The 121,009-nt window shown below is 40.7% G+C and overlaps 2 protein-coding genes across 4 annotated transcripts; both read right to left on the minus strand.

The window, feature by feature from the left end:
- Positions 1 to 3,889: 3,889 nt before the first annotated feature.
- TFG (trafficking from ER to golgi regulator) lies at positions 3,890 to 47,359 on the minus strand. Of its 3 annotated transcripts, none has more exons than XM_040980564.1 (8): positions 47,126 to 47,359; positions 41,231 to 41,457; positions 38,801 to 38,884; positions 21,611 to 21,757; positions 20,063 to 20,230; positions 12,749 to 12,889; positions 7,362 to 7,460; positions 3,890 to 4,684 (listed from the first exon to the last, which is right to left on the minus strand). In XM_040980564.1, the coding sequence occupies exons 2-8, from the start codon at positions 41,412 to 41,414 to the stop codon at positions 4,302 to 4,304; spliced, it is 1,206 nt and encodes a 401-aa protein (XP_040836498.1). In that variant the 5' UTR covers positions 41,415 to 41,457; positions 47,126 to 47,359; the 3' UTR covers positions 3,890 to 4,301. The 3 variants fall into 3 exon arrangements, with proteins under 3 accessions (XP_040836498.1, XP_040836499.1, XP_040836497.1); XM_040980565.1 differs by having other exon boundaries at positions 12,761 to 12,889; positions 47,004 to 47,359; XM_040980563.1 differs by having other exon boundaries at positions 47,004 to 47,359.
- On the minus strand, positions 46,855 to 111,387 carry ADGRG7 (adhesion G protein-coupled receptor G7). Its single transcript, XM_040980923.1, has 17 exons — positions 111,273 to 111,387; positions 102,248 to 102,361; positions 100,725 to 100,829; positions 97,228 to 97,340; positions 95,470 to 95,619; positions 92,612 to 92,709; positions 90,831 to 90,970; positions 90,610 to 90,714; positions 86,453 to 86,616; positions 85,959 to 86,114; positions 83,306 to 83,418; positions 77,036 to 77,379; positions 76,297 to 76,393; positions 70,519 to 70,674; positions 67,644 to 67,800; positions 60,098 to 60,325; positions 46,855 to 47,181 (listed from the first exon to the last, which is right to left on the minus strand). Exons 1-17 carry the CDS (start codon positions 111,385 to 111,387, stop codon positions 46,855 to 46,857), a joined length of 2,682 nt encoding a protein of 893 aa, XP_040836857.1.
- Between the last annotated feature and the right edge of the window lie 9,622 nt (positions 111,388 to 121,009).

Here is a 121,009-nt window from a genome sequence, read left to right on the forward strand (position 1 = left end):
GGCAAATAGTAAAAGTGCAATTCGCAACAGTGACATCAGTGGCAAGCTGAAATGCACGTGCACTAGCACGTTTCAACTCAGTTTTGTCAGCCAGGAACAAAAAGCTTATTGACAATACATGAATATAACTATAATGGAAGGAATATGTCATCTTTAAGATACGAAAAGGGTTATAACTCCTAGCTCCATACCCAATAGATAATAATTTCCTACGTTTGTGCAGTAAAAACTCTGACATATATCCCTGGGCCCAATAAAGGTAGACAGATATCTGTATCATTCGACAAGAGTGAACGGATTATCCACTTTGTGGTTTAGATGACAGAGTCAGGTCCAGAGCAGCATGAGACACCTTCCTGATTCCATGGAGCTTCCCTCTACTTTCTTGGTGGAGAAACAGACCAAAGTATTGATGAACCTGGAAATGAGCAAGAACTTACCAGTGCTCTGAAACCAATTTAAAAGGAATAAGAATTGTAAGTTAGAATTGTTAAGGGAGACCTCCTGAGAAGTTGAGTCAAGAGAAAATGAGAAGGAATTAACTGTGTAATAAGAATGAAAACACTTGGGGTAAAGAAAAAAAAAAAAAAACAAGGTGAGTTCTGAGGGAGAAGATGTCAGATCAGTTTTTCAGTTTTGCTTGTATGGCTGAGATTTAGTATGGGGGAGAGGTGGGGATTGGGCAGACATGCGACATGTCAACCTTTGAAACTGGGTAAGAATATTTAGGTTTTATAGAAAACTGCTACAAAAATGTATTGCTTGACTGCAATTTATTAATTTTAAATATTTATTTATTTACTTGACAAAGGGAGAGACAGATCAATCTCCCTCTATTGGTTCACTTCCCAACTGGCTGTGAACCAGGACCGGGCCAGGACTGGGCCAGGACTGGGCCAGGCTGAAGCCATGAATTTCTTTCAGGTCTCCAGATGGCTAGTAAGGGCTCAAGGATTTGGGCCCATCTTCCATTCCCTTTCCCAGACCATCAGTAAGGAGCTGGATTGGAAGTGGAGCAGAGAAGCTGGGACATAAACTGGTACCAATATCAGATGCTGGTGTACCACGTGGTAGCTTTACCCACTATGTCACAATGCGTGCCCTGTCTTGCACTGTTCAAAGATTTGACTGATTCTGGGCCTGGCAGGGTAACCTAGTGGCTAAAGTCCTCACCTCGAAAACACCAGGATCCCATATTAGTGCCGGTTCTAATCCTGGCAGCCCTGTTTCCCATCTAGCTCTCTGCCTGTGGCCTGGGAAAGCAGTCGAGGACGGCCCAAAGCCTTGGGACCCTGCACCCATGTGGGAGACCAGGAAGAAGCTCCTGGCTTTGGATCAGCACAGCTCCAGCTGTTGCGGCTGCTTGGGGAGTCAACGAATAGAAGCTCTTACTCTCTGAATATCTGACTTTCCAATAAAAATAATTTAAAAATAAAACAGGTGACTAATTCTGAGAAGGGAAGGGGAGAAAGACCACAGGCTAACTGTATTGCAATCAGGATAATTAGTTGGAAGAGACTAATCACTAATCCATGATTCAGTCAAAACACACACTGGTAGTTTCAAATAGGGTAATTAGGAGGGAAAATAAACCCAAGAACAGAAAAAGAGGATTCTTTTAAATAATTTGATTCAATACTATTCATAAAAAGTAAAATTTTATCATCATTTCCATTTGTGGTTCTTCAGGAAAGTTTTATAACATAGGCGATCAGAGGGGCCATGGAGAGGATCACTGCCAGTTTGTGGATTCATTTTTAGATGGCCGCACAGGACAGCAACTCACTTCTGACCAGTTACCCACCAAAGAAGGTATGTTTACTCATCTCCTTGTAAGCAAAATGGACTGACAAATTAACGCAGAAGGAAAAAGAAATCATGCTGAGGAAGGTAATCACCTTAAAAAGAACTGGTCAGGGCGCTGCTCTGATTGGCCACAGAGACTCAACTCAGAAGCCGAACTAAGGGAAATTACACAGATGTGAGAGCATTCTACTTGAACATTTGGATTTGGGGGAAAAAAAATTAGTTTCTTAAACATTTAAAATTCATGCATTATCTTTATGGTCTTTGTTGCACTATTTGTTTCATTCCTTTACATTTTTTTTAAACTGTTACTATTAAAAATGGGAAAAGGATATAAGTAACTACAAATTTAATTACAAGTCTTCAGGGAAAGGAATCATCCCTAACTTGCTTTTAGGAGCACAGTGCTGCAGAATGAGAACTGAAAGGAACGTGGTACTTGCCTAAGGAGTGCAGACGCATCACTCAGGAGTCACTAGAAGTTCAGCCCTTCCACTGACAAAGATGACTTAAGATCTGTGAATATATTGTGGGTGCTACAAACTGCTCCCAGATGCTACCAACCATTCCACTCTGACAGACTACAGCAAGGGCCCCCCGAGATGACAGACAGCCCGTTAGTGCCTATTGAGGGAACCCTGGCCTCCCTCAGTTACCTGCAGTTAAAATCCTTCAGTTTATGAGCTGTGAGGGTAAAATTACAACTCAGCTGTTTATTTCTCTCCAGGTTATTTTAGAGCAGTTCGCCAAGAACCCGTCCAATTTGGAGAAATTGGTGGTCACACTCAAATCAATTATGTGCAGTGGTATGAATGTGGAACTACAATTCCTGGAAAATGGTAGATGCTGCAATGATGCTCAAGTACCTTCTTCATGGCAAAAAAAAAAAAAAAAATCATTGGAACACTATGGTATTTTTAATGTTCATTCAAAGTTATTTTGTTTACTATGTATAAAAGTCTACAATCTAAGTAGCAGTATTAGATGTTTATTAGAAAAGATTGCTGAGAATATTTATCAGGTTTTACAAAGTCATTTTAAGAACAAGATATTGATGTTAACAGAATAACATTTTTGGGGAAGCTGGCTCCCTATTCATGGTATTTTAAGAGATCATTTGTATATTATTTATCACACTGTTGTAATAATGTTTTGAAGTACTTTTAAGACAGAAATAACATCAAAAAACTTATTACTGATGTGTACACTTCATGTTGGTGAGTTAATGCCATAAATCTCTACTTCGTTTAACTTATTGGATTAAATTTTCTTCAGCATATACATGGGGGAAAAGGGTTTAATGTTCATGTTTATTTAAATTTCAACTTTTTAGTAACAGCTAAAGAGCTTCTCAAAGCTATCCATGCATGCTAACATATACATCTCTAAAAATCTGCAAATTATTTTTAAAATTTCCACTAAAAATGGAGCTGAATTTTATATGGTTTCAGGAGATATTTTTTCTTTACTCATAAGTATGTAGTTATATCTGAATATAGTTAAGCTATCCCCTTAGGCAACTATTTTTATAATTCTAATCAAGCCACATGCACAGGGAGTGAATGTGAAGTCTGAACATACAAAAAAGGGGGGAGGAGTCACAAGATCCTTACCATTTTAGATATTTTTGTAAGTCCTCTATGAATGAATGTATCAGGGAGTGTTCTTGTAACTGCTTAATTCAAGCTGTAATAAAAATCAGTCATGTTCATTAAACAAGGTATCGATTCCCTTCAGCTGCAGAGGGAAGATGGCAACGGTGCCTTGCTGCCCTCATCTGAAAGGACATGGCTCTGCACCACTTACACCTCTCAATGTGATACACTTTGTATTCTTCAAAATAGTACAAACTTTTCAGTAAGAGTTGTGGTTTTTTTAAATTTCGGAATGAGTCATCTTCCTAATAAGGAAAGCAGCAAAATTATATATGTAGGTGAGTAGATCTTGAAAATTTAAGAATGCAGCTACTGTTTTCAGGACATCAAATAACGGTTTATACTTCATTTAAAAACTTCACACCAATAATGATTTCCAAAAATAGATTTTTTTAACCATATAAATGACTAAATTACAAGACTACTAATGGATTCAATCATCTTTATTAACCTATCAAGGTTACATTTATACATATCTAATTGTCATTTCAAAGGGCTCTAAGTACATCAAGTTATTAGTAAAAAGCCAAATAAGATGGCTACATCTGAACCCAGCATTTTAATATCTTCCGGACAAGAGAAGCTAGAAGGTCAATCACTTTACACACATGTAAGAGTAGTGTTCCAAAATAACTAGGAAGCTGCTACATATTTTAAGCAGGGGAAGAAAAACTTTCATTTAGGTCTTGTTTTATATTCCTGCCATTTATACTTTCAATTAACAGCAACAATTATAAAAAATGCTCTGCTTTTTTAAATTTCTGAACTTCAATACAAATTAAAATAAAATAGTATTGGAGTCTTTTGAGAGGCAAATAGCATCAGTGCAGCAGGCCCTCTTTATCGATAACCAGGTCCAGGCTGGGTATAGCCCTGACCAAAGGGAGGACGGGTACGTGCATAAGGGTTAGGCCCACTTGGAGGAGGGGCCACAGTACTTCCAGGAGGTGAAGTAAAACCTGGTCTCGGCTGATAGGCCCCAGGTTGGCTCGGAGCCATTCCAGGTTGACAGGCAGGGGCCACAGTGTAATTAGCAGGCTGAGACGTTTGGGTAGTGTACGTTTGTGGAGGATAATTGCTCGCCTGGTACTGCTGTGGCGGCTGGGCAGGCAGTTGTTGAGGCTGACCAGAAAAGGCAGGAGCTGGTGCCTGTGAAGTTGGTTGTTGGCCATAGCCCTGGAACTGCTGAGGTTGCTGGGGTCCGGTCTGCTGACTGTAACTGGCTGAAAAGGCAAAATAATGCATACATATCTCATTTGTTTTAATGACAGTTTTCCAGAGAATTAGCCTACTACTATGGACCAAAAATGAAATTCAAACTTCATAAAAATGTATAGAAACAGTTGCAAATCCATCATACATTATTTGAAGACTAAGAGGAATTCTCTACATACTATAAACCCAATAACCCAATTTAAAGTAAGTCATTCTGATTGCTTCAAAGACTATAATCCCAGAAAGCAAATTCTTGTGCTAGCATATAAAGTGGATGCTTAAACGATAAGTGAAAGAATTATACTTTCTGTGGAGACCAAAAATGAAAAGATAAACAATGTTTAAAGTTAACGTTAATAGAGCATGAGTAGTTTGAAAGAAAACAATACTACAACTGCATTAATGTGAGATGCCTAAAGTTTACTCACTCAGCAAAATCTAGATCATTCAGGAATTGTAAAAAATATTTCTTTCAGATTTCGACTCTGATGCTTTTACAAATTCGCATTTTGGACTTAACAGTACAACATTACACATAAAAGCATTACCATCATTGCCCCATAGGCTCATTAGCTATATTCATCACTTAGCAGGATGAGATTTTTAAAAACAAGTCAGCTTCACTGAAAACTTGATCTCTACCATGAAACACACCTGCAGCTACTTGCAATGAAACCTCTCCATTGACTGGAATCCTGTCAGCATTAAATACCAGATACATAAGAGAATTATTAAAATATATACAACCCTGCATTTAAAAAAAAAGAATGAATTTGAGTATATTCTGAACTCACCTTGAACCTGGGTTCAAAATTTACTCATGAAACAAAGCTTTCTGACATAGTCCATGAAAAAACTGGAAAGGGTGACAGAGGGAAACTGGCAGTGTCAAAGACAGTCCAATGCTACCACCACTTAGCCTCCAAGCAGATATATAGTTGACTAATAGGATCAGAAATACAAAGATAGTAATCTGGAAAGAACTAAATTCCACTCAGAGACCCTATAATATATTAAAGTTATTCAAAGCAAGCTAAGTTGCTAATCAAGTAGCTGAGGCATTCCTGCTATGATAATGTCTAAATACTGAACTAAAATCAACTCCTGCCTTTTCTGTGGCCACCCAAAATCAAACTTGCTTGCTCTCTGTATGATTAAACAATTTGAAATCTAGAAAATCCTTTCTTTTCGCTCAGGAGAGGACTGAGACGGCGTTTCATTACCAGCCTACTGGCCTTTTGATTGCACTGTGACAATGCTTCTATCAGTCTACAGTCTCTGTCCCATAGCAAAGTAAAATTTTCATGAATATAAAAAACTGAAATAGAAATTTATGGGATTTTGCTTTTGCTTTTTCAAGAAGTGCGTAATCTAGGGAAGGAGTCTTTGGTCCAGCTCCATATCCTTCATGTCTTAGAACCCTAGCTGCCTCATTGACCAAATGACTCTATGGGATAAGATCAGTGATCCCCAACCCTGGCTGTGCTTAGAACAAGCTGTGATCCTTTCAAATTACAAAAGGCTGCATCCTAATGCCAAACTAAATGAAATGATACTTCTGGGAGTGGGACCCAAGTACCTTAAAGTTCCCCAGGTGATTTTGAAGTACAGTTAGCCAAAATCTCCTGAATTAAATGGCTAGATCTCTTCAACTCTGATACTACAGATTTCTACAAATCACCATTTGTAACACTTTCATATTTAATTTTAAAAAATGCTAAATCAACCATCCCCAAGGAGTATAATCAAAGCTTAAATTCATTCCATATATTTACACAAGTAAAAACTGGAATCTACAGATTAAGTCACGCTGCAGCAAGTATCTCGTTATTCTAATGTGTTAAAATATAGCAAACTCCATTAATGCAGAATGTTATGGTTTAAGTCAAAAGTCAGCAAACTTTTTTCTTAAAAGTGTCCCATGATAAGCATTTTAGGCTCCCTAAGCCACAAGGTCTCTGTTGTAACCACTCAGTTCTGTTATAGAACCAAAGAAGCAAGAGACAATACAGAAATGAATGGGTGTAAGCAAGTGTTTTTTTATATATATAAACATCATTCACAAAATAGATGTAGAAGGCAGATTTGGCATATGGGCATTATTGGTTGACCTCTGCTCTGGTGAACAGAAAACTCCATGAAACAGAATTTAGGCAAGAGTCAAGCTGTTTTCAGTTGGGCACAAATGCATATAAATGCAAAAAGACTTTAAAAACTATATTTAAATATGAAAAATCTTTTTATAGATCATCAATGGATAAATGGACAAATGAAACAGAACCACCCAAGAATCCTACCTAAAACAAAACTTATTGTTAGTAGCCAGAGTGTTACACTTTACACGAATTTCTTTATGGTCTGGTACTCCTATATACATTTAAGAGTATCATTCATCACACTGTGCAAGTTAATTTTGTATCAAAAAGCATTTAATACTACCATATACTGCAGAATCATCTGTTGGGATTTTCAGGTGATCTGCCCACTGGAAAACTAAAATGTTGATTTACAAGGAAATATTAATGTAAAAGTTAAAAAATCAAATGCCATATACCCTATTAAAATAGTTACTTAATACCATCATCTATTACAATGTATTACAACTCAATGAAGAAGAGCTTAAAATTTAATGAATGCAGGAACAGATCACAAACCAGGAGCCAACTGTCTTTGACACCTGCTCACCTGAATACTGAACACCATACTGCTGAGGTGGCTGAGGAGGAGCCTGCGGCTGCTGTGCACCATAACCAGCCTGTTGCTGGTACTGTTGGTACAGCTGACCTGTAACAGACAAAACAGGCAGGTTTAACCTGACATCCAGAAATAAAGTGCTAATCCTATCGGGTCAGTGGACCACAGTAAAAATGCTTCATCAATTTGTTTATATCATCACTCCTGCTTTACAGTTGTTTTAATGGTGTAGTACCTAAATCTAATTCTCATTTTAACAGGAAATTCTTCAGAATAATCATGGTTTTACTTCTGGAAGTATGGAAAATGTGTGTTGTTAAAAAGCTACTGGTAAATCAAATACCTGTAGCAGAAAATACTGAAAACAAAAAATGTCAATTCATTATCAGTCACTCGATGTGCAGATGGCAGCTAGCACTCCCAGGCTGCTCAGCCCTAGAAGTATCTCTTTGTGTTGGCCTGGGCTGCACTAAACAAATAGTAAAAGCCAAATCTATTCAGCTACTATTAAGTTATAATTAACCTTCTTCCCAAGTGCCACAAAATACAAGTCTCCACATTTTCTTAATGATTTATGCAAACAGTATAAAACAAACATATCAGCTTAATGTAGATTATTTCATAACTAAACATTACAAGTCACCAGAATCTAAAATAAAAAGCAGGTACAGAATATAATCAAGGAGAGGAAATATGTGTAGTTTAACCTCATGAATAATTCCTATTTTAGACTCAGAAAAATCAAGAAACTTACCTGAGGTCAATTAACTAAGAACAGAATCACAGCTAAAAACCATCACTTAAGGATCATTTAGAAAACTGAGGTTTTAAGCTCCATAAAGTAGACTACTCTCATCAAGACTCTAAGGAACTCCTACTTAAAACATATCTGTTCCCAAAGAAAACATATGTGGGTGGGTAGTGCTCACCTAGCAGTTAAAAATCTGATTAGCACTGTGTTACTCATTAATATGCAATAACTACCTCATGATTCTAGGCTTCAGATAATGCAAACCCTGGGAGACAACAATGATGGCCCAAGTAATTGGTTCCTGCCAACTATATGGGAGACCTGGATTATGTTTTTCGTTCCAAGTTATGGCCCTGCCAAGTCCTAACCTCTGCAGGCATCCAGGGAAGGAACCAGCAGATGGTGTCTCTACACTCCTTTCTCTGCCAGTCAGCTTTTTTAAGTTGTACAGAGCTTAATTCTTCTTTAAGTTAACCAGCTTGCTTGCTTGTGGCAGGCTTTCTTATACTGCTATAAGCAGAGATGTATTGCTCTATCAGCAAAATATTCCTTCTACCTACATTAAACCAATGTGGAAGACCAGGTTGAAGTTCTTACCTCCTGGCTTTGCTGTGACCTAGTCCAGTCACTGCAACCACTGGGGAGTGAACCAGCAGAAGTACAATCTCTCTCTGTCACTCAGTCTTTCAAACAAAGATGTTAAAAAAAAATATGGTCCAGAATTATGAAACACTGGCTTAAGCTGTCACTTGGACAGCCATAGACTGAAGTGCCAGCTGAGTCTCTGCTGCTCAGATTTCACTCCCCAGTAACAGGCCTGGAAAAGCAGTGAATGATGGCCCAAGTACTGGGAACCCTGCCACCACATGAAAGAATGAGATGAAATTCAGGGCTCTTAGTTTTGCTCACTCTCCTTTCAAATAAATAAATCCCTCCTAAAAAAAAAGAGCCAGCACAAACCAACACCTGTGGTACCAGCCTCAGTTCAAACTCCAGCTGCTCCACTTCCAATCCAGCTCCTTGCCAACGTGCCTGGGAAATCAACTGAGGATGGCCCATGTCCTTGGGCCCTTGCCACCCACATGATGTGAAAGAAATTCCTGGTTCCTGTCTTTAGACTGGCCCACCTACAGCTGGTGCAGGCAGGTAAGGAGTGAACCAGCAGATGAAGATCTGTCTTTCCCTCTCCCCATAGCCCTGTCTTTCAAATAAATAAGTAGGGGCCTGACGCGGTGGCCTAGCAGCTTAAGTCCTCGCCTTGAATGTGCCGAGATCCCATATGGGCGCCGGTTCTAATCCTGGCAGCTTCACTGCCCATCTAACTTCCTACTTGTGGCCTGGGAAAGCAGTCAAGGACAGTCCAAAGCCTTGGGACCCTGTACCAGCGTGGGAGACCAGGAAGAGGTTCCTGGCTCCTAGCTTCGGATCAGTGCAGCACCAGCCATTGCAGTAATTTGGGGAGCGAATCATCGGATGGAAGATCTTCCTTTCTGTCTCTCCTCCTCTCTGTATATCTACTTTTCCAGTAAAAATAAATCTTTAAAAAAATAATAAACCTTTTATTTTAAAAAAGTGTACTGTAATGATAGCATGTCTCCATGGCAATGGAAAACTAAGCAAGTTTCTTAGAGATTACAAAGGTTTAACTCCATTACACAAAAACAAACAACACACTTGGGCATCCACTTGCTAGCGCCTCCCACAATGAATAGGGTTAACCTGTACACCAAGAAATACTGAGCGATGACATTAATGTTTCTTAGGACAGAACATACCTTAAACTCTCCCTTGATCATTTATTCACTGTTGTGGAAGCTGCCATTTGGTCAAACAGCAGCCCTATCGATAGGTCCTTACAAATGAGGAACAAGTTTCCAGCCCTAATTCAGCCTTGAAGCACACTCCAGCATTCTGAAAGACCCAGGGTCTCAAGTCTATATAGCCTGAGAAGGTAAACACTTATTGTCCTAAGCATCCACAGTTGTGGATACTAGTTTATTCAACAAGAGGTAACTACTATATGTAATTTTGATTGTGGACATACAGAAGCATGATGGGGATGAGGAGACAAAAGCCATTAAAATCAAAAAGTGAATTTCGTTAGGTTCCTAATTTGAATAAATCAACTTTTATAATAAGCTGATTTTAAAAGAGGACATGTTGACATTAAAATTAAATGTTATGTGTAATAATGGCATGATGGCTATATTAAAACAGTCTGGTCATGCATACAGGAGAGCTGAGTGTTCACAAACTGACTTAAGACACTTGAGCAGTTTTTAAAAAGCAGGGAATGGGTGAAAAAATCAAATGTCAAAATATCAGTAAGTATGGATAACATGATGTTGACAGGAAGAGCTGATTATTATTAGTGTAGGTTTTAAAATTGCATAAATGAAAGGATTTTAATCTCAGCTGTCATATTCATATTTCACAACTATTAGATTGTAATTATATGATCTTCCACTTTTTTTAGTGTCAACAATACTTTCTGGTCTCTTGATGACATTCAGTGCTCTTCTTAGTACTACCTCTCATTTTGGCCAACACCCAACTACACATAAGTTATCCAGCAAGAAAGGCCCTGGCTGTATCTGAATAAAGGGAACCCTGCCTTTTTTTTTAACCAACATTGTTTCCTAAGGTTATACTTATCGTATATCAACCAAGTGTGTATAAGAACCCAATACAATGAATTTTTCTGATGACACATTTCTCTAAATATCTCTCTATTACAAAGAAAGCAGAGCACATGTTACATTGATCTTTGCATTAGCACAGCACATGAAGACCACAATCCTGGAGGAGAAAACCTTACAATTCCATGATCCCTTTTTAGAATTTAAGAACAACTCAAAATTCTTTATTTTGAATTATTACATATTATAAGCTACTGCTATATGAATTACTAATTTTTCTATTGATAATTCTATTCAAATTACACTCAGCAATTAATCTAAACAGTGATATCAGTTAGTCATTATACATCAAAAATATTCACTAAGATAGCCTACGATCCATTTAAGGAAATCTACAAATTACTACTGCTAACCTATAGTTGTGCTGTTCAATGCATCAGCTATTCAACACCTTGCGGCTACTAAGCACCTGGAACCTGTATTATGTTTGAACTGTTTTGAATCACTGTCACATCTGCACCAACACACAGAGCCAACTGCAATTTAGTAATACTTCCATATTTTAAACTTTTTACCTATTTGAAAATATTCAATTAAAACCAGCCCCTCACAGAATAATTTCAGGTATTACCAGTGGAACCCTAAATCCTTTTTCTCTATCTGTAACAGCCAACCTTATTTGGTACAATTATCCTTCCAAATGCCACTCTACAAAAGATCAGACTGAATTAAAAACTATCTTTTTTTAAACAGATGGTTTTAATATACTTGAATTAACCAGTAAACTCTTCATTCAAATTCTGCTTTTGTTGCCCTCTTTCAAGCCCAAAGCTACTTCAGTTCTATTTTGTTCCAGTTTTGGCAATTGTATTTTGTTAAAGAACAAGACAGTAAATTAAAGTTCTCAATAAAAAATATAAGCAGAAATTTTTTTCCAGATCACTAACTTACACACAAATGCCTTTTGCTAGACTCTAATGACTAGTATTCATTCAACAAACAACTCTGAAAGTATCACCAGAGGATAAGACAAGTCCATTTCCAAAGTGATCAATTCATTGTAGGTTTTGTAAATCTCGGTATTAGGCTAACCTCCATTCTAGGGATAACCTCAATCACTTACTTCTGGTGCTGAAAATACATGATACAAATAGTTAGAGCACCACCTGGTGTTTGATCAAAAGTGGAAACTAGTTTTCAGGATCCAAGGGCAATTCACCAAAATACTGTTCCAGTATATGGAAGGCAACTAAAGCCAAGTATTAAGTACTGGCATTGCCACATTGTGCAGTGCCTCAGAGCTCTCAGATGCACAGCATTCTAAGCTTGTGGCCTGGCCTCTCAATCCTTTTAAACTGCAACAATGCCCTCTTTATCTGTTTCAAAGTTTGAGCTTTGAAATTACCTTTCATTCAGAACCAAAACATCCATTTGAAACCATTAGTTTAGTCCAGTATTCCTACTTTACTGTGATAAATTATTAAACACAGAGACAGTGAGCTGCTCATGTGGCATACACTGTTTAGAACAGTTCATATCGCTAACTGCATAAAAACATTAAAAAGCTTTCCCAAAAAAGCACACTGAAATAGCTACACTTTAACATCTTTTTAAATTACAAGAATAATTCTCAGATGCTGAGGGGGAGGAAAAGGGAAATACAGTAACACCAAAGCATTATGCAAACTAAAGTGTGAAGTCATGTTTCTGAATTTCACTCTTCACCAAGTTTATTACTTGCTAGTGACTGGCATGAATACTTGCCTAACTTACACTCTGTATTCCATGTTCCAGTTTTATTTTAGTTTTATATAGTTTTATTTTCTCTTCAACTCTCTGAAAACAAAGAGTATCTTCAACACAAAATCCTGCAAAGTCAGTAAATCCAAGCTTTTTTCAGCTGGTTTCACAGTACAATTGCATGTGTAAACTTTGCCACTACCACCAAAGCTGCAATAAACACTTTTGCATATGCAACTCTATTTTACCTTCACTCTGACCTGCTTGTGTCTGAGTTCCTGTGTAGGGTGGCTGCTGTGGCTGAACTCCTGGTGGGTGAGCTGCTGAAGAGGAGGATGCAATGCTGTCAGGAGTGCCTGATCGGTCTTCGGCAGGAGCACTGGGTGGCCCTGGATGGTCATGAAGTCAGTTTAGTATCCAATCTAAGGTCTTTGCCCAGCAAACCCAATTACTAAGTTTGATTAAGAGAGGCAACAACAAAAAATCAATAAATAAAGCACTACAGGGTAAACATCTCCCCATAAAGGTAACCTTTCACATTAACTACATGCTCCTTATATTTTAGTTCACTCCACTCTCTTTTTAAGAAGCAAGATCTACAACTGGAAATCATCCCTGTATTCCCTGAGTTCTCATTCCTGTAAAAACCAAACCTGTGTCTGCAATACCAACATCTGTATCCTCATGCAGGCTACTTTGTAGATCAACCAAAGGCATTACTTCATTCTTAAGTCTCTACAACACATAAATTGAGAATTGGAGGAATCAAACATTTCTCACAATGTTCACAGTTCCCCCTTCAGCCAAAAAGACCTATTCCCTGTTTCTACAATATATCTAGTATTCTGGGGCTGGTTTTATTTACCATCTCTACTGTGACCTCTATATGAAATTACTTAAAAAATTAATAGAAAATGGAATTAAGAGTTTATTTAATAAGCAAATAAAGTGGTTCAAAATTACAATTTTTCAAGTTTTCCATAAAATCTTTGAAGATACAACACACACATACTTAAGGGTCATTTTTAAAGCTCACTTGTAACTCAATACTTCTAGTCAATACTTTTGTTAAGTATTTACTCAGATTTTTTTTCTGTTACTCATGTTTTCTTCCACTATCGAGTCTCAATGGCTTACTTTTATTATACCCAAATTACACTTTACATTTCTTAGTATCTTCCATCTTCAATATTTAACAGTGAGATCTTTCAGCAAGATACCTTTTTCTTGCTTCTTTCTTGTCTGCCTCACAAGGTCTAGCACTGTAATTTACAAAATAGTTCTTTCAAAAATAATGAACACAGAGAGGCCACCACTGTGGCATAACACATCAAGCAACCAGTCGCAACACTAGTATCCACATGTGCCAGTTCAAGTTCAAGATGGTCCACTTCCTTTAGCTCCTACGAATGACCTGGGAAAGGGAAGGCAAACGATGGTCCAAATGCTTGGTCCCTGCTGCCTAGGTAGGAGACCTGAATGAAGCTTCTGGCTTCAAATTGGCCCAGGCCTGGCCCTTGCACCTATTTTGGGAGTAAAGTCCTGGATGAAAGATCCTTCTCTGTGTGTCTAACTCTGCCTTCCAAATTAATAAATCTCAAAAAATATAAGCAGAGAAGTGAAAGGAGAAAACATGCTATACTGATAATACTACAACAATAGAAGATAACCTACAGAAAACTGTAAACGATGTCCTACTGCTGAAATGCGTTTTGTTTTGGTAATGCAGAAGAGTGGTCCAAAGCACATGTGTTAGAGACATACTACCTATATCTGAATTCCAGAGCTGCCAAGTAGTAGCTCTGTTAACTCTGAGCATGTGACCTAATCATCTGTGTATAAAGTATATGCTACTTTCTACTTCACAAGGTAAGAGCTTAAAGAAATGCTTATGAAAATGGCCATATAGCAAAATCTTGTAAAAGTGATTACCACTTTGAAAATCTCTTTCAAGTGTTTGCTATTATTAGCAGACTAATTTCCCAGAGGACCAGCTTCTATTTTCTGCACTGGTACAGCTCCAGAATGCACCACTGTGTTAGATGCTAGTTTGAAGCAGCAGTACTGTAATAGTAGTAACGCAGGAGACTGATGATAAAGGGAATAAAATGGACCACTGCTCTTACATTTATAGAACTGTTAACAGATATACATATTCCTCCTACAAGACACTGTGCCATTATGTTAAAATACATGTATTACTTTACCTCCTCTTTCCTCCCTTGTATGTACCTAGTTATGCTACTCAGTCTGTGGAACAGATCCTTAATCCTCCTGCCCTGATTTTTTACATCACACCTGAAAAACTATAAAGTACTGTGGTTATTATCTAAGGTACAGTTTTTCCTACTACAGTTTAACTTATAAAACCACTAGAAAAATTGTCTTCCAATTACATGAATCGTAATCAAATTATTCTGATCTGATATATACAAGATAATACAACTTTTCAAGCCTGACCTCATGTACAGCTGGATCATATCACAATTTGCATTTTCTACAGCCTTAAACAATAAGTAGCTAAAATAACTCATTTCAGTTGCTCTAAAAATGCTATTCCAATGTGTCACATAGTCTGTGTTCTTTTGCTAAGAACACTGTACATAAATACTTGTCTTTTCAAAATTTCACATATTTTAGTAAAAAAAAAACCCACAAAAAAGTCAAAAGAAAAAATAGCTTAAATAATATATTTCCAAACACTGATAATAATGCAAATTGATCTTGCAAATCCTCCCACAGGTAACAAAAACCTGAACAAAATAATTACTTAATGAAATTAATCAACTGTCACAGAAACCAGAAGAGAATTCATTCCAGTGGAATTAGGATGAATAAAAGTCACAAGAATCCCTCTAGCTTCAATGGCAGAAAGCCACTGTAACAACTTTGTAGCTGGACAAGCAGCTGGAAACCCCAGGGAACATACCTAGACTGAGAGTACCACTGAAGGAGTAAGCCCCACAAATCTGAACTGGCAAAAGTCCCCAGTTGACTACCATGTTGGGAAAGGGTTAGAGACACCCCCAAGAAATTGCAGAAGAAAGCAGCTAGAGCTAAAACGACTGAACAGATACACCATGGGGAGAAAAGAGACCCACACAAATTAACTCCCTGCTACAGCTACAGTAAGAAAGAAACCTTTAATGAGAGAATATAAAGAATCACAAGTTATCTCAACATATTAAAAACAAGGTCCAGTTTTCAACCAAAAGTATGAGACATGCAAACATAGAAAACAGCGACCATAGCAGCATGGGCACAGGAGTCTTAAACAGTCAACAGAAACTGATTGCTAATGGGTCTAGATGTTGAATATTTAGACAAACATTCCAGAGTTCCATAGAAATCACTCAATTTAAAGAATCTGAGAAGAGAGGGATGCAGATATTGTGGTTGGGGGCAACTGCAGCTCCTGCAATGTGGCAGCTGTGGGGGGTGCCCCTGCTGGGTCAGACCCAATGCTGGAGACTCAAGCCAAAGACACTGCTGGAAGGCAGTGAACAAGTCCTCTAGTCCCCGGCTACCCCCAGGACCCAAGAGAGCTCTTCCCTCAGGGTAAGTACGCCATGAGGGAACCTGGGAACTGGATTAAAATCCTACCTCTGCCCTGTCGCTAAAACCTTGCCGCTGGAAGAGTTTGGGAGGGGTTTGGGCCTTGGGGTTGAGGGCAACTGCAGCTCCCTGCAGTGTGGCAGCTGTGGGGCGTGCCCCTGCTGGGTTGGACCCAATGCTGGAGACTCAAGCCAAAGACACTACTGGAAGGCAGTGAATGAGTCCTCAGCCTTGGATGGCCAGTGCACCAAGTGGTGCCAGTTTTTGCCTGCTGGCCGCCCGGTGGCAAACTCTGGGGTTTTTAAGATCTGTAGTTGCTGCCTGGGGACACCAATGAATAAGGCCAGTTTTAGTGTAGGTGACAGCTGAATTCTGGATCATTGCCAGTGAGGGTCATGAAAGTTTCAGGCATGCCTGGGGACTGAGACCAGATGGTTTGGAGCGCAATATCCATAAGAATTTGGGTTAGATGATTCACCAGCCCAACTATGAATCCAGAGATGGGCTGGTAGCTAGAACATCACTGACCGTCACACACCAATCCACACCAAAGCTATGGGTGGGGGTCTGTTTGGCAGGGTTATGTGCCATTGTTTGACTGGGTGGTGGAGTTGTCACATTTGGCAGGGTTAAGACACTATCCAGCACGCAAGAGAACTTGTTCTGGGGGTAGACTCTGTGGGGATGTGTAGGCCGAATCCTGTGGTAATACAAGTCCCCATGGTTAGCTCGCAAGCTGAGGTTGCAATGAACTAAGCTAGGTGTGACCATGGCACCTGACATCACTCACAACCATCTAGGCAGGACAAGGCAGCAGCACCTGAATGTGCATCCAAAACACGGCGTGGGGTGGGCTGGGCTGCAACTGGAAGGGGGCAGAATGGGCAGGGCCGAGCAAAACTTAACTCACAACAAACATCAGAAATCAGGATGGAGCACAGGTCATGCCGAGCTAGGCTCTTGCACCTACTGGTCTGGTGAGTCAGGGACGCTAAGCCACAGCAACTAAGGCAGGAGCCGGGACAGGTGAGGGCTGTGCCAAGCTGAGTCAGAGCAACCACTGGCATGCATGGGACCTATGGCCGGGAACAGGCCTGGTTGGAGAGCTAAGGGGACACCCTAGCTGGGTTGAGGTTCCCACCAAGGACAGCATGGGCTGGAATGGGGGCTGTGTTCTGATCAGGATACTGTTGTAGTCTCCCTTGGCATAAATGTGGACTAAGACTGGACACACCAAGCCAAGCTAGATTCCAACACCGTCTGGTGCTTTGGAGGACCAGGGTAGATGTGCAATGGACTAGGCAAGGTCTCAAACCCCTACTGAGCCATATGTCAGCTGTATGTGGGTATGGACGAGCCACGGCTAGGCTGAAACATCCAACAGCAAGGACCAGATTGGGTTGAAGGCCAGTCAGGAAAAGCCACGGTTCCTGCTAGGACAGGACATGAACTGCGAGTAGGGCTGGCTCATGGACCCACAGGTATGCATGAAATCTGGCACTGGGAGAGGTTCTGATGGATGAGCCTGGGCAACTCCTCTGGCAGGACACAGTCCCTGCAGGTAAGCGCAAGAAGCACAATAGGAAACAGCCCAAAACAGGTATGGAAATTATCCCAATGGCATACATTTGGCATAGGATGGGGGCAGACCAGGCTGAACCCGTTCACATCACCCACTGGTGAATCTGAGCACCAGAACAGAGTGTGGGTCAAGCCAGGTTTGGTCGCGACAAAAAAACCAGGGTACATTACAGAATGCCAAGGTGAAGTGACCTGTACTGGATGTGACTGCAGTGCCCAAACAGTACACATGAGAACCAGGGTGGGAGGAGGCAAAGCCAACAGGAGAATGTGGGCTCCCCTGCTGGACAACTACTTCCATTGGAAAGCGTGAGTCAGGGTGGGGGCAGACTAGACTAGGCAGGCTATAACACCTGTGGGCCTCATGTGAGCTAAATAAGGGAAGGGCCAGGCTGGAATGACTGTTCCTACTGGTGCAAGCAAAAATTAGAGTGGGTGAGGGTTGGTTGGGCATAGCCTTAGCATCAGTTGGCAGAAGCTGGCACTGGGAGCTAAGTCTGTCAAGTCAAATGTCAGAACCACCTGGATAGTACATAATCTGGGTGTGGGAGTGGCCTAATTGGGAGATAGTGGGCACCTCCCTCAGGGTCACCACTCTCACTGGATAGCACGAAAACCAGGGCAGGGGCATGGCTAGACAGAAAGGCACCTGCCAGTGAGTGTGTAGGCTGAATAGTAGGCTGGTTAGGTGGAACTAGGCTTCAATGCCCATTGACATGTACAAGATCTAACTGGGATATGGGACAGACTGGACAAGCCTGCAGTACATACTGGCAAGCACAGGAACTAGGGTAGGGGGCAGGCCTGGTGGGTTATTGTGGGTCGCTCCAACTAGGCTGCAGCTCCAACTGGTTTGCATGAAGACCGAGTATGTGCTGGGTTGGATCGAGCTGAACTACAACACCCGTTGGTACACGGGAAAGACAGGGCTGGAAACAGAACTGACCCAGCAATTGCAACCCAGCATGTGCATAAGTTGATTGGGGCGATGGACTGTGCCGGACCCTGTACTGGCAAATTCACACAAGAATCAGGTCTGGGATCATCTCAGATGACGTTTCTTTGGAGATCCCTTCAACTGAACTGCTGATCTCAGAACCCCAATCATGAAGAGACTAAGTCAGCAAGTGAACTCTGAATAGGTTTCATTGTGATTAGAATGGCGAGATTGGCAGCAATCTAGAACTGTTGAACTATCAAAACTGCTTGAGCAGGACCCTCGGAGCACGTCTCACATTGGGGACCAGGAATGGGTGAGAGGCTTGGTGGGGCTTTTCCCTTTGTTTTTCCCCTGACCCCAGATACAGGGGAAAAAATGATAATATTAGTGTGGAAACAATGGTATTACCCACTTTCACCCTGTAGCCCCTGACCCTTTGTACCCTAATCAACTAAGTAAGATTATTAAAAAATAATTAAAAAAAAAACTGAGAAGAGAAAGCTGAAACTGACAGACAATAATATCAATCTCCCTCTGTGTGTAATTAGAATCCCCAAAGACGCAAAGCAGAAAAAAAAAAAAATCAAACAACAAGAAAAACTCGCACACAGTGGCAGTGACAGTACAGGTGCTATTTTAAAGTTCATAGTCAATTCATATAAGAACACTTTCTACACTAGAACAGTTTGCACGTCCTCCAGATGTGCATAATTAAGAGCATGCTCACCAGGCATGCTCACCAGGCTGACAACTGTCAAGTGGCTGACTCTGGAAGGTGGGGCCTGGTAGGTGGTCCACAGACCATTAGGGACAAGCCCTTTTTCAGGGACCACAGGATCTAATCTGCATCTCTCGGAATTCCTGTCTTCTACGCACAATTTCCATCACAGGACCTCTATTAGAACTGAACCAGCACAGACAACACACTATCGAACCTCCTAAACCATGAGCTAGACTTTTTATCTTTACTGAAATAAGCTGACTCTCGGGTTTCTCATTATGACAACATAAAGCTTGGGTATTCAGTAAAGCAAGTTAACCAGAAATCTACATTCAATTTCTGGAATGTTGGATCAAAAGAGATAATAGAATACTTCAAATGTAACTTTAAGCCATGTAACAAATCTGAAAAAAATCATAATAAGAATTTTTTTTCTAGAAAACAATTCTTGAAATTTCAGTTTCAGTAAAATTTACTTTGCTCAATAGCGCGCGTGCGTGTGTGTGTGTGTGTGTGTGTGTATGTTTCCTTAAAGGGGAATGATACTGACCTGGGAAAGGCACCAGGCAAGCTTCCTGAGGTGCTACAAATTATTTATATCTTGAGCTGTGTATTACTGTACATGATGTATAAATATCAGAATGTATTAGGCTGGACTCTTAACCATGTGTGCACTTCATTATATCCAAGTTAATCATCAATTAAAGAAAGGGAGAAAAAAAGAGAAGAAACTGAAGGACGGGAGAGATATAGGAATTAACTTACCTGAAACCTGATCATCAGTTAAGCCAAAAGCTGACATGACATTTTTATTGATTTCATCTTGGTTTTTCAAAGGGTCAAAAGCTGACATACTTGCTGCCATAACCTGAGTCGAATGCTTTCCAGAAGCATCAGAAGCAGCAGCTTTTTCTTCTCTCCCATCCACAGCATCTACAAGAACACAGGAATAAATTAAAAAATTATGTTCACTTGATCTATATCCAATAAGTTAAAAAAATACAAATAAGTATATAATACATGAATATTGTTCCAATTTCCAAATATGGGTACAAATAATTACCTATTATACTGAAAAGGATTCAATGAGTTAGATTTGAAAATATACATATATTACAAACCCAACAGTCCAAGACTGGCTACAGAAGACTCATTCAAACAGCACATTAGAAAACGGGATTCCAGGTCCATCCCCCATAAAGTCTGTGCTGAGAGCCAGGAATTATCATAACAAAACCCCCCTGTAAGCTTGACAAACAGCTAGCACAGTTTAGGAACACAAAGAAAAGGAACACCAATGCAAAGGCAGAAACCAGAGTGACACCAAGGGTGCCTGCTGTCTTATTCCTATAGCAGAGTTTTAAAAAGCTGGGGCAGTGTAGAGGCATAGCAAGCTAATCCTCCACCTGTAGTGCCAGCATCCCATAGGGGTGCTGCCAGTTCTAGTACCAGCTGCTCTACTTCCAAACCAGATCCCTGCTGGTAACCTGGGACAGCAGCAGAGGAAGACCCAAGTGCTTGGGCCCCTGCATCCAAGTGGGAACCGCAAAGTCTCCTAGATTCCAGCTTTAAATGTGCCTAGTTCTGGCCATGCCGACCATCTGCGGAGTGAGCCAGCAAGCGGAAGATCTCTATCTCTCCCTCTTGCTGTACTTCTGACTTTCATGTGGAATAAATAAAATTAAATTTTAAAAATATTAGAAAAAATCTCCAAGAAAAGACATTATTTTTATTTATTTATTTATTTTCTTAATTACATTGCATTATGTGACACAGTTTTATGGCTACTGGGATTCCCCAAACCCTCTCCCTATGGTGGATTCCTCCACCTTGCTGCATTGCCACAGTTCAAGTTCACTTGAGATTCTTTCATTGCAAGCATATACCAAGCATAGAATCCAGCATCTTATTGTTCAGATAAGTTCAATGTCTTCTTGGGGAGACCATCTCTGGTCTGAAGGTAGAGCCGACAGAGTATCATCCTGATCAATTAAAAGCCCCGACATAACATCAGCAACAATTTATAATGTTATGGGATTAGTTGACATAGTATTAAGTAACCAATATGTTAAAAAAAAAAAAAAAAGATGCAAGTTCTTAACCACATCCTGTGACTCCTTCATTGACATTTCAATTTTAGTTTATATACAACCGGGTTCTATACACCTTAAAATGGCTATTCAGCTGTCTCGTGTCTATTTTCATTGTAGTATTAGCTTTTTATAGCGCTGATGTATAATTTTGCTGAACCTGGCTTTTTAAAGAAAAGACACTATAAAAAAAAAAACCAAAATAAAATGGTTCATGGTTTACCATTTTCAGGAACACTAGTGGAAGGTCCAGGCTCTCCAGGTGGCTCCAAGCTATCCAACAAGCGGTTCACTTTATTTCGAAGCTCTATCAGTTCTCGACGAAGGTATTTCACCTGACTTGATTCAAGGGGTCTGGGTTGCCCATTAACTGAAATAAAAACATGAAAATTAGGAAAGAAATGTAGGATAATATGCAAAAAGGGAAATATCAGCATAATTCCTTAAAAAAATTGAAACAAAATTACATAAGATACCTACTGATGCCAATAGAATAACTCTTTTGAAGAGTGTCTTCATCACTAATTAATTTTCTAAGAAAATAAACTTTCATCAGTCTTTCTTGATATCAGACTTACCTAAGACATTACTAGTTTAAAAAAAGCGTAAAAGAATTAAATTTAAATTAATAAAGTAAATTCTACAGAAACTTCAACTTCCAGCCAAATTTCAAATAACTTCAAAAGCTCTACTGATTTCATACTTCAACATTCGTAAGAAAACACAAAAACATCTAGACACAGCATCATTGACAGTGCTGTTAACTCTCCTACTTCTGATCAAAAAAAAAAAAGTTGCTAACAAAACAGTAGACCTGAAAAGACATTAGACCCAGGAAACTCTATTCACCAATGTCCTTAAAGCAATACCTCCAGAAGCAGCAGTACTGCTTGTTTTTCTAATGAAGGCAATATTACCCCCATTTAATTATCCATTTTATCCAAGATAAAATCCTTCATCCAGCAGCAAGCTGTCATCACTAACATCAGAAAGAATACACAATCAAGGCAATATATACAAAACCCATAGCAAACATCATACTGAATGGGGGGATGTTGGAGGCATTTCCACTAAGGCCCAGAACCAGAAAAGGATGTGCACTGTCAGCACAGCTGCTCATTATAGCCCTGGAAGTTTAGCCAGACACATTAGGAAATAAAGAGAAAGGGATACAAGTTATAAAGTAAGTTTTATCCCTGCTTGCAGATGACATTTTTCTCTACTAAGACTATAGGAACTCATAAAAGATTTTAGCAAAATTACAGGATATAAAATCAGCACACAAAACTGGGATGGCATGGTGGTTATAGCAAGCTATCCTCTACCTGCAGCACCAGCATTCTACAGGGAAGCCAGTTCATGTCCCAGCTGCTCCATTTTCAATCCAGCTCTCTGCTAATGGCCTGGGAAAGCAGCAAAACATGACCCAAGGCCTTGTGCTCCTGCACACACATAGGTATCCCCGAGAAGCTCCCAACTCCCAACTTCAGACTGGTCCAGTTCTGACCATTGTTATCACTGGAGAGTAAACCACCAGATAAGAAAATCACTCTTTGCCTTTCCATCTCTCCTTTATTATTATTACTATTTTTTTTTCGCCTTTCCTTAACTCTTTCAAGAAAAATAAATATTCCATAAAAAACAATCACCTTTATATTGATTCCACAACAATGGAAGAACTTAAAAGATCAAATTCACAAAAGCTAAAAATTAATCCAAATACCTTGAAATATATTTAACCAAGGATGTGAGGGATCTCTATGATGAAAATTACAAAACATTAAAGAAATAGAAGACATCAAAGCATGGAAAAATCTGCCATATTCATGGATTGGTAGAATTAATATCATCAAAGCATCCATATTAAAAAATCAATTTACAAATTTATTGTGATCTCAAACAAAATTTGAGGATCTAGAAAATATGGTACTAAAATTTGTATGGAAACACAAGAGACCCTCAAATAACTACAAGGAAAAAAAAAAACCAAAGCTGGAGACATCACAACATCACAATACCAGACTTCAAGGCATATTCCAGAGCAGTCATAATAAAAACAGCCTGGCACTGTACAAAAACAGACATGAAAGGCAATTCAACAGAACAGAAATCACAGAAATAAACCCATACATCTACAACCAAATAATTTTTGACAAGTGAACTAATATCAATCCAGGGAGAAACTATGCTGGGAAAACTGGATCTACGGGTATAAAAATATGAAACACCCCTGCCTTATATCATACACAAAAGTCAAACTCTAAATGAATTAAGGGACTAAATCTATGACCAGATACCATCAAATTACTAGAGGAACAATTGAGAACACTTCACAAGATATAAGGACAAGACCCCAGAAGCTCAGACAATTAAAGCAAAAATACACAAATGTGCTAACACAGAAGTAAGAAATCTCGTGCATATCAAAACCATTTAAACAGAACCCTCGGAGCATGCTCCACATCAGGAACCCAGGATGACATCAGGTGGCTGTTTCCGATCCCTAGGTACTGAGGCAGATGGGAGGCTGGGTGCAGCATCTTCCCTTATCTCCCTGCCTTCCCCAAGATACAGGAGGAATAAAAAAAATCTTTAGAAATAATAGTCTCACCCACTTTTCCCTAATCCTCAACCCTTCCCACCCTGATCAACTATGTAAATATCCTCAAAAATAAAAATAAATCAAGAAAGAAAGAAAATCAGTACAAAATTCACCATCAACAAAATAAGGAGGAAGCCAACAAAGCCTGAGAAAATATCTGCAAACTATACAACTGATAGAGGATTCATATCCCAGATCTATAAAGAGTTCAAAAACCCAACAACAACAATTCAGCTAAAAAATAGGCAAAGGACATGAACAAGCATTTTTCAAAGGATGAAACTGAAAAAGCCAACAGGTATAAAAATTGCTTAGGCTCACCAGCCATCAGGAAATGCAACTAAAAACCATTTCACCCAGGTCCCAAGGCCTTGGGCCATCCTCTATTGGTTTTTGAAAAAATAAAATTGCTACACCACTGGCAAAACTAATCAAAAACAAGGGGCTTAATAAAATTGGAAATGAAAAAGGAAACAAACATCACAGAAATAAAGAGAATCATTAAGAGATTTCTACAAACAGCTATAGATCAACAAATTGGAAAAGATAAAACAACAATTCCTACACACATACAATCTACCAAAATTGAGCTTTGAAGACATTAAAAAATACCTAGACAGAGTAATAAACAAGACAGAGTAAAGTTAGTAATAAAGGCCCTCCCAGTAGAGAAACATCCAAGATGAGATGGCTTCACTGCTGATTTCTATCGAACTTCTAAAGAACTAAACCCAACTCTTCTCAAGCTATTCAAAACAACTAAAAGGAAGCAAATCTTTACAAAAGCCTTATAGGAAGCCAGCATCACTTTAAAATCCAAAACCCAAAAAAGACAACAAATAAAGAGAACTATAGACCAACATCCATGATGAAGAGACATGCCAAAATCCTTAAAATATATATATATATATACCTAGCTTATCAAATCGAACAACAGATCAGAAAAAAAATCAGTCACCTGTTCCAAGTGGGAAAGGTTCAGGGTATGCAAATCAATAAGTCTGTCACACCACATTAATGAAACAAAGAATAAAAATGATTATCTCAATAGATGCAGAGAAAGTATTTGATAAAATACAAAATCGCTTCATGACAAAAATCTTAGGTAATTTGAGTATAGGATGTTCCACACTGTAGCTTAGAAAGTTAAGCTTCCACTTGCAGTGCCAACAAATCATATATAGGGACCAGTTTGAACCCTTGCTGCTCCATTTCCAACCCAGCTACCTGGTGACAGCCTAGAAGAGGTGAAGAATGGCCCAAGTACTTGGGCCCCTGCACCTACAAGGGAGACCCAAAATGAGCTCCTGACTGCTGGCTTTGGGTCAGCCCAGTTCCAGCCATTGTAACAACTTTGGGAGTGAACCAGAGGATGGGAAATCTCTCTACCTCTCCTGTCTCAGCAACTAAGCATTTCAAATAAAATAAATAAAGGAAAGAGCATTCTCTCAAATTCATAGGCAAATTGTAAAAAATTAAGTCATTTGATAAAGAATAGCAGGACAGCCTGTATCTAGAATCTTGAGCTCACAGACTGCTGATTCTGAAGACCAAGGTCAAATATTGCAGGCAATGGTCTGCGTATGGACAAAAGTCAAAGACCAAAGTCAAGGTCTGTGGATGAGGGTCTACAGTTGGGCAATGGTCCAAGGACATAGATTGTTTGCTTTAAGATAGCCTTGAGGGCCCGGTGGTGTGGCCTAGCAGCTTAAGTCCTCGCCTTAAACATGCCAGGATCCCATATGGGCACTGGTTCTAATCCCAGCAGCTCCACTTCCCATCCAGCTCCCTGCTTGTGGCCTGGGAAAGCAGTCGAGGACGGCCCAAAGCCTTGGGACCCTGCACCCATGTCGGAGACCTGGAAGAAGTTCCTGGCTTTGGATCAGCATAGCATCAGCCGTTGCGGTCACTTGGGGAGTGAATCATCCAACGGAAGATCCTTCTCACTGTCTCTCCTCCTCTCTGTATATCTGACTTTCCAATAAAAATAAATAAATCTTAAAAAAAAAAAAAAGATATCCTTGAAATAGACTGATTCCTGTATTGGGTAAACACTGTTGCCTTCTGATCATTAAGCATTGGCCATCAATATGGAATGTAGCTATCAAAGTTTGTGCCACATCAACTCTAGTAATATAACTCCCAAGCATTTCAGTTAAGATTGAAGTAGCAAGCCTTCTAGGTCAACCTCCTTCCACAGAGAAGGGCTTCCTTCTGGCCACTTTTGTAGTCTTGGTCATATTGCCCCCTCTCTAATCCTGTTCTGCTGCTGCAACAAGCAGTGGTATTTTAACACAATCAAGGCAATATATGTCAACAACAGACCCTAAAACAAACTGGATGGGAAAGGGTGAAAGCATTTCTACAACATTAAGGATGAACACTCTCCTCATTAGTACTGAATACAGTTCTCAAAGTTTTAGCCAGAGCTATTAGGCAAGAAAAAGAAATCAAAGGTCTACAAATACAGAGGGGAACTAAAAGACTCCACTAAGAGATGAGTGAAACTCATAAGAGAGTTTAGCAAAGTTTCAGGATATAAAATCAACATACAAAAATCAATACTGTCAGGAGCCATGTACTATAGCCACACTGAAGCCACTTTGAATACAGACCTATAGGACGGTGGAAAACCCCCGGCTGGCAAGATGCTTGGGGAAAAGGTTATGAAACTAATCACATGGCTTAGCTTCAATTGTTTCTAGCAACTGTTTCAGAATGTAATTTATGCTGTATCTGCTGACATTTTGTTACTGATTACCTATGCTATTGTTGATATGTTGGTTACTATTGGTTTTTTTTTTTTTACATTTTCTTTTTTATTTTGACAATCTTTACATAGTTAATTAGGGTAAAAATGTTCAAGGGCTATAGGAAAGTGGATAAGATTATTATTTTTTCCATATTGTTTCCTTCATGTTTAAAGGGGGGTATTAAGGGAGAAGGCCCACCCAATTTCCCACCCTCCCCAGGTCCCGGATGTAGGGTATGCTCTGAGGTTCTTGCTGAAGTGGTTTTGATATTTCCACAGTTATGAATCGCTGCCAATCTTGCCACTCCAAGCACTATGAAGTCACTGAAGAATCCACTGATTGACACAGTCCATCATAGAGTCCCTGTTTGCCCGTATTTTGCTGCCAACATATAGCTGAGATGGATGGTTGACCTGTTCTGTCTTCTCTGTTTTCTTGGTTAGGGTTCTGAGTCCAGCATTTTGATTGGGGAGATCCCCAAAGAAACTTTGAGGTGTTCCCAGACCAGATTCTTGTATGTGCTAGCAAGTATAGGGCCCGGCATAGTCCATCGCCCCAATCAGTTGGTGGTTACAATTGCTGGGTCGGTTCTGTTTCCAGCCCCGACTTTCACTGGAACCAATGGGTGTTGCAGTCCAGCCTGGTTCTATCCAGCACATACTCGGTCCTCACATAAACCAGTGGGAGCTGCAGCCTAGTTGGAGCGACCCACAATAACCCTCACCAAGCCCACCCCACCCTGGTTTGCCAGTATGTGTAGCAGTAGTCCAGTCTGTCCCAAACCCCATTCTACCCCAGCCGCTCTCCTAGTTTAATGCCCTCCCATGGAAGTGGTAACCCAAGAGGGAGGAGCCCACTATTTCCCTCCCAGCCCTCTCCCATTCCCAGATTATGCACTCTCCAGGTAGTTCTGTGGTTTGACTTGACAGAACTAGCCCCCAGTGCCAGCCTCTTGCCGCTGATGCTGAGGCTAAGCCCAACCAACACTCACCCACTCTGATTTTTGCTTGCACCAGTAGGAATATTCAGCCCAGCCTGGCTATTCCCTGATCTAGTCCACATGAGGCCCATATGTGTTATAGCCCTGCCTAGTCTGGTCTGCCCCCATCCCAGCCCACACTCTCCTGCAGGAGTAGCTGTCCAGCAAAAAACCCTCCATTATTCCACTGCCGGCTCTGCCCCCTCCCACCTTGGTTCTCATGTGTACTGTTTGGGCACTGCGGTCCATTCTGGTACAGGCAACCGCACTTTGGCATTCTGTCTTGTGCACTAGTGTTTGATGCGACCAAACCTGGCTTGACCCACACTCTGTTCTGGTGCTCAGATTCACCAGTGGGTGATGTGAACGGGTTCAGCCTGGTCTGCCCCCATCCTATGCCAAATGTATGCCATTGGGATAATTTCCATACCTGTTCTGGGCTGTTTCCTATTGCGCTTCTTGCGCTTACCTGCAGGGACTGTGTCCTGCCAGAGGAGTTGCCCAGGCTCATCCATCAGAACCTCCCCCAGTGCCAGATTTCACGCTTACCTGTGAGTCCATGAGCCAGCCCTACTTGCAGTTCACGTCCTGTCCTAGCAGGAACCGTGGCTTTTCCTGACTGGCCTTCAACCCAATCTGGTCCTTGCTGTTGGATATTTCAGCCTAGCCATGGCTCGTCCATACCCACATACAGCTGACATATGGCTCAGTAGGGGTTTGAGACCTTGCCTAGTCCATTGCACATCTACCCTGGTCCTCCAAAGCACCAGACGGTGTTGGAATCTAGCTTGGCTTGGTGTGTCCAGTCTTAGTCCACATTTATGCCAAGGGAGACTACAACGGTATCCTGATCAGAACACAGCCCCCATTCCAGCCCATGCTGTCCTTGGTGGGAACCTCAACCCAGCTAGGGTGTCCCCTTAGCTCTCCAACCAGGCCTGTTCCCGGCCATAGGTCCCATGCATGCCAGTGGTTGCTCTGACTCAGCTTGGCACAGCCCTCACCTGTCCCGGCTCCTGCCTTAGTTGCTGTGGCTTAGCGTCCCTGACTCACGCAGACCAGTAGGTGCAAGAGCCTAGCTCGGCATGACCTGTGCTCCGTCCTGGTTTCTAATTTTGCTTGTGGGCTAAGGTTAGCTCCGTCCTGCCTATTCTACCCTGTTCCATTACCAACTGACACATTAGCCAGCTGTTGGAGCTACTTTTCCCAGCTTGTCCGACCCCCAGGTCTGGACTACATGTTCACCAGCGGGAACTATGACTTGCCACGGGAGTTTGCCAAGTTCCTTCACTTAATCCACTCCCAGACCCAGTTTTCATACATGCCACTGGTTTTAGGCCAGTGCCCAGCGCAGTCTGGCCTTCCATTTAGGCTTGTAAGAGCTGGTGAACGCTGCAGCCCTGCCCACCCCACACCCTAATCAGGATGCACATTCGGGTGCTGCTGTCCTGACCAGTCCAGACTATTGGGGGTTCCTTTACTTGTGATTGATGGCAGGCTCCTTGGTCACACCAAGCTTAGTCCATCACCACCCCAACTCTTGAGATAACCAGTGGGGCTAGAATTTTCACAGGATGTGGCCCACACATCCCTTACAGAATTTACCTCCGTTAAATGGTTCTTGAGTGCTAGTTAATGTAATGGCTTGCTTAATGTGACCCTTCTCCTGTCCATCATCATGTCAGGTAACATGATATAATTTGGCAGGACAAGCCCCAAGCCATAGCTTTTGCATGGACTGGTATTTGGTGGTCAGCATTGTTCAGTGATTACAAGTTTTACAAAGAGTTACTGCCAATGGGAATCTTTACGAATGCTTCACGTCCTAGAAGCACAATGGGTTCAACTTGGAGCTAACTAAGCAGTGACTCAAAGAACCAAAACCCCAGAGATCCCAGGCCGAGCGGCCAGCAGGCAGAGCCTGGCACCAAATGGCACACTGGCCGCCTAGGGACAGCTCACCACGTGCACATGGTGGCTGTCGTCTGGGATCCAGGCATGAGACGCCCAGTCCTGAGACCCACCAGCAGCCGAGAGGCTGCTGGAAGTTTAAATTCCCAGGCCCAAGGTTGCGCCCCTCCCAAATCCCATTCACCGCCCAATGAAGGGGGCAGCTGGGTCCCGGACCTGCCCAGTCACGGAGACCTCCCCCCTCGGTGTACTCACCCAGAAGGGAGTAGCCCCTGGAGCCCAGGCAGGCCCGGGGACAGCTCACCACGTGCACATGGTGACTGTCATCTGGGATCCAGGCATGAGACGCCCAGTCCTGAGACTCATTGTTACTATTGTTGATATGGTGGTTGCTCAAGAACAATCGGGCTTGAGACCATGGCCTACGTCCCAGTTTCTCCTTCCCTCTCTGAGCCTTAGTTACTGAGGAATATAAGAACCCTCAGTTGAAATCAATAAACTGAAAGCTTGATCAGACATCCTGTCTTGCTGTCTATTCTTTGTGTCTCTTGTCCAGTCATTCCGTCCTAGGTTGGTTGCAACCCCCGTTGACTGTCTGGCAGGACAGGACACGATAGCTTTTGTATACATAAACAATGTCACGGTTGAAAAAGAACCTGTGACTTCAGTCCCATTCACAACAGCTACAAAAAATTTAAATACCCTGGGGTAAAATTAACCAAACATGTGAACATTAAAAAACATTCTGTAATTACTATCATAACGAAAATTACAAAACTTTAAAGAACTTGAAGACATTAAAAATGGGAAACTTACATATCCATAGGTTAGAAGAATTAGTATTATACTAATGTCCATGCTAACCAAAGTAATTCAGATTAAATGTGATCCCAATCAAAATACAAGATATTCTTCTCAGATCTGGAAGAAAATGTCCCCCACCCATAAAATTCATATGGAATCACAAAACACTTTAAACAGTTAAAGCAATCCAAACCAGTAAAAATAAGGACGAAAGCATTACAACACCTGATTTCAAAGTGCATTATGTGGCAGTTATAATCAAAACAGAAGAAAATCAACATGATAGAACAGGGTAAGGACACGTTTAAACAGACAGAGAAATATTAGCCAGGATGAAGCAGAGAGGGCACATTACAAATAGGAAAACAGGCCAACAGCAGAGGGGCACCTGGAGAATAATGGACACAGGAAAGCAGTAGAGACAACGGTGTGCTTCTGCAGTGACCCAATGTGCCAGCAGCATTCAGCAAATGGTGATCTGAACTTCACTGTCAGAACTCCATCAGCAACCAGGTGGGAAAGGGAGCTTACAGGGAACTCAGGAGGAGAACCAGGAGAGAGAACTGCCCATCCTGTTGACCAGGGGCAGAATCAGAGCAGCAGATTCTATACAGGTGGTGCAGGCACAGGGTGGATATCACAGCCCAAATCATTCCTACAGCCATATCAGGCACCATCTTGCTTAGGAAGGCAATGACTTTGGGACAGGACTGCACATACACTAAGCTGGGAGAAAACTCATTTCAGGCTCAATGAACTGCAACAATGTGGCATTCTTCAAGTTGCACAAAAAAGAGGTCTAGATAGCACCAAGACCTAACAGCTAACAGATCAAGAATTCCATGAGTTTCACATCAGGCACCATTTTGCACAGTGTGGCAAAGGCTAAGACACTTTAGGGACAACAGTGAGCATGCTCTATCACCCTGGGAACTGCGTGAACTGAAACTGGGAGAAACGTTGTACAGACAATGGTGCAATAATTGCATGGGATCACAGGAGGGGGAGTGTTGAGCGAGGACCTGGGCTATGCAGACCATGGTGGAAGTTTAAGAGCCAAGATCTGAAACTCGCTATAGGGAATGGCACAACCAACTGCAAACAAAGAACTGTGTACCAACCACAGTAAGCAAAATGCAGACCTGTGGGTGACAGAGCTTGGAAACCAGCCCTAAGGAGAAGACTCGAACTACAAGTACAATGACCAACAGCAAAAGAAGAAACAAAGGCACAAAATATATTACTGAAGACTCTACTGCAAAGGAATAAAATCCTTTGCCATCCTCAGAGTAAACAGAAGAATACAAGAAGGAAATGGGAGATACAGAATTCAAAAACTCGTTCTAAAGCTTCTTATCAACAACCAGAAGCACATAATAGAGGAGTTCAGGGAATTTAAGGAGTATGTCACACAGAAAATGAATCAGATGAAAGTTGATATATCAGAAGTGAAGAATACAATGGAGCAAATTAAAAATACAGTGGAGAGTCTCCAAAATGGAATGAATGAAGCAGAAGAAGGAATCTCAAAATTGGCAGATATTTCCTGTCACCGGAGGAAACAAAAAGCTGGAAGCAGAGCCGAATCAGGTCAAAAAAAAGTATTCAAGAAATGAAAGACATTACTAAAAGGCCAAATACAAGAATTATGGGAATCCCTGGCAGGTCATAGCTCCCGTTGGTGAACACATGATCCAGACCTGGGGGTCGGACAAGCTGGGGAAAAGTAGCTCCAACAGCTGGCTAATGTGTGGGTTGGTAACAGAACGGGGTAGACCGGGCCGGACTGAACTAACCTTAGCCCACAAGCAAAATTAGAAACCAGGACGGAGCACAGGTCATGCCGAGCTGGGCTCTTGCCCACCTACTGGTCTGTATGAATCAGGGACGCTAAGCCACAGCAACTAAGGCAGGAGCCGGGACAGGTGAGGGCTGTGCCAAGCTGAGTCAGAGCAACCACTGGCATACATGGGACCTATGGCCGGGAACAGGCCTGGTTGGAGAGCTAAGTGGACACCCTAGCTGGGTTGAGGTTCCCACCAAGGACAGCATGGGCTGGAATGGGGGCTGTGTTCTGATCAGGATACTGTTGTAGTCTCCCTTGGCATAAATGTGGACTAAGACTGGACACACCAAGCCAAGCTAGATTCCAACACCATCTAGTGCTTTGGAGGACCAGGGTAGATGTGCAATGGACTAGGCAAGGTCTCAAACCCCTACTGAGCCATATGTCAGCTGTATGTGGGTATGGACGAGCCATGGCTAGGCTGAAATATCCAACAGCAAGGACCAGATTGGGTTGAAGGCCAGTCAGGAAAAGCCACGGTTCCTGCTAGGACAGGACGTGAACTGCGAGTAGGGCTGGCTCATGGACTCACAGGTAAGCGTGAAATCTGGCACTGGGGGAGGTTCTGATGGATGAGCCTGGGCAACTCCTCTGGCAGGACACAGTCCCTGCAGGTAAGCGCAAGAAGCACAATAGGAAACAGCCCAAAACAGGTATGGAAATTATCCCAATGGCATACATTTGGCATAGGATGGGGGCAGACCAGGCTGAACCCGTTCACATCACCCACTGGTGAATCTGAGCACCAGAACAGAGTGTGGGTCAAGCCAGGTTTGGTCGCGACAAAAAAACCAGGGTACATTACAGAATGCCAAGGTGAAGTGACTTGTACTGGATGTGACTGCAGTGCCCAAACAGTGCACATGAGAACCAGGGTGGGAGGAGGCAAAGCCAACAGGAGAATGTGGGCTCCCCTGCTGGACAACTACTTCCATTGGAAAGCGTGAGTCAGGGTGGGGGCAGACTAGACTAGGCAGGCTATAACACCTGTGGGCCTCATGTGAGCTAAATAAGGGAAGGGCCAGGCTGGAATGACTGTTCCTACTGGTGCAAGCAAAAATTAGAGTGGGTGAGGGTTGGTTGGGCATAGCCTTAGCATCAGTTGGCAGAAGCTGGCACTGTGGGCTAATTCTATCAAAGTCAAATGTCAGAACCACCTGGATAGTACATAATCTGGGAGTGGGAGTGGCCAAAAGGAAAATAGTAGGTTCCTCCCTCAGGGTTACCAATCCCACCGGAGGGCACAAAAACCAGGGCAGGGAATGGGGTGGCTAGACAGAAAGGCATGCAACAGCATGTGTGTGGGCTGGATAGTTGGGCTGGTTAGGTGGAACTAGGCCTCAATGCCCATCAACATGTACAAGAGCTGAATGGGATGTGGGATAGACTGGACTAGTATGGGACACATACTGGCAAACCAGGATAGGGGGCAGGCCTGGTGGGTTATTGTGGGTCGCTCCAACTAGGCTGCAGCTCCCACTGGTTTATGTGAGGACCGAGTATGTGCTGGATAGAACCAGGCTGGAATGCAATACCCACTGGTTTCAGTGGAAGTCGGGGCTGGAAACAGAACCGACCCAGCAATTGTAACCACCAGCTGACTTGGCAATGGACTGTACCTGGCCCTGTACTTGCAAGTACACACAAGAATCTGGTCTGGGAACACCTCAGACAGTTTCTTTGGGGATCTCCCCCAATCGAACTGCTGGACTCAGAATCCTGACCATCAAAAAACAGAGGACAGAACAAGTCAGTCAACTACCTCAGCCATATGTTAGCAGTGAAAAACTGGGCAGAGACTCTATGATGGACTACCAATCAGTGGATTCTTCAGTGACTTCACAGTGCTTGGAATGGCGAGATTGACAGCAATTCATAACTACCGAACTGTCAAAACCACTTGAGCTAGAATCTCAGAGCATGCCCCACATTCGGGAGCTGAGATGGGTAGGAGACTGGGTGGGACTTCTCCCTTTATCTTCCGCTTTACCCCAGATATATGACAAAAACAATGTGGAAATAATAGTCTTACCCACTCTCCTGTAGCCTTTGAACCTTTTTGCCCTAACTATGTAAAGAATGCTAAAAATAAAGGAAACAAAAAGTTATGGGAGTCACAGAAGGTGCAGAAAGAGATTCTAGGTTTACAACTATATTCAATGAAATAATAAAGGAAAAATTCCCTAATCTAGAGAAATAATTGGGAAACAACATCCAGGAGGGACACACAACTCCCAACAGGGTTGACCAAAAACAATCTTCACCACCACACACGATAATTAAGTCCCTTCAATGAACCTAAGGAAAAGATCCTTAAATGTACATGTGAAAAAAATCAACTGACAATTAAATCAACTGGCAATTAAATTCAAAGGAGACCTCTCACAGAAAACTCTACAGGCCAGAAGAGAATGGAGCAACATATTCCAGATTCTAAAAGAACAAACTGTCAGCCCAGAATAAGGTACCTAACAAAGCTTTTCTTTGTCTTTGAAAACGAAATAAAATTCTTCCACAGTAAAGAAAAATTGTAACAGGTCTCTTCCAAATCTACCCTACAAATGATACTTACGTATATTCTCTTAACAGAGAAAAGGAATAGCACCCACCAAAACCAAAGGCAAATGTGAACAACATCCCAGTGGAAAAAACAACAGAAGACTAAATCAATGAACAACCCACTAATAAATGGCAGGAACAAATTACCACCTGTTTATATTAACCCTGAATGATAATGGCTTAAGCCCATCAATCAAATGTCAGATTAGTAGACTGGAGATACATCTCACCAACCAAGATCTATCTCATGGATTTTGATGTTTTCAGCTTCATTTTATCAAAACACTTTTTTTTCATTAAATTACTTAATGACATTTATCATACAGAAGTATCACTTTCTTCAAGATGGTTTTGATTTCTTTTTTCATTTCTTCAGCGACAATTAGTCATTCAGTAGCATGTTAATTAACTTCATGGCATTTTTAATTTCTTTTTTCTTTTTGCCACTGATTTTGTTTTTTGGCTTTTCATACAAGGGATGCATAGTAACTGTGTAATGGAGACTATCACATTCAGTGGCATGTTGTTTAAATTCATGGCATTGTAAATTTCTCTTTTTCTTCCTGTTGTTTTTGTCTTATGGCTTTTCACTTGGGGAATGCATAGTACAGACAGACATATCCCTATGTGAGGATTCTGTGAAGTGTGCATCTCTACTTCAGGATAAGGATGGACTCCCAGTGAAACTGTTGGATGTGTCTTGACAATGGGATGCTGGATTTTCTGCCACTGTCTATACCCGCAATGATGGATTTAAGACTGGCTACAAGGAACTATGGGAGAACTCACTGGACGGGGGACATCAGGGGAAGGTTTATCCCAAGGGCAATGGAATTGTATCATAAAATGATAATAATTATAAAGAATAAAGAGGAACTAAAAAATTTTTGACTCCAGCACAAGAATTTACACATCAACCAAGGGAACGAACCAATGGAAGTTAATCAACACATAAACATTTGACAAATGAGTGAAAATCACTCTTTGGAGAAAGGACAGCCTCTTCAAATGTTGTTAGGAAAACTGGAAATCTGAATGCTTAAGCATGAAATCAGACCCCAACATTAACACAAATCAATTCACAATGGATCACAAACTGTCAAATCACTAGAGGAAAACATCGGGGAAATACTACAAAATAGTGATACAGGCAGACTTCTTGGAAAAGACTCTGAAAGCACAAACAATAAAGGCAAAAATAGCAAAATGAGATTACATCAAGCTAAAAGTTTCTACACTACAAAACAAAGATGTAACTCACAGAATGGGAGATGTTTCACATACATGTGATCAGGTATTAACATCCAGAATATATAAGCAGATCAAGAAACTTAAAAACAACAATACAGACAGTCCAATTAAGGAATAAGCTAAGGATACAAACAAGTAATTTTAAAGGATGAAATACAAATGACCAGCAGACATATGAAAAGATGCTCAGGATCACTAACCCTCAGGGAAATGCAAATAAAAAAACATAATGAGGTTTCACTTCACCCCACCAGAAAGGCTGTTTTTTCAAAAAAAATAGCCAATGTTGATGAGGATGTTGGGTAGAAGTACCCCACTGAATTACTGGTAGAAATGTATGAGCATACAACCATTACAGAAGGCAGTACAGAGATTCCTCAGAAATCTGAGAGATACCGTATGACCCAGCAATTTCACACCTTGACTGGTAGGGGAAACGAAATCGATCTAGAGAGTTATTTATTCCCCTATGTTTATAGCAGCTCCATTCACAATGGCTAAGAGCCAGAAGTCCATCAACTAATGACTGGATTAAATTATGGAGTATACACATAATGGAACCTTCTCAGCCATAAAGAAAAAAGAAAGAAATGAAATTTTATCTTTTGCGGTAAAATAGATACAACCAGAAATCATTAGGTTAATCAGAAAAACCAGTCCCAAAAAAGACAAATATGCTTTCCCCGATTTAAGTCTATTACATTTGAGTATATTTCTATTCTTTCCACCTTCGAACTTATTGGAAATATATTGGGCTTTCTTATTCTCAATTTTTCTTTCATTTTCTGTTTTTGTACTCTTTGTTCTCTAATTCCTTTTCTAATTTTTTTAATCTCTTATAATCTATTGGTTTTTTGTTTTGTTTTTCTTATTTTATCTGTTTATTACTAGTGGCAGAGATGAGGCCAGTGCTTTGGCTCAACTGGCTAATCCTCTACCTCCAAGTGCCAGCATTCCATAAGGGTGCCAGTTTGTGTCTCAGCTGCTCCACTTCCCATCCAACTCCCTGCTTATGGCTTGGCAAAGCTGTAGAGAATGACCCAATGCCCATGTCAGAGATCCAGAAGAAACTCCTGGCTTCAGATCACCTCAGCTCCAGCCACTGCAGCCATCTGGGGAGTGAACCAGCAAATGGAAGATCTGTTTCTCCTTTTCTCTATAAATCTGCCTTTCAATTAAAAATAAATAAATCTTAAAAGAGAAAGAGAGAGCTCTATTCACATGTTTACTTCCTAAATGCCAGCAACAGCCAGGGACGTGGAAGCTGAGAGCCAGTAAGTCGATCAGGTCTCCAACATGGATGGCAAAAACCCATTACTTGAGCCTGCATGTGCGGCCTCCTGGGTGCACACAGGCAAGAAGCTGGAATCAACAGCAGAGCCAGATACTACTTAACCTAATCATTTCGTATTTAATTTTACTCATTGTATTTTCTACCTGATTGCCGTAAGTTCTTTTAAAATCCCTTTTGGTACTGAACTCATATTCTTCTTCCTTGGTAACTATCAAAATACATTTTGTAGGTTATCACTTCTATTAACTCAAATTCTTAGACATCTTAATATTGCTCATTGTGATCTTGTTATTTACTTATATGCTGTTTTGTGTATTTTACAATTTTGAACTCTAAGTTCATCAACAGATTGTCAGTGAAAAATCTGTGTGACCTGCATTAGAATACACTTTTATAGGGAGCTGGCGTGGTGGCATAACCCACATGGATGCCAGTTTGAGTCCTGGCTACTCCACTTCCCATTCTGCTCACTTTTTACGGCCAGGCTCTTGTGCCCTGCACCCATGTCAGAGACTCGGAGAAAGCTCCTGGCTGTTGGCTTTGGACTGATCCAGCTGATCACTGCAATTATTTGGGGAGTGAACCAGTGGCTGTAAATTCTGTCTGCCTGTCCTCTCTAACTGCATTTCCAACAGAAATTAAATCTAAAAAAAAAAAATCACCATCCAGATTTTACATTGCCTCTCTGTTCTGATGGTAGTATCTTGACTTAAAGAGGTCCCAAAATAAATAAGTACTATTTTTACCTAATCATGGTACCATGTTAATTCGTATTAATTTCTATCTTGTTCCTTAAGTATTTTGCCTTACAAATCTAATAAAATCTACAGTATTTTGTAGCTAAACTACTACATTTACTTTTACTTGTTTTTATCACAACTATCTACAGTCCTGACACTCTTCCAATGTCTTAAGTAATAGACTCAACAGTAAGTTAAGCCCTGACAATAAGTAACATCAGACTAGATTAAAGAATGATTACAAATTCTTAGCAAACTAAGAGGTAGTTACAACCCTGACATTATTTTTAACCTTGATACTACATGGAAGTGCTACATATACTACTTAGCGTAACAAAGCAGATGTAGAATTTAAGACATATTTATTAAACTTTTGAAAATGCAAACAAAAGCAATTCCCAATTCTAACAGAACAAAATTAAAGCTACAATACTATATTAGAGATAGCTAGTATCTGATTTCAAAACTTTAACAAATTTTAATAAAACGCATATTTTTTTAAATTAAATATTTTAAAACATACAGAGCCAAAATCTTTAAGTAATTTTAAGTTCCCTGAATGCAAAATAATTTCACCACTTTCTGAATTAGGTATCACTTAAGTCATTAAAAGGAAAGATATAGTATTTAAAACGCAATTAAAATTCTGAAGTTCTCAGAAGTTTATCACTCACCAAACAATGTCAGTTTCAGTATCCTACTGCACTGAATTGCAAAGGAAAGGTCAGAACTATCAAAAATTGTGATAAGATCTCCATCTGAAATTTAAAAACAAAAAAAATCAATTTCACATTTAGTTTAGCAGTAAATTAGGACATAGATAAAATTAACACCCAGAATTCTAGATAATTAGAACCCCCCGTAAAAACCTTAAGCAAACATGAAATAATATTTGTTTTAAAAAAAAAAATCAAGCTATTATTGTTCATACTCTTATAATCAAGTATTTATCATATACTCAAGTGAAAACATAGCTGCATTAAATCAGATTCTTGGTAGCAATATCACAAAATACTGGTTTAGAGTAAAAATTTCAAGCAACATAAACATATTTATCCAGTTAAATTAATAAAGACTTTCATAGTTCAAATCTTAATTCTAATACAACAAAAAACACTGACATAAATGGAGGTGAAATCACACAATAAATACAAGACCTGCAAAAATATATCAAGATTTTGCAGAACTGCATTAGTTCTGTCCTCCAGAAAAATATTTATTCACAAAACAGCATATTCAAGACTGAAAAGTCCCAAGAATAAAAGAGTACTAAATATTGTATTACTTGTATTTTTGAAAAGCTTTCAAAGAGTTAGGGTCTCGGACATTCATGAGAAGTTCAGAGAGAGCAAAGTAAGATAAGCCAGACACAGAGCTGGTCAGGGTCTCTACAGGGTATCTTGACAGAGTTGGGTAGAGTTTTGCCCTGGGTAGGCCAACAAGCTGCTCCAGGGATGCTCTGTTGCCTCATTTTATTCAGAGGTAAATTTGTTCAAAAGTCAGAATTACAGAAAAAAAGGAAAGAGGGAGGGAAGGAAGGAAGGAAAGGCTGATCCATCTTCTGTCCATTGGTTTATTCCCAAATGGATGCAACTGCTGGGGCTGGCCAGGTCAAAGCCAGTAGCTTTTTCCAGGTCTTCCACATGGCTGGCAGAGGCTCACCAACTTTGGCCATCTTCCACTGCTTTTCCCAGCCTATTAAGCAGGGAGCCAGATAAGAAGTAGAATAACTACACTTAAACCATAGAACATGGGACCCTGGCATCTATGTGGCAGCTTTACTCACTATGCCACAACATCAGCACCTGTGCCCAATTTAAGTGATTAAGAGACAACACTGTGGTACACTGAATTAAGACATCACCTGCTATGCCAGCATCCCATACAAGCACCATCTGCAGTCCTGGACACTCTACTTCCTAACTTGCTTCCTGTTAAAGGCCTGGGAAAGCAGAAGATGGCCCCAGTGCCTTTGCCCATCTCAGCCATGTGAGAGACACTGATGGAGTACAGGGCTACAGGCTCCAGCCTAGTCCAGGTCCCTGCTATTGAGACCATCCTGGGAGTGAACCGAAGAGGGAAGCTCACTCTGATTCTCCCTTCCTATAAACCATTTGATAAATAAATCTATATGTAAATTCATATAACACACACATATATTTTCATACTATAAACTGAGCCTGTACATCAGCATATTACACTATCTGAAAACTTCCTGTAATAAAAACACATCTTCATTTAAACCAGCTTCTGTAACTAGTTCACCATAAATTCCTTATTCATTGAATACACACCAATATCACTTCCACTCCAGGATATACACATAGAAATGTGTGTACATATATACGTATATATATGTATATCATGCTATCAGACTACTCACTCTTAAAAAGAACAAACTCCTGTGTTTTGCAATAAAATGGACACAACTGGAGATCATTACACTCAATGGTACACCCAAAAAAGATAAATACCATAGTTTCTCTACTTTGTGGTAACCCATACATAGAATACAGAAATTACATAGGTAATATACAATAATATATAAGTGAAATTGGCACTTCATTTCATTATTGTTTATAGATTATGCCTATATACCTAAGAAATAATGGCTTTTTTCCTTACTACTGCTTGAATTCTTTATTTAGTGAAGGATTAGGCTTGTCATTATAAAGTACACTTAAACTATGCCACTGTAAAAATTAAAATAAGGAAGGAGAAGGAAGGGTGGGAGCAAGGGAGGAACGCAGCGGGGGTAGAGTAGGAACTATCACTATGCTCTTAAAATTGTATATACAAAATACACGAAATCTCTATAAGTAAATATACAACTATATGCATACATGTATACTTTAAAAAATGAAAACAAGTAGTATATGAGCATAAATGAAAATGCTTATAAAAAATTCCAAAAAATCTGTAACAATAAACTTAAGCTACTTTTAACTTATAAAACAATTATATTAATAGCCCAAATATCTCATTCAATAAAAGGCCACTCAAGCACCATGAAGGGAGAAAACACAGTTCAATGAATATGGACCCAAACACACACATATACCTACGGACTGCCTCTTAAAAATAAACTTCAAAAAGACTCTTACCTTCATCTTTATACTTTATTGTAACTTCATCATTACTCAGAAGTTTTCCTCTGAAAACTCGTTGCATCATTAGCACTAATTCATCATAGGTAATATCTTCATTATGAATGGGAATTCGTCGAATATCCTCCCCAAGTTGAGCTTTGATGATTAACTTCCCACTTAGATCCAACTGTCCATTCATGGTGGATTCCAGGATGTTTTATTTATGTACGTCTAGAGAAAAACTGATAAAAGACACTTCTTACAAAATAAAATATACCTTAAAAACTGAAAGCAGTTACTGTTAGGATCTAAGAAATTAATGTTTCCAAAAGAGAATTACTGTACCAATGTTACCACCCTCACATTGCATTATTATGAAGGCAATTCTAGTATGTGTCTTATGTCTATTACTACCTTCTCCATGTATTTAACTGCTAATCTGACATTACTCTAGATTGCTAACAGGTCTGAAAACAAATTCCTGATCTTCCACCTAAAATTGCAACTTCCCCAACCCATTTTGGGACTACCCTTCCCCTCCTTCTTTTCCATTGCTCAATACCAAACAAAGCAAAATAAAACCTTGGTCTTTCCTTTTCTCATACCTTACATTTCAAACTTACTTTGAGGCTCTTTCCAGAATCCAATCACCTCACTATGCCTTCACTATTGACTCAATTCAACTCACCTTCACCTCCTGCTTAAATTATTAAAGACTGTTAACTGCTTTTCAATACACCCATATCCTGCTAAATAAGACCTAATGTCACTCCAAATCTTCCAATGAATTCCTCACTTTCTTTTTTTTTAAAGATTTATTTATTTATTGGAAAGTCAAATATACAGAGAGGAGGAGAGACAGAGAGGAAGACCTTCCGTCCGATGATTCACTCCCCAAGTAACCGCAACAGTTGATGCTATGCCAATCCAAAGCCAGGATCCAGGAACCTCTTCCGGGTCTCCCACACGGATGCAGGGTCCCAAAGCTTTGGGTCATCTTCTACTACTTTCCCAGGCCGCAAGCAGGGAGCTGGATGGGAAGTGGAGCTGCCAGGATGAGAACCGGCGCCCATATGGGATCCAGGTGCGTTCAAGGCGAGAACTTTAGCCGCTGAGCCATGCCGCCGGGCCCAATGAATTCCTCACTTTCTACATGTCCCCAGTACTCATCCCTGCTACACTCATACTCTTCTTAAAGCTTTGCACTTACTACTCCTTTTGAACATTTTCAGACAACTAGTGATTCAGGCCACTAACCAAAGTCTTCCCTAACCATCATGACCTGCTGCGCTGAGTACCTGATCTGTTCCAGCTACCCTACTTCCAATACAGCATCCTGTTAACATCCCTGGGAGGCAGCAAGATGCCAGCTCAAGTACTTGGGTCCCTGTCATGCTCAGAAAGAGATCAGGACTGGGTTTCCAACTCCTTGCTTTCGCCAGGCCCAGTCCCTAACCCCAACTGCTGCAAGCCATTTGGAAGTTAATCAGCAGATGAAAGATCTTCTCTTTCAAATAAAATGAAAAATTAAAAAGTGAAAAAAATCTATAAAAAAAAATACATACATACATACATAAAATGGCTTCCCTGGGTCACATCTGCTGTAACAATTGGTACATCAGCATCCCCTGAGTGCCTGGGTCCAAGTCCAATTCTCACTCCTGACTGCAGCTTCCTGCTGATGTGGCAGCTAAGGGCTCACGTGGCCAGGTCCCTACCACTTGCCTGGGAGATCCACACTGAGTTTCCAGCTTTTTCTTCTGGCCCAGCCCTAGAACATGCAAACAACTAGGAAGTAAACCAGCAGACAGCAAGCTATCCATCTGCTTTCAAATATTTTGTAAAGGCTCCCCTATTACTATATTACCACCTTGCATTATTTTTCTTCAAAGCACTTAGCAGTTTTATCAGACATTAAAAATTATTTTCACTTTTCCCACTGAAAGGTAGGAAGTATATAGTGCCCAGCATACAATAATCATTCCACAATTGTTAAAGAGAAAAACAAAGACTGACTTCAAAACTCTGATCGCTTAAAAATCTAAATGCTAACCCAGAAAAAACAATTTGAACACAACAGAACCTCCCATTTCCCAAAGAAAGATTCGTTAAGTATTCTGAGCAAGGATCAATGGGTAATACCTGCCACGTTTTCTATTATCATTTTTATTTGAAAAGGAGAGAAGGAGAGAGAGAGAGAGAAAGAAAGAAAAGAAAGATAATATCAGTCTGCTGGTTCACTTCCCCAAACACCCTCAGGAGCTGGGGCTGGGCCAAGCCAAAACCAGGAACTCAGAACTCACCCCAAGTTCCCAAAATGAGTGGCAGGACTCAAGAACCTGAGCCATCATCACGTGCTGCCTTGCAGACCATAGGTAGCTGGAAGCTGGACCAAACTGGGGGTGGGACTCTAGCCAGGAACTCTGATATGGGCTGCAGGTGTCCCAAATGGCACCTTAACTGCTCTGTCGAACACACCTGTGCCTCCCCTAGCCTCCACGTTTTCTAGTAAGACTCTCTACAGTGATACTACAAAGCCCATAACCACACCTAATCAAGTGGGTGCTTATGAGTAGACTGTATACTTTAAGACAGAAATTAAAACAGTATCAGAGTACTAGTCACTAAACAATTTGTCATAGAAAATTTCCCTTCTTGAGCTTTAATTTAATCTTATGAGGGGGTTATTCAGTATTACTGCCCGAAAATACTTTAAAATCTTACACTCCAGTTCTCCTGCAATTTCATGACTACTAATGCTTAACATTGCTTCTCAAGGCCAGGATGTTCCCTGTGTTATCTATAATCACTGAGCATTTCCTTAACACAGCTCCTCCCCCCTCTCCAGGCTGCTGAAGGTGACGACCTTCCAGAGGCCACACTCTGCCTTCTTGCTGGGACCTTTCTGTTTCCCACTGACAACACCAAGACACCTCTTTGCAGCCATTTCTCTGCCTTGGTGTTCATGCATGAATTCACTCTCAAACAAATCAACCCCTCAAATACTTGAAAAAACATTCTGAGTCCTAAATCATCTCATGAATATTAAATATAAACACCCTAATGCTCTTTATGTAAACACTCCAGGTCTTTTCATCTGAGAAGGGGTGAGGAGTAAAATCATTTGGCCTGGCCCTTTCAAGGCAACTGCAGGTGGGCCTCCAAATTCAATAAATCTGTAAGAGGCTAACTTTTAAGCTGATAATTTCATATTGACTGAGAGCAATGTTTTAAAAACCCAAATGCCCTTGGCAGAAAAAAGGTTCAGCAACCCAGCCTTAAATGAACATTTCTAGATGGCTTCACCACTGTCTAGACAGACTGTATCTTAATAAATCTTTAATGAAACAAGGCATTAAAAATATTACTCTAGGGATTGGTGCAATGATGACACAGACTAATACCTTAGCTGTGGCACCAGCATGTGTCCCAGCTGCTTCACTTCTAATCCAGTTCCCTGTTTATGGTCCGGGAAAACAGCAGAAGGTGGCTCAAGTCCTTGGAAACCTATACCCAGGTGGGAAACCTGGAAGAAGTTCTGATTCCAGATCCGCTAGGCACTCTTGTTGTAGCCATCTGCAGAGTGGCAGATCTCTTTGTCCTTCTGTTTGTAACTCTACCTTTCAAAAAAAAGTAATTTTTAATTAAAAGTATCACTCTAAAGTCAGTTCAGAACAGAGCAGACTGTGTTCCACTATCTGGATGCTTGTCTTAATGCAAAACACAGTTAGCTTTCTTATCAGCCAATTCTCACAACAGCTTGCTCATGAAGACTGTAATTGAAACCTCTGCTGGGCAAGTGTGGTGGTTCAACAGGCTAATCCTCCGCCTTGCAGTGCTGGCATTCCATATGGGTACAGTCCCAGCTGTTCCACTTCCCACCCAGCACCCTGTTTACTGCTGGGGAAGACAGCGGAGGATGGCCCAAGTTCTGGACAATGTGAGAGACCTGAAGAGGCTCCTGACTTCAGAACGGCTCAGCTCCAGCCACTGCAGCTATTTGGGGAGTGCACCAGCAGACGGAAGTCCTTCTCTGTAATTCTGCCTTTCAAATAAAAAATAAATAAATAAAAATAAACCAAAAAAGGACCTCTATGAACTATCACTTCACCTGTTTGTCAAACCTGCCCTCCCCATTCAGGAAGCACTTGCTGAATACCTACTTACATTCTGAGCTCTAAAATATGTTACTTCAACAATGACAAATATTCCATCCCGTCTGTATTGGCAGCCTGAACACAATGAAGTCCTTTCAGTAAATCATTGTGCTTGCTGCCTTTCTCTACCTTACAGGATATGTAAACCAGCAATTTCTACAGGGACCAGGGTTTAGGTTCAGTCAGATGTTATTACCTCTCTCAGCAGCCTTACAGTATACAGTATTTAAAGGACTGTTTTCTTTCTCTGCACATAGTAATGAGGAATAAAACACTTCTGATAGAGAGCGTGGAAGAAGAGCGCTCTAACAGATCAGTTCTCAAATCAGACTTTCACACAGTAGCTCAATACTTTCTCTATGTAGTGAGAAAGTGATTCCTCACATCAGACGTGCTAATTAAATCTCATCAACACAAAATGTAACATAATTTGGATGAGTTCTACACCCTTGAAGCTGTGTATACTTTCTACCAAGTTTCCCACAAATTCACTTCCAACGCTTCCCACTGACCATGAATCCCTTGCAGTCAAGAACCAAGCTTCCCTCCTAAGAGTATAGCTTCACAGTCATCTCCTTAAATCAAACACATCAGTTTCACAAAGCAATTTCTCTAATGGCAGAAAGCTGGTTCTCTTTTCCCCTAAGATCTAAGCCACTACTTACTAGACCTGAAAGTGAGATCCTCACATTTTCTTCTCCCATTTTGCCCCACTCCACCCTCACCCCCAAGTCCAGAAATGACCTGAACTCTTCAACAGCTACACTTTTGTCAGCAACCAAAATAAATGAACATGCCCAAGGAGTCACAGCATTAAAAAAAAAAAAAAGCCTGCCCCTCAAACCAGCATCCACGTATGCACTTCGTATCCAAACCTCGGCTTCCACTAACCCTACAATAAAGACCAGCTCAAAATCAGGGGTGAGGTTAGCAGCTCCCTTGCAGAAATCCTCCGCCACGTCAGCCCTCAATTGTTCCAAAGAATGCAGGGGGCCTCAAATCCTGCTCTCTAAATCCAAGAATCTAAAGATTCCCAATACTGGTTATGTGACCCCAAATTTTCCAAGGCCCAATTTCATCCCAGGATATATCCTCGTCTAGACTGGGATGAGTCCTTGAGATGAATACGTGAGATCCACAACACTTCGAGGCCACAGCAAACTCGAAAGTTAGCAGTCGTCCTCACTGGAGACATGGGCTGGGCCTCCAGGCGGCGCGTGATTAAGCGCTGACACAGCCAAGAACTAGGGTCCTCTCATGCAACCGCCAACAAAGCTATTCCCACAGGCGCCACTTCCCACCCTCCCTGCCATTCCAAGGCCCTCTGGGGTGAAGTGCCGGTGACCCCAGGCCTCCCAGAGCGCCTCTCCTCTCCAGGACAACGGACTTCTTGGAGACAGAGGGAACCCGCACCAGAGGCACTCGCTACCCTCAACGTCCTCCCCACCCCCCAAGCCGGCCCTGCGCCCCTGGGACCCAGAGTCACCTCCCTCCCCATCCCCAAGCAACGCCCCGCCGGCCCACCCCTCCGCTCCCCCTGGGGCTCCCGTCCACGGCCCCTCCGGCCCCACCCGCCTGGCGCCGGCAGCTTCCAGCGAGGCCTTCCCCCAGCGCGGCCTGCGGGGCCGTACCAGCGGGCCGAAGCCGCCGCCTGTCCGCGGGTCTGCGCTGACCGGGCCGGTGCGAGGGGACGCTCGTGGCGGCTCGCGGGGAGGCTGCGTTCACGGCCCAGCCGGTCGCCTTCCGCGGCCGCCGCACTCGGTTGGCAGGCTCGCGCGGGGACGGGCCAATCGCACAGACCCAACAAGCCTAGCGAGAGCTCGGGCCCAGTACGTGGCAGGTGGGGGAAGGCGAAGGGCGGGAGTAAAAGGAAAAAAAAAAATCCCGTCCTTTCGGCCCGCCTCTGGGCGAGCGGGCCTTCCTAGGCACGCATGCGCAGCGGAGGGAGGCGAGGCGCCCCGGCCCTCTCACTGGAGGAAGGGATGGAGGAACTGCCAGCGGAACGGATGGAAGCATGCGCAGGGCGTGACTGGGCGCTTCCGGTTTTCCTGAAAACGTGTATTTCCTGCTTCTCGCCCGTGGGCGTGGCTTGGTGTGAGAGTCTGGACTGTCAGAGCCAGCTGAGTGTGGGCGTCTTTTCTAGTTTGGGTGGCTTTTGTTTGTTCTAAGATGTATTAATTTTTATTTGAAAGGCAGATTTACAGAGAGAATCGGGTGGATTTTATTGAGTGGCCGTTGGTGGTTCTCCTTGTCACGTCTCAACAACACTAACGCTTTTCCCGCCCGCCTCCTGCGAATCCATTCATTCCTTGTAGGCTGCCTACACTTTGCCAAACTCAGTGCTAGGAATGGGGCTGATGAATCAGTTTGTGAGTGCGGAGTCTCCAACACGACGGAGAAAACCAATAGTATTGCAAGGCAGAACAAACCTTTAGTTGTGTAAAGGGCAAAAGCTGGGAACCAGAAGTCTTTTTTCCTAAAAGGTTGAGGCATTTGAGCATTCTCCAAATAACCCTTCCTTCTCCCTTGCTTAAAGCGTTTGTTTTGGACATATTTATCGAACGGGATTTTGGGGGAGATATGGTGAACACTGGGGAAGTTAGGGAGGGAAGTATTATTCCAGGTTTCAAGTAGCTTTTACCTTATGATTTTAAGAAATAAGTGACAAAACATGATAGGGCGCACTTTAGTCAGAGCTTTTCATGACAGATATCGGGCCCATGGCGTCTGCATCAGAATTTTGCCGTGGGACAAGAAAGCAGACCCAACATTGTGGGGTTGGCATGTTCACAGAGGAGAAATTACTAAGAGGAAACATGGAAGGGGAATTCTGGCTCAACAAAGCAACAGCAGAGGATAGGATGATCAAATATCCCCTGGGGGCAGGGGCTAGTGCAGGCCAAGAAACCTGTTCAGATAGTGAAGATGGAGCAGTTCACTGTTGAAACTGGACTTAATAAGGAAGTGCAAAAATAAGCCAAGCTGACCGAGGTTTAGCCAAGCAAATAATCTCTCTTGTAAGAGACTGGGCAAACAGGTGAAACATTTCAGATCCACCTGATTCCCAGTTGTTCACTGAAGGCTCCTCAAGAAACCTATTGACAGGTACATTCAGATGTTTCTGGGTGAAAAGTTGTCCTTTTAGTACTGTCAGTATGGCATCTTTTTGAGGTTTTATGTTTGAAAGTTCAGTTTGAGAGTGAATTACAAGGGTGGGGTACTTTTTGCCTATGAGATGTATTTCCCAACAGTTGTGTGTGAGCCTTACAACAATCACTTGCAGGGACTGAGGACTCCAAAGCAACAACAGCAAAAAAGGAGTTCTTGGTTTTCTCCAGAGAATGGTCTTTGTTGCCTGTTATTTAGACTTGAGTAATACAAACTGGGGAAAGGAAACACTCTCCAACAGTACTGTATTTGAGATTGTGTGGGATTCGGTAAAACCAAACTGATCAGGGCAGAATTTGCACATTCCCTAGAGGAAGTGAATTATGCCATGTACCATCTTCCTAAAAAGAAATTCAGACCCTGAGGCAAAAGGTAAAGAGAAACCTTAACCTGCGAAAGGGAGAACCTCCTCTCTCACTTGATCCCTGTGAAGGGGGCACTCACTCAGGAATCATGTCCCTGGGGAAAAAAACAAGCTGGCTTATATGACACTGTGGCTAGTTGCAATGTAGGAAGAGAGGAAGCCTTAGGTGACCTTGCAGGAGGGCTGGGGCTGACAGACTCCAAAATGAGGGCTGGGGCTGACAGACTCCAAAATGTGTATTCCCTCATACTTCATCTCCAGTATCAGTAAAGTCTCATGAAAACACCTGTTCCCAGCTACCACCGCAGACATGGAGAACTGGGATTGGGAGGAGTCCACAAGCCAAGCAGAAGCAGAAGCTACTTCACATGGGAAGTAAGAACCAGGAAAGTAAAAGCATCATGTGCGAGTCAGGTCAGAGACTTGAGTCATGTGAGATAAGAACATCTGCAGAACATCAAAATGCTTCCCTAGAATTCCCCAAAAAGATAGATTGACTAATTTAAACTTTATAAAAGAATGCCTTCTGATGTTGAACTGGATACAGGTTGTTAATGTTGTGATTCAGCATGAAGTCTTGGATATTTGAGTTACCTTTAGGTGTCACATGAGAGCATATATGTATACGCTGCTCATAGTTGAGGTGATGGTGACTGGAGCCGGCTGTGACAGCTTCGGCTCCTCTTGGAGTTTGGTGGTAACTAGGCCAGTGGCAGGCAGTGGGGCTCTGCGGGGCTCTCTGGTTTTACTTTTCATAGGTACAACAGAGTATCATGTGAGTTGAATTTTCTGGGATATAACATGTTATGGAAAATATAACCATGTTGCTGGAATTCAATATTTTTCATTCTTGGATAATATTCCTTTGCGTGAGTATACTACAAGTTTTCCTTTATCGATTCAATCATCAAAGTGTACCTGTTTCTACTTTGTGGCTATGTGCCTCTCTGAACATTCTTATACATGTCTCTTACAGAGTTTCTCTTGGATACATACCTATTCATATATTGCTGAATGGTAGCTTTGGCAAATATTTAGCTGGAGGTGATAATGCCAGCCCTTGGTATTATTAAGACTTAGGAGAGAGGAAGGGCCATGAATGGTATCTTTTGTGACCCACTGATGATGGTAAAGACCATAGCATAACCCTGACTTTGTATACCAAGCATTTGACAAATGGACATTTAGTTCCTTGTTTGATCTCATGTATTTGCTGTACCCTGGTTTGTCTTTCTATGTTTATCTGGTCCACCACACCCATCATGAGGTCAATGATTATATTTTTGTAGTCACTGCCAGCAGGCAGCATTGAGTGCTATGTGTATATGGTAGACATACAGTGAATATCTGCAGAGTCCATGAATTAGTTATTACTAGTCCTGTGATGTCTTATAGCTATTCACACATGCCAGTGTTCTGAGGCTCCTAAGAAATGAAGGTGGTAATTGCCCACAGGGAGATAACCTGAACTCAAGCATTACTTTGTTATTCAGAAGAACATGATTTTGCCACAATTTGTGTAGATATTTAGTTGCTATTGTTTATTAGTGAGGCCAAACAAAGCAAGCTTTCATGCAATTATCGCTAAGCATTTATAGTTACATTTATTGAAGATCAAACATGCCCTTAATTATATTGTTCTCAAAATTCTAAAAGTAATCACATTCTTTTTTTTTTTTTTTTTAGATTTATTTTTATTATTTTTTATTGGAAAGGCGGATATACAGAGAGGAGAGACAGAGAGGAAGATCTTCCGTCCGATGATTCACTCCCCAAGTGAGCCGCAACGGGTCGATACTATGCCGATCCGAAGCCAGGAGCCTCTTCCGGGTCTCCCGCGCGGGTGCAGGGTCCCAAAGCTTTGGGCCGTCCTCGACTGCTTTCCCAGGCCACAGGCAGGGAGCTGGAAGGGAAGCGGGGCTGCCGGGATTAGAACCGGCGCCCATATGGGATCCCGGGCGTGCTAGGCGAGGACTTAACCACTTGCGCCACCGCGCCGGGCCCAAGTAATCACATTCTTAAAAGTTTATTTTTATTGGACAAGCAAAGTTACAGAAACAGACAAAGAGTTTTCTTCCAGCCACTCGTTCATTCCAAAAATGGACACCGATAATCAGAGCTGGGTCAGAAGCCAGGAATTTCTTCCTGGTCTCCCACCTGGGTGCAGGGACCCAAAAACTTGGGCTATTCTACACCACTCTCCTAGCTGATGAAGAAGGAGCTGAATCAGAAGTGGAGCAGCCAAAATTAGAACCAGCACCTGTATAGGATGGCGGTGCTGCAGGCAGAGGCTTATATGCCACCACATGGGACCCAGTTAATCTAAAGTACTGCTAGAGAAGAAACACTTCACATGACATTTCTAGTGTACTAGGGAAGCCATCGTACATGGAAACATTTATTTTTTAGGCTTTTGTTTTATTTATTTGTCATGCAAAGAAAATGAGGAAGAGGGAAAGACAGAGACCTTCTCTCTGCTCATTCTGCTCTCAGTCATTTAAGCAGGCAGGGGTAGGCCATGCTGAAACCAATGATCTGGAATTACATCCGTGTCTTCCATATCAGTAGCTAGGACCTGAACACTTGGGCCATCATATCTACTTTCTCTAACAAATTATCAGAAAGATGTATCAGAAACATCCAGAAACTAAATCACTTCTCTGACATGGGATGCCACTGCTGAAGTCTGCAGCTCAACCTGCCACAATGATATTCTCAGGATTATGTTTTCAAGTGAAATATTATAGCGTACAAGAATATGTACACAAATCTGAGGAAAAGATTTTGTTCAAGTGCAAATGTCATGTTTCAAAAATACATTACAGCACATAAAAGAGAAAGATAGGAAAATCTCGAGATTTGCCCTTGGTTACTGTCTGAGAAATTGAGCATTCCACCAATCTTTTATAAGAATAGTGTATTATCTTTAAAGTGAAAGATAGGAAAATCTCGAGATTTGCCCTTGGTTACTGTCTGAGAAATTGAGCATTCCACCAATCTTTTATAAGAATAGTGTATTATGTTTAGAGTGTATGGACAATTGGTTTTTCACTGAAAGCTTGTTCCTTTCTATGAGTCTGCAGTCTTTGTAATATGCTTGGCAATGGGTGCCTGTGTGACCAATCCCCAGTACAAGTTCTGAATACTGACTCTGTAGTGAGCTTTTCTGGGAGACAATATTTCATACATTGCCAGAATTTGTTGCTGGAAGCATCAAGTGCAGCCTGTGCAATCCCACTACAAGAGACACTTGGATGCTTGTCCTGGTTTTCCTCATGTGACTCTTCATTTGGTGGTTTGGTTTCATGTCCCTCTGTTGTAAATCATAGCTACGACTGTGACTCTATACTGAGTTTTCAATGCTCGTCACACATAGTGTGGTCTTAGGGACTTCCAACACAGGTCTTTATATCACTTACATAAAAAAGAAAAATGAGTTCACAAACAAGACTGTGAGTTTCTGTAGGTAAATGCTTTTGCATATGCAAAAGATCTGGAATGGTACACATGAAACTTTTTGCAATAACTGGGGGGAAGAAAAGAAATAGACAACAGCATGAATATAATAGTAATAGTTAAGGCTGTTAGCTGTATCTGCTATACTCATACTCATTTGTTCATTTATCTTGTTTTTGAAAGATTTATGTTTTTATTGGAAAGTCAGATATACAAAGAAGAGGAGAGACAGAGAAGATCCTCTGTCTGCTGATCTCCCCAAGTGGCTGCAATGGCCGGAGCTGCGTTGATCTGAAGCCAGGAGCCCGGAGCCTCTTCTGGGTCTCTCATGTGGGTACAGGGTCCCAAGGCTTTGGGCCATCCTCGACTGCTTTCCTAGGCCACAAGCAGGGAGCTGGATGGGAAGTGGAGCACTGGGACATGAACCATCTCCCATATGGGATCCCTGTATATGCAAGGTGAGGACTTTTTAGCCAGTAGGCTGCAATGCCAGGCCCTATTAATTTATTTATTTAGAGGGTGAATATACTATGGTATTATATAAGTGGAAAAATATTTTCATATCATTCACAAATATAAAGATACTTGAAAAAGTTCATGGAAATTGAATTAAAATTTATTTTGGTACAAAATTTTTGAAATCTGAGGTTTTTTTTTTATAATGCATATTTTCATGGACCTTTTGAATGCTCTTTGTATTTCTGAACACTCACCTTGCATAATTTGTTAGCCCTTTATCTTAAAGAAGATGAAAAAGCAAAACAGAATGGTATGATCTAATGCTGGTATCGCTTACAAACGATTTCTCAGGGAACTATAGTCCAATTCTAATCTACATTTTTCCCTAGAGGAGGTTTGGTACACGTGGAAGTATGACCTTTGTAATTTGCTGAACTTTAATATGAGCTTCTATTAAATCACAATGTAACAGCTGACACTTTTAGGAAAATTAAAATATCAAAAATGAAAGTGGTATTTCTGACCCAGTACTCACTAGACAATTGCAGAATTGGGAGGAAGCATTCTTTTGGGTCAGTGTCTGTTCAGGTCTTTTGTCAATTTTTGGTCAGTCTATTTGTTTTGTTGGGTATGGGGTTGTATGTGTGTATCTTTTAAATTGAAGTTGTTACAACAGTTCCCTTCTATTAACACCCTTCCTCCTTATCTACCATCTCTCCCTACTCTGGAAATTCTAATCCTGTTGGCTCTGTCTTGGGCCTCATCTTAGGGGCCATTAACTAAAGGGTCCAGTAGCATATTCAAAGGGGTTCCATAGAGACAAACATTTCCAATGACTGATAAATTGGTGTGTACTGGTTGTTTTATTGGCCTAGTTTTCCCAGCTGCCTGCAAAGAATGCCAACCTTGTCTGAACGAGGCAATGACAAACTGATAGCAATGGGTTTGATAATGCTGTCCCTTCTTTGGTGAAGCAAGGTGGTGATGCAAAGTGAGGCAAGGTAGACTTTCAGACAGTAAAAGTAAGGAGAAAAGCATTCCAGACTCCAACAACTGACCAGTGACCTCTGACCTGTGAAAGATCCAGAAAGGAAATCCAAAGGTCAGAATGGTTTGCTAAGCAAAGACAAGGCAGTAAAAAAGATACCGAGCCCGCCTTCCTAATAAAAAAAAATAATAAAAATAAATCTTAAAAAAAAAAAAAGATACCAGGCACTGGGATCACGCAAAATATACCAGAAAACTTGGAGTCAGAGCTGGTCATGCCCAATAGCGTGAAAATAGATCTACAGAGCTCTGCATCTCCCTTTCCCACAATTCTTCTTTAAGTTACCTCTACTCCTCCACTCCTTTGTTTTACTATTGTACGTCTTTTTAAAAATTTGTTTATTTTTACATAGTTGGTTAGGATGTAAAGTGTCAAGAGCTACAGGAAAGTGGGTGATACCATTGTTTTCTCATTCTCTTTTTTCCTTCCTGTATGTGGGGGAAGAGAACAGATAAGAGGAGAAGCCACACCCAGCCTTTCAACCACCTCCATACCCTGGGATGGGAGAAAGCCACCTGATGCCATCCCAGGGTCCCTAATGTGGGGTATACGCCAAGGGTTCCACTCAAGTGGTTTTGATAGTTCAGCAGTTCTAAATTGCTGATGACCTCACCACTCCAAGCATGATGAAAGCTCTCCATAATCCATTGGCTGACATAGTCCACCTTGGAGTCTCCATTTGCCCAGATATTCATTGCCAATGCTTGGATGGAGTGATTGATCAATTTGTTCTGTTCTCCATACTCTCTTATGGTATCAGATGTCCTCTGCAAGTTCTAATGTGCTGCTATATCCTCCATGTGCATCTGAATATGCTGTCCACTGCTCTGTCTAAGCCACTGAGGAAGTCAAGTTCTGACACATACACTCCACAGTCAGATCATAGAATCTGCAATTCTCTTCATGGTTGGAGATCTGAGTCCAGTGGTTCAGTTGGGGGATCCCCAAAGACACCTCATCTGAGGTGATCCCACACCTGATTCTTGTCTGTGCTTACCAATAGAATCCAGCACTGTGCATCACCCAAATCAGCCTCCACACACATTGGTGGTTGAAACTGCTGGGTCAGTTCTGTCTCCAGCCTTGTCTTCTTTGCAAACCACACACTCGGCCTTTACATAAAACAGCAGGAACTGCAGCCTAGTTGGAATGATCCCCAACAATCCCCACCAGGCCTGACCCATGCCTTGGTTCCCATACTTGCCAGCACACACAGCAGACTGGTCCAGTCTGTCGCACATCCCATTAGGCTCTTGTACAGGTCAGTGGGCATTGAAGCCTAGTTCAATCCAACCAGCCCCACTATCCAGTCCACTCTGGTGCTGGCAGGTGCCATTCTCTGTCCTGGTTCTCATGCTCACCAGGGGGAGTGGCAAACCCAAGAAGGAGGTGCCCACTGTTTCCCTAATGGGCCCACTCCCACCCCTTAATCTTGCATTCTAGGTGGTTCTGCAGTTTAACCTGACAGAATTGGCCCCCAGTGCCAGCATCTGCCAGCTGATGCTGTAGCAAAGCCTAACCAACCAGCACCCACCCTGACTTATACATGCACCAGTAGGAACAGGTAGCCCAGCCTGGCTTTCCCCTTGACCCAGCTCACATGCAGGCCAGCAGGGGCCTGGTCTTCCGCTGATCCAACTCTCACGCTTACCCGAGACTCCCCTACCTGGTTCGTCCCACTACCCGCCAGGCCTCTCATGTGCTGCTTGAGTGCTTTGGTCCGCATGACCTGCCTCACCTCAGCATTTGTCAATGGGTGCCTGTATCCTGGCCCAGCCTGACCCATCCCCAGTTCCAGCTCACACTGGTGGGGGCCATAGCTTAGCCCAATCCAACCAGCCCACAGTCCTGGCCCTAGTGTGAACTGACTGGTATTGCAGTCCGACCTGGCATGTCCCACACACCATTCTAGTTCTCAGATCTGCACTTGATCTTAGCCAAAAGGCCAAGAACTGCCAGCAGGTGATACGAACTGGCTCCGCCTGGCTCATCCCAGACCTGAGCCAAATGTACACCCCTGGGTACTATAACCTGGCCTGGTCTAGGCTGCTCCCTGTCTTGGCTCTTCTGCTCACCTGCAGGAACTGTGTCCCAACAGAGGAGTCCCCCAAGTTCCTTCATCAGAATCTCTCCAAATGCCAGATCTCTCACACACCAGTAAGTCCATATCCCAGCCTAACTTAATCCACCTTCTGTACTAGCAGGAACAGTGGCCTTTCCTATTGAATAGATGGCAGGGCTAGATCCCAGCACCTGACAGAATGGATGGTCCTCATCCATTCTGATTCTTACTTTTGAGTGCTAAAGCCCAGCAAAGCCTGGTCTACAACCTGACACAGCTCACCCATGGCTTAGCAGGGGCAGGGACCCAGGCCAAACCAGATCGCAGCACCCACCCTGATTCTCATGAGCATCAGTGGGTATTGGAGTCTTGCCCAGTCTGGTGCACCCCATACTCCATCCACAATCATGCAGAGCAAAATTGCAGTCATGTCCAAACCAGATCGCAGCACCCATTTTGGCCCTTATATTCATCAGTCAGAACCACAACCCAGTCAGGGTACCCCTTAGCTCCCCAAACAGGCCTATTCCATCCACACATCTCATACATGTCAGTGGTAGGTCTGACCCAGCTCTGCATCGTCCATCATCTGGCTTGGCCTTCAGATGCTGCAGCCTGGCTTGAACCAGCCAGCCCCCAGTCCCAACTCTCACTGGCAGGTGCTGGAACCTGACCCTGCTCAGTTGGCTTCCATCTCTGGCTCATGCAAACTGGAAGGTGTGATAGCTTAGCCCCAAATGACCTGTATTCCAGCCTGGCTTCTGCACTTGCCAGTGGGCTAAGGTTTGCTCGGCCCTGCCCAGTCTACCCCTTTCCAAAACCAACCCATACACTTGCCAATGAGTGGATCTACTTTGCTAAGCCTGCCCAACACCCAGGATTGAACCACTTGTTCACCAGTAGGAGCTATGAACCACTAGGGGATTTTCCCAAGTTCCCCACCAGGCCCAAACCCAGACCCAAATCTCACACATGCCAGTGGGTGCTAGGCCCTTACCCAGCATAGCCTGCCCCCTCCATCCCAGCCTTTGTATGAGCTGGTGGATGTTGTGGCCTGGCCCACCCCCACACTGTTTTAGGGTGCACATACAGGTACTGAAGCCTGGACCTGCCCAGCCTGTTCCCAGCTCCAGTATCTGTGTCAGAGGGGTCCATGGTTATGCTTAGTTCAGCCCATTATCACCAGAACTCTTAAGCTAACCAGTAGGATCAAATATCCTCCACAGAATCTACCCCTCAGACCTGGTTCTCTTGCATGCTGGTTAGTGTCATGCCTAGCCTAATGTGACCTGTCCCCTATTCCAACACTCACTGTCAGGTACTGGGACCTAGCCCTGCCAGACAGGCCCCAGCCCTAGCTTTCGTGTGGAATTGTGTGTGGTGATCAACGGTGTTCTATGCTAACAAGCCCAGCTGAGGTTGCCTGTGTGGGCTGGTGCATCAGTCTGACTCAAAGGTTTTCCAGCCTCTCCCCTCCGAACCATCAGGTCTCAGTTCCCTCACTTACCTGCAAGTACAGCTATGTCTGCTACTCAGCAGTATTGCAACTTTTTTTAAAAAATGTTGTAAGTGGACCAAATCTATTCCAGAAATAAGTTAGAAACAGACTCTTAAAAGCTCAGGAGTCTACTCACCAACTGGCACCGGCTGGTGGACTGTCCCATTCCACTGCACATAGAAGAGGGGAGTAGCCTCAACCAGCCACGTTTTGGGGGTTCTTAAGCAATGCTCATTCAATAAAGCAAGAGCACTGGCATATGATGTGAATCATTCAATCAACCAAATGTACATCAGTGCACAGCACAAATGATCCAGTCAACTATAGTGGCATGGAACACAGACACCCAGTTTAAACATCCCATCAGTAAGAGTCACATCCCACCTAGTAGCGAACAACAGAACCAGACAGACAGTTCCTACCAATTCTACTTACAGAAAACATTTGCATCAGCTTACTTGCATTCGCTTGCTGCCTGAGCTGTAAAAGAAAAGCAAGATCTCATCCTGGAATGAGATACCCTCTTGTGATAAGCACTCTCACTCCCCTTTGGGGGCTGTGTAGGAATGCAAGATTATTACACTGTCAGATTACGAACAATTCCCAGAAATGTTTCAGAAGATCTAACCTCACTTTTGCCATTTTTTATTATCTGGGCTGTCAAAATTTGCAGAGAAGAGAGACAGAATAAAGATCTTCCATCTGCTGATTTACTCCCCAAGTCATTATTATGGCCAAAGTTAAGCCGATCTAAAGTCAAGAGCCAGGAGCTTCTTCTAGGTCTCCCATGTGAGTATGGGGTCCCAAGGCTTTGGGCCATCCTTGACTGCTTTCCCAGGTCACAAGCAGGGACCTGGATGGAAAGTGGAGCAGCCAGGGCATAAATCAGTGCCCATATGTGTGTGGGATTCAGGCATGTGCAAGGTGAAGATCTAGCCACTGAGCCATCATGCTCAGTCCGTCTCAGCATTTTAAACACCACAGAATCAGGAATGACTTTTTGTTGATAGTATTCAGAAGGCTGCATGGAGAGCTTGCATATCTTTGGCACAGCTATTTTTAGAACATTATATGGAATGTTAATTTATGTAGCCCAAGAGTGCTACAAATAGTATTGAGAAAACAGCTATAATCACAGAGGAGAACACATATATCATACTCGCAGGCTAAACATGGCACTTGGATAATTTTCTTTCCCATAGAAGCTTATTTTCATTCAAACACAAACTTAGGGCTACTATGTATTATACACTTCCAGTGTCCAACCTCTATGCTGCACTGTAACTCCGTTAAGAACACCAGCCTTTGGGAGTTGCTTTTCTTCTTCATTCTCCATACTTTTCCCCGTCTACCATAAGGTCTTACAGATTAAATAGGCTTTTGTTAGCTTGCCTAAGAATCCAATGGTTATTTACAACTATTGCCATAAGAACACACCTTTTTTAGAAAGTGTTAAGAAGAATATACCAAGGTCACATGAACAGTCGCTGATCTCTTAATTCAATGCACTCACAGCAACTGCCTAGTTTATGGCAAAACTGAACCACCAATTCTAACTGTGTCTCCCAGGTTCGGTGGAGTAGTTATCCCATTCCAATGGAAGTCACTTTTTACTCTAAGAAACCACTTAAAATTGAAATAGTTGAAATCCCATGAGCAAATAGATTTTTTTAAAGTCATAGCTGAAAATTATATCTATCATTTTTTAAATTTCTGTGCCATTCCATTACCAACATGGTAAATATATTAAGAACTAGAAAGGAGTATCCAAAGGATTTAGTAACCAACTAATAAGTCTCCTAAGCCAGTTCCTGTAGAACTGGTTCTTCTGATTATAAAATGCATTTTAAAAATCCCTTTCCAGAGGTTAAACTGGTGCCAAAATTACTCCTTGAAAATAAAACTGTCATGCACATGAAACTTTCAGATATTCAGAGATCAAAACTACAATACATACAAATAATCCCTATCCTGTCCAACAAGAATCATTTTGTTTTAGAAGGAATACTTTTTAAAAAGATTTTACTTATTTTTATTGAAAAGACAAATTTATAGATAGAAGGAGAGACAGAAAAGTCTTCCATCTTCTGGTTCACTCCCCATATGGCCACAACAGCCAAAGATCAGGAGTCAGGATCCAAAGTCAGAAGCCAGGAGCTTTTTCTGGATCTCCTACATGGGTACAGAGACCCAAGATTTTGGTCCATCGTCTACTGCATTCCTGGGCCACAGACAAGGAGCTGGAAAGCAAATGGAGCAGCCAGGACATGAGCTGGTACCCATATGGGATCCTGGTGCTTGAACGTGGAGGATGAGACAAACAAGCCATCATGCCAGCCCCAAGAAGGAACATTTTTGCCCTCATGTCCATTTTAGTAAAATTTTTAAAAAGTTTTGTATTTTTGTCAAGGTGTATCATAAGTGCTTTATGATATAAGAAACAATGGTAATCACAAATGCTGTGTGAATTCCTTCACTTCCTTTGAATAAAAATCAATTGGATAATATTAAAAATAATTAGTTTTTCCTAATTCTTTATCCCGAGCAAATATAAATATATTTAAAAAGTCTTTTTTGGGTGGGCTGAAAAAAAATTGTAAGTAGGAAATCCAAAACTCACAAATGTTGAATAAAAAGATGACAATAGGTAGCCTAGATACTTGAGTTTACCAGATGCTCTTCAGAGCACACAATGTCCTCGGATGGCTCCAGCAGCCTGAATCGTCCATACAGGGTGGGAATGGATCTGAGCATGTTGTACATCCTCATTCGCAGCCTGGGCTGAGTGATGGAAGGTTTCATTCTCCCCATTGACGACGACAGTGACGTCCACACCTTGGAAGCTTCACTCATGAAGATTTTTGTTCTGACAGTGTAGAGGATAAAAATTTGTAATCCCTGTAAACAGAAGAAAAGGTTGCACAACAGGTAAGGGCTGCAGTACAGGATCAGGAGTAAGATTTCCTCTGCTCTGCCACCGCCTTTTCACATTGTGCACGGCAGCTGCCAGAAGCTTTCATAGCTCAGGGTTGCAGCTGACATATGTATATATAGCAACACATTTAGAAGGCCTAAGTTTAGTCTCAGCTACCTGCTATCTAACTCAACAACTTCACTTCTTAATTCCTACTTTAGTTTCTCAAAGGGGACATACATATTAGCTGTGGAATAGCTAATTTTACTTATAACTCCAATAGTCTATGATTTTAGGTTTCATAGATTTTTTTGGCAATATAACTATGAATCTGGTGGCTGTACAGGAAAAAAATCTTTTTTTTTTCTGAGTCCTTCTAGTCACAGTTTCTGTGTTCTTCACAAATGAAAATCAGATGTAAGTGAAGAATGAAGCTGCAACTAATACTTTCTACATGTTTTTAATTGAAACTGTCATTGAAGTTCTGTCAGGAGCAGACAGTTGCTTCTATTTAATCCTCATCATTTGATCCTTCTGTTTTAATTCCTAAATCTGCCCTATAATATGTCTTACTATCCCCATGTGATAGATAAGCAAGCTAAAATCAAGATAAGTTAAATAACTGCCTCAAGGTTACTCAGGCAGTAATCATCAGATTCTAGAATTGTCTGGCTCCAAAACCTCTCTTCTTTCCAATATATGGTGCTATTCCTTGCTTATAGCTTTAACAAAAAGATAATGTAGAATATATTATTACCTTCTAAGACACCTCTACTAATTCCTCACTAACATCCTTTGCAGAACTAACAAATTGAGTAGCTTCTATGGCTAGTGTAGTTGATAATATTGTAGCAATATCAGTTTCTTCTGATGTTGGTAATGTATCATGTTCATATATGATAGTATCATCAGGAATAGCAGGGAAAAATGTATGAGGAATGAACTGTTTTTCCAAATTATTGTTTCAAATTATTTCAAGCTTTAAAATACTTTTTTCAAATAAATATCCATAGATTTCACCAAGACTGTCACGTATTGGGCCCCTAGCCTTATAAATATTTATCTCAACAGTCATGTACTGTTAGCACCATTGTAGAAGATCCCTGGTGCTATGGTACAATAACTCAAAGACTCCATTAGTTTGACTAATGCAGTTGAAGGAAGTAGCATGGGATAGATCTCTAATTGAAAGTAGGAAGAATAACTTCTTTTTCCCAAACTGGCAGTATCTAAGTCATAAGAAGGAAAGCTCTGTGACACAATGACAAAGACTTCAGAAGGCAAGAAGTCATCTCTGGACTTCCTGCCTGCTCAATGGAGAGAGGTTTATTTTGGGCAAATGAGAAATACGTTTCCAAAAATCTAAATTCTAGTGAAAGAGTGGATATTTGGCGTAAGGGTTGAGGTATCACTTGGGATGCCTACCCCTCCCATATCAGAATGTTTGGGTTCGAGTAGAGGTTCTGCTCCCTATTCCAGCTTCCTAGTAATGAGTATTCTGGGAGGCAGATAATGCATTAAAGTGATAGAATCCCTAATATCCATGTTGGAGGCATGGTTTCAAATCCAGTTCCACATTTCTGCATGGCCCAGAAGCAACTGTTTTAGGTTTTTGGAGAATAAACCTTCAGATAAGCATTTCCACTCCCTCTGTCTCTCTGTCTTCAAAGTAAGTTACATAAAAAAAAGTAAATTTTTAAAGCAAAAAATAGATCCTAAAGAAAACACAAGACTGAATCAAATTGCTTGTCTGTATGATAATTAGGAACTAATTCTAGACCATGAAGAATCATGGGACCCTGTTTTGGTGGAGTCCATTTCTGTCCTTTTGTCCATCTCCTCAATTTGGTTTCCATTGCCCAAGGGAATAAATCTTAACAGGAACTTGACAGGCTTAGAAACATAGTGGTAGCAATAAATACAGTTAAGCAGTTCCTGACATTGCACTATAGAACTGATTATCATCTGAGTCAAGTCTGTTTTACCTAATGCCCTTCCCAACCATTTCCCAACATTATATCAAAGACTTCCCTCATCAACCATAGACAACTAACATGACACCAGTTTCACATAGAGGGTTTCACTTTCAGCAACTCATTCAGTCATCAAACTCTAGTATCTTCACAAAATACTAGACATTTACACTATTAAGATTTTGCACTCAGACAACTGATATTCTAGTCAAAAAGAAGATGTTTATATGTACAAAGGTTTAATTTTATAGAGTATGAAAATTGAAAGGAAAAATGAAGCTAAAATACAATTCTATTTTGGCAATAAATTATATTTACTTAACTCATATTTAAATACAATGAAAGTGATCACATCTAGGGAATAAAGCCCATCAATAAACAATCAATGTGGGTTGTTTGACTATCAATTTCCTGAGTGTGATAATACAATACAGTTATTCAAGATTTTTGAACTTGAAAGTTAGGTAAAGGGTACCTCGCAACTCTCTATTTTGTAACTTCTTTATCAGTAGAAAATTATTTAAAAATTATTTTGGAATTATTGTAAAAATTGAAAACAGGATGGCATATAAATGGAGAAAAATAAGAATTTTGGTTTCATCTCAAACATTTTCTGTAACATAAAATTTCAACAAGTCTATAGAATTTCCTTGAAAAAACTCATTTCCAAGAATTAAATGCCAAACTAATTTGTAATCATTGTGTTATTCTTAAGATAAACTCTCGGGCCCGGCGCGGTGGCGCAAGTGGTTAAAGGTCCTCACCTTGCCGCCCGGGATCCCATATGGGCGCCGGTTCTAATCCCGGCAGCCCCGCTTCCCTTCCAGCTCCCTGCCTGTGGCCTGGGAAAGCAGCAGAGGACGGCCCAAAGCTTTGGGAACCTGCACCCGCGTGGGAGACCCGGAAGAGGCTCCTGGCTTCGGATCGGCATAGTATCGGCCCGTTGCGCTCACTTGGGGAGTGAATCATCGGACGGAAGATCTTCCTCTCTGACTCTCCTCTCTGTATATCTGCCTTTCCAATGAAAAAATAATAAAAATAAATCTTTAAAAAAAAAAAAAGATAAACTCTCAACAAGAAAGTACTCATTAATGTTTACAACATATACACTAAATGTAATTGATAAAAAAATACTACCTTTGTGGCCTGCATAATGCCACAGCAGGCTAAGCCACTACCTGAGGTGCCAGCATCCATATGAGCACCATGTCCCAGCTGCTCCTCTTCCAATCTAGCTCCCTAAAAATGTCCCTAGGGAAACAATGGGATATTGCTAAGTACTTGGGCTCCTGCACCTATTTGAGAGACCTGGAAGAAATTCCATGTTCCTGCTTTTGCCTGGCCTAGTCCTGGTTGTTGCAGCCATCTGAAACTTCAATCAACAGTGAAAGATTTCTCTTTCTCCCATCTGTCTCTTCTTTTGTAACTGCCTTTCAGATGAATAGGTAAGTCTTTATTGGTTTATTTATTTGACAGAGAGATCTCCCATCTACTAGTTTACTTGCCACATGCCCACAAAAGCCAAAGCCAGGAACTAGGTACATAATTCAGATTTCTCTCGTGAGTGGCAGGAACCCAATTATATGAACCATGACCTGTTGCCTCTAAGATTCACAATAGCAGAAGGCTGGAATAAGGAGTAAAGCCAGGACTCAAACCCAGGAATGCGAATATTTAATTCTTCCTCACACTTGGAAAAGAGTATTAGGCCCAGAACTAGACTTGCCACAATGAAATCCAATGTAAGGCAGAACTCCACAAACCTGCCCCCAATTCAGTATCTGTGAACTGAACATCTAGAATTGTGTTAATTGGGTAGCCAACGGACTGATTTCTAACACTCCTGCACCAATCTTAGATGGCACTAAGAAGTGGGAGCAGGAAAATAGAACTAGGCACTGAACTAGGCACTGCAGAACCAGAATACATACTATGGCTTATGAAGAAGAGAACTAAGCACACAGTATCTGCCATTCCATATCTCAAGGTCAACCCCAAATCAAGATTTTGTTTGGCAAGAAAAAGTTAAACAGTAGTCTCTTCACAGTCTTCCCGCATGTGACAGGTACCTGAGGTATTCACCGCTAAGGGGACATGTGGCATTCACAAACCCTGTACTCAGTGTAGGAATTTCTGCATTACCAGACTCCTGCATTGTCCCAAAGAAAGAGCCCAGTCCACATTGTGTCTTCCCCTAGCCTCCTGCTCTCATGGAGCCCTCATGAGATCCCTTCTTACTGAGGGTCCTGTGAAGCAGTTAAAAGATCTATGAGCCAGTCAGGGGTCCTGTCTATTCTCAGATGGCCCAGGGAAGGACTTGAGCAGCATACCCTGAGAGACTCAACCTGCAGACACCTACAGAACACATTGGGTGTCCCCATCACTTTCCTAGAAGCAGTTGAGTGGTTCCATCTGTGTACTGTCAGCCCTAGGAAGCCACCAGACAACCGTCCTGAATAACTCAACCCATAGAAGCACATGGAAGCAGATAAATGGTCCCACCTGTGCACTGTCAGCCCTAGGAAGCCACCAGTCAACCAGTCCTGAATAGCTCAACCCAAAGAGGCTCGTGGAAGCAGATAAATGGTCCTACCCACATACTTACAATACTGGGAAGCAACCAAGTGGCTTTACTCGAAGGGCTCAGTTAGCTGAGGCCCTTGAATAACAACAAGGTGTCCCCAGGAAGAAGTTGAGCAGCCTGTTCTTAGAAGTTCAATCTACTGAAGCCATGAGAGGTAGCTTTTAAACTCACCCACCCATCCTTAGTCCCAAGAAAGCAGCTGAGCACAACATCCTGTGCTATTCAGTCTCTTGAAACTGCTTTTACAACCTTCAGACACTGACACTTGCCCTACCCTATTAATCAGTAGGCTAGAACACATTAACCTGGGCCCATAGGGTAGCCAATACATGACCCAAGCTGTAAGAGCCCTACACCTGCAGCCAGGCATATCACACACAGAGCTGGCAGTGAACCTATACCATCTAAGGGAGCTGAATTCCTAGTGGAGATAGAGTCCTACAACTCCTAAAGCCCAGGAAGCTGAGACATCTGCAGATATCAGCAACATTGATTGCAGCTGAAGAAGTTACATGGTGCTTAACTAAAGCATCCACTTGGAATCAAAGCCAGCACAGCCTATCCAGCCACTACCATAAGACACATGAAAAAGGCGTAGAAAATTTATTCATTAAATAATTAGTGAAAACTTTCCAAATCTTGGCAAAGAAATGGAGTCCAAGAAGCCCAAAGCATCCCTAATAGATCTAATGGCAAAAAGAATCTGCTCCATGGTGTATTACCAAACTATCAAAAATCCAAGACAAAGAGAATTCTAGAAAAAGCACCAAGTCATTTAAAACAGCATCTCCATTAGATTAATAGAAGCCTACTCAGCTGAAATCTTCTATGCCACAAGAGAATGAGATAAAATATTAAGACTTAAAACAAATTTCCAGCCGGAATACAACAGAATCTCCAATTCATGAACCTTTGCATGAGAGAAAAGGATATATTTCTTAAAACATGTTTTTGATGAACATCTCTTCTACACAAAGGAAAAGAAATAATGTTGGCCCAATCACACTTCAGAAAAGGACACAGAACCTGAGTCTTACAGACATTTCTCCCCTCTCCCCATGATGTGCCTTAAAAAGAGAACCTTTTTATGGCTGAATGGTATTCTATAGTGTAAATTACTACATTTCTTTTGTCCCTTCATCCATAAACAGGCTTATGGGTAGGTTCCAAATCTTAGCAATTGTGAATTGAGCTGCTAAAAACATGTGGTTTTAGTTAACTCCCTCATACACAGATTTCATCTTATTTGGATATATTTCCAGGAGTGGGATGGCTGGATCATACAGCAGGTCTATACCCATGTGTCTGAAAAATTTCCCTACTGATTTTCCTAATGATAGCATTGGTCTTCATTTCCACTAACAGTGGGTTAGGGTACCTCTTCCCCCAGATTCTTATTGCCAATTTTTTTTTTTTTTTTTTTTTTTGGTTTTTAAATGTTTCTCATTTTCTCTGGGGTCAGAAGAAAGCCCATTTTGGTTTTGTTTGTATTTCTTGATAGCTAGAGAATCTGAGATTTTTTTTTTTATTTGTCTACTAGCCTTTTAAATTTTATCTCTTGAAAAGTCCTGTTTGGGCCCGGTGCGGTGGCGCAAGTGGTTAAAGGTCCTTGCCTTGCATGCCCGGGGTCCCATATGGGCACCGGTTCTAATCCCAGCAGCCCCGCTTCCCTTCCAGCTCCCTGCCTGTGGCCTGGGAAAGCAGTCGAGGACAGCCCAAAGCTTTGGGAACCTGCACCCGCGTGGGAGACCCGGAAGAGGCTCCTGGCTTCGGATTGGCATAGTATCGGCCCGTTGCGCTCACTTGGGGAGTGGATCATCGGACAGAAGATCTTCCTCTCTGTCTCTCCTCTCTGTATATCCGCCTTTCCAATAAAAAAAAATAATAATAAAAATAAATCTTTAAAAAAAAAAGAAAAGTCCTGTTCATGTCTTTTGTCCATTTCTTAACAGTGTTATTTGTTTTTCTGAAATTCTTTGGAAATCATCTCTTTGATGAGTAGATTGTGAATATTTTCTCCCAGTCTGTTGGGTGCTTATCCATTTTACTGATAATTTCTCTTGCAGAGCAGAAGCTTCTTAGCTTGATGAAATCCCATTTGTTTATTGTTGCTTAAAGACCTTACCATTGGAATAAAATGGACCCAGGTGGAAACCATTACACTTAGTGAAATAAACCAGTTCCAAAAGACAAATATCATATGTTCTGTCTAATCTGCATCTGCAACAACTTACACACAGACACAAAAGAGTAATCTTTATAAATGAAGTTAGCATACTGGGCATTAACTGCTGTATACAGCATGAATCTTTACTTTTGAGTAATAGTAGGATTTGCATTTTTATCTTTCATTATACTTTCATGCTGTGTTAGCATATCATCTTCTTTTTCCTCTTCTTTCCGTGTCATGATACATTTATACATCACTGAAAATTAGGCTTGTAACTGTGAAATGAAAGATTATGCTATTGTAATAACTCAGAGAAAAATAATAAGAGTAGGATATAGGGAAGAAGAAGGGCAAGGGAGAAGGAGGTGGAGGATCCTATATACTTCTAAATTAGTATCGTGAAAAATGTGAAATCCAATCATTTTATGTAAATTTTAAAAATAAAAATAATGAGGAAAAAGCCCAGAGATTCTTAAGAGCAAGTAGTAATGATCTCCAGGAAGTTTAAAGGGAAAACCCTTTGAGCCGGGGTGATGTCTTCTTCACTGCACAATGTTCTGCCACTCTCATCATACCTGGGTAGTGTTGAAAAGGCAGAAAACATAGTTGAAGAATAGTCTGACGTCAGTATCTTCAATTAGCATAAAGTATGCCAGAATCCAGGTAATTCCAAAGATAACTGCAATAGATAATGTGCTAAGAATCCTCTTTATGGATGAAACTGTTTTTGTGCTAGGGAAGAGAAAGCAAGAAATAAAACACTACTAATTAGCTTTTGATTTATTAGTAATATTGTTACTATTTTATTCAGAACATACAAATATGTATACATTGTTCATTTAACAAAACAGTGATGCTAGAAGTTATGTCGCTCTTGAGAAACTAAATTAGCAAAGTTCACTTAAAACATACATTGATATCACATCATGTTAGAAGCACTGCTTAATTACTACTACTGGAGAAAACTTGAACTAAGAATCAACTTATTCAGTGGAATTATATTTAATAAGCATTACTACAGGATAAGTAGTAAGGAATTCTTCTTTGGGCATCTGGAACCTTCCTATGCCTTGAATTGATAGAGAAGAAAATAGATTACTTAAATCTATATGACATATTCAGATATGAAGATAAAATGCACTAAGCATCTATACTCCAAATCAAAGATGGACTCTCAACGAAACTGTTAGATATATCTTGACAATAGGATTCTGGACTCTGTGCCATTGTGCATACCTACAGTGTCAGGATACACTTAAAGAGCTGAATGATGGTCTTATGACTGCTTATGAAGGAATACACTATTGTAATAATTAAGGGGAAATCAGGGAGGTTGGACGGGGATTTCGGGGAGGGAAAAAGGGAACCCATGAAACTAAAGTTAGAAAAATTTCAATATTACTTAGATGTGGGATGATCCTCTTCCTTCTCATGGTAAGTCTACACTCCTGAAATCTGAGCTTGGCCTCATGACTTAACTTTCATCAGTGAGACATTAACAAATGTTTCTAATAAGAACAGAAGGCATTTGCTTGTTAGAGTATACCATTTCCCGCTACTGTTTAGAATTCTGCCTTACCTGCCCCCCAAAATGTTAAGCGATTATGTGGAGCAGAGATGAGATTTCCCAACATCTCCTAACTCAACAGCTGCACCCATGATTAACCAATCACCAACTGCCAGACATAGAAGTGGAGCATGGTGGAATGGACTCCCGTTGCTGTTTAACCCACCCATGCATTTCTTCTGTTTCCTTCCAGATCAAAGCAAGGCATCTACCAGAAGATGCATGTTTTTCCTTACTCTTTAGCCAAATAATATTTGGCATATGTTCCTATACATCACTTAAGAGCCTACCTCCAATGCTCAAATTAACCAAACACCTATTCTCCAATGCTCAAATTAATGACACATAATAAATATTTATCATTAAAGTTTCTAAGTTTGGGGGTACTTTGTTACATGGCTAACTGATACATGAAAGATTGTTTTTTTAGGCAATTAAATTATAACATTATTTTCAACTTAACTAGGCCAATTAAAGGTTCATGAGTTATCACAATTTAGAAAAACATTTCTGGTTGATTTCTGCAATTGAAATGGTATTGCTTTGAAACTGGCATTGTAGCATAGTAGGTAAAGCTGCCACCTGTGAGTCAGCAGCCATGTAGGTGCCAGCTTGTATTCTGGCTATTCCACTTCTGATCCAGCTCCCTGCTGAAGATCTGGGAAAAGCAATGGAAGATAATCCATGTGCCTGGGCATCTACCAACTTCACAGGGAACCCAAATGAAGCTCCTGGCTTTAGCCTGGTCCAGCCCTGGAGCCATTGTAGACAACTGCAGAGTGGACCTGCAGATGAAAGAGCTCTCTCTCTGTAACCCCTTCAAACAAATCTTCAAAAAGAAGTCAATAAATAAACCTAAAACATACTGTTTTGTATAGAGGAAATAGAATCTACGTTGCACCTATACTCAGAAGTGTTCAAGTTTTTGCTGCTTTGCTACTAAAACATAGGCTTTAATGTTTACCAGCAAAAATATTTCCTTTGTATTTATGCTGAATATTAATTATTCATATGGGAAGCCCTTAATCTAAAAAGTACACCTAAGATTATATTCCCCCTAATGATAGTAGTTTTCACTCATATGTTCATACTAAGTAAATCCATTTGTAAGCTTACTATTGGATCACAGATGTATTTATAGAAACTCTACTAATTCTACATCTCATAGAATTAAGCCAGAACTCATTGCCTCATCCCATTTTATGCTATGAGAGGAGGGGTCCAGAGTGCATGTACTTAATGGTTTCTATTCCATCTTTCTACACCTGAGAGCTCTTGCTTTATGCCAGGAATGACAATAAAAAATGCCTAGTGAAATCAGAAAATTTACAGGAAAGAGAAGCAGTCTGGGGAGATCTGGTAAGCCAGACAGCGCATGTCACATGTGCAGAAAAGTGAACTCAGACACTGTCTAATATTCCAATTTTTCAAAAGAAAAATCTAATTTTCTGGAAAGTCTCTAATTTGTATGTGTTTGCAACTACATTTAAAAATTATAAGGCCATTGAGTAATCCAAGCACTATGTGTAAAACTTGGCCTATCAGTACTGGTTGATGAACTGAAAATATAATGGAGCATCTCCTCACAATCTTCTTTAATCAATTAAATTTGATGTCTTCAATATTTGGGGATAATAAATTACATTTTTTCTAGATATCTTCATGTTTTTAGTTGGGCATGTATGAAACACAAACATTTTATGTAGTATAGAATATTCACCTTGTAGTGCTGGTATTGGAAGCAAGTTGATGTACTTTCTGTCCCACCTCTGCCATTATGAAGGCATTTGAAAAACTTCCCAGGAATTACAGCTATATTATAGTGCTGCAACAGGAACTAGAGGAGTCTTGCCTGACCACTTCTTCTTCTTAACGAATCTTACCTTTTTAAATTCTGGTTATTCTTCCATAGCACCTTGACTGTTATTATAATTAATATAACAACATTGCCAATGAGGATAATGGTCATGGGTAGGATGAATGACCACAAAAATGGACTTCTTACATAATCATTGTCTTCTGGAATTGCTAGCCAGCAGCTGTTGGAAAGGAAAGAAATTATTTCAACAGACCAAGAAAGGCATACCAACAGATTTTCAGTACTATTAATATAATTGAAGTTCACGCAAAGGAAGTCCTGCAAAAATTCATTATCGTTTTGCATGTGAGATGACCTACAGAAATTCAGTTCAGTTGAAAAGCAAAGTGGTCAGATTCTGCTATAATTCTCTAGAATTAATGGGGGGAAAAATGAGCTCTTGGATCGAGCAGTTCTAAATTTAAGCTTCAAAACCTGTGATCTACAAGGTGGCTGATTTTAGGCAAATCATTGTTTAATTTTATTCTTCAATATGCAGCACATCTAGATGGGCCACAATATCAAGTGAAAAAATGATCACAAATAGGTAAGAGCTCCTTCTACATTTGTCTCCAGCTACCTGTTTTTAATCCTCTTCCTTCTCCTTGGTTTTTTTTTTTTTTTGGACCACATTAAATTTTATTGCATTTATGTGTTTTGCTTTAACATACACACACAAATTCTTTCAGGCAAAATGAACTTTTTAGCTTGGAGATCTTGCCAACTATATAGACAATAGCTTTAAAGGAATTAATGCATCACAAAAATCACTTAATTAGTGACACTTAATTAGTTATAATTGTTAAGATGCAGAACCTTTACTTTGAAGTTTTCTGGTCCTCAAAATTCATAAGGGCCACATGCATTAACTCAAAGTGGCATTTATTTTCAACTTAAAAACAAAGCCGGGCCCAGCGCGGTGGCGCAAGTTGTTAAAGGTCCTCGCCTTGCACACCCGGGATCCCATATGGGTGCCGGTTCTAATCCCGGCAGCCCCGCTTCCCTTCCAGCTCCCTGCCTGTGGCCCGGGAAAGCAGTCGAGGACGGCCCAAAGCTTTGGGAACCTGCACCCGCGTGGGAGACCTGGAAGAGGTTCCTGGCTTCAGATCAACGCAGCTCCAGCCGTTGCGCTCACTTGGGGAGTGAATCATCAGACGGAAGATCTTCCTCTCTGTCTCTCCTCTCTGTATATCTGCCTTTCCAATGAAAAAATAATAAAAATAAATCTTAAAAAAAAACAAAGCCAAAAAAATCTTAATCAAAGATGATAATGGATAAAATAACTGTAAAGGCTCTCATACACAATCTTTCTAAATTTTCACCCTGTACAAAATGGTTACAATGTCATTCAGGCTTGCTATATGCCCATGAAATCAAAAAGAAATCAATAAGAAATTTAACATTTCAACAGGCGAGGAACTCTTTACTGAAAGTATCTATGAACTTCTGGAAGACTTACTATCAAACTTGGAGAAAATGTTATTAACAGGTGAGCATATATTGAAGAAGGCAGTTTATAAATTAAACATTACAAAGCTTATGCTTATGTATACAACTTATAATATAGAAAAAAGGTGCTATTTGCCCAACAGTAAAGCATCACACTAACTCTATATAGCTAAGACTGAAAGCTTCTGTAAACACATTCACTATATCTCCAAAGCAACATATGCCTCAGATATTCTCATTTATTATTTAAATTATGCCAATCAGTTGCATTGTACAAATATCCATTGTACCAACTGGAGCATGTACCAGTTTGAGCAGGTTAAAACAACCTTTTGCTTTATTTAACTGTAAGACAAAGCTAACCAGTTTTTATTATATTATTATTATTATTATTATTATTATTACAAAGTTAGATTGAAAGAGAGGAGAGACAGAGAGAAAGATCTTCCATCTGCTGGCTCAATCCCCAAGCAGCTGTAACAACAAGAGCTGAGCCAATCTGAAAATAAGAGCTGGAGGTTCTTCTGGGTCTCCCATGTGGGTGCAGGATCCCAAGGCTTTGGGCCATCCCCAACTGCTTTCCCAGGCCACAAACAGGGAGCTGGATGGGAAGTAGAACAGCCAGGATACTAACCAGTGTCCTTATGGGATCCTGGCACACATAAGGCAAGGACTTTAGCCCCTAGGTTGTTGCACTGGGCCCCAAACTAACCAGTTTTAGGGAAATAGTTTCATAATCAATAAAGAGAAATCAGTATTAAATCCTCACAAGATAGAACACTCTTTAGGGCATGATACAATCCAACAGCCAAAAGGATTATGCCCCTATAGACAGAGTGCAGGAGAGAATATTTAGGAACCTGGAATGCAAGACCTAAATGTTTAGCATGCCAGTAAAAACTGTTAGAAATCCAAAGGCGAATTATGGATGCTTCTCTAGTACAACATCATCCAGCTTACTGCTTAGGACTACTAAAAGCTGATCTTTCACTACATGTTGTGGTTAGTGCAAATTAAAACCAAGACAATTTGGAAAAGTGTTAACTGAAATTCCAAAGAATTAAATGATTGTATAGCTAATCTTAATTTTGAATTCTGAAAATAATGCTACAAAACCCAATTATTTCCCTAGCTGTTTAGATTACCTGTAATTATCTTACATAATTAAAATTAAACATGGTTGCCTGCAAATTCCTTTCTAGAAGAATTAGTAGCAAAACACATTTTGGTTATACTTTGTTGCTCAGCCACCTACTCTCTTTAATATTTATTTATTTTTATTGAAAAGTCAGATATACAGAGAGGAGGAGAGATAGAGAGGAAGATTTTCCATCCAATGATTCACTCTCCAAGTGGTTGCAACAGCTGGAGCTAAGCTGATTCAAAGCCAGGAGCCAGGAGATTCTTCCAGGTCTCCCACGCGGGTGCAGGGTCCCAGGGCCTTAGGCTGTGTCCTAGGCCACAAGCAGAGAGCTGAATGGGAAGCAGGACTGCCGGGATTAGAACCATGTAAGATCCTGGACATGCAAAGTGGGGTCTTTAGCCACTAGGCTATGGCTCAGGCCCTATCCCCTCCCTCATCCCTGCCCCCCAAAATGCATTTCTTTACTTGAAAAATAGCTACAGAGTTGCAGCAACTGCCAGGGCTTGCCAAGCCAAAGTCAGGAACCAGGAACTGCATCTGGGTCTCCCACGTGGGTGCAGGAGCCCAAGCATTTGGGTCATCTTCCACTGCTTTACCAGGTGCATTAGCAGGGAACTGCATGGGAGTTGGAGCAGCTGGGACAGGAACAGGCACCCAGAAGAGATGATGGCATTGCAGAAGGTGACTTAATCTGCTCCACAACTCCAGTCCCCTACTTTAGGGACTCTGGAAGCTTCTTTGGTGATCAACTGAGAGACTAGCATTGATGAATGGGCATTGGGCGCAGAGTTAAAATGTCACTTTGGATATCTGAAATTTATATAGAAGTATCTGTTTTCAGTCCCAAGTCCTCTTTTAAATACAGCTTCCTGAAAATGCACACCCTCAGAGGCAGCAGGTCCCTGCCGAGCACATGGGAGTGAGACTAGGAAGAGGCTCTGGACTCCTGGCTTTGACCTATCCAGCTCCTCTGGCACTGCAGGCATTTTGGGACAGAACTAGTAGATACAATCTCTTCTTTCTCTTACTCCCCTTCTTTCTTCCCTCCCTCTCTCCTCCAGCTAGTTGCTTTTCAAATAAAATGAATTTTAAATTTTAATGAAAAACAAATATATAATAACTTTAGGAAACAAGATGGAGCCACTTTTTCTCCATGTAAATGTGAGAAACATTTAGAAGACAGCAGAAAGGATAAAGAAAATGAATGATTCAATTCTGTTGCACAAAGGGTGACCTGCAACTCATGAGCTATGCAAACTTTGGAAATACAATTTCTGAGAATTCGTATTTTTACTAAAAATGTGTATGTATATTTCAATAGAAACATCTCAATATTTCTTTTAGAAATGCAAGTGTTGATGGGTTGGGGGCCAGAGAGTGGGAGTCAAGGGTGTCTCTATGACCAAAGATGAAATGACATTACACATCCTTCCTTCTTTTCCCAACATCTCTTCTTACCTAGTGTCTTCCCCAACGTCTGACACTGTATGCAGGACAGGATTTGCTCATTGCTTATAACTCAGAGTAGGTTACATATATAAGTCAGTTGGCTTCTTTCTCCCGAAGCCTTTCCACTTTTTTTTTTTAAAGATTTATTTTTATTATTTTTTATTGGAAAGGCGGATATACAGAGAGGAGAGACAGAGAGGAAGATCTTCCGTCCGATGATTCACTCCCCAAGTGAGCCGCAACGGGTCGATACTATGCCGATCCGAAGCCAGGAGCCTCTTCCGGGTCTCCCACGCGGGTGCAGGTTCCCAAAGCTTTGGGCCGTCCTCGACTGCTTTCCCAGGCCACAGGCAGGGAGCTGGAAGGGAAGCGGGGCTGCCGGGATTAGAACCGGCGCCCATATGGGATCCCGGGCGTGCTAGGCGAGGACTTAACCACTTGCGCCACTGCGCCGGGCCCTCCACTTTTTTTTTTTAAGTGTGGGCTTGCCTGGGTTAGCATAGAATGTTAATAATGTAATTTGAAGTCAACAACATCCCACATGAGAACTTTATATTTTTAAATTATTTTTTAATAATTTCACTTAGTTGCTTAGGGTACAAAGGGTCAAGGGCTACAGGGTGAAAGTGGGTAATACCATTGTATCCCACATGAGAACTTTGGAACTTGCCCCTTATCTCTAATAGTATCATTAAAATGTTTAAATTTGAAAAGATACTCAACCATAATTAGTAGGAGAGAATGCAGTTTTGGGAGTAGAAAATCCAGCCAGGCTATTAGCCACCTAAATCTATAGCTAGATATGCTCAGTCAGGCAGAGCTAAGTCTGCTGATACCACAGAACTGCCTTTGTGAGTTGTTGAATATTTCCAAGAGTTTGGCTTTCAATTGGGACTTACGCAGCATCTGGGAATAAGAACTTTTTATTAAAATATAGAGGCTATAACTTCCCGGTTTTGTCAGCGAAATAGTGTTTGTTTGCTATTTTGAGCTTTAAATGCCCTTACTTTCTATTAAATATCAATTAAGGAATATAATAAAGACATGGCAAGATTAATTTTATGCTATAAGAGTGAGTTGATACGTTTACTTGTGAAGGCTTCAGTTGTTTGTATGTCATATGAAATAAAAGAACTCAGAGCTGAAAAAAAAAATGATTACATATAAAGAATGAGATGGGAATCTACATTAAGCATCAACTCTCTGGCAGCAGAAAAACTATCAGTTCAGCCCAGCTCACCTCTCTTCCTCACACACCAAAAGGTAACATCACAGAAATACTTCTGTAATGACAATTAGTTATTCACACTGAGTCACAGGAACACTCTATTTTGTTGGCAAATCTTCATTACGATAACTTCAATATAGAATAGGCTCATAGAAGTAAGACAGCATGCATATTCAATGCTCTTCCATTATTAAGTGCTCTCCTTCTTACTGGACTTCTTATAATAAGCCAAGAATGTGTTTTACCAGTAGTGATATCCCAGTGTCCTGTGATTTTTTTCAGACAATGAAAGAAGACAATTTAACAAAATAAACTTCAGATGTATAATTTCAGACATTCACTGCTTGTTTGCAAAAAACATATAGAAAATTTCCATGACCCACATTTAAGGTATGGTATGTTCTTTGAGACTGCAATGCCTACCACTAAACATGAAAACTAAAAACAAGATGCATGTAGCACTTGGAATCAACATCACTGAATTATACTCTCATGTCTCAAAGCAATAGGGAGTTTAGAAAACACAAACTCACAATTCCTCTTGCCGGTAGTCTAGTTCCCATTGTGAACCAACACTGCTCTGAGAGTAAATAACTCCCACTGTTACAGCCACTATGATGGCTGGGACTCCTATGTGATAAAAGAAAGGCACAGAATTATACAAGGTTGTGATTAGTTATAAAAGACCACGCATAAATCATACACCTGATTCATTTCAGGATGCATGGTTCTTTCCAGGAAGGACAATGATCCCATGCATATAGATCAATAATAAATACCACTTTTCTTCTAAATGTTTTCCTTTTATTATTTTCTGTACACATTTCTGATCTCTATGTAACCCTTACCACAATTTCTGTTTTTATTTGGCTATTACTCACGTAATTCTCACCTTACTGGATCACAACAGATTTTTGTTTGTTTGTTTATTTTCCAATAATCATTATTCATTCATCATGGGCAAAATGTGAGCAATCAATATTTGTCACGATTTAAAATTTTTCATATTTAAAAATTTTCATTTACATGAAAGGAATGAGCTTCATGTATCTCATATCCATGATATTTTCTACCCTCCCTCCTTCTTTTTAAGTTTTCTCTTAATTTTTACAATTATATATTTTCAATTTGCTTTATAATCACAAGTTTTTGGAATAAGCTACTAGACAGAATCTCCCCTAGAACATGGTCTTGAACTGTTAGGCATTCAATAGGTATCAGTCTAAATTATTTTAAGGAAATTAAATACTAAGAAGAGATGAAAACACTTACCCCAGCCAATTAATGAAATTAACAGAATGAAATGTCGAGGAAGGGGCTTCATGGTCCTAATTAGAAGAAAATAGAGCTGTGTGGCACTGAGTGCATTCCAGGTAAATGTCGCCAACAGAAAATAATGCAGTAAGATGGCAACCGCCGTACATGCGGAATTCTGGGTGTCAGTAATATCCTTTGTGGGTATTGTATTATCAAAATTATTGTCATTGGTGCCACTGTTTGTTGTCTGCGAGTTCTTATTGGAGTTTTCAATTCCAAACACAAAGAGGAGGTTGAAAATCAGCATTGATGTACACAGACTGACCAGTACCCAAGTTATTGAGGTTTTTCTGACTTTTCTGAAAAGAAACAGATCTAAATCATTAAATGGAAATAAAACAACTGGGAAAAAAAAAGAACTCCAATGAAGATGTGAGACAGTAGAGGATATTATTACCCAATGTGAATGCAACTTATAGCCTAATGAGACAGCTAGTAAATCCACCTTTCCAACCACATCCGCAAAAGATTCTCCTCTCATGTCTTTCCTGCAGGCTTGTTAGGTAGAATAAAGTGGGAGAGGTCTTTTCATACAGCTGGGTTCTCATCAAAAGTGACAGTCTACAAAGATTGCACCTGGTGAACCTTGAATAGTATTTATATCCCGTGTGACCTCATCTTGGTGCATGATACCTTGATTTATATAATGGAATATAACAGAACATTTGGCAGTATGTAAACACAACAGTAATTAGGGACCATGATATTTGCAAGTCCCACAAAATGCTTTATTTTCTTTTAACATTAGAAGACTAAACAAGTAAATATGCTTTTAGGTCAAAGAATATTAGTATATTTATCTCTATGCCGATGTAATCAGAAAACACAATTTTCAATTTGTCTAGTAAAGAAAGAATCTCAAAAAGCACAAGTGCCTAAGTCACACAAATCATGACATGGCCCCTCTGACACTTTGCCTTTTTGAGCTCCTGGAAATTACCAGCCTCATGGAAGAAGTCAGATGCCCTGCTGAGGAACCACATGGAAGTGCTCTGAGCAAATGGAGAGGGAGCAATGTCCAGCTGTCGCAACAGCCTGTGAGAGCCTCCTGATGACCTCAGAGCCAGCCACCACCTGACTTCAGTGTCACCAGAGACACGGGTAAGTCCAACAGAGACACACAGAAGAAGTGACAGAGAAAGTCAATACAAAAAGATATCTTCTCTCTGCTGGCCACTTTGCAAACAGCCAGAGCTGGACCAAGTCAAAGCCTGGAGCCTGGAAGTCCATCCGCACAGGTACCTGTGGCCCAAGCACTTGAGATGCCAGCATTGCAGGCAGTGGCTTAACCTGTTGTGCCACAATGTTGCCCACTAAGTAACTGTTTTAAGCCACTACATTTTTTAAGAGTAGGTTTAAGAATATATATACAGCAGTAGATAATAAGTCGTTTCATTTGCAGATATAGTTTGGATGTGCAGAACCAAATGTTCTTTAAAATTGTTTTTTGTCCCCTCGTTGCCTATTGTCCTTGTTCTAGAGGAATAGTTTTTCCTCTGATTTTGTCTGCAGGGTAACCAACCTTCAGAAGGTAGTGTGTGTGATGCGCTGTGTGCTGTGGGAGTAATGAGCTGTGGCATGTGTGTGGTGTGTGTGCATGTGTAGCATGGAGAACATGACACATGCAAGGGCCATTTATATGCTCTTTTTTGTATGTGTACATCTTCATATTGGCAGTGAAGGCAAATTTTCTCTTTAGAAAATTGATCTCAAAAGTGTAGTATGCCCCGGCTATAAGCGGCGGCTTTGCTATCTAGGCAAGTGTTACATTGCCTGGAGAAAAGTGGCCAGGAGCTGGTGAGAATTCTGCACCTTGTCAATATCACATTTGCATTAACTACACCAGTATGCTAGCATGGTTGCTTATTCTTCTTTTTCTTCTCTTTGTTTTTCTTTAATTTTAATTTATTTATTCTTTATTTATTTATTTTAGGTAAGTGACAAAGACATGGAATTCTAGGCTGGGACATGTCATTCTGGCCCCCAGTAAAATATTCCAGGGAAGAGATTCTAGGACTCATTGGAATGGGAGTGACTGCGGGCATGTTTAACAGAAGAATGACTACTGAGGGATTCCACAGACTTGGCCACTGCACTCACAGGTAGGTGAGAGAGTTGAGTTGCAGTGATTTAGAGAGGGGAAACCAAAGGGCATGCCTAGGTCAGGTCCAGGGACCCGCCCACGTGGGAGACCTGGCATCGGTTAAAAAGGATCACCCACTACCTGCTGACACAAAAGCTGAGACTAGTGGTGTGTCTGGCTGAGCTGGACCACAGTATCCACCTGTGAGTGTCAGAGAATGGGTTGGGCTACAGCAGGCTGGGCCACAACACCCATAAAAATGCAAGAGAACTAAATCTGGGTGCAGACGCTGTGGGGAAATTATGGGCTTACTTATGTGGGAATGCAGCACCTGCTGCTTTGAGCAGAAGGCTTGGGATGGTGACTGGAAGAGCCAAGCTGGACCATCGAATCTACCTGAAACTCAAGGAGCTGGGGCTGGGAATATGTTGAGCAGGACCAGGCTGCAACACTGGCAGGCACATTCGAGGGCTAGGACTGAGGGCAGGCAGTGCAAACCAGGATCCAGTTGCACCTGCCTGCACAAGTGAGATCCAGGACTGTGAGCAGGCCTGATAAGGACATTTGGGAAACTTCCCTACTAGGATGCAGCTCCCACCAGAAAGCACAATAGCCAGGGCCAGGGGTGGGCCAGACCAGAAAATGCTACAGTGCTCATCAGTATTTGTGTGGGTCAGGTCTTGGGACAGGCCAGGCAGGGTCAGCCCACAGCACACACTGTCACAAGTGAGGGTCAGATTTCAGTGCAGACCAGGCTAGGTTTTACTGCAACACATGACAGTTCACACAAAGACTGGGCGTAGCCCAGGCTGGGCTAGGCTGCTGCATCCATCAGCAAGAGCTGGGAGTGAGGACTGGCCACAGCTCCTGTAAGCACACACAAGACCTAGGACTAGGAGCAGGTCTGGCAGAGGAACTTAGGGGACTCCCTTGCTGAGCTCCTACTTCCACAGGTGAACAATACAGCCAGGACTGGGCACAGGCCAGTCTGGGAGTAAGTAAGGCTGGGATAGCCTGCTGCACTAACTGGTATGCACAAAAGCCAGAATGGGGTTGAACCAACCAGGTTAGGATGCAGCATCAGCTAGCAGGTGCCAGATTGGGCATGAGTCATATCAGGCAGGACCACAGTACCTGCCAGCAGGCACAAGATTTGGGACTGGGACACATGCCTGGCAGGGGACCTGTGGGCACTCTCTTGCAGGGCTGCCCCTATCTCTGGTGAGCACAGGAACCAGAGCTGGTGGTGAGCCATGCTGGACAAGGCAGTGGCCGCTGTCAGCACATGTGAGGGCCATGTCTGGGGACAGGTCATGCTGAACTAAGTCACAGCACCTGTGAATGTGCACGAGAGCTAGATGAGATGCAGGCTTGCCAGGACTAAGTCGAACAGAGGCTGACACATGCAAAAAACCATGGCTGGAGCAGGTCTGGGGGAGGCAGCAAAGACAGTAGTTAGGTTACAATAGTAATTAAACTGTATGGGGCAAAAGTCTGTTGCTACAACTTTGCTAATGGCAGAAACACAACTGAAGGGACAAATGCAAGAGGCCTTTAATTTTACTTGACAAACTTGTATTGCAAGGCATGCAATTTCCCTTCAAAGCATTTGCTACCATTTGTAATAATGTATTTATTTGAATGCATATTTGTAGTTCTACCTTTACCCACTCCCAGGATAAAATTCCATGGGAAACAGGAACTGACCTGATTCGCTTATTTTCTATTCAGTTCCTCCCACAACAAGCACACAATGTAAGATTTTGCAATGAACGGCAAGAAACTTGTTCAGTGTGAGAAGTAGAAAAGAGAACTCAAAGCAACTCTGGCTCTTTGGAAAAATGCTGTCTGGTCCCGACACAGGGTGAGGAAAGTGAAAGAGGAGCTGAAAAGACTGCTTGGGACACTGAACATCAGGCAGGTGCGCCCTCTGGCGACCTACAGGAGTACAGGAGAGCACAGGAGATACAGCACATAAGAGAAGGAGAGAATTATGGATTAGAAAAATCAGTGGTTTTCAAATGCAAATGCAACAATTTCTTCCAGCAAGGATCATCAATGGATATAAAAATCAGAGCAAAAAAATAATTAGGAAGCAAGATGTCACAGTCTCACAGCAGCTGTCCACGGGTTATCCGTTACATTCAAAGAGAAAAAAATGAGTTGCAACAATATAGAACACACCACTTTAAACAAGAAATCATACCTGGTATGAGAGAAAACTGATACCACACCTGTCTTACTGGGTCACACTGAGAAAGATTAAATCCTGGAATATTTTCATCAAAAATATTTAATGCACCTAATCATGAGGAAAACCGATGAAGAAAATAAGTGGCTTTCATGTTCATTAAAATGAATACATTATGCAAGTGTTAAATATCTTCAAATTTAATGACAGAAGATAATAGTGTTACGCTACATAGAAGAAGCCCCTAATTCTTAGGAGAAGAATGTCTGAAGAATTTAGAGATGGCCTTCATATGCACAGCTTATTCTCACAGTCTTAAGGAGAAAAACTATAAAGTAAAATATTAATCACAAGTGAACCTGGGTGAAGACTCTATGGGTGTTCAGTGTTCTCTCTCAACTTTTCTGTGGGCTTCTAACAGTTAAAAATAAAACAATAGGGGTGAGCATGGAGACATAGCAGCATTGACATTCCATATGGATGCCAGTTACAATTCTGGCTGTCCCACTTCCAATTTAACTTCCTGATAATGCACCTGGAACAGCAGTGGAGGGTGGCCCAAGGCCTTGGGTTCCAGCACTCAAGTAGCAGACCTGGAAGAAACTCCTGGTTTCAAATTGGCCATTGCAGGCATTTGGGCAGTGAACCAATGATGGAAGATCTTTCTTTGTGTCTCCCTTTTTTTCTCTGATTTTCAGTAATAAATAAATCTTTAAAGAAACAATTGGGGTGGACCCAGTGCGATAGCGTAGTGGTTAAAGTCCTCACCTTGCACGCGCCAGGATCCCATACGGCCACTGGTTCTAATCCTGGCTGCCCCGCTTCCCATCCAGCTCCCTGCTTGCTTCTCATCCAGTTCCCTGCTTGTGGCCAGGGAAGGCAGTCAAGGACAGCCCAAAACTTTGCGACCCTGCACCCCCATGGGAGACCTGGAAGAGCTCCTGGCTCCTGGCTTTGGATTGGCTCATCTCCCACCATTGCGGCAGCTTGGAGAGTGAACCACCAGACGGAGGATCTTCCTCTCTGTCTCTCCTCCTCTCTGTATATCTGACTTTCCAATAAAAATAAATAAATCTTTTTAAAAAAGAAACAACAGGGGAAATTGTGATATCAGTATCATTAAAATTTTTAAAAATTGACTAATTCTGGGAAAACAGTTGTAAAGGAATTTAGTAAGAATAGTTACAATAAATGATTCTGGGGGGAAGAGATAGTTTTATCTCAAGATGTCTTGAGTTCAAGAAGAGAGCTAAGTAGGAATGCTCAATAAACCATCTATTACACAGATAACATCCAGCCATGAGCAAGTCTGCACTAAGTCAGATGGATACAGCAAAGCAAGCAAAGCAAAACAAACAGCATCCACAGAATTAGATGGGGTCCCTGTCCTCTCAAGTTTTCATGCTGATGAGGAGAACAGGAAACAACAAAGCTAACAGATGGATAAGATGAGAAGAGATTGTGTGACAAAGATAGCAAGTAGTATACAAAATTGAACCTTGACTGAGGTGGTCAAGACAGAGAGACATATATGTTTACAGGCAATTACCTAAGGTTAGATTTTTTTACATGTGTAATTTAAAAGCATTTAAAAATCATCATGTGAAGATCATATTATTTTCAAAAGTTTGCATGGTTCAATTCAACTCCAGTGAAGCAAGTCTGCACGATCTTTCGGACCACATTAGTTTTACCTGATAAACTTACAATCACAATTGCTGGTAATTTTCCCCTAAGGCATGTGCCACAACTTGTGATTATGTATTTACTTATGATTAGTCCTTAGAACTTTCAGATCTGAATATTCCTCTCTCTAAAATAAATTTGTCAAGCTATATCTCTAACTCTTCTTCTAGTTCAAAGAGACTGTGTTTTTATAAGAATATGTTCAGAGAAAATTATATAAGTATAGCAGTTTCCATTATGAAGAAAGTACCTATTTTGCTCTTACCTGGTGACAATCTGAAAAATAATTGTGATAGCCAGACCAGCAATGGATAGCGCACATCCAATATTGGATATTATGTCTAGTGATTCGGGATAATTATAATTCTTTCTGAAACTCTGAAAAAATAAGTTGACATTCATGTTTTTCAATAAGCATTCCTAAAATGTCAATCAAAGTCAACATCACAAAGAGATACACTGGTCAAAACAATCAGATAATTGCCAGATATGTCTTCTTTGATATGAAGTGTTTGACATGTTTTTAAATAAACTAGTCCCATATCTCTAAGCAGTTTACACATTGTAAAAGCCTGAGAACAGGGCCCGGCGTGGTGGCACAGTGGTTCAGGTCCTCGCCTTGCACACCCCAGGATCCCATATGGGCGCTGGTTCTATCTCGGCAGCCCTGCTTCCTTTCCAGCTCCCTGCCTGTGGCCCAGGAAAGCAGTCGAGGACGGCCCAAAGCTTTGGGACCCTGCACCAGCGTGGGAGACCCGGAAGAGGCTCCTGGCTTCGGACCGGCATAGTATAGGCCGTTGCGCTCACTTGGGGAGTGAATCATCGGACGGAAGATCTTCCTCTCTGTCTATCTGCCTTTCCAAAAATAATGAAATAAATCTATAAAAAAATGCCTAAGATCAGCTGCATAACTCAGTTACAGGAAAATATATATATATTTATATAATAGTATATATATACTATTCAACATTGCCTACATCAAAACTAGATTAAATCCAAACTGGCAACAGTTGCTTCATTTATCCATTGTATTATTTTTGTATATAATTAGAAGGGTACATAAGTGAATTCACCGAAAATAGAGTTGCAGATATTTCTTTATGGAAATAAAAACCATAGATACAATACTGTTCAGAGTTTTAGGAAAGGAGGTTTCATTTTTTATGCCATGTGATGACATCAACCCCAGTGTGGGGGGGAAAGGTACCCTCCACTGCTGGGTGGACTGTAGACCAGTGCAGCTGCAATGGAAGTTGGTATGGAGAATACTCAGACAACTGAAAATTCACCAACCATATGACCCAGCAATCCTAATCTTGGAATATATCCAAAAAACTGATACATACACATGAGAAAGCAACCTGTATCCCTGTATTCATCACAGCACGATTAACAACCTGTAAAAACTCTAAAACAATCTAGATGCCCATTGAAGGAGGACTAGATAAAGAAACTGTGGTACATAAACTATACCAAATACTACTCAGCTATTAAAAAGAATGAAATTTTACCATTTGCACCCAGTGGTCCCAATTGGAGAGCCAATCCCAAAAGCACAAATACCATATGTTTCTTGTAATATATGACAACATCCACCAAAAATACAAAACAAAAAATAAAGGTAAACACACTTGTAATCTCTTGATTGAAGGATATAATGGAGCCAGAGTACCAGGAATCAAAGGAACTTGACAGAATGCATCTGTACTAATGAATAAAAGTAGGCTTCCAATGAAACTTCTTAATATACCTAGACAGCAAATATTAAACTTTATCCCAACAGTGTCATGACCCACAATAATAGTAGAAAGTTACAGTCAAGACTACACATGATAGACTATTTTATTACAAAACACAGGAGACAATGGAAGGAGGGAGAGAAGGAAGGGGATGGTAGCAGAGAGGGGGAAGAAGCCTTATGCCTGCAAAATTGTAAAATGAATAATAAGAATTGAAAGAAGGAAGAAATTTATGTTCCCTAAAAGTTTACAGTTTTAGAAACCTGGAGGTTACTGGGTTTTATATATATTTTTTAAGGCCAACTTCTATCCTTTGATAGTCTATTGTGCTAGTATGTTCAATTGATCTCTTTTGTACGGCTACATCACAGCCACTGGCAAATGAAAATATCTGCTTTTCTGTGGGAAAACCCAGCATTAACAGTCCATGAATAAAGGGAAGGGAAGACAACACATACTTCCTTGTTCCATTGTTTAGAAAAACATTTCATCCATCAAATAATCACATTTCTAGTTTCACACACAAAAAAAAACAAGGTGTGCATGTGGAAATGGGGCACACAAAAGCTCCTCCTCTTAGTAGGACCAGTCCCAAAGCTTACACATGTAATTCCAGCCACACACCAGAGCTAAGATTATCAGTTACTAGTATATCCTCTCTTTGGCACTAAAAGAAGTAACACAGACAGGAGCTAAGGACAAAATTAACAAATTCAAGACCTTTTCCAGCTCTGTCTTCTAGGCAAAAGTAGTAACTTTGATGATTCTGGTAGCAAGAAGTTTTGGGTATTTGATCTACACAGATTAGGGTAAGTACAATAGGTAGTGAACCTGTGCCAGTCATGACATATACCCTTTTACTGGCTGTAACAACTTCACATTTTAGGACATGGAAGTTAGCTGCTTGGGATCTGTCCACCCCATTTTGCACATAGACTCCCTTCATTTATTAAATGCACAGTGCTGAACTCATCCTAAGACCACTGGATGGTAAAACCTGTATTTACCTGCCATTGCTAGCTCTTTCCCATTCATTCTGTCACTCCATTGCTTCTCTCTGTATACAAGCTGAATGGGGAATCTGTGTAAACAAAACCCCAGAGCTATCTCCTATAGGCACATACTAGAAGTGTATATAGAAAATTTCACATCTGAAAAAGGTTACTACATAGATCTTACCATCAACACTGCAAAATTAGTAGTGTGGTTGCAGCGGCACTGCAGGAATCCTTCAGTGCCCCCGTCTTTGTAACAGCCATATGTGTCCCAATCCCTTGTTAAAAAATTCCAGTAGACACAGGCGTAGGAATGGAGTTGGAATGTCATCTGGTTGTACTGTGAATTGATAAGGCAATTACTATAATTACTGATCTTTAATGCTTAGTTTGGTAGAACATTCAAATCAAACACAGTAGTCATGTGAGAAATCAGATGACTATGTACTTAAGCATTATTATTTTTCATATAGATGAAGGAAAGAAGGATATAAATTCAAATTACTTAAATGTATATTTAGCAAGTTTGATAAAAGATATGGGAGAGAGAAGATTTATGTGAATACTTTAAGATTCTTTCAAATAGTATTTCTCTAGGTATCATTTGCCCAATTTGTCCCTACTTTTGTAATAAAGAATGATCTGGACTTTTCAATGTCTCATATTGAGAATTCTCACCTTTGGACTAAAGGCCATTTCAACTGAAGCACTCTGATCTTGCTCATTTTCATCAGTAGTGCATGAGACAATTCTTTGACTAAAATTGGATGTTGTTGTAAACCTTTTGGACTGGAAAAATTTGCTGCTTTGATACACTACAAAGCCACATGCCTTGGCATTTTCTGTGGGGGAAGAAGACATTAAAATCAATACATGAATCACACAGTAATCAAAATAAAAATTTTGATGTCATTGTTAGGGCAATGTGATTGCTTAGTTTTTGAGTAAATTGGGATTGGAATTTTGATGCAGTGATTTAAGCTGCTGCCTATGAGGCCAGCACCCATACAGACTCCGTTTCAGGTCCTGGCTGTTCCACATCAGATCCAGCTCTCTGTTAATGTGCCTGGGAAAGCAGCAGAAAATGACCCAAAGTATTAGGCTTCTGCATCCACAAGAAAGTTCCAGGTAAAGTTCCTGGATTCAGCCTAGCCCAGACCTAGGAGTTGTGGCCATTTGAGGAGTAAATCAGCAAACGGAAGATTGTGTGTGTGTGTGTGTGTGTGTGTGTGTGTGTGTGTGTGTGTGTGAACTTTTCTCTCTGTACCTCTACCTTTCAAATTTTTTTAATTTCTAAAATCATTTCTAAAATCATTGAGCACACTATGATAAAAATTGTTTGCTGGGCTCTTGTTTGCAATATGGAATTAGTACATATAATGCATGGTTGACTATCTCACCCACATTAATTTTTATTTCTGAGATTCAGTTCACTCATCTATATGGAATCAATTTCTTGCTAGTCCATCTCAAGAAGACATCTTACAGTCTTCCTTCTTGTAAAGAAAGCATCCTGCTTTCTGTTCAGTGAGACAGAGGGGACCCCATGGGTAGATGGCGCCCACCTGTGCTGTTGTCATCCTGCACTGTAAGACACAAGACAAGGAGCAGAAAGGTTGAAGAACCCCATGGCCATGCTGGAGAAGTCATGAGATCCACAAACCAGTTAAGTCACAGCACAAGCAATTCATGACCTTTTGAATGCAGTGTTGAAGCCACCTATCATATTCTGCTCTTTTATGACAATTACAGGCATATCGTGAGACTGGAGACTGTCTGTGAAACATTTCTCTTAGACACCAGGAAGAGTGGTCAGCTGTTTCTGAAGATGTTGGAAGAAATTGGCTGCAGCAGAAGAGTTTTGCATTGGACCTGGCCATGATATTGTGCAGCTAGAATCATTGGAGAAATGCCAAAACTGAACATAGCTGTTGGCCCTACATAAAATAGAAAAAAACAATAAGGTATGACTGACCTGAGTAAATCGCCTATACTCTGCTGCCTTCATGAGTGAAGAGGAAAATGGTAGGTATGTGACCGGTCTATTCAGTCATGTGATTTAAGAGTCCTTAAATGCCCCTCTCTGCTATATAGCCTCTGACTGGGAAAAAGGCATGAATTCTTGGCTTTTTGTTGTGGTATATTGACTCATTAAAATGTTCCCCGTGGCACTAAATAGCAACATCAAACAAAAAAGTCAGCCTTCTTTTCATAACTGTACGGCATGCTTGACATAAAATTCAAACCCATAGAAATATAAGATTTTTAGGAAATATTAAATAATAATATAAAAAATATATAATCCCTGAGACATTGGAATCCTATATGGGCACTGGTTCCAGTCCTGGCTCTTCCACTTTTGATTAAGCTCCCTGCTTATGGCTTTGAACAAGCAGTGAAGGATGGGTCAGGTCCTTGGGTGCAGTGGTACCCATGTGGGAGACCCAGGGGAAGCTTCTAGATCCTGATTTCAGAATGGCTCAGCTCCAGCTATCGTGGCCATTTGGGGATGGAGCCAGCAGATGAAAGATCATTCTGAATGTGTTTTTCCCTTCCTTTCTTTCTTTCTCTAGGTTTTTTTTTTTTAAAGAATCATTTACTTTCTAATAAATGTGTTAAAGGACGAAACTTTTTACTTTAGATGTCTGTCAAAATCCATATACTTTGATATTTAGTATTCTCATTGTATCAGTTTTTGAGTAATTTGTAACCTGCAATTTAATTCCTGTATAATGAAATTATGAGTTTCTATTTTTATTGCAATGTGCTCAATAATTATTTGCTGTGTAACTTTTATTTTGTAAAATGTATAAGCTTTTCTTTGGGACTTAAGAAGTGATCAGTTTTTGGAGTACTCTGTGGATTCCTAGAAGGAATTTTTATTTTTAAAGATCTAATTTATCAGTAATTTTTTCTACTTTACCTTCAATTTCTGTATTAGCTATATTACAATTTCTCCCTAATACTGTGCTTCTTTTCATTTCCTCTCTATTTCTAGTAACTTTTGCTTGGAAATTTCAATGATGTGACTTTATGGAAGCCAAGAAGTAAAATACAGATTTTTTTCTTTGTAGACTCAGATTTTTTTTATCAATAAAATTATGTCCCAGGCTCATTGAGTTGGGCAGGGTTGGGATTATATTGGTCAAAGGACACAAAACTTCAGTTAGACAAGAAGAATATGTTCACAAGATCTGTTAGGTGATATGTAACTATAGTTAATAAAATTGCTGCAAAAGAAAAATAACAATACCTATCTTAGTCTTATCAAATAGGTAAAAGTTAGTAAGCTTAATGATACACATGAATCACCCCCTGAACTTGATGCTGTTTGTGGAAACAAATTCCACACAAGATACAGTTTATGTGAGTATCTAAAATACTTCCAACAATAACATAAATAACAAAATTGTTAATGGATACATAAGTATCAAAAGTTCAAGAACAACCAAGAAGATGATATAGCCAACTTCAGAAATAAGGTTTCTGAGAAGGAGACATGGGCATGAGCAAGGCAGAGAGCTTCAGGAGTAGCTGTAATACATTCTTGCTTTATTCTTAACAGGTCTGAATCAAATAGAGTTTGCCTCCTATATTTGCAAGTTACACTTCTGCAGATTCAACCAATTACACATCAAAGATGCTCTGTGGAAAATGCAACTGTAATGAACATATACAGATTTACTTTTCTTATCATGTGTCCCTAATATGCAGCATAATAGGTATTTGTACAGAACTGCATTTTAATAGATGTTATAAATAATCTAGAAATGATTTGAAGTAACAAGAGGATGTTAATGACTCATGCACAAGTACTCTTAGATAAGAGACTCGAGTATCTCCAGACTGAAGTATTCTCAGGGGTCCTGGAACCAATGCTTCACACTTACTGAAAACAAGTATATAGCACTACTTGACATGCGTTTGCTTACCTGGTTGATAGACACATAGGTGCCACTGACAACCTTTTGTGTACTTTACTACATGCATGAAGTGTTTTTAAATTTAAATATATGTATTTATATATTTACCTATATAAATATATAAAATTTAAATATATATATAAAGAACATGACTTCGTCTAAATCCTAACTAAGTACATGCCAAGACAAATGGAAACACAATGCCACAATAGTGAAATTCATATGTTATACTCTTCTTTTTCAGGACAATTAAGAATTTATTCTTTCCAAAAGATGTACTTTCTAGCATTGGATTTTTTATTTGAGAAGAGAAGAAAGGCAATTATTGTGTTAATTTGTAAAAAAAAAAACAACTTTGATTTTAGACTTTGTAAAATACAAAGATATTTCTTAAAGTTAATGGATGTTGAATTAGAACATCAGTTGCAAATAATTTATTCTTTTGGTTGTAAAGAATTTTTTCAATCCATGCACAATTTTTTCATAACATATTTTCACTTTTTTGAAGTGAAACTTTTTGAAGTTCCCTTGTATGTACCTATCTCAAATACTTTTGTTGGGAAAAAACACTATTTGTGATTATGGCCTGAAGATTGTAATTTTTCTGCTTTTCAAAGGGTTTTTGAAAAGTTGAAAAAAGAAAAAAAGTGGTAATCATCTGCCTATTCTAGAATCTAAAACTAAGGTTTTGGTAAGAGCTTAACCATATTCAAACATGAACCATTCAGAATAAAACAAATATATATATGTATATATAACATATTATATGCATTATATGTAATCTATTATATATTAATAATGTATAATATATACATATATAATTTCATATATATAATTTCTCCTTTGGCAGATTTTAAGTTTTTAATTCCATGAATTTGAATGCATTTTCATGCAACAAAATTTGATACCTACTTGTTGTGTTGAGCAAGACCTGAAGTTCAGTCCTGTCACTGGGATTCAGGCTGTCCACATTTGTATTTATAGACGTTGAGCCAGAAACTAGAGAATCACTAGTTCCTATGAGAGAGTAAAAGATGGCATTATAAAAATCTACATTTTTATGAATAGAGCACTGGTTACAATGGCAGCAGAGTGTTCTTCACTATTTCAAGCACACAATACGGACAGCTCACCTTTTAGCACTGAGAAGAGAATGCTTGTAGAGCCCAGGGAGCTTTCTGAAGAGATGTTAACTGACTGTATCACTACATTGGGTTCCACCACTGATTCATTGTCCAAAGATAAGGAGTAGTTCTCCATTTGCTCGATAAGCCTGGATAGAATACAACACAGAGCAGCATAATATTCCAAGGAATTTGCTATGAAACAAGAAGTGTACTCTCTGTCCCATGTGACAGTAGGAAGTCATGAGCACAGAGCAAATATAGTGACAACACATACAAGTGCCCCAAAATAGTTTTTCCTCCCAGAGCCTTGTTTTGCTATTTACACTTTTCCACTTTTTACTATCACTGAAGGGTACCTTAGACACGTATGTCCAAAATCTAGAACACCGTAACAGTGGACTTCCCAAGAAAAACAATCTTTGCTATAATGTTCTTCATGTTGAAGGAGTACTGCCCTCTACTGGCCAGTCGTGCACTTCTAGTTGATTTTCCATTGATGAGAATCAATTCCCACTCAAACACCATTGCATCTAAAACATCTCTTCCACAACATTAATTAGTGAGCTGATTCATATGGAACCACAGAAGAGCAAGGATCTGAGCTTACTTCTCAACTATGAATAAAACACCCCAGGTTTCCCTTATACTTCCTCTACTATGAAGAAGTGCAAATTAGGTGAAAGGTGGAAGGTGTGGGGGGAACCTGTCAATTTGATGTTCTCCAAAGAAAAGTTGGAAGAACTTTTTGTTTTGTTGTTTTCTATAGAAATATCTGTTCCATTTCTGTACTTGAAAAAACAAAGTACTATATATAATCAGTCTAATTTGCCCAGAAATAAAAAGTTTTCATCAAAATACAATTGTTCTATAGTCAAGAAATTATTTCTTCTGCTAAAAATCTTGTTTTTAAAAAGAGAGGAAATTTAAAATAAGTAAGAACTACTATGTAGATGTTATCAGTATACATGAGAAAATATTCAAATCAGTTTTTAAATGTTTTGCTTAGTATGGATAAAGGGGAATACTTATTCCTTGCTGATGCCATCCACTGTGGGAGACAGTGTGCATACTTCTTTAAAAACTATAAATTGAGCTGCCATATGACTCAGCAATCCCAATACTGGATATATATGCAAAAGCTATAATTATGTTATATCAAAGATCGCATTATATCTACACTGCCATGTTTACTCCAACATTATCCACAATAGTCAAAATTTGTAATCAATCAAGGTATCCATCATGAAATGAATGAATTGAATAGGTACACAACAGAATATTATTTATCTAGAAAAAGAATGCAATTCTACCATTTACATCAAAATGGATGCAGTCCCCTTGTCAAAACTTAGTTAGCTATGAATTTGTTGGCTATAAATGTGTGGGCTCATTTGTGAGATTTCTATTCTGTTCCATCAATGTGCATGTAAGTCCATGCAACATGTCGTCCCCTAGTTGTATCCATTTTTATGTAAATGGTAGAATTCCATTCTTATTATAGCCGAATTAAATTCCATTATGCATTTATACAATATTTTCCTAGGTAGGCCTTGGAGAACAAGTTCAAACTGAAATTATCCCATTTTTTTTCTCTAGCTCCCAGGCTGTGATCATCTCAAGAACTAGGAAGTAGAATAACGCCACTCCATCTAATAACAAAACAAGGTGATAAAGCCAGACTGCTGTCTGGATTCCAAGAGAGATTTGAAGACACCTCTGTTAATACTCTAACCCAGAAGAGCTGCCACTTTGTGGACTCAGTCTTTCCAAATTGAAACTGTGCTTACGTTGCAAATGTGTCAGCAGCATCAGCAGCAGCTTCTTGAAAAACCTCTTCACTCGCATCTAGGAGTTGACTCACTGTTGTCACAGCAACCCTTTTTGCCTGCCAAGGAAAGGCACCCATTTTCATGGAAAACACATACACATTATCACCACTATGGTCATTAAGGATTATTATATTAGCAGGTGGCACCACTGATATAATAATCTAGAGACAGTACAGTCTCATTGTTAGATCTGCATAAGATGCAGAGAGGACCAGCATTGTGGAACACAAGATGAAGCTGCTACTTACAACACACCTCATCCCACCCTACCACCCCCAATTGTTCAGTTACCATCCAGTTCTCTGGTTATACACCTTAGAAAGAAGTAGAAGATGGACCAAACTTGGACCCTTACCACCCATGTGTGGAGACCCAGACGGAATCAATGTCTACCAATGTTAGCTTGGCTTAGATCCAACTGTTGCAGCCACTTTGGCAATGACCAAATGGAAAAAAGATCTTTTTCCCTCTGCTCCCAAACCATCCTCTCCCTTCCAATCTGCTTTTTGAATAAATAAATAAATCTTTTTTTTTTTGTTTAAGATGGCAGGGAGAAGCAAGTCTGGGCAAGGGAATAAAAGAGGCAATGAATAAAGAGGTTTAAATCTCTAAATTTGAAATCAAAGTGAGATCTTTCACAGAAAAATCACCCCACTCCTAGGAACACAAAAGCAAATACTTGGCTAGAAAAGCTGAAATAAGATGAGAACAGCACAGGGCTCTGATTGTTAAAGTCATACAGGTCAAAAGACTTTGCATATCTTGGTAGTTATACTTGGTATTACGGCTGTTTTATGCTTGATAGCAATCAGACATGATAAAAAGGAGTTCTAATTTTTTTAATCAAAAATTCAGGAGTATGGCAGATCCATGATTACATGACATTTGATTACTATTTAACAGTAATATTGAAGATATTGATGCCATCTGTCTTTTCCTGACCAATCTATAGTTAATAGCCAATATTTTTCTCTATTCATTTCATTTGTATTAATTTTTAAAATTTAAATCCCACTTACTTCCCAAAGGATCTCTAACAACATAAAACACTTTAAAAAATAAGACAGTTTAAAAAAACATGAAAGGAAAGATTATCTATTTTTAAACCATACTGATTTCAGCTTTTAGACATTGGATGGGTGGTTTTGGAAGGATGGTTTACCGCTTAACCAGTACCCAAGCTGTGCCATTGGTAAATGTTGAGTATATTTTTTCTTTTCATATATTAGAGTTCAGTAGGTTATGATGCCATAAGTGATAACTAGACTGTAAGTTTTCAAAAAGGCCAAACAAAAATGAAAACACAAAGATACTTCAAAAAATTCATGGAGATGTGGACATCTGACCAATAGGTCATTTTAACTAGTAAGTTGTCAGTTAAGATCTGCATAATCCAGGGGACACACACTGTGGTATAGTAGATAAAACTGCTGCCTGTAGTGCAGGCATTCCATATGGCTATGCTGGTTTGAGCCCCAGCTGCTTTACTTCCCATCAAACTCCTTTCTAATGAGCCTGGGAAAGCAGTCGGGAATAACCCAAGTGCTTAGGTCCAGAGAAGATCCTGGCTTTGTACTGTTTCAGTTCCCACTGTTGCAGCCATTTGAGCAATAACCAGCAGATGGAAGATATTCTCTCTCTCTATCTCCTTATCTCTCTCCCTCCCTCTCTTTGCCTTTAAAATAAATAAATGATAATAATAAAAGATCCACATATCCCATATCAGAGTACTTGGGTTAGACAACTGGTTCCACTTCTAATCTAGCTTCTTGCTAATGTGCACAAGACAGCAGGTGACAACTCAAGTAGCTGGGTCCCTTCCACCCACATGGAGATCCAAATTGAGTTTCCAGCTCCTGAGTTGTATGGGCATCTGAGGGATGAACCAGCAGTTAGAAGCTCTATCTTTCTAGTAGTATTCTGCAACATCCATTTAACCCCTTCCACGCACGGTTTAATGAATGATTTTTTTTTAATTTTTTAAGTTCTCAGAAGATGTTTGTTTCAATGCAAAAAGATTACCAAATGCATGTATAATTTGTATGACATGTATTTCCATAATCTTTCTTTTAAAAATGATTGATTTAAAGGAAAGTGACAGGTAAAGACAGAGATCATTCATCAGCTGGTTTACTCCCCCAAATGGTCACAACCGCCAGGTTTGGGTCAAGCTAAAGCCAAGAGCCAGGAATTCTGTCATAGTCTCCTATGGGTATGGTAAGGAGCTGGATCTGACGTGGAGCAGCCAGGACTCAATCTAGCACTTCCAAACAGGATGCTGGTGTCATAAGCAGTAGTCTAATCCATTGCATCTCAAAATCATTACTTTAGATGAATGTTTTGAAGACCCCTGATAAATATTGCTTTCAAACATTTTTATACCAAAATAAACTTATCCTTTAATTCCATTTTCCATGAACCTTTTGAATGGTGTCCTCATAACCATTAGAAATGGGTTGTAGTTTAAAATAGTATGTTCTAGAATGAGTTCTTTGGAATTCAGTTTATTTGCAATAAAACGAGGATGATGAGGTAAAACTCAGCAGATAAGAAAATTATTAACATTAAGATAAAATGGTTCATCTCAGAGTTTTCTGGAAGTTTTGACCTGATAACAATCATTGTGACTATCTCCAACAGAAATATTTAGACAAGGAGCCCTTTTCTAACTATTTTGACGACCTCTTAGGAATAGTGCTATGCAAACTGGGTTTAAGCAGCCTAAATTTTGCCCAAACCATACCATATGATGAGTGGACTTGGGGGAACTTTTTCTCTCTCCTCCCTGCCTTTCCTTGAAATCTCCTGAATTTTACCTCCGGTGCAGCATTTCTGGATGCGTTGAAGATCTGTCCGACCACTTCAGAGGCAGAAGTGATGTTCTCAGCAGTCAATTTGCTGGCATCAGATGTTAGAATCTGGGCACGGTTGGAAATATTCTCAGATTCTGTTGGTATATCATCCACCTGTTTTAAAAAAAATCAACATACATACACACCAATCCTACTTTACATAATAGCCAAATCGGAACACTTTGCAAACAACTGCAGGTAAAGAAACAAAAATTTGACTGAGTCTCAATCTCCTCAAACAGCACAACCACCAAGTTTCCCAAGTTTGTTCCTTTCCTTAGCTAAGGGCAAAGCACCTTCAGGTTAGCAGCTTTCCCAGCCTTTACAGTTCGTCATGATTGATGCACTAGAACAGGTCTCCTTAGCTAGATGAGGATATCACAATTGGCAGCCAGGGGCCAATGTTGGCTCATTCTTTGAGACAAATTTCATAGTGAGATAAGCACAGAAATAAATATAAGTGGTCAGAAATTTATATAGTATTTTTATGTCATTGAACATAAATTTTTAAATGATTTTACATTTTTTAGATCTTATTTCATTTGATTGTGTTTTACAACATTACTTGTCTGCAATGGATCAGAAAATTTTTGAACTGATATTTTAGTCCAGATAACTTGGGAAGACCAGGCCAAGGTAACATCTTTCGGAACTAATTGGTCTCAGGGTTCTGGTTTATGAGACTACAATATGAAAATCCTTCCTGTTAGTGCAGCTAAATGCCACCTAAGTGATCGTGGGGTTTTAGGTTTGGCACTAGAGGGCAGCATATTTCAAAATTCAAAGCAGTGTCACATGCTATTCACACAGGGAAGTCACAAAAAGTATGGAATTGAAAAACAAATTGACTGCCAGGACCCTGCACTGTGCATTGCACCTGATGGATGCTTTACAGGTGTTAGCACATGTAAGCACAAAACAACATTGTGAGCCTAGCATCTCCATCCTCACGTAAGGCTCTGGGAAGTTAAGGGACTCAGTGAGAGTTCATAGTGCTTAGAAATAGCAAAGCTGAGAATTGGACATTGGCTGGCAGACTCCAGAATCCACAGTCCTTTCTCCAGCTACTGATCAGCTATGTGATAAGGATGGATAAGCAATTAGTGTTCAGCAAATTATGCTACTAGCTATAATTATCTATAAGAATAACATCCAATTAACAGAGGTTTGAAAAAGATTAAATGGCACATATGCATCATGTCCAGTAAATAAAAGGCCCTACAAAAAGCTATAAATCCTCTTCTTCCCTGGGTTTAGCCTTTGCTAATAACTGCTCCATACATGTGCCTGCAGATACATCCTCAGTCAAAAGAATACAGCCCTGAGACCAGCAGGTGTAGTTCCCTTTCTGAAAGGGTCTTTGATCATAGTTTCCTTTCCACTTTGTTCTGATCTGGTAGACCGTTTTTTAAAAGTCCTCATTTGGTCTCAAATGCCAGAGATCTGCTTCACAACTAAAACTTCACTACTCTACAAAGATAAGGCCATTTATAACATGCTATAGATAGCATGTGTTCAAGTTCACACAGCTGAAATGTCTTTTTTTCCTAAACAGATGTCAACTTTAAAGAAACAAGAATGGTTTCAGTGTTGCTAGTTTTCATCATGTCTGATTTGAGAATGGCAAAAGCACTGATACGACTACCAGATCTCTGAAGAACAAGACTTTGTACCAAGTCAAAACTTATACCAGTTGCTCATCAGATGGACTACACAGCATACCTTCCCCTCCAAGGTTTCCAGATTTTCATCACAATTTCCTACTTTCACATCTTGTAATTCTATCTCTCCATACACAGAGAGACTGCACAGTCGGATTGCCAGTGGACTGCCCGCTTTAAGAAAAAAGAAAAAGAAAAGACAGTGTTTGCAAAGATGATCCTAGTAATTACCAGCACCTGCACCCAGCCATGTTCCTACACAACATGACTCTGCTGTTCCTTCCATCAGGAGGTGGAGTCTAGGGAGAGGCATGGCAGATGAGATACCACTTGGGATTCCTGCATTCAGTTTTGGAGTGTCTGGGTTCATGTCTCAGCTCCTTTGTTTCCATTCTGCTTCTTGCTAATGCACACCCTGGGAGCCAGCAAATGATGCCTCACGTACTTGAGTCCCTCACAACAATATGGGAGACCCCGATAGAGTTTTAGACTCCTGGATTTGACCTAACCAGGCTCCCAGCTGTTGGGAGTGTTTGGAGAACTAACCACTAGATGGATAATCTGTCTGTCTCTCTGACTTTCAAGCAAAAAGAAAACAATATATGCATACATAAATCCTTCACTCTGAATCTAAGCTGGGCTTGTAACCGGCTCTTACCAATGGAATATGGTAGAAATAAATATGCATGTTCCAGAGCCTAGATATTGAGACACTTTGAAATTTCAGCCTTCACCCTTTGGAGTGATGTCGAGGCTTATGGGAGGAAGCAGGAGTGACCTACAAGAGGATCAGAGGTCAGCTGGGAAACTGGAACACACCAGCCAACCAACAGCACCATGTCCCAACAAGAGCATGAGTTCACTAGGGACTTCCCAGCACAACTTAGTTAGCTCAGTCAACTCACAGAGCTATGAGAAATCTGAATTATTGTTTTTTTCTACAGCTGTGAATTAGGGCAGATACCACTTGCTATCTGGTTTTTTGTTGTTTTTTTTTTTTTAACTCTGGAGTTCAAAAACACAGTTGACTACATCCTTCTTTTGATTTCTGCAAGGAAATTTTGCTTTCAATAATTAGGGACAAAATGGATTTGAAACTGGAGTTGACAAAAAAATATTGGGCTAGAAGACCAGAAGCAATATAAAAAATTTTTGCTAGATATTAACTTATATGTGAATCTTTCCTTCTTTATGTCAGTCTGGTTAACATATGAAGGGTAAAACAATTCTGTTGTATGGTAGCACCTTCTGGATATGTGTCTTACTGTCAGTAAACACTTGTTGGCTCTTTGGTTCATTTCACAGGATTATTACCAGAGCCTCTGCTCCTCATGCTCAACCCTTAGTTAACACGTATGTAGCTCCTTTAGAAAAAAATTATTATTGGCACTACAGCTGATCAGAAGCTGAATTTTCTTCAGGGCTAGCTTTGGGTATCTCCTTTTTGGGATAACTAAAAACATAGAAATTATAGAGTTCTCCAACAACATTTAACATGGAAGACCAAGTCCTTCTTTTTAGTGGATGTTGAGAAATTTCTATGTATTTAGTTGAAAGGCAGAGAGATGGAGACAGAGGAAGATCTTCCACCTGCTGGTTCATTCTCCCAAGTGCCTGGCTAGGCCAGGCTGAAACCAAGAGCCAGAAAAACATTTGAAAAGTTCACGTAGGTGGCAGGGACCTAAATACTTGAGTCATCAAGGAATTCGTTAGTGGGAAGGTGGATCAGAAGTCCAGGTGAGTCTCTGACATGGGAAACAAGATTTCCAAATGAGGTCTCAATCAGCAATACCACAAAGCCTGTCCCTGGAGTCACTTTTAATCTATATGGAGCCCCCATCTTTACTCCACGCTTTAATAAACATTTCATATTCCTGTGTGTCTATAATATAAATAGCATATATTTATTTATACAATATATATATATTGTCCTATTTCCATATAGTGTGAATAACATTTATTTAGAAATAAAAAACTTTTCTGTTTATCCACATATAAATAAGCAAATTTTAAGAGGCCAAATGAATCTTCTCCTCATATTACTTACAAATATTTTATTACAACTAGAAAATAATTGAAAAACAGTTGGATCATTTACTACATAAAATTAAGTAATTAGAGGTAACTCTTGGTATACAACTAAAAGCAAAAGCGGCAACATTTGAAATCTGTATGTACCTTTATAGATTTCAGTCTGAAACTCAAGGGTAACTATAATAAACATTTTTGTAATAGTTGCCCAGAAAAGGATAAATAACCAAATGGAAAACAGTGCTCCTCTTACATCAAAGTGTATAATGCATGTCAGCAAATGTGATGATCTTTCCTTGGTCTATCACTGACACGTTTTGTAATCTTAATTCAGCAACAAACTATTCTATTTCTTAGCTTATGTTTGTTTAGATAAGCATTATCTTGAGGTAATTATTATACTTGAGATACATAGAAGTAAAATTAAAACAGCAGGTATTTTGGGTATACATGATGGGTTTGGCAAACACCAGTGTTGCTGAAGCTCCCCTTTAACTCCTAAGGTCTGAATCAAGAGGCTGGAAGGACCTTTGGGAGGGATTGGATCACGAATACCTGAGCTAGCTGGATGTGGGAAGGGCTGGTTTTGATTCTGCAAGTGGAATGCACAACTACATCATCTCTCTCATATAGGAAAGAACAATTCACATAATTTGTTTAGCGTTTAATGGTGCTCTTGGCATACACAAAAAAATGTCTAAATTAAATTATAATTCTTCCTAGCATCATTGCTGACACAGGTTAAATGATCTAGAACTGACTAAAAGTATTCTCAAAGTATCCAGTTCTATAGGAAAGGGGGGATTAGCTACAGGAACATGTATTCAGTAGGAAAATTGGTCAGAGAAAAGTCAGAGCAAACAAGAGACAGGTAAAACATTTAGGAAAAATTACGTGCCTTAATAGACTGTACATATCAGAAAAGGGACCTATGAATTTCTAAAGTTTACTGCCAGAAGATATTACCCAAAGTGGCACTGACATAAAGTAAGCCACCAAATTGCTGGACAGTTTCAGGGAAAATATTAGGACTAGGAATATTATTTGCTCTTGCATTCTTCAAATGCTTCTGTGAAGTAAGATTGCTGTGTTCAGGAAAGTTATATGAAGCTGAAGAATGCTCTAAAATGGATCACAAACTTACAAAGGAGATGGAAGTTTATACCTAAAGACAGAATGGACTATACATCTTTATCCATGAAGAAGCCTCAAGATGTGTGTAATGGGAGTCTCCAATCTAGACTAGTTTTAGAAATCAGGACAAATTATCTAACCAAAAGAGCAAATGCTAAGCTGGTTGAACTCTAAGGCACAAGCATGAATTGGAAAAATAAGCCAATTAAATATGGCTCAGGTTCATAGTAAGGATTTTAGGAAAACAAGGATTAGGTGAGTTATCAACCTAAACTTTAAGTGTTGTCATCAAAATGCCCTTCCACAAAACCTTCCAGGGTTGGAGGAATGATAGATACAGCTTAGCACAGGCATCTCAGTCCTCAACAGAGGAGTGTTTAGAAGAGTACATACCGTTTGAAGTGTTCCTGCCACACGTTTGCAAAGAAGGTCCATACCTGCCTACAGGAATCCTGGCAAAAGTATAACCCATATAGGTACTATTTTCACAGAAATTAGCTGTAATGCAAAGAAAAATATTTCTTGTTATAAATATTTCTAAACTTTAAACCACAGATAAATCAAAGTTCAGAACCTACACAGTATCATTTGAAGGATAACGCAAGACTTTGAGAACTCACTAGTCTGCCCAGAACTTCCATACATCCCATTTTATTTATATTACTCCAATTAGAATAGCTAGTATGTTGAATAATGAGTTCCAATTAAAACATGCATAATATATACTCAAGGAGATACAGGATATGAACATTAACATACTAGCAAAGATAATGCATCAGATTATGTGGAATTAAAAATAAGAATCTATAGTCAGAAAAAGACATGTGAGGATATAGGTCAAAACACAAGGGCCAAAACTGTTGGTGTGCAAGAAATTCTGGCTGATAGCATATGGAAAATGATTGGAGTGGGTTTCCAGGTCTCTAGATTCTAAGCAGGCAGCATAAAATGTGTGGAAGCTCAACTTGGAACAAGAAATTGCTGTAAGCTTTGCTTCTGATTAAAATCAAGCCACCAATTTAATAACAACTATTCAAGAGGAAAAAAAGGAAAAATTTATTTAAGCATTTACTCTGATAGAAAAATACATCTTGTTTCCAAAAATGTTAAAAGTATAGTATCTTTAGGTCTACCACCAGCTGAAAGGAACTCAGGAAGCTGTATTACCAACTGTCTTTGGTTAGATATTGTAGCTGAAGAAATTCTAACTATGAGTCCATAGGGTGTTATGATTTAGACATGGTTTAAGTGTATCCCTCAAGGATTCATGTACTGAAAACATATTCCCCAATGTGAAAACTGGCAAGTAGTGGCACTTCAAGAGGTAGATCCTGGTGTAAGGTGATCATATTATTAAGAACACAATCCTCAGAAGGGCATACTAAGGTTATCACTGGACTCTGGTTAGTTCTCATTAGAGTGAGTTATTATAAAAAGTGTAAATGTGATCTCTGAATCACCCTGGCTTCTGTCTTGGAATTTGACTACATGTTGTCACATGTGATCCCACCATGATGCCTTCCCCAGTGTATAACATAACCAGGAGGCCTTCACCAGAGACCAAATTTACAGGATCTCCCAATCTTGGACTTTCTGCTCTCAGAACCTGTGAACTAAATAAACCTCATTTCTTTTTAAAGTACAAAAGTGCAGGTATTTTTTATACTAACAGAAACTGGACTATACCATAGGGAACTGTGACAGTTGGGAAATAGACAGGTATAATGATTATAGGTAATAACCCTAGAGAAAAGTTTGGCTTTTACTGTGGAGCCAACAGACACTTCTTAAAGCTAGCACCATTATGGCCACTATCTCTACACTCATCCACTGAACATAACAGAAGTCTTGCTGTTTTTGTTAGCAACAGAAGCTTCACGTAAGATTCACAGCTGATATGATCACAAATAACTTACCAATTGTACATCTCCATCCCTTCCACTCTTCTGTACAAACACATCTGCCGTTTTCCCAGGTTCCACCATTCTGGCAAAACTCAGTAGGAACGCTTGAAGGAGGAGCAAGGGATCCTGAAGAAACAATAAGTAACAGTACTGCGTGAACTTTCTAGTTAGTTTCTCCTTTTAGGTCAGCGGGCATTTAATTTCTATATATATATTATTGCTGTTTTGAGTCTCCTTGTGGAGCAATATCCTTTGTACTCTTAATATTTATGAGAACATACTGAAACTCTACACTGTATACATAGTGTTCAGTGGATATTATGGATACCAAAGACACATATTGGAAAGCCATAGCACTTTGACCAGGAAGATTATAATCCCTTGAGACAGAGGAAACTATTGCAGCTAGATAACAGATGGACAAATAGATCAAGTCAATACATAGGATTTTATGTAACAAGAATGCAATGGAGATTCTGTGACCAGAGATCACCTAGCCAGCGCTGACTTTCCAGGAATGGTAGTTGAACTAAATTTTAGAATTAAATCTAGAAAAAAAAAAAAAGAAAAAATGGGTGACCCAAGAATGTAAGATACAAAGTGCAAAAAAATCACAAAAACATGGAAAATTTTTATCTACCCAAGAAGCAGAGAAGCATTTATTAAATAGTTGGTTTCATATGGAACAACCAAGGGCAAAAAGTAAGTCATAAAGGGCTTTTCAGAGCAAGCTGAGATTTCATCTTACAGAACACAGAGAGGTATTAAAACAAGATGGTGGCATACTAAGGGATTAATTCAGGGAGCTACCTTAAGCATCTTAAGGATAAGAGAAAAGAAAGATCAGTTAAGTGACACCAACTACAGCTGTGGCCCTAAGGAACACAAATGTCAATAGATTCAGGAACCATACCCGAGGTAGATTTAGGATCTACCAGCTGAAATCTGTGCTCTCTGGAATGGTCAACAGAGTAAATAGTGACCAAATTAGCTGAACAGCACCATATGGGAGGACGAGTTCAAGTTCCAATAATAATGGAGTGCATTGGCCCATACTAGCCCTCTTGCAGTCAATAATTTTAGATTCTTGACAATTTTTAAAAATGATGATTTGACAGCACTGGACAACAATGAGAAACAGAAGAGAATCCAAGTTCATTTCGTCTTTTCATTAACACTAACACAGTTCCTACGATGAAAACAGCTGAAACTCAAGCAGAAAACAACAGAGTATAATGACGAGTGACTAGAAATTGAAGCAGGACATTCCCACATGAAGACAGCCATGTTGGGAGGCGGCTCAAAGTCCACATATCAATTACCTATCAAGGTAGGGAAGAGAAGAAGCTTGGAAGAAAAGCTAACCAGCACTTCAGTGACATTTATGGAAAATAAACAGTTCAGTGTGCAGTCAGTGGGAGCTCCAGAAGGTAACAGAGAAAGAACAGGACAGATGAAATGTCTGAAGAATTGATGATCAAAATGCCTCAAGCTTGATGAATAACTTTCGCTTGTAGATCCTAAAATCTTGGTAAATCACAAGGAAAAGCACATCTATACACATCATGGTCAACCTGCTGAAATCCCAAGGCAAGAAAATTCTAAAAGCAATCATTATTCAGCTCACATAGTTTTACTGGTGAATTTAAAAAAAAATGCCAGTGTTATGCAAATCCTGTCAGAAAAAAATTGAAAGGGAAAAAACTATTGCTTTCCCAGGCCACAAACAAGGAGCTGGATGGGAGGCGGGGCAGCCAGGACACAAACTGGCACCCATATGGGATCCCAGCTCTTGCAAAGCAAGGACTTTAGCCACTGGGCTGTTGCTCCAGGACCATCCAATGCATCTTCTCAGCCCACTACAGAGTGAAACTAGAGACCAGTACATCTAAATACCCTAGAAAACTTATAAGTTCTTGGAAGCTAAACAATATACTACTGAAGAAACAATGAATTCGAGTGAAAATAAAGAGGAAATTTTAAAATTCCTTGAAGCAAATGAAGACTCAAACACAACATACAAAAATGTATGGGACTCTGCCAAGGCAGTGTTAAGAGGAAATTTTATTGCAATTAGTGCCTACATTAGAAAATAAGAAAAACAGCAGGTAAATGAGCTGAGCACACACCTGAATGACCTAGAAAAACAGCAGCAAAATAATCCCAAGAACAACTGAAAAAAATTCAAAGTCAGAGAGCAAATAATCCAAAGACCAAACAGAACAATATACAAACTCAATGAAACAAAGAGTTGGTTTTTTGAGAAAAGAAACATAACAGACACCCCACTGGCCCTACTGATAAAAAAAAAAAAAAGCAGGAGAAGAGACAAGAATTATAGACTCAAAGATGAAAAAGGGAACATTATATAAGAAATACCATGACCATACAAAGTAATCACAAATTACTACAAGCCAACAAATGCCAACATATAATGAGACTGTCAAGAAATGGATAGATTCGGGCCCGGCGCAGTGGCGCAGTGGTTAAGGTCCTCGCCTTGCACGCCCGGGATCCCATATGGGCACCGGTTCTAATCCCAGCGGCCCCTCTTCCCTTCCAGCTCCCTGCCTGTGGCCCGGGAAAGCAGTTGAGGATGGCCCAAAGCTTTGGGACCCTGCACCTGTGTGGGAGACCCGGAAGAGGCTCCTGGCTTCGGATTGGCATAGTATCGGCCCATTGCGCTCACTTGGGGAGTGAATCATTGGACGGAAGATCTTTCTCTCTGTCTCTCCTCTCTGTATATCCGCCTTTCCAATAAAAAAACAAAATAAATCTTTAAAAAAAAAAGAAATGAATAGATTCATGGACACATACCACCTACCAAAATTGAGTCATGAGGCAACAGAAATCTAAATAAACCTGTAACAGAGACAAAGATCAAATCAGTAAATAAATCCCTCCCAACAAAGAAAAGCCTAGGCCCAGATGGATTCTCTGCTGAATTCTACAAAGCATCCCAAGTAGAATTCATCCCAATTCTTTATAAACTATTCAAAAACAATAGAAAGGGAGGAAATCCTTCCAAATGGTTTCTATGAGGCCAACATTACCTTAATACCAAAACCAGAGAAACAACGAAGAAAGAAAACTATAGACCAATATCCCTGATGAAGCAGATGCTAAAATCTTCAACAAAATACTAGCCAACTGAATGCAACAACACACCAGACATTGGGTCATTCATCTTGACCAAGTGGGATTTATTCCTGCCATGCAAGGGTGATTTAACATAGGCAAATCTGTAAATGTGACACACCACATCAAGAAGTCGAAGAACAAAAATCATCTGACAGTCTCAATAGATGCAGAGAAAACATTTGATCACTTCATGCTAAAAACTTTATGCTGAAAACTCTAAGCAATACAGGCTTAGAAGGAATACTCTGCAACATAATCAAAGTAAATCACAAAAAAACCAATGCCAGCATCATACGGAATTGGGATAGATTGGAAGCCATTAAGCTCTGGAGCTGGACAAGGATGTCCACTACTGCCACTGCTATTTAACATAGTACTGGAAGTGCTCACTAGAGCTGTTAGGCAAGAAAAAAGCATTAAGGAAATTCAAGTTGGAAAAGAGGAAGTCGAACTATTTGTATGCAGATGACATGATTCTGTATATAGGAGAACCAAAATACTCAATAAAGAGACTGCTAAATCTTGTAAGAGAGTTTGGTAAGTTGACAAGGTACAAAATAAATTAATGCCAGCCAATCGCATGTAGTATACAAACTACTCCAGGTCTGAAAAGTAACTGGTCAATCAGCACCTTTTGAAATAACAGAGAAAATACCTGAAATACCTTGGAATAAGCCTAGTTAGGTTTAACTATTTTCCTGTTGATTTTGACTTACAGATTTTCATTTAAGGCAATGCATAGTAACTGTGCAATGGAGACTATCATATAAGATGTGAGTCTTTAAATTTTATATAAATAGAGTAAAATGTGAAGTATATAAATATCTAAAATAAGGCATCAAAAATGTAGAACATACAAATGATTCTTTTTTCTGCATATTCTTTGGATTCATTTATTAATTACTTTGACTTTTTATTATATAAGTGATTTTTAAAGATTTATTTATTTTTATTACAAAATCAGATATACAGAGAGGAGGGAAGACAGAGAGGAAGATCCTCCATCCGATAATTCACTCCCAAAGTGACTGCAATGGCCGGTGCTGCACCAATCCAAAGCAAGGGGCCAGGAACCTCCCCCAGGTCTCCCATGTGGGTGCAAGGTCCCAAAGCTTTGGGCCGTCTTCGACTACTTTCCCAGGCCACAAGCAGGGAGCTGGATGGGAAATGGAGCTGCTGGGATTAGAACTGGTGCCCATATGGTATCCTGACGCAATCAAGGCGAGGACTTTAGCTGCTAGGCCATGGCGCCTAGCCCATAAATGATTCTTAACACTCAACAAAAAACAGTGAAAATTGCAATTAAAAAGTGAGAAACTGAGGTCAGTATTGTGCACAGTGAGTTAAGCAGCTGCTCTTTTGCTTCCCACCCAATTTCCTGCTAACATGCCTGGAAATTCAGTGGGAATATTGCTCAAATGCTTGGACTCCTGTTACCCATGTGGAACATTGAGGCTCCTGGTTTCTGTCTGGTCAATTAGCGAGTGAACCAGCAGGTGGAAGATTCTCTCTCTCTCTCTCTCTCTCCCCATCTGCCTTTCCCTCTATCTTTAAGCATATCTTTTGTTTGGGGAAAAAAACACAATTAAATACCGCATCAAAAAAAGAGATGGCAAATGAATATACAAAACATTCTCAATATTATCTGATATTAGAGATTTATAAATGAAAATAATGGGATAAATACCAGTATATACATATTAGCATACACTATTATATACCCAGATACTGTAATCACAAAATGCTAGTGAGGATGTTACACAAGAATCCTCACTTACTGCTGGTCAGAATGCAAGGTGGTACAACTAGTTTGGAAGAGTTTTGCAGTTTCTTATAAAACCCCCTCTCTGCATGAGATTTTATTCTGAGAGAATAATCCCTTCACTTTCACAGAAATTAGTATTTTTTTGAGAGTATGAGCATGTCAGAAAGCAAGAAGAGAAAAGGGGTAGAAAAGAAGTCCACAGCCTTAGGATTAAGGCTGAAGAACTCAGGAGCTGCAGCAAACCCTAATGTCCACCACCCAGAAAACACTCCCTGGACTTTTCTTTAACCTCCAAGTGTGTGTTATCCTCCAGGAAAAGTCACATGAGTTAAGTCTGACTCTGCCGGAAGTAAGTGAAGTGAAAGCTCAGTCTCTGAACTGCTGCGTGAGAAACAATAAACTCAAGACTTTTCCTGAAAACCCACACTAAACCTTGCACAACAGTTATCAGTGCTATGAAGTCTGGCCTTGGAGTTTGGGAACTTTGTACCTGCTGGAATCTGGGTAGTCTGAGAAACAGTTGTGCCTGATGATAGAAAAAGCGTAATAGTGTGGCTTATATATTTTGAGGTTGAGATGCTGTCTCCTTTACAGGAGTTGAAGAAGCCGTTCCCTCCATTATGATCATGGTCTTCTGTTTACATCAGGCTTAGTTCAAGTTGGAGAGCATCAGGGGAAAAAGAAATACACTAAAACTTAATTACATTTGCATTTTGCTTTCATCATCAGGCATGGTGGGACACCCAAAAGCCTCACTATTTTATTTATATAGAGAGAGAGAGAAAGAAAGAAAGAAAGATATATTTAATATATATTAAATATTAATATATATATAATTGGAACACAAAGCTGCCAGAGATGAAGCAGCTTACCTCTATCTGTTCTGAAAATATGTTGGACAGCAATGGAGCAAATGAAGAAAACTGATATGGCTTTTGTGAACCAAAAATATCTACTCTTCTAAAGTAGTGTCTTTCTTATCAAACACAGAACTGCATTTCTGCATTATTTGGAAGAAAATTAGAAACAATTATGATTATGTTATTTTCCCTTAATATATATATAGGTCATTTCACCTCCAAATATTTAACAACTCCTGGTCCTTGATACAAATTCAATTTTTCTGTCCTTCCAAAAATTCAACTCTGAATATTTAACAACTCCTGGTCCTCGATACAAATTCTGTTTTTCTGTCCCTCCAAAAATTCATCAGTTGAAACCTAAGGTGATGAGGTTGAGAGGTGGGCTTTTAGCAGATGATTACATCATGAGGGTGAAGCTCTCATGAGTGGAACTCTCTCCCTAAGGGGATGAAGAGACCAGAGTTCCTCTCTTCTGCCATACAGGGAAGAAGTAAGATACAGCAAAGAAATAAGTCCTCACCAGACATTGAGTCCGTAAGTGTCTTGACCTCAGACTTCCCAGCTTCCAAAACATTGAGAAATAATTTCCTGTTGTTCATGAAAGATCGAATTTATTGAGCCTAGAATGGTGGCATAACATGGGCATCTCATTTGGGTGCCAGTACAAATTCCAGCTGCTCCACTTCTGATCCAGTCCCTTCTTGTGGCCTGGGGAAGCAGCAGAGGATGACTCAAGTCCTTGGGACACAGCACACATACAGGAGACATGAAAAGAAGCTTTTGGCTTCAAATTGACTCCGCTCCGGCTTTTGAAGCCATTTGGGATGGCAAATGAAAGACTTCTTTGTCTCTACTTACTTTTGTAAAATCTCCCTTTCAAATAAAATTTGTTTGTTAAGAAAAAAAGTAATAGTTATAAGAACTCAAACTGTCCCTCTCACTGCCTTTCCAATAGATAGATAGATTAGATAGATAGATAGATAGATAGATAGATAGATAGATAGATAGATAGATAGATGAAGGTTTGGGTTTTTTTTCCCCAAGACCTAATTTATGATTTTGCATTGTAACAGCCCAAACAGATTAGAACAATTCAGCTTCTGTTTTTCACATGATTATACCATCTTCTTGTTAGCTATGTATTGACAACTCTAATTTGGTTATAATACATAACCCAAATCAATCAAACTAATAAGCTCTATATCCTCTTGGAGTTCTCATTCGAGAACTGTGGAAAATAACAGTGACATAAATAAATAAATGATAAATAAATGAGCAGTGATAAAAGCTATTAAATATTCATGTAGACAAGGAAAATGCAACTCTGAATGGGTAAAAAAAAAAAACAGGGTGGCTGTTTAAACCACCAATATTTAATCTAATACCTAAATCAGCAAAGGACACAACCATGTTATATTCTGAGTGAAGAGTGCTCTTGGTAAAGTGACATCATCAGAGAATAGCTTTGAATCTTTGGCAATTGTGCATCTCATGAACAGCTTAAATATTTCTCTCCCAAGAAACTAAGATATCTTATTCCTCTCTCTCTGTCTGTCTCTGTCTCCGCGCCCCCACAACTAGGCATTCCAAATAAATTTTTAAAAATAGATTTTATGAATTAATAAATAAAATTTAAAACCATTTAGTCTCTAAATCCATATCAAGAGACTGAAGTGAGAACATTAGGCAATTACATGAGGTTTGGTGGAGCAGGGGAGAGCAGGATAGACTGAACAGGAGTAGCTGAAGGAAGTAAAGTAGCCCGGAACAGAATGTACTTGCTAAAATTACTGAACAAAACGTACAAGGGTCAACAGCAAAAGCAAATGGTACTGGTCTTTTCTTTCTTTCTTTCTTTCTTTCTTTCTTTCTTTCTTTCTTTCTTTCTTTTTTTAATGATTATTATAATCGTCTCCTTTTCCACTGAGTTTATTTAAAAACTGAGGGAAAACTTTTCTAAAAGATCCAATTGGAAAAACTTAAAGAAAGGCTTCTTTCCTAAGGGGCTTGTGTATTTCTGCTGGTGAAAAAGGGACCTTAGCCACCAACTCTTCTTCCTTAAAGTAAAAAACACAAGCATATGTTTGGAATTTATATTAAGCACCTCTCCAATAAACTTTCAACTAATATGCCCTGCCCTCTTCCTGATGTGGTTTCTATACTTTGGTCGCTATTTGTATTTTATAAGTAGATGTCACATGAGGAAAGCAAAGGAAAAATGAGGAATAGACTTCATAAATAAGATCCCTTAAATGAGACCTCACAAACCTAGCCTCCTTCAGAGGGTAAAGCTCTAGTTCACATCTTTTTAAAATGTCATTAAGCTATTTTCGCAAACCTTTAACAAAAAGAATCACATTTTTTCCTGAGTTTAAATTGTATTATTTTGGTTCTGATGCATATTCTGCTTTACTAGATACTATTGATATGAGCTCTCTAAATATCGCTATTCAGGCGAAAGGAAAAAGGTCAGACCGTTTCCCAACTACCACCCAAGCAGCAATCAATGGATCTAGCTCCCTTGTCCTTGGCAGTGGCTGTCTGCTGCCACAACCTTGTGCACCTCTCAGCTACCCTGACCTTCTACCCCCACGATCATATACCCAGAGGATGGGCACCTGTCCTGTAGCCTCTGACTGGCATGCCTTACCTTTTATCCACTCAGCTTTTACAGAAATGGTTTTCTACAAAAGGGCAGGTTAGCACACCCACCTGGGATCCCTCTGTGAAGAATGTCTGCAACGTAAGGGAACCAGCATTGGGATTTTTTTAAAGTTTCTGTTACGAGCTCTCCAGATCTTTCTTATTCATTATTGTTGATCACACAGCTGCCCCTTTTTTGTTTGCCTTTCCTACATCAGCTCTGGTACAAAACAGGAAGCAAAATAATTTTTTTAATCACTAGGAGTCAAAAATCATTGTTTAAGAATTTAATTTTCAAATAATTTTCTACAACTGAAAGGTGGGGGGATTTGTAGGAAAAGCAAAAAAAAATTTATTTGCAACTGTAGCATAATATGGCTAAGCTTCTTGTTTTGAAATGCAGTTTTAGTCTGCACATTTGAATGTGTGTGCAGAATAGGTAACTATTTACCTTTCTTGAATTTGCTAAACAGGCCCAAACATGTGTTCCTAACATTTTATTATTATTGCTCTGCTGCCAGTTCAGAGTTAAAAGAGCAAACATCTTATTCTTCCCCATTCACATGCAGACATGCATTCCATGCCTTCTTCCTCCCTGGGAATAATTGTAGCAGGAAGACATTACCTTCTTGGATCCTGATCACGACCCTCCAGATGGCCAGGCCCAGAAGAACAGTCACCAGCAAGGAGAACACAAGGACCACCAGGAGCCTGAGGTTGAAGGCACGGCAGGAAACCATAGTGAAGCCACTCTTTGTGAAACACAGTATCGCTTCTCCGTAAGCCAACAAGTTGAATCAGAAACCACTGTAACACATGAAAGCCATCCTTCTTCTCAATACTCTGTCACACACAGTAAGGCAGGCGTCCCCCTTCTTTGGGATTTTTGAGGTTGATCCTGCAGGCTGAGGTTCAAATCACTTGATAGCAGGGGCCTGGTCTGCTTGCAATGTCCTCATGCTTTCCCGAAAGAGAAAAGAGGTGAATTGGCATTGAGGGAAAAGGAAGATAATATAGGGCAATAAACAAGGGGAGGGGCCTATCAATAGGGTCAAAGGGTGAGCAATGTGCAGCCAAGCAACAGAGAGAAGTAAGGGAACAAAAAGGAAGAAACCAGAGTGAGGAACAGGGAAGAGCAGGTCCTGGTGGTCCTGGTGGTCGTCTGTGGCACATTCTCTGTTTTTTTTTTTCTCTAGAGGAAGAGGCTGAGATAGAGCAGCAGGTGTTTCAGGTCCCATAACTACTTTCTTGGGGATATCCATTAGGCTGCCTGAGAGAGGATAAGCAGCCACAGCCATGTGTCATTCTGGTGCTTAATTTTCTTTAAGGAGCTTGAATTTTGACAGCTGTGGTTGTTGGAAAAGCCTATGGGCATAGGTGAATTTTGAAAAGCACTAAATCTCAGTGTTAGAATCCAACTGTTACAAACCAAATTGCAGTCCCCAAAACTCAGTGGTCAGAGATCCTAACCCCCAGTGTAACTGAAAGGGACCAGCTTTGGGGATAAGATCATTATAGACACAGTCAAGCTAAAATGAAACCCTGAGCAGGGGCCCTCCTCTCGCTTGACTGCTGTCCTTGTAAGTAGAGGAAATCTGAGCACAAGCATGCCGAGGGGAAATGAAGAGACCAGGAAGAAGGCTGGTGTATCCATCAGCTTTTCAACCTCCAAATGAAAATACCTGAGTCAAACGACTTACAAAGAGAAGAAATTTCTTTAGCTCACAGTTCTGGAAGCTCCAAGCTCAACCAGCATAGTGCAGGCTCAGTGAGGGCCACTCAGTAGACTGCATCACGTCATGGCACAGAGGGCAAGAGTTAGAGCACATGCAGGAGCAGTGACTGGTGAACATTTGGAACCAGAGAGGGGTATGGGTGAGGCTAGCCTCACCAGAGGGTTTATAGCAACCTCTGGGTAGAGTTTGAGGGACCCCAGGAAATGAGGTCTATTTCCCAGAGGCATGACCACTAAGACCTGGACCTCTTAAAGTTTCTCCCACCTTCCAATACTGCTGCCGGCTACTGGAACCACACCTTCACTCATACAGACCTTAGGAGGGACACATAATTAAACCATAACCAACCCATAGGACAGCCTCAGGGTCTTCAGAGGGAACTAGTCCCTTTTGGACTTCTGCACTATGATAGATACTTCGGTCCTTTATACTGCCAAGTTTGTTGCACGGTCTCATCACAAGCTACACAGCAAAGTTTAAGTCAAAGGCGGGCTTAATGTATGACAATGGTCTAATAAGATTTAGAGTTGAAAATTTGCTATCATTGAGACTAACATTGAAGCACAGGGAGTTAAACCACCCCCTGCCATGCCACCATCCCATTTCAGAGTGCCAGTTTTAGTCCTAGCTGGTCCATTCAATCCAGTTCCCTCTAAAGTGCCTTGGAAAGCTGCAGAAGTTGGCTCAAGTGCCCTGGGCGATGTTGGAGACCCAGATGGAGTTCCAGGTTACTGACTTCAACCTGGTCTTACCTTGGCCATTTGAGGCCAATTTAGGTTATTTGGGGGAACCAATCAGTTAATTAAAGATCTCTGTCTCTGTTTTTGTAATTCTTTCTCTCTCTCTCTCTCTCTCTCTCTCTCTCTCTCTCTCTCTCTCTCTCTCTCCCTCTCTCTCTCTCCCTCTCTCTCTCCCTTTCAAATAGATGAAATAAAATTTTTAGAGAAAAGGAAAATTTCCTGTTATATAGTATGTCACAGGCACCATAACATTTCCGTTTGTGGTATTCCTGGTGTCAACAAACCTGCCTGGTTAACATAACGCTACAATTATGTATACCATAATCCCTGATCATGACCATAAATGATTGTTACTGGTTTAAGAGTTTTTCATACTTCTGTCACTATTTCAGAGTATACTCCTTCTACTGACTAAGCCAAGTATTGCTGGGAAATAGATATGTGATGCCAGCAGCAACTTCACATTTCTCATAATGACTCCACCCCTTGGTTACATCGTTTCCATTGTGTTGGAATTAATCGTGGTTCTAGGAGTAGGACCCTATATCTACCCTATAAATGCCATATCACCTACATGTGGAGACAACTCTACCATGTAGAGCACACTTTGTGGTGTTCACACAATAGTGAAATCATCTAACTATGCTTTTCTCAGGATGTTTCCCCAGGGTAAGTGGCACAGGATTGTCATAGCAACCCCTGGGAAGCCCACAGTCTCACTGCTAACCAAGGTTTCTCTGGAGCTGCAGTTCTGGGGCTCCTGCTCAGGGTACCAACCTTTCCCTATCCTCTATGACAAGAAGGAAGAATGCACATTCTTCTCTGCTCTGGTGGGGAGAGCAGGTGTGATGGCCTCCGCTGGCTGTGCCCTTCATCCAACCAGCCCATAATGAGCACCATCAGTGCGCCAAGACTGGTACAGGACATGGAGAGGGTCTTCAAAGTTCCCTACAAGACTTGCAGCAAATACGAAAATGAAGGATAATCACATTTAATTATTACAACATTATAGTCCATTTATTCCTTCAGGAGAGTCCGAGAGAGAGAGAAAGAGAGAGATCTTTATTTCACTGGTTCACTCCACAAATGGTTGCAACAAGCAGGGCTGGACCAGGCTGAAGCAAGGAGCCAAGAACTCAGTCTGGGTATCCCAGATGGAAGCAGAGACCCAAGCATTTGAGTCATTTTCTATTGCCCTGCTAGGCACATTAGCTGGGCGCTGCATCAGAAGTAGAACAAATCCTGTTAAGAATAGCTAAATTCTAAAACACAGAGAATAACAAATTTTAGCAAAGATATGGAGAAAGGAAAACACTTATATCCTGTTGGGAGTATACATTAATGCAGCTACTGTGGAAGACAGTATAAAAATTTCTTTTTAAAGCTAGAAAGAGACTTGTCATAGGATGCACCATTCCCACTACTGGGTGTATACCCCAAAAATAGGAACATGTTGTATCAGAGAAATACCTGCACCATAATGTTTATAGCAGAACTGCTCACAATAGCCAAACTTTAGAATCAACCAGGTGTTCTTCACCAGATGAATGAATAAAGAACATTATTATGATTATTTGTAATCATTATTATTATTCAACTATTTAAGAAAAGAATGAAATCCTACCATTTGGATCCAAATGGATGCAACTGATAGAAATTAGGTTGAGCGAAATAAGCCAGGTACAGAAAGACAAATTTCTCATGTGCTTCCCTTTATGTGGAAGTTAAAAAATGTTTTTAAGAAAAATAAATCATCGCTTCTTGGCCTTTTGGCTAAGATCAAATGTAGAAAAAAAAATCAAAAAAACAGAAATACCTATGCATATCAGTATTGCCGCGAACATAATTTTGAAAAGTTTTGTTTTACACCTTTCTTAAACCAATGGTTAAGAATGTTGTATACAGGGCCAGGTACAATAGCCTAGTGGCAAAATACTTGCTTTGTGGACCCAGTGTGATAGCCTAGTAGCTAAAGTCCTCACCTTGAACATGCCAGGATCCCATATGGGCTCCAGTTCTAATTCTAGCGGCCCCACTTCCCATTCAGCTCCCTGCTTATAACCTCAGAAAGCACAGGAGGATGCCCCAAAGCCTTGGGACCCTGCACCTGCATGGGAGACCCAGAAGAAACTCCTGGTTCCTGGCTCCTGACTCAGCTCCAGCCGTTGTGGCTGCTTGGGGAGGGAACCAACAAATGGAAGATCTTCCTCTCTGTCTCTCCTCTCTGTCTCTACTCCTTTCTCTGTATATCTGCCTTTCTAATAAAAATAAATAAATCTTTAAAAAATATATACTCACCTTGACCACACCGGGATCCCATATGGGTGTCAGTTCTAGTTCTGGATGTTCTACTTCCCACCCAACTTCCTGAAAATGTTAGAGAGGACGGCCCAAAGCCTTGGGACCCTGCACCCGCATGGGGGACACCAGAGACATTCCTGGCTCCTGGCTTTGGATTGGATCAGATCAGCTTGGCAGAGTCCGTAAACAGAAACTGAATGGAAGAATGGACAGTTCACCCATATGTGTATACATATGATGGAGCAGCCAGGATTCAAATTAGCACTCATATGGGATGCCAAAGTCGCAAGCCCCACCCCTTTAGGATATTAAGCAAGGTTTTACAAAACAGGTTTTACAAAATAAGTTTTGTATTCAAGCTCCAGTAGCTACATGTTTTTCCCAGGTCTCCATAACACTCACTTCATGAAAGGGCAGTTCTTGGGGCACAAATATAACATGATTACTTTACCCCGCCCAGGAGTCTCAGAAAGACTTGAAGTATGGATGAAAGAAGCTGGAGGCAGCCCTGTAGAAGCACAAAGCAAATGAAGGCAAGCCTGTCATGTCATTTACTATGATCAAACATACCTATCTCTGATATGTCCACATGTGTATACCCAGATGTCAAAGGACATTCTGAAAATTCTTCTTGGAAATCCCGGGGATCTACTTTGCATTTTATGCTCTTTTGTGGTTTAAAGTTTTAGCCTTGTGTATTTGTGTTTGTAAGTATTATAATAACAAATATGTATTATTTTTCAGTAGCAGGAGCACCCACAATCTGTAGGATCTTCAAAGATTTCATGGAAGATGTGTGTTACGAAAAAAACTGTGGATGGATTTCAAAAAATTTAACTCCATTTTTATATAATAAAATAAAAACTATTTTTTCAGTAACAGGAACTTACCTTAACTGATAAACCCAAACAAAGGAGTCATGGTTACTCTACACCCACAATCTGTGGGCTTTTCCTTATCACACAACTAAGAAAAGTGTGTTGATGAATTTTTAGATGGCACAAAGTTTAACAGTGTCTTAGGGTTTTTCCTCTGCTTGGGCATCTCTGTCTTTTAAAAACCTCATTATTTACTTATTTGAAAGATACAGTCATCACAGGTGGGGAAGGTGAGATCTTCCATCTGCTGGTTTCCTCTCCAAGTAGCCACAGTGGCCAGGGCTAAGCCAGGCTGAGCACAGAGGCCTGCAGCTTCATCTGGGTCTCCCCTGTGAGTGGCAAGGGCCCAAGGACTCGGGCTGCCTTTTACTGTCTTCCCAGGCACATAGAAGGAAACTGGAGTGGATATTGAGCAGGCAGAACTTGAACCAGTGCTCACATGAGACGCCAACATCGTGGGTAGCAGCTTAACTGGATGCACCCCAACGCCAGGATTTCTTAGAGACTTCAGCAAGCTCACATGCACCTCGCAGTGCCAGCTCCAAGATTATTTGACCACAAAATTCTCTTCTTCAGGATTTCCTGGAGAGACTGCTCATTGCAGGACTCTCAGAAACTGTCCTGCTGGGGCCTGCACTGGGACGTATCAGGTGAAGTTGCCACCTATGGCACCAGCATCCCTCGTGGGCACCAGTTAGTTTTGACTGCTCAACTTCCCAGTTCAGCTCCCTGCTAATGTGCCTTCAAAAGCAGCATAAGATGGTCCAAGGGCTTGGGCCCTTGCACCCACGTGGGAGACCCAAAAGCTCCTGGCTTCTTCACTTCAGATTGGCTCAACTTTGGCCATAATGACCACTTGGGAAGTGAATCAATGGAGGGAATCTCTCTCTCTCTCTCTCTCTCTCTCTCTCTCTCTCTCTCTCTCACACACACACACACACACAAATTTATTATAATTTTATTTGAAAAGCAGTTATACCTAGAAAAAGGGACAGAAAGAAAGATCTTCTATCCACTGGTTTAGTCCTTAAATGAGTATAACGGCCAGAACTGAGCCAATCTAAAGCCAGGAGCTTCTTCCAGGTCTCCCACATGAGTACAGAGGCACAAGCACATGAACAGTCCTCTGCTGCTTTCTCAGGCCATACACAGGTGGAAGCAGAGGAGCTGGGACACAAACTAGCACCCGTATAGAAAACTGGCATTGCAGGCAGAAGATTAATGTGCTATGCCACTACCCCAGCTCTCCTCTCTCTGTCTTTCCTTTTTTCTCTGTAACTCTGATTTTCAAGTAAAATATAAATATTTAAACTTAAAAAAAATTAACATTGTTTACACAGTTGAAAGGGATGCATGCCCGTGCAGGACTCTGATTAGGGTAGGGAGCATCAGGTATAGAGGAAGGTGGGTGGGACAAAAATGTTTCAGTTTTTCTTTTTACTCTGTGTCCACGGAAGAGAAAGGGGGAGAGGCTGCTCCTTGCTGTTAGACTACATCAGCATCCAGGAACGGGGAACTGCCATTTGATGACTCGCTAGAAACCCTCTTATGGGGAAGAATGTTCCCAGGGTGTTACTTGAGTGGTTTTGATAGTTCTGAGACTTTGTCAGCTTATTGATTGGAATTGAGAAAACCTTTCCTAGGTCTTTTGGCTGGCCAAGTCCACTTTAGTGCATCCACTGACCCAAGCACGTGTTGCAAAGTTTGACGAGGAGAATTGTCCAACTTGTTCTGCTTTCCATTCTCCGATAAGGAAATCCCCCGCTTGCCTAGATGAGCTGGCTGGCATGTCCTTTGTGTGTACCTGAGCACGGTATCCAATAACACTTGTGCTGCAAGATCTGACCACACATTGTGTGGTTCTTCTCTGTGGCCAGGATCTGAGTATAGTGCTCTTGTTGGGGAAATCCCCCAAAAAACCATGCCTGGGGTGATCTCAGACTTGACTCTTGTGTGCCCCAGTCAGTGCAGGGTCAGGTTTGGCCTGTCACCTGCATTAAATAGCGCATGTACTGCTGTTTGCAACTTGGTCATTTCTGCCTCAACCACGTATCTCAGAAGAACCTATGGATGCCAAGGCCCAGCCCAGCCAGCCCGCCACAGACACGGTGCTCACACATACCAGTGGGTGCCATGGTCCTACTCAGAGTGACCCTTAATAATCTCTACTAGCTCCCTACTACTCAGCCCAGGTTTTTGAGTGTACTGGTATGTGCTGCAGCCTGGCCCGATCCAGCCCACATCCCATCTGACTCTTGTGCACACCCATGAGTACAGTGGCTTGGGCAGCCTGAGCCATCCCCAAATTCAGCCCTCAAGTATGTTGACAGGTGTTGCCACCCTGTCCAGCCTGGCCAGCACCTAAACCCAGTTTTCGTGCTCACCAGCGCAGTGTATAAGGGCAGTGCTCATAGTTCCCCTACCTGACATTCTCCCAGCCCTGGATCTTTAAAGGGTGTGTGTGTGTGTGTGTGTGTGTGTGTGTGTGTGTGTGTGTGTGTGTGTGTAAAATAAAATACACATATTATATATAAATGAATATATATATATATATTTCCATTGGAAAGGCAAGTCTACAGAGAGAAGAAGGACAGAAAAATCTTCCATCCACTGGTTCACTTCCCAAATGACAACACTGGCTTGGAGCTAAGCCAATCTGTAGCTAGGCGTCAGGAGCTTCTTCTGGGTCTCCCGTGCAGATGCAGGGTCCCAAGGCTTTGGGCCGTCCTTCTGTGCTTTCCGAGACTACAAGCAGGGAACTGTATGGGAAGCAGAAGCAACTGGGACATGAACCGATACCCATATAGGATCCCTGCACTTGGAATGGGAGGTCCACTCCCAGCTCCAGATCTTGCGTGTGTCATTGGATGTTGCCCCCCAGACTTACATGACCAATCACTGTCCTGGCACTCACCAGTGAGTACTGCAGCCTAGCCTAACTGGCTGGCACCCATTCTGGCTCTCACTAATGGGTACTTCAGCCTAACCCAGCCTGGCCTGTCCCCAGACCCAGCCCACACAAGTGCTGAGGGGAGCTATAACCATGCCATCTTGCCAAACCCCAGGCCAGGCTCTTGTGTTCCACAATGGGAGCTACAGCCCACTAAAGGAGTTCCCCAAGTTCCCCTACAAGGCCTACTCCCAGCCCTAGATCTCAACAAGCTTCTTGGTGCCATGGCCTTGCTTGGAATGGTCTGCCCTCAGTGCTAGTCCTTGCATGTCAACATTGGCAGGTGCTTCAGCCTGGCCCCACCAGGTCTCCTCCATGCCCCAGCTCCCACAAATGTCAGGTGCGTTTTGTGGTCCAGCCTGACTTGGCTCATCACCACCTCCAACTCTCCACACAAACCAGCAGGTGCTGCAATCCCACCGAGGTGAGCCCACAAGTCCCCTATAGAATCTGTCTCCAGATCCAGTTCTCCCATGGTTCTCTATTCTGGCGGGCACTGTGGCCAGCCTGATGTGGCCCACTGCCTGCTCCAACACTCATGAGTAGTTACTATAGCCTAATCAGGCCAGGGATGTCCCCGAGCCCCAGTTTTTGCTTGTACTAGTGGTAAATGCAGGCAGTGGCATTTAGCCCATTGCATGTCTTCCTTGTGGACAACTGCCTTGGCCTGCCCAGAAATACCCTCGGGTTTCCCCCTCTAAACTACTCCATTTCAGCTTCCTTGCCTACCTGCAATCTCAGTGGCCTGGTCTGAGGACGAGCTCCCCCCCCCCCCAAATAATTCATCCCCTATCAAACATGCCCTCAGCTGCTCCCACTCCTTATGCTCCCAGATCCCCCTCTCTGGGGGAATATGCAGCCCCCTCACCTCAGGGCCAGGGTGGCATGCCCCAACCTGGCATTGCCTGAACTCACCACTAATCAAACAAACAAACAAAATCCAAGAAATTCTGCTGGCATGCTGGTATAGCTAACATGAATTTAGTATTAACCAGGCCCAGAGTACCTGACTTTCCAATGAAATAAATAAATAAATTCTTTTTGAGAAAGAAAGAAGAAAGAAAGAAAGGAGGAAGGGAGAAAGAAGAAGAAAAGGAGGGAAGGAGAAAAGAAGGAAGGAAGAAAAGAAAGAAGGAAGAAAAGAAGGAAACAAACAAAAAACAAAAATCATATATTCTATTGGCTCTAGTTCTCTGAATAATTAACACAGGGGCCTTTTTGCAGTAAGCACTTTGCATGTGCCAAGTCAGGAAAGCCCATGATGCCCAGACTGTTGAGTGATGGTTTATGGTGATGCCCACGGACACTGGAGGAGTCTATAAAGTGGTTAGGGAGAAGATTTAAAGTATAACAGGTGCAACAGCCACCAGCTGACAAATGATTCACAAGTGTAAAAACCACCTACTTGAGAAATGTTGACATGACAAAAACTGATTGAGGAAACTGGCCACAAAGTGGAGCCATAAAATGGTATCAAGTGTATAACCAAACCAGTTTCACAACGAAGATAAAGTATTTTATGGTTGGCAATAAACGTGGGCAAGTTTTATCTTCATCACTGGCATTCGCTCTATGTATTATCTTTAGCATACCATGCCCCATTTTTGAAATAAAGACATATCAAGCTTAGAATGAGTGCTGGAGGCAGGATTATGATGCAGCAGTTCAAGCTGCTCCTTGGGACACACACATCTCCTATCAGGATTCCTGGGTTCAGCTTGCTAATACAACTAGAAGGCCCAAGGACTTGGGTTTCT

The sequence above is a fragment of the Ochotona curzoniae genome, unplaced genomic scaffold, assembly GCF_017591425.1.
Source record: "Ochotona curzoniae isolate NIBS_2020 unplaced genomic scaffold, NIBS_Ocur_1.0 contig_3498, whole genome shotgun sequence".
Classification (NCBI taxonomy): domain Eukaryota; kingdom Metazoa; phylum Chordata; class Mammalia; order Lagomorpha; family Ochotonidae; genus Ochotona; species Ochotona curzoniae.

Excerpts from the sequence above, each read along its gene's own strand:
- TFG (XM_040980564.1), bottom strand. The coding sequence starts at position 41,414 with ATGAATGGACAGTTGGATCTAAGTGGGAAGTTAATCATCAAAGCTCAA. Across the intron at positions 20,231-21,610 it reads CACTAGTGTTCCTGAAAATG|ATGCTGTGGATGGGAGAGAA; the intron begins GTAAACCATGAA and ends GTGTTCTTGTAG. Across the intron at positions 12,890-20,062 it reads AACTGATGATCAGGTTTCAG|GGCCACCCAGTGCTCCTGCC; the intron begins GTAAGTTAATTC and ends ATGACCATCCAG.
- ADGRG7 (XM_040980923.1), bottom strand. The coding sequence starts at position 111,387 with ATGGTTTCCTGCCGTGCCTTCAACCTCAGGCTCCTGGTGGTCCTTGTG. Across the intron at positions 67,801-70,518 it reads AATAACCAGAATTTAAAAAG|CACAAAAACAGTTTCATCCA; the intron begins GTAAGATTCGTT and ends TCTCTTCCCTAG. Across the intron at positions 47,182-60,097 it reads TGTGCTCTGAAGAGCATCTG|GCTTGTTGGGTCTGTGCGAT; the intron begins GTAAACTCAAGT and ends AGCTCTCGCTAG.